This window comes from Ceratotherium simum, chromosome 11 (assembly GCF_057802395.1).
Source record: "Ceratotherium simum simum isolate JZ-2026a chromosome 11, ASM5780239v1, whole genome shotgun sequence".
In the NCBI taxonomy this organism is placed as follows: Eukaryota; Metazoa; Chordata; class Mammalia; order Perissodactyla; family Rhinocerotidae; genus Ceratotherium; species Ceratotherium simum.
The window spans coordinates 62,727,424-62,871,602 of NC_141910.1; positions in this window are offsets into that span (position 1 = coordinate 62,727,424).

The following is a 144,179-nucleotide window of genomic DNA, read 5'->3' on the forward strand; positions in this document are numbered from 1 at the left end:
CTGGTCTTTCTTCCCGGGTCTCAGTTACGGTTAAATACATTGACCAGTCAATGATCAGAAGATTTTGTTCTTTCATCAAGCATTACAAGATTATAGGCCTTGTGGAAGAATCAGACATAGTCTTTGTCTCAAGGGATTTATTATCAGATTAAATGTATTTATTGCTGGTATTTTAGTCTTATAAAGCAATATAAACCTGGAAAATATGGACAGTAATGCCTTAATTCTGCTTAGAATATTCCTTCTCCTTCCTCTATGCTTGACTAAATTCTACCCATTTCTCAGGACCCCATGCAGTTGCTGGGTATATCAGTCAAGGTCCAATCAGTAAACCAAAACCACAGAGTAATTTGAACAGGGAAAGTCTAATATAAGTAATTATTAACTATAACAGGGGGCTGTAGTAATGAGAAATTGGCTATTAAGAAGTAAAGAGAACACTAAAGAACATAGGAATGGCAGATATAGGGAACAGCCACTATGCATAGGACCAAGATATGATGGCTAAGGAAGAGGTTCCCCAGGGCTGAGGTCCAGATATGATTGGAGAGGCCGTGGCTCACAAGGTGGAAGAGAAGTCGCTGTGTGCCATATTGGTGGAATTTGCTGGAAATCTGTCCTCTAGGGAGCCAGGGAAAGCTGTTCATGGGGAAGTGTTTCACTAGAAGTTTAAATATATCTCTATAACACCACCTGAGGCTGAGCGCCCTGGGATCCTACCCACTAGGTGCTGCTGGCCTCCATGCACTACAGAAGCTGTGCATTCTGCAAAAGTCTAAGGCTATGGAAGCCACTGCACTGCAGGAGCTCAGACCTGGGGAAGCTCTGTGCACTGAAGGAGCCTGCTGAGCAAGCACACTAGAACCAGGAAGCAAAGGGTTTCCTCCTCAGTGTCTCTCCACTGTTCTCTAATGACAAAGCTTACCATCCATTTCCTTTATTAGTTGCAAAAAAAAGTATTTAAGAGACCAGCTCCATTTTCAAAGAGCAGGAAAAAAGAGGAAATTTGGAACTAAGAGGCCGTGGAATAACTAGCACAGTCCACCCCTTTGACTATTGAGATTCCATATGCAATTCTTTATATCAAGCTGATGTCTGTTTGAGTGTAACTTCCACCAACATGGTCTTAGGGGTTACCTCTTGGAAACCAACGTGTCATCTACAACATGTTAACCGTGATACTTAAGCTTCTTGATGAACACAGAGCCGAGTAGGACTACCAAGCAGTTTCTTTAGCATGGACATCTCTTTGATACTGAAACATGGTATCTTGGTATGGACTTTAGCTGCCAGACCACATGGTGAGTTTTATTAAGCATATTTCCAATTAAAACTTTGAGTAAAGTTGTTTTTTAAATCGGTGCTGCACCCTTTTGTGCCATTTGTTTAGTTGGGACATTCATTTGTTCAATCAATTAATATTCATTGAATGCCTATTCTGTGAGAGGTGAGAAGGACCACTCCCTCTCTCTCTGTAGAGCTGAGGTGCTGGCTGGTCCTTTGATCCTTGCCAATCCCTCCTGGGCCTTTTCTAAGCCTTGGAGACCTACCTCCTACACTTTGTAAGAAATTACATCTTTATCACTACAGGAAGTGAAGATTTTCCCTTCTCTACCACCTACTTAAGCCTTGAAACTCCTCTGAGTAATTATATGATACTGTTGTTTCCAATTTCATTGGGTCTAAATCCAATGAGATTTACCCTCACATGGGAAAAAGCGTAAGAGAGGTTGGCATAAATCATAAATGCCTGTGCCAATGCATACTTTTTCCATTACTACAAAGTATTGTAGAGATTTCTGGGTGCGAGCAAGAGATTTCCTCCCCTAAATTCAAAATCAACCAGAGGCCCAAGAATTGGATCTCTAGTGGTGGAGCAACTGCATTTTCACACCATTCTCATGTTAAAGTGGGATTTCAGAAGAGCCAGGAAGTGTCCAGAGTTCAGGGAAGAGAAGAGGTGGTCCCAGATAATGGGGCAGAAGGTCAGAGGGAAGACAGGTGATTGTTGAGGAAATGGCAAGAGATTCCAGCAACCTAAGAGAAAAGGCCTTAATGCTCAATGGAGGGAGACAGAAAGTCTAGCAGTCAGAGAGCATCTTAAGGTAACATTATCCCTGTTATTTCCCTAACACTGACTGAATTGTGAACTGTGAATGTGTGTAGGTGTTTGCCTGAATAGCAAAATTCCAACACTCTGTGCTTTTATTTTTTATTTTTTGAAATTCAAACTATTTATTTTGGGGAGACAGGTGTCTCTCCTTTTCTGCAAAGCAGCAACAGCACAAATAGCAGGACAAATTTCCCGGTTTCACCTAGTTGATTCCTAGAGGGTCCACATTCGCATTCTAGACTTTGAGTTCCCAGAGGATGTTGCAGGGACCCTGGCCACGCTGGCATGAGGCCACATCCCAGACTTGTCATTTCAGCCACTTCTACAAATGTTCAGTTATTCCCAGTTTCCTGCCCAGCTCTCTGAGATAGGAGTGAACGTTTGTGGTAATTAAAACAGTGTGAAATTTGCACTGTCAGGAAACACAGCTATTTTTTTTCCTCTGCCAGCCATCACGCTATATATAGCAATACACTTCACAATTTATTTGCTGGGCAATGACATCAAGAAACAGATATTAAGCAAGGAAGCCAATTTACTCCACAAAAACATCCATTATCTTTATCACCAACAGAGACTGAAAAATAATCAATTAGAATGCTTCACTTGGGAATGACTCATTGAATTGTTAAATATACGGTATTGGGGAAGTCACCCCAGGAATCTAAATATTAACACATATAACAAGCAAGACCTCTTCTAAAGAAGCTGCGATTGGTACCACTTTGTACATAAAGATCGCATTCATCAACGGACTCAAGTTACAAACCCAAATTGTTCTTTCTGAATCTACTGTATTTGAATTTGATCTTATTCCGCAGGAAGTATCACACTTCCATAGGAAATGCATTTGTCATGGAACATTCATTTCTATTTCCTAAACACCCTATCATAAGAATATCCTCCAAAAGATAATGCCCATAATCAACCCAAACTAGGACATACAGTTACACAGGTGCATATGTTCACGCACACACACATGCTCATACACACGTCTACACACACACTTATACACATACCTCCACACACAGTATTCTCAGCTTTTTAATATTATAAAACAGAGAGATACACTACTCTCCTGCAGATAACTTGAGTATAGTTTAACCAAAGAGCCGACCCAGAGCACAGAATTCTTTTCCATTGTTTATCTTATTCATTCTTTCATTCAATTTACTAAAATGTATTACCTGCCTAGGACCATTTAAGGCTCTTAGGATATGCAGATGTGGAAGAGATGATTCCTGTCCTCAAGGAGTTCACACTTTAGGCTTAGAGACTGATCATTACAGCACAAGTTGATAAATGCTATAAAAGGGCTACATATAGACTGCTTTGGGATCAGAGAGTGCACTTTGCTGACATTTTAGATGAGTCTGGCAGTGGATTTCAGTGAAAAAGTATGGAAGAAGGGCATTCCAGGCAGAAGCAGGACCTATTTCAAAGGATGGAGATTTCAAAGAACCTGGCATCTTTGGAGAATGTATTAAGTGCAAAGTATAGAACTTGAGGTAGAATGTGGAAGACTGGAGAAACTGAGGAAAGGCTTTGCTTGCTGTACTAAGAGGCTTGATGGTCTCCCAGCAAACACCGGGAAGCCTCTGAAATATGTTAAGCAGAGGAGTAATCTGATGAGATTGTTTCAAGGAGATCATTCAGGCACTAGTGTGGGCAATGGATGGGAGAGTGAGGGCAGGACAGAGAATGGGGCAGGGGAGGCAGGAAAGAGACTGGAGAAGGGAAACCAACAAGGGACTTTGTAAAAGTATAAATAAGAAATCACCCAGACCAGAACTGGGAAGAGAGAACTGACAAGCTGTGTGGCATGAGGGAGGAGGTAGGCACCCAGGTTCTGGTCTGGGTCTTTGAGTAAAGAGGCGCTTCACAAAGCCATTAACTGAGAACAAGAGGAGAAGCCATCCTAGGAGCAAAGTTCAGCTTTGGACATGTTGAATTTGTGATGTCTGTGGGGTCTTGGGTACGAGATACGTGGTGGGTAAAGCATTTTGGAGTCTGACACTAGACCAGAAAGAGGGGACTCCCGCATGACCTTCCTTGAGCCTTCTGACAGGGTAAGAGGCTCATCCCTGCCTCCAGACCCTCACTTCCCATAAAATTCCCTGCTGGGTAGTGGAGAGGGGAGAACGGGAACTCGATCCTACTCGGACTCCTCCTTAGTTAGTTAGATTGAAGATGCTTAGCCCCGGAGAAGTTACCAATCTACCCACCTCCTTCAACAAGTCTAGGGTGGAGCTGACTCTCCCCTTCACAGCCCACTTTTGGGATAAAGAGACTCTTGTGAGGAGGATTATGTAAATGGATTAAGATACGCTACCTGAAAGGTCTAGTTGCTTTTCATTAATTTTTTAAAATTTGTTTAGGAGGGTTCTAATTTTAGAATTTAGAGGATTCACAGACTAACTTTCTCTCTTTCATTTTACTCCAACTCTTCTCCTCCTCCTCTTCCTCCCTCGGTAACCATGGCCGTGACCTGTTCTGGGGTGAGGTGGAAGCTCTCCCAGGCCGCCCAGATCGAAGGTCCTTGGCAGAGCTGCACCAGCCTCAACGACCTCACTGCCAAGCACCAGTCTTTTTTTTTTTTTTCCTAGGCAAATGACCTTCAACAGAAATTACTGTTTTATAACTCAGGGTGAGGACAGTCTGTCTGTGTTTTGCATCTGCATGTATCTACCCAGTAATAGAGAAATAAAGCTCTTTTTGCTAAGAAACTGAACTATGTGTGATTGGTCTTGATTTAATTTTGTTAGGGTTTTCAATACTCCCCAAGCACTGGAAAAACACATCCATTCAAAGACGACTCTGGGTCTGGTGTCCCACCATCTCCAATTTTACTGCATGTTTTTCCAGAGGGAGATTTAAAGTTCTCACCCTCTTACATCAAGAAAGCAAACTTTATAAGTGAGAGAGAGAGATTGGCTCTGAATCCCATTTCAGTGTTTTGTGTTTTTTCTTGAAATTGAGAAGAAGACAAAGACAAACATTAACAGAGTCATGAAATAGGCTGGGATGGCGGAATTTGGGGACTACCCCTCAGATGTCTGCTAGGCAGTCACCTTTGCTCAGGGCATCCCTTTAAACACGTATTTAAAAGCAAAGCCAAGGTAGGAATTTCGAATCATAAAGTGCTTATACTCATTTGCCTCAGCAATTGCAATTCTGGCACTATATCTCCTGGAAACAGCTACAAATATAAGAAAGGCTTTTACACAAAGATGTTCATTGCACTGTTGTTTATAGTAGCAAAAAGGACAGTAAGTAAAATATTCCTGGAAAATATTGCTGGCAGGAAAACTATGGTATAATGTCAAGTAAAGAAAGCAAGATAAAAAAATGTTTATTCTCCGTGCAGTTTCTGAACTATAAATATTAGTTAGGATAAAAGATTTGAAGGACACATACCAAAATATTAACAGTTGTTGTTTCAGGCTGGTGGCATTATGAGTTCCACATTTACAATGAGCAAAAAAAGAAAAAAAAAATGGCATGAGAGCTTAAACATTGGAGAGTCAGCATCAGGTTGAAAAGTGATTTATTAAACATAAAATGAGTGTATTGCAAGGATTGTCAGTTTCTTCTGCTTTCAGTGTGGTGGATACCAGAGGAGTGGAACACTTTGTAATAGTCCCTGGACCACAGGAGCTACTCAGTGAATATACACCTTTTCCACAAACTGAGCCAGGTACTAGGATCACCAGAGGGAGATGAGGGAATTTGCCAATGACGCACTCACAGTCTAGCGCGCTGGGATAGCAGTCAGGAATACAGATGATCATAATGCAGATGCCATGAGAGAAATGCAGCCCAAGTATTTCAAGAGAACCCCATAGTCCACAAGTTTTGATGGATGGAAAAGATTTGGTTTGAAATACAGATCATAAGAGGGAGAGTGATGACAACCCGTGCCCAGCAGTTCTTACTCCTTGCCCAGTGCCTCATACAGAGCGCTACATGTTTGCCAAACTGCTCGTTGATGTTTGGCCAGACTGTGGACATCCAGGGTGAGAATCTGTATTTAATCCTGTAGGCAATGGGCACCCACCGAAAGTGTTTGAGCAGAGGAAATAAAAGGTAAGAGGTTTGTTCTAAGAAAATCCAGCTGGTTGTGACAAGCAGGAGGAATTGGAGGGAAAAAGCTGAAAGCAGATGTTGGGGACCACGGGTGGGGAGGAGAGAGAGATAGGCTAAGGCAGTAGCAGAAATAATCATTAGATGGGTTATATAGACAGAAGGGCAGAACTAGAGATGTACCTGAGAGCAGGGCAAAGGGGAGGAAGGAGTCCGAAATGGCGAGATGGGCGCCAAACAGGGCTGCATAACCTCTCATTCTGAACTTGAGTTTCCTGCGTATGCTGAAAGTTGCTTTTCAATTTCATAATCATCATGCTTTCCTGTGAGTTTGGAGCTGATGAGGACATGTGGATGCAGGAGGAAAACTTGCAGAGCAAAGTCATTGCCAAACAGGTGAGTTTCCTCAGGAAATCATCAAGGGGTCTCCTTCAGTTTCCACTCACACCCATCTTTCACCTGTGTTCCTGTCACACGCTGCAAAAGCTTTGGCAAGAGGGATCTCACAGAGCTTTGATCCTTTTACAAGGCAGCTTGTCCAGACTTGTGGCGCCCGCCTCGTCCTTTCTTGGGCTCCCACCTCCCATTCTCAGCTCCTCTGACTATGCCTTTGGAATTCATCACATACACATACATGTAACCCCTAGCCCAGGTAGTCTTTCAAGGTACAAACAAACCTGGAATCTCCCTGAATGAAATCAGTCCTCAACTCTGCAAATACGGGGGGGATATATTTGGTTGCCTACCCAGAATCCATTTCTCCCCTCATCCCTGATTTTTATTCAGATATCCACACATCTCCATCCACTCTGTGCTTCAAGGAAAGCTGACCTCACTCCCAATTCCAGGAGTGAGTCTAATCGGTTAGAGTAATTCTACTGATTGGTTCAGGAATTGTAAGACTATAACTTGGTCTGATGAGACCTAAGGGATATTTCCTGGTGCTTCCGCAAGAATAGTTTCTTCCCTATAGAGAGCCACCGGAGCATATGGTGTTTCTCTTCCTCTGGATGAGGGTTTGTACATGAGAATCCCAGAACTACTGCAGCCAGCTTGCGGCTAGAATGAAGTTAAAACTGTTGCAGAGAGAAGGACTGAAAGAATATCATAACTAACCCATTCAAATTTGTCATTTTGAGTTGATCTAAAGCTGTTTCTCAATGGGTGCCATTTTGAAAACTTGTAAGAATATTTTTATTGTCACAGTAATTGGGAGGTAAGCCTGGCCTTTAATGTATGGAAACCAAGGAAGCTAGATGGAATTTGTGGGATAAGGTTGCATGACAAAGAATCTTCCCTCACTCTGCACAATTTTTTAATGACCCATTGAGCTTCCAGGTAGGTGATAAACCTACCTATTATTATCTGAGCCTAGAGCTTAAATCCATTTTACATACATACAAAGTATTTTTACTTTGTGTATGATTTTAATATACACTGAATTTTCCGTTGTTTAAATCAAAGGAAGATGGTACTTTTGTTTGAAAGTGTTCCAAGATTTGTTCACCTTTCCAGAAAATCATGTCAATGGCAAATGGCAATGGCACTAATGGGGTTTGAGTTGTCAACACAATACTTCTTTATTAGTCTGTATTTACAGCTGTCACATTGATATTAATTCTATCTCCTGGTCCAAACTCCTGACGACTGACTTCTCCATGTGTACTAGTGTAATTGTGAGACAGCATTTACATGTCAATATGTATACATCTTTCTATTGTAAGTTACTTTCTTTTTATGTCTCCACTACACTGCTGTTAGGGCATGATATATTTTCATAATTATATGATAGGTGGGTTAAACTATCTACGAATTCAATCACAGAATGCTCAAGGGGATATTACAAACTATTTAAAATTAATGAAGGTGTTGTGTTTGCTGGGGGAGGAAGGGAGGAGAATCATTCTCCTAAAGAATCCTAACTTATATAGAATTAGGCAGCAAGAAGAGGGAGTTCTTAAAACAATAGACCCTAAAACTGGGAGTTGGCTCAACTGTTGGAGTGGGTTAAAAATAATGATAAGGTTCTCCTAGGTCAGCCTGGGAAGTTAGAGATCTGTGGTTTTGCATTTGAAAAACTTTAGTGAAACCAGCTGACTCATACTTACTTTGGGAAGATGATCACGTATCCTCAAAGCTATAGCTTTACAGGAGGTGATACAAAAATTCAGAGGAGTATTGGCTATATCCTGCAGCCTTCTGTTTGGCCTTACAGGAAATATGAAAGTCTCCAACTGATGAGTCTAGAGCCCAGTGAGAAGGACATCTAACTTTACTGAGGGAGGGAGGGAGGCTTTCTCCCGCTATGAATTGTACGTCTGGTAATGTGGAGTCAACAGAGTTGGAAGAACCGAACATTATCTCAAGCCAGAGTATGTGGGAGAAGCAGCAGACAAGTGAATGCCTTATATGGAGATAAAATTTGGGTCCAAGACAAACATGATCTCCAAAGCCTCCCGTTGGATATTCTCAGTCCAACAGGGGAGACAGCCCTGATCATGGTGAAGAGGCAGCTGGATGCAAGCTAGTGACAAACAGCTGGGATCAGAACCTTCCCACTCCTGATTGGAAACTATTGTCTCAAGTTGTTCAGGTGCTATAACTTGAGAAGGGGCACCGGAAAGAGGCAGGTGTTATTCTTCTGTCTAAGGCCTTCCTACCTGGTCCAATTTCCTATCTAAAGAACTCTCATCCTGGGAATGTTTAACTCCTCTGGGGAAGACTTACAAGGAAATGGATTTACACAAAGCCACAATAGGATGACCCTATTAGATGATGGTAGTGACCCCACTAGTCATCTGAACGAGCCCACATCTATGGTAGAATAGCTGTTTCACTTTATCAGGCCCAAAGATGTGCAAACTCTATCTATCAGCAATTTCATTGCTAGGCATGTACGTTAAAGAAATGCAAGCACCTGTGTGCCAGAACATGTGCACAAAATGTTCACAGCCGCATCACTGGGAAAAGCCAAAATGCAACGTTCTCTTTGCCCAGGGTTGAGAGGACTCTGGAAACAGTGAGAAGAAGAAATCTATAATGGGATTACCAGTCACATCATGCAGCTATTCCAAGTGCTACTTTGTAAAGCCTGCACTGCCAGGAAATGAGGAGATTTTCTTGATGGTGACCATGACCACAATTCTTAGAATTTATAAAACACATGGATGGCCAGTCTCTCATTTGAGCCTTACTACAACCCTTGGAGAGAAGATGGGTTGGGGTGGTTTTTCCCTCTATAAACTGGGGGGAAAACCACCCCAACCCACCTCATTTTATAGAGGGAAAAACCACAGCACGGATACGTCACATTCAAGAATATATGGACAGCAAGTGGAGAAGCCTGGGCTCCAACACATTTCTTCTGAATTCAAGGGGATGAGTGTTTCCACTCAGCCTGCTGCTCTGATCTGAAGCTTAGAACTTGAGGTATATTATATTCATGTCTATAACTCTCTATGTAACCGTATATTCCCATTTCTGATGGGAATATTTTTACAATGTAATAACAATTCCTGATCTTCTTCAAGAGATGTTTCTTAACATAAACTAATCTCTTGATGTCTCATGTTTACTATTTAACTATATGTTCTCATGGTGGAAGGTAGCTTAGATTTACATGGACTGTAGACTTTCTTTTGTTTTTATCTTCAAAGTCAGATCGTCTATTCTCCAGTAGTAATGGTGTCATCTCCCCCTGCTTTATTCTATATTACTGTGAATTGGACTTCTAAGTGGTCAAATTTCTTAGAATTGCATGCTGAATAAAATTTTTAATGTTATCCCTTCACATTTTTTGCATTCACATTTTGACTCTTTGGAGTATAAACGACATGTTCTTTTATCAAAAACAACTTCAATTAAGCCTTTGGTTTTGACTCTTAACTGGTAAACAGGGGGCTTAGGCCCTTTTCCTCAGTGCAAATGTTCCATGAATGTAAACAAATTCATGCTCTTTCATCTCCCCACTTTCCAGACTTGTCCCCCTCCAGACTCTACTAGCACAAGGTTAGAGTCCCAGTAAATATCTAAGTGAGCTGTAGAGGAAGGTGGTCATCCTTGGCAGTCAGCTGGATTTCTCTGCAGCCTTGGGTAAATCTCTTTCCTTTCAGTTTCGGTTTTCCCCTCTATTACATTGTGATAGTATCACATACCTTGCAACATTGTGACGATGATGTGTGATTTAGGTAAAGCATCTAGCTCAGTGCCTGGCAGAGAGTTGGTGCTCAGTAATGGTGGTTTTCATCCTCTCTCTTTCTCTCTCAAACACACACACACACACACACACTCTTACTCAGATCACACACCATTCTCCCCTTTTCTCTTGGATGCACACACTATACACACTATCTCCATTGCTTTCATATTTTGATGACATCTTCAAAAGCAGTATCACAAAAAGCCTTCTCTTGTCTCAGTAAATTGAACAAAGTCAGATGTGGCAGTCCCCCAAGGCTGGTTCAGAGTGGAGGTGCGCTGCTGCCAGGTGAAGATGCTCTCTCTGGAGCAGACCAATCTTACACAGCTGAAATGAAGGCAGCCAACCTCTGAGCATGAGAAGTTTATGTTCCAGTAGAAGAAGTGCTTTCTTTTATAAAACAAATGGAGTTAATAACGAGTATGTCACTTAGTAATTTAACTTAGATTCTTAAATAAACAAGTCAATAAGAATGATGAAAGATTTAGAATGGAAATTGAAATATTAAATGTTTCTCTCAATTTGTTTTGACCACATGGTTTAATAGGTTATTTTTAGCCCAGTAAAGGAATTAGAAATAAGACAGACAAAGAAATTCCAGAGTCTGTTGTCTTCAGTTTACTTTCTGGTTAAGAATCCTATTTGGGGGATGCTTGCAGCCATGTCTTTTTATAAATGAACTAAAGAAGCAAGGGAAATAACTTGAAATTCAGAGTGCTGGCCCTATTGAAGGACTGACTTGCTTTCACTTTATTCAATAAAAGAGTGTGGACTAACATTCCACTGCTGATTTGAGACACTGCAGTCTAAAGGAAAAATCATCAGGAGTATCAGCGGGCAGATTTGGGACATGTCCCCTGCTCTATCTAGTATGAGCTATGTGACATTGGTCAGAATCTTAACCTGAGCTTCAATGTCTTCTTCTATAAAGTATAGCTAACACCTTCTTCCTTGTGGATATATGTGAGGATAAATAGAAAATAATCCCAAATAATGTACCTAGTACAATATCCTAGCTTACAATAAGCGCTTGAAATAGTAGCTATCTTATTATCGTTATAATGATTATTTTATCCTCCTCATGATCATTTGCATGTGGAACTTTCTTCTAGGTTCCACATGCAAATGGTTCCTGGCTCCAAAGATGAGCTCCCCCAGCACCTTCCTGCTGTGATCCTCTGGATTTCCCCAGCATCTATAGGCCAGACCACATTCAAGTCACCTTGCAAGTTCTGTATCATTTTTGTGTTGTTCTCTCATTACACTGGATGTTAGTGCCATCTCCTTTACTATATTGTATGCTATTTAAGGAAAGGGACTCTCCACCTTCTCTTTCATGTGCCCAGACAAGATTTCAAGTACAGTGTTCTGGACAGAACTTTGGACTTGAAGCCAGAGACCTGGGCTTGAAGTCCAGTGCTCTGTCTTCCACGTCACACTATGTCTCTGGAGGAACATCACCAACAAGGATGATTAGAAACCTCAGGGTCTTTGGGATGTTCAACGTGGGCCTCAAGGATCCAGGGAGAAGAGCTCCTTTAGAAATGAACCTTAGCTACGGGTGATATTTCCCTTCTCCCCCCACCCCATGCCTACCCACATCCCTCATGCACACTGGGCCCTGGCACAATAAGACCATCAGATATACTAGAAAACCTAAATCAGATCAAAAGTTCTAGTGGAGAGAGGACATGATGTGGGAATGGAAGGTTCAGGAGAAGTAAGGAAATGCAAGTTAGGGGCCGAGAGGAGCTAAGAGAAGAAGAAGGTGAGTTGGCTTCATCCCCAGCCCTTTGAATGGCTCCAAGCACCAAATAGCCCATCACAGGAAAGAGGGAAAAGCCCAACCATGCTCCACTGTGCCCTGTCTCTGACAGTCACCGAAAGCTCCTCCTCCACATCTTCCTTCCCACCATTGCTTTTGTTCAATCTCACTCTCTCTCCCACACCTTGACTCTCTTATCTGATTCCTCAATAAGCCTCGGGCCCTCCTTGTTTTGACAACCCATTTAGACCTTTCCTCCAGTTGAATTATCCACAGATCCCAGCTTGCTCATCCCCAAACTCCTCCCTTCTGCAACTGTGGTAGGAGATGCTCCCACTACTTGCCTCACCCCATAGAACCATGGCATTTGCTCAGCACCCCCTGAAAATGTTGGGGAGTGGTCAGGGGGAGGTGGAGAGAAAGACCTGGGAGGAGAGAGCAGTCTACTTAATTCAGGTGTCACCTGCAGTCAGAAGCTCTCATAATCTCTTGCCAATTTAAGGATTAGTACTGGTACTGGTTCATAATTGCACGTCAAAATGTTGAAACTCATGACTTGTTTTTACTCCTTGAGATTTTATGTAGTCCTCTTAAGCAAGAGAACATAGTAGAAATTATTTCTTACTACTCTCTCTCTTTGCCCAGAGAGAACATCCCCATTTAAGTGCGGATGGCATTGTAACCACCACAAAACAGGTTTGTAAGTTCCACAACAATTCATGAAAATGCCACGTGGTTGCCAAGACATGCAAAAATAAAAAAAAAATGGTACTAAAAGTGCAATTCAAGTTGGTAATGATAGGTTCAAACAATGTAAAATGTGGTAAAATTGGGCTGTCACAAAACTGAAAATCTACAGCAACTCTTCCTGAACAACAGGAGAAGGACCACCTCGGAGATTAAATTTTTAACCTGAACAGAACTAGTTTGTTTTGAAAGTGGAGCTTTTTCCTAGAAGTTTTATTCACTGTGTTTTAATTTTTAGCACAATTTCAATCATTTTTCCCTAACACCTTATTTTCAGCAAGACCTTTATTCTTCTTGCCAACTAAGGATTTTCAGCCTCAGTGTTTTTCGGACAACAGTGCCCATAGTTGGTGAGAAATTAGAGATTATTGTATGTATTTCCTCTTTAGCACCAGGCTTGCATTTTAGCTGAGCCCTGATTAGGCCAAATGAGCCAACTGATTAGGTTTCCTACCTGAGCCAGGAGCATATACTGCATAATGATGAATAAATGACAAGCAACAGGATATATTGGAGTATATGAGGAAGCCATTTGGTTTGAAACTAATTTGGCCCAACCTTGTTTTTCAAAAAGGGTCTGACGTGGCCTGTTGAGCATGCATTGTATATCTGCTTTAAACATTTATAATGTCCCAAGACAAGAATGATGCCCTTAAGGATAGGGATGTGGCTTCCCCCCATATCAGCATTTCTTTAAGGATAAGCATCTCTTCCTGGGAACTAAGGAGTAATTACTGACCTGCTGTGCTCACCTTGTGACCACTGCTGGCAAAGCAATCTCATGACTATTGTAAAAGGGACATTCCTATCATAGGTGATGTAGGCTCTTTGTTCCAAGATAGTATGTAACCATTCCGTACACCACACTTCTTTGGTGCCCTTCTTTCCTTAGGGAAAGGAGGCCCCAGAGTATAATCCTCAGATTTGGCTCATAATAAACTCACTCCAACTTTAATTTATAGATGGATTATGGATTATTTGCCTTGACAATAAGCAAGTCAGATTTATTCCTGAAAATAACACATATTAAAATAAAACACAACAATTACTACAAACATGCTAATATTTCTTTTATTTTTCCAACCTAATTCTACAAAAAGATTTGAGATGACGGTTATTGTGTCACATGCATCATTAAGAGATGTTATGATGTAGAGCAAGATTTCAGATTTCCATGTGGTGACAAAAATGTATTCACTCATTCATTTATTCAACAAATAATTATGCAATATGTTCTTGTGCCAGGCATTGGAGATACTACGGTGAAAGTAACACAATCCCTCAAAGAGCTCAAAGAATATGAAAATGAAAGATCAGAAATTTCAAGCCTGGTTGCAATAAGCAGAATAACCTAGTCATTCTCCTGTTTATCTTGACAGCTTCTCCATCGCAATTACACTGAATAGTGACTTGACCAAATAAAAGGCAGGAGGTGGTATAAAGATTAGAGTCATGGTAATTTGGAGCAGGAGGGGCCCTCGGAAATCATCCATTTCAGTCCTCCAGGTTACAGAGTAGCGACTGAGGCAGAGAGATGGAGAACGATTTGCCCAAGGTCATAGATCAAGAACTGGAGATTGTTGGAATCTGCTGTCTGTGAGGGAGGAGGGGTGAGTAAGACCTTCCTTTGGATTCTGAGCAAGTGCAAATATAGATGACAAATCATGTGGTGAAATCGATGTCATTGCCGTACATGCCATCCCAGCTGTTCTCCCTTGAGACTTTTCTAAATGGACATGCTTTCTGTTCCGAGAATGATTTTCTATCGTTGATCTCAAAACAGAACGGAATTTGTTTTCCTTTGTTTTTGTTGTGATTTTTTGGTATTATTATTGTTGCTTTTTGCTTCTCTATTCAATAGCAATGTTTTCTATAAATAGAGAAATGTTATTAAAGGATTAGCACTCTGAATCCAGAAATAAAAATAAGTAAAGGTCCATAGAAAAGTTTTCTGAACTCACCCTCCTGCATTGCTGTGTGGCCTGACCTATGAAATGCTGCAGAGAGAGAACATCCCAGTTAAGGGTAGATAACCCCAAAACCATTGCAAAACACATCTCTAAGTTTCACAATCATTTGTGAAAAGGCCAGGTGATTACAGATGCATTTGGTAAAACTTGCAAAAATAAAGAAAGGGAGACTGTATTTCTTCCTGTATTTTCTTCCTAATTGGCCCCAAATTCTCTCAGTACACACCCAATCTATTTACCAAACTAGGGCAGCTTGCCTGACCACCTACGGCTCTCCGGACTGAGTTTTCAAGGTAAGTATGCCTTTTATAGAAAGGCAAAGTCTCCTTTTCAGAAAGCAAATATAGAGCAAGTAGGACAACCATATAATTCATTGTCCAAATCAGGACACTTTTGAAAGTAAAAGAGGCAGTATTAATAATTATTCCTAGACAATATATGTTAATTAGAACTGTCCAGGGAAACTGGGATATGTCGTCACCCTTGTTATAAGGGAAAGAGCTTCGGTTTTGAGGTCAGACTGACCTGAGATGGAGTCTACAATTGATCTCTTACAGGTGGAGCCAGTGTCTTGCTGTGTAAAATAGGCTTCCTCATGCGGTGTGCTTTGCAGCGTGGTGTTTAGGATTAGCTGGGTGTGTATGTAAAGGCCCTGGCACATGGTAGGTTTTCAACTTAAGGAAGCCAGAGCTAACTTAGCAACCCTATGAGATGGGTATTATTACTGCCCAATTAAAAAGTTTAGGACATTGAGACACAAAGGGGCTGAGTAAGTTGCCCAAGGCCACTTAGATAGTAAGAGCTAGTAAGTGAGAAGCACCCCGGGCAGTCTGGCTTCGTCATCTGTGCTCTTAACTTCCAAATTAGCTCTCCTCTCTTGTACATTAACTGCATAATGTGAATCTATATGTATAGAAGGTAGGTGCTCAGTCAATGAGGCAGTATGGTGGGCAGTAGTTTGGGGGGGGATGGTAGAGGTGGAGTGAGGGAGGGGAGAGCTGGGAGCATGTGACAGTGTGAACTCCCCAGGACCAGGCATGGTGGACACGCAGGACTTGGTATACTGCCTCCTTTCTCTTTTCAATGCAAAATTAAACGCCCTGAAGCTCTCCTGCTGAGTGACCATAAAATAGTTGCGTCCCTGTCCCATTTCTCCCCCCATTAAGATCAGTTTCCTCACCTGTAAGTCAGGATGTTGGAGGAAATGACACCTTTAGCACGCCTGTCTGTTCTCTGAAACTGGTTTTTCCCATGTCCCTTCAGTTCTTAATTCAACTTCTGGCTGTGCCTCTGAGGTCCTGGAAAACCTAGAAAGACCCTGAACAGCTTGGTCTCCTAGGAGGAGTGGGCTTCTCTTCTCCCTAGACTGCCTGGGGGCGAGACCCAGCATCCTGGGCTGTGTGGGCAAAGAGCGGATTCCCATACACCCACACCTCAGCCAACCAGAGAGACTGACCACCCAGGCTCGAGCCTGCCCTGGCCACATCAGACGACAGCCTGGGTGGCCTCGTTGTCACTGCAGGCAGAGCTGTCCACCAGGATTAGCTGGACCAGCCGCAATGGCTCTTGCCCAGCTCCTTGTTCCTGTGGGTTCTAGTTCAAGGCATTCATCTCACAATTCTTCCGGCTGCTCGTTGGAATGGAGCTCACTAAGAAAAGCAATAAAATCTCCAAAAGAGGGAAAGAAAATCTGTTCTGGCAAGATGTTCTGGGCATGCATGTGAATCAAACTTCTGAAATATCACAAGTAGAAAGCCCAGAGATATACTCTAATCTATTTCATTCATTCATTCATTCATGTCTTTAACATCTATATACTGGATGCAATACCAGATGTCAAGGATTAAAAGATGACTCAGACACAATCTTAATTTTAAAAACAAAACAAAGTGAAACTTCATTGTAAATTAAGGAGCAGCCATGAAAATAAGTTATTTATTTATAAACCAAAATGCAGTGATGTATTCACAGAGGATTATAGGACCCCAGAGGGCAAACACTTAACGAAACCTCTGTTTAGGAAGGATGGGGCTTGAGGGGATGGAAGATGGTTTCTTAGGGAAAGAGATTCATGGCATGAGTCTCAGAGTAGAAGTTAGGTGGGTGAAAGGAGGAGGAGAAATGGTAACCTAGGCAGAGAAGAGCAGCAGCTGGGCATCTCTTGTGTTGATACGTCTGTAGCATAGAGTATGGAGGAAGGAGGAACAAGAAATGTGGCTGGAGAGATAGGCTAGGGCTGGCTCACAGAGGACCTTATAAGTCAGGCTAATAAGCATGGCCCTTATCTTTATTTGGGGGACAAGCAGCCACTGAAGTGTTTTAGGGGAGTAGGCGCAATGCAGAGATCTGTGTCATGGGAAGGCCATTCCAGCAGCTGTGCACACACACTGGCTCTGAGGGGGGCCTGGAAGCAGAGACACTAGTGAAGAATCCACATAGTAACCTACTGGGAGGAAGTGAGCCACCAACTGAGTGCAAAGACCAAGAGGGAGAAATGGCTTCTCTGAGATCACACTGGGTTTGTGACAGAGCAGAGAGGAGAATTCAATCCTCTTGCTCCCTAGGCCAATGCGTTTCCAGTTTGGTAATGACACAGGCCACAGAGGAAACAGAAAGCTCTAAAGGTCAGCGCACAAGACCAGCTCTAGGTGAGCCCTGCACACCAGCTCCGGGATGCTTCCCCAGTCAGCCAAGCGTTCTGAGGCTCAACTTTCTCATCTGTAAAATGGGATCATTGCCCTTGGCCTGCTGGTCTCCCAGAACTGTTGTTAGGATTGAGTGTGAAAAGAGCTGGAAAGCATTTTGTAGAGTAGGATACAGATCTAAGGGGCTGGTTTGTTAGTTTACTAACAATATCAATGTGACACAGATGATTGGAAAAAATACCTTGGAAGGATGTGTTTTAGGTAAATCACTCCAGGGATCTGAACACCTAGATCAGGGGCATCCCCTTTCCGGTGAATTTCTTTATTCTTTGCTTCCTGTTGTCCATGACGACCTGGCTGCAATTTAAACAATGTCAGTTTCTGGCATGAGGAAAAAGAGAAGGCATTATACACAATACTATTAAGGACAGGCCTCACTTGGACATATGATAAACATGATATATATATATATATGAAATCATATCTTTTTGGACAGTTATCTGCATTACAAATTTAAAGCTCTTTTTATTACAAGTTCTTTAATACATTGAAAATGTGGTTCAATTTACAGAAGTACAACTAACACATATATTCAGCAAGAGATCTTCTGCATAAATAAATACATCCCGAAGTTTCCCCTCAATTTTAAAATGTAGGTTCACTCCTAAGCAAATCAGGAGGAAGATGCTATCAGACTTTCTTCCCCTGGCCTTCAGAGAGAACTAGCCAGCCTGAGTCCCAGAGAGCACTTGAAACTTAGCAAGAGACCCTCCACTTGCTCTCCGCGTACCCACGCACTCTATCTTTTGTTACCTGGGTGATGGTCTCTGCCTCTGGTTCCTTTGAGTGGCCTCTGGAGCTCTCTCTGGTCAAGGACTTGCCTTTCCCTGGAGGTTTGTTTACACTCCCAGTTTCAGATTATCCTTCGCCATTAAAGTGAGAAATAGGCTGCTTCTCCCTTTTGATATACTGGGGGAAAAGAATGTGACTTCCATGGATGACAGTAGGTGTTTTGGTTCCATGTCTGTGTAGCTGACGTGTAACACCAGGCTTACGTTTTAGCTGGGCCCAGATTAGGCCAAATGAGCCAATAGGGCAGGTTGCTTTGGTTCCAACAGCATTTCCCTTGACAATACTCCCCTCAGTTGGGCACTTCACTGAGAAGGCCTTGCCTGCACCTGCAACTGGGTGACAAGTGGGGTGACAGGTTTGTACAATAGCCCCCCAGCCTACGAGCATATATTGACTTCATTAGGTGAACTCTGTGTGTGCACATGTCTGCATGCTCATTTTGGTGAGTAATTCTTTTTATATATCAACCATTAATAGTGTCCCCAAATCATGCTGTTCATCACTGTCTAATTACTAAGTTTTAGGACATTCTCATCACGTGTAATTACTGCTTGGCCTATTAGATAATTACCATGATCTGTACTCTATGAGCTATCTCACAATAACTTTGAGTTGTATTTACAAACAAACAATTTTAGAAGAAAGATACATCCACAATGGCAAAGTGAAGTGTGTTGTTTTCCAAAACCCCAGCTAGTCTAGCGACTTGGATGGTAGAAATGCAGGTTCTCCCCTGCCCCAGAAATCTTTACGTTCCATACAAGATCTCCCCTGAGATAGGCTGTTCTCTTCATTTCTCCATGGACCTGTCTTTGCTTACACAGTCTTTCTCACCAAGAGTGCTCTCTGTATTTTAGGAGCACTAGCTAAATCCTGAGTTCCACTCAGATCTACTAAAGACAAGAGCTGTAATTTGGAACAAGAAGACAAAGGCGTCTGACCTGCCCTGGCATAGGGTCCCCTATATTCCTTGTCTGTCTCTATCTGGTCTTCTGAAGGCTTGTAGGGGACATAGATGAATTGGGCTTTGAATTGAAAACAAGAGTAGAAGTAGGATTTTAAATATAGGAAGCACCTCTCAAGGTCATTGAGGACAACCTGCTTTCTCCATCCAATACTCAGTCCCCTCTACAACACCCCTGCCCGTGTCGCAGCAGATTTGCTGGGCCACACATTCCTAAAAGGCAGCTTATTTGTCTCTGTGTTGTCATTGCCAAGCATAGCACAAGCACAGAATAGTCACTCAGTAAATGCTATGCAATTATTAATTCATTCCTGTTGAATAAATGCATAAGAGGATTGGCCAGCTTGGCCTCATGCACACTCAGTAGCTGGGAGAGCTCTTTCTCATAAGGTAGCCCCTTGCACATTTGAATAGCTTTTGCCATCAGAAATTGCTTCTTTAAATTGGATCTAAATCTTTCTCAGTGTAGTTTCCATCCCATTGTCCCTAGCTCTGCCCTACAGAGGCACATAGAACAAATCTCCTCTTTCTGTGGAGGTTTATAGGCGGTAATATGTCCCCATGAAACATCTCTTCTCCATGTTGACCAACTCCAGGTCCTTCAGCTACTCCTCAGAGCATGCGATTCTGAGTCTTCACTTGGGCTTGTCTATACACAAGTAAAACCTTCCCGATGGAACGTACTCCATGGAACTCCCCTCAAGTTCCCAGTGTTGCAGCATAATAGAGGCTTGCTTTAGAGATCAAAAGGTCTGGGAAGGGGATCTCTGGAGGAGAAATAGGGGTGGACTCCTGAGTGGGGCAAGTTGATTATCTCCTGGAGTTCCCTCCTCATGGCTCCGTGTTTCTGAAGAGCACAGCTTCCTGTGCCTCTACTGCCTTTAAGGTACACCCTGTGACTGTCCAGGATGACAGAATTGTGACTCCTTCTCTACCACCTCTCACTGACTTGGGCTGATGGATCATGATTCTAGTAATAAACTCTGCCTCACTCTCTAGCCAAAGGAGAATGACTGAGGTAGGGAACAGAGGGAAGAGGACGGCGGTCACTAGATGCCAATACAGAAAGCCTGGGGCTTGACGGACTCTTGTGTCAGGCACATTGCCCTCCTAAACACCAAGGAGAGACACGTCCTGTGTATCTGAGCACCCACAGGTGCAAGGTTGCTTAGGAAAGCAAACATGGGCTAACAAGAAACATTCTCTGATGAACTACATACATATTCTATAAATATTTCTGAGTTTGTAGTGGGAGGGTTTTGGTATTAGTTCAGTTTGCCATTTTGTAGCAATAAGAAGCTCTCAAATTCCCCTAGTAGTCATTTTTCCCTCTGTTCCCCTCCACATATACTATCTGCTTGAGCCAAAATGTGCTTCCCCTCCTACAACCAGTACACAGATGCTCCTTCACATTACTTCCTCTACTCAGAATGTTCGCGACCCATCTGGTCCCTTAATCCACAATACAACTCATCCATCCCACAAAGTCCAAAAAAGTGTCCCTCCCCTTATCAAACCTTGCCAATTTTTCCCACCATGAAACACTTCTTCCTCTTTTTATCCCACAAAGCTCTTTCTCTGGGGGGATACAAGGACGTGCACCATTTCCAAAAGTGCAGGCAAAATATGGCACAAAAAAAAGCTCATTGTGTTGGGGAGGATTTCTGCAGAGACCTCCTCCAGAAACTGCTTAAACATCGAAGGAATGTGAGGATTCAAAGGCAGAGAGGAGAAAGAAAATTATTCTAGACTCAGGGAAAAGCAGGAGCCAAGGTCGAGAGGAGATATGGTCCAGATGCCCCAAGTACCAGGAGAAGCAAGTTGGCGAACTCATCAGTGGTCAACAGGGACACACTGTTAGCTCCTACAGTGAACCTGACCAGGCTGAGGACGCTAGACCAGGCGTGGTACTTGGGGCGGATGCAGAGAACAATCAGGAGGCATGGAGCTCTTTTAGCCTCCATTTCTACGGCCTGTCCTTCTATGGCCTTGAGCCCCATTTGACACAAGTGCCATTGTAACTGCTGGGTGAAAAGTCAGGGACACAGCACCTGCCATGGCTGTAAGCTGATGACAAGACTCTGTTGTCCACAGGACATTTTCCTAATAATACGGTACCTCATTTACCTGGCAGGATCAGGAAATGAGCATTTCTACTTTAAAGGAGTTTCCAGATAACTGAAGCTTATCCCATTAAACACCAATAGTTTAAAACATGCTAGCAAATTTGGCTGGAGATTTCCTAAAGTGCGTGCTCCCCTACTCTTATACTGAACAGAATTTTCTCTTTTACTTGGGATCATCACACTTAATATCCATTAGTACTGGAATATAATGTGATGATGCTCTAAGTAGCTCTTAGCATCCCCTCCCTCCTTAGGCTGGGGGTGGGGGGCTAGAAAGAACAAGGGTGAGGGGGCTTAGAGTCCTTCTTTCCACCAATTTCCACCACCCCACAGATGATATTAAGGTATGTGGGCTCTTTACTCTGCACAGTAACAAGCCCCACTGTGCTTTGCATTCTTTTAACTGTTTTTAATTTTTTCCTCTTTTCTTTGCTTAGAATCATCAAGGTCTAGAATGTCAGCAAGCCCCAGGCTTCTATGTTTTTGCATTCTTTCGAATTTTTTTTTCTTTGCCTTTGCTGATAATTATCTAGTTCTAGAATATCAGCATGAGAAGAGTCTTTAGATATCATTTAGGCAATCCCCTCCCTTTATGAATGGAGAGACTGAGGCCCAGGGAGGGGGAATGACCTATCTCAAGATCATCTGCAACGTGGTGGCAGATCCATGGCTTGGACCAGCTCACCCTCTGCTGCACACATGCACGTAATTCCTTCTGCCCCTGTATCAGCTCCTGGGATCCCACATTATTTCCAAGGTTCAGCCCAAATGCTTCTTTACTTCTGAAACTTTCCTCAACTCCCACAGCCAGAAATGATGCAGTTGATGTACACTCGGAGCATAGCCCCTACCGCAGGGCATCACAACTCTTTCTTGCATGTCTGCTTCCCACACTACAATATGAACTTCCAAGGGCAGGAATCAAGTCTCATTTATTATCCATTTCACAGCTGGCCTCGTGCCTTGGATACAGTGAATCCCCAGTAAACAGAGGAAGAGTGGGGTTAGAAGGAGAGTGAGTCAGAGAAAGAAATTCAGGTTGTTACTATTCCTACTTGGACCAAGCCTCTGGACTAAAGTTATATTTCCTCCGCTGCTTTTTCTTAGACCAACATTGATGCAGAGCTGCTGAAAGTCGCCCCAGAGCACAGATCTCAGCACTGCCCATGCGAGACGTGGGCTTTCTGGATACCCTCTCCAACCATGAAAATTGTATTTTGAGATGGAACTGCCGAATTCCCTCTTAACGTCTAATAGAAAGATACTGGTGTAGAATTGATTGGCGCTTTTAACAGTGGGAAAACCCCACAAAAGGAAGTTCTTTGTCTCCGGAAGTAGGAGCTGCCCATCTCTGAGAGCTGTTGGAAGAAGCTGGGTAAACCCTACTCAGGACGTTGGTCTGCTGCCCCTTGACTTAAGTTCACCAGGGAAAGACGTTAAAGTGCATTTCTTGTGACAGCTTGTGAGAGTGGCTTTGACTACCCGCAGGTCTGTCTGACTTCCCTGTGCACAGCTGTAAAAGGCATGCATGAGCCTGGGATTTTCTAAGGTGCACTGTATGGAAGCTGCAGCTGGGCAAACGTGAGACCAGCTCAGGGCCCATGCATACCCATCCCCCTTCTACCTCTCTCCTCCAGCCTCTTGTCACTGTGATCACTGGGGCCTGAGAACTGGATCTTTAAGCTCAGAATTGACCAGAAGCTCAGGTCAGGTGATCCTTAAAGGTCCTTGATTCCACCACCAGCCCCCATTAATTCCCAAATATAAGATTGACATTATTTAAACTATATCTCTCATTGATGGTTGTCAAAACCTCTGAATATGGGGAATTCATTACTTCAGAAGCAGTACCATCTTGTCTTGCTACAGATTCTAAAGGATGTACTTGGACAGGCACAGAGGTATGAGAATAGAGACTGGAAACCACAAGGCCTAGGTTCTAGGTTTTTCTGCTTTACCATGTGACATTCGAACTCTCTCAGTTATAGATCTGAGGCTATAAAAAGACTCTAGGCTCAGTAATGTCCCATCAATAAGGATACTACAAATAATAAATATATAGGCCATCATATAGTATGAGTATTTCATTTAACATGCTGTCAACCTTGAGTGTTTTCTGTCTGCCCTTCTTTGTCTCTTTTTAGGCATTTTCTTTTCAAACTCTGCAATTATGTAATAGAATTGGGGACAGATTGGCATCGGATAAAATTCTCTACATAATGTAGAAATAAAGTAACCTTTTACATTTATATAGTGCTTTAAGTTTTATAGAAAGATTTCACATTTTTTCTTTGTTTCTTTCTTTTATTCTCACAATGACCCTTGACTACACCTCCACTTGACAGATAAGAAAACTGAAGCATAGAGAAAAGTAATTTGCTCAAATATCTGCAAGTATATGGTGGTAGAACTTGCACTCAAACCTAGGTCTGCCTGACTCAAAGTCTGAGCTGCCTTCCCAAGCGGCCAGCTGTTAGAGGTGCTGAACTAAGAATGTATGAAAAGGAAAGTCCTTTGCAGGATGGAAAAGCCCAGATAGGTGAGAGCACCCACATAATGAGTGACAGAATTTTTGAGGAAATCAACACCATCTCATGGAAATTCTGAATTCCAAAGCAGTTTTAAGAATGCTTTCAGCTTCATGAGCATTTGCAAATGACATTGCAAAGAACTCTGAGCATCTTCTACACCCGTTGGAGTCAAGGGGACGTGCATATTCTGTTCACCAAAGAAAGGATAGCGTTTTAGTCTGTGCTGCCTTGAACCGATGAGCATAGCATAGTGAGCTTACTTTTGGGTTGAGAGTGGTAGGAGAAATAAAAATGTTATTCTGACTATTAATAAGAGTATATTTTCATAGATAGCTGATTAAGATTGAGACCATGGTAAATGATAGTCAAAGACTATTTGAAGTACAGATCTGACATAGCAAATCTCAATTAATTTTTAAACTCTTTATCTGGTGATGCTATACATCAGGCACTGTGCTTGGGAAGAGGAGCCCCAAAAGAAAAGGACTTCTTAGTCTCTTTGCATTCTTGTCTATCTTCCAAACTTCCAAATCTTTATCAAGTGCCATAGACATTTTTACCATTCATCTTTAAATATAAATTCAGAGAGGTCAAAGGAATAGAATCAAGATTTACCTTAAAGCGAGGTTGGTATTTTCATCCTTTATCTTTAAAGAGAGAATTTCCTAAGGTCTGCGCAATAACTGAAATGCTTGATTCTAGAGGACTTGGGTTTGTTTGTTTGATGTCTCAGTGATGCAATGACTTCAGCAGTTAAACAGCAGTGGCCCCTTCCTGAAGACAGGGAGCTGGTCCAGACCATAGTTGGCAGGTTCTTGCTGTTCTGAGGACTGTGATGCTAGGGCATCTGGCTTGGGTACCCAGCTGACCTAACATTATCCAAGCCAGTGCTATATAAACTCTGTTACTCCTCTGAGTCCATTTCTTTCTGGAGACTTCCCAGATGCAAAACAATTGCATAAGCTGCTGCTAGTTAGCTTAATTGGCACATTCAGGTTAGTCATATAAACCAGGTTCTTTTTATATTTTGCCAATCTTTCTTAGTGTAACAGGACTGTTCCCATGTTAAGAATTTCAAATAAGTGTTTCCTGGAGTGATTAGAATCTGACTAGACTGCTTAGCAATTACCTGCGAACACGTTGACACTTGTGCATGATGGTGGATAAAGAGAGTTCTGAAGGCACCTCCAGGCCATCCTTCATCGCCTCCTTGGAGGAGGAGGGGGACCAGCTGTGCTGGGGAGGAGGCTCCACGAAGCACTTCTGGAAGGAGGTTTGGGGGCTCTGGAGCTGCCACATGCTAGGCCTGCCCTGACTCTATGCCTTTTTCTGCTACCACCTACTGTCAATCACCGAATATGCTGCTCCTTCACTTTTCTTGGATCCTTAAACTCCGTCTCATCTCCAGGGCTGAAATTCTAGTTCGCTGTCTCTCTGTCTCTGGCCTCATGACGGCAATAGACTCTTAACTCATTCCCCGCAAACCCACCTACTTGGAGTGACCTTTTGGAAACGCGAATCTGAAAGTCTCTTTCACTTCTCTTTCAACCTTTTCTTAGGTGGTTCCCCACTGGTCATAGAATGGACATTGAAGAAAAGTCCTTTTCCTGGCCTGGGCTCCTCCTACTTATCAAATCTCATTTCTCTCCACTGCCACCTTGCTGCTTAAACTCTAGAAAAGCCTGGTCCCTGTTGGAGGTCAAAGAACCATGAAGTTCAATCTCTTAGGCAGGAAGACATTTCTGCTGGCTGCTCGTGCTCAGCTACCTGTCAGGCAGAGTTGCATTGTGGGACATCGATGGGGTTTACCTCTGGAGCCCCACCAGGTTCTCACAGTGAAGACAAGAAGATCTCCTCTGGCTCTGGCAAGGAGAGGGGAAAATTACCCATTTTTAAATAGTCCAGAGTGTTCTCCATGACAAAGTCCTACTGTCTGGGGGCAAGACTTTAGCAGAGCCTTACCCCACCTGGGGGAAGGGCATTTCTCCCACTCCAGCCCCTCTGGCCTTCCTGTATCACCTAATGGGAGAAAAAAAGATAAAAAAATAAAGTCAGTTAGGAAACCCCCATGAATTCCAAAAGGCCTGGGAGTCTGAAGTCTTCAGAAGAGGACTCTGTAGAGAACTGAGCTCATCTGCAGGACAAGATCTTGACTGTCTTGTGGGGCTCAGAATCCCACTGACCTCCAAGTGACCTCAGTCCTTTATTAACTCTCAATTCAGACCTTCTTCCATTCTACTGCAAGCTTCACTGAAAAGTGGGAGGGAATCCTAGGAGAAGAAAACCCCCCCGGCAATAACCCCTCCCACAGCAATACCACTTCCCAGGTGACTACTGGGAAGTCTGCTATGGCCTTCCTGGTTCTCACACACAAAGACATGAGTGATGGACTCTTCTCTTACAGTCAGTCTATGGTAGGGGTCACTAACCAGGGATGTGACAGCCAGAATTATATGTGTACGTGTGCATTTTCTGAGGTCATAGAATCCATATGTTCTATCAGATTTCTAAGAGGCTGTTAACCAAAAAAATGAAAGTACCACTAAAAAGAAGTCCCTTCTTTGAAGGGTGCTCTGGAAGGGGCGTTCCTAAAGAAAGCTGTTGAAATTAAAATAAGTCCGTTTACTACGCCAGAGAACAGCATCTTTCACAAGATGGGATAAAAGCCAGAAACCATAAAGGAAATAACTGGTATATTGGGCTACATATAAAATTAGAAGCATCTTCATGTCACAACTATGACCTTCCCCTCCCTTTCCTCCACATTACAACCGCCATAAACTTGGTGAAAACACACATAATCAACTGGGAAAACACTTGAAATATAAATGGCAAACAAATATAACATCAGTAACATATAAAAAGCTCTTGCAAACCTGTAAGGAAAAAGCAAATCTCTCAATGGAAAAAAAATGAGTAAAAAATGTATAAACAGGTAAATCTATAAAGAAAATAATGCAAATCTCCGGTAAATATGAAAAGTCACTCAACCTCACAAATAATTGAAGTACAATAAATGAGTGTATCATTTTTTATCCAAAGAATTGACAAGGATTTAAAAGACAAACCAAACTGATATTGATGAGTGTCTAAAGCACTGGTTCTAACCCTAGCTGCACAAGGGAATAACCCAACGAATTTTATAAAATATTGATGCCGACATCTGCTTCTGACCGTGAAGGATTAACTGCTATGGGAATTGCCTTCCCACCATAAACAGCTAGAAAACCAGACAAATACACGAAAGAACTGTTCTCAGATATTGGCAACAGGCAGAACAACACTGTTATCCCCGAGGGAAGAGAAACAAATGAGAGGAGCCCCACCATTTCCTAGTTTACTGCCTGGAGGCAGCTTCCAGGACACAGAGCAGAACAGAGAACCCAAACAAAACCCACAGTCTTGCTGAGTTGAGGACAGAGATCAGAGTTCCAGGAAGCCAATTTGCAGGACTAGAATTTGCAGAGCAGAATATCAAAAAGATGGAAGCTGCAGGGAGAGCTCTAAAGATCTGCAGAGTTTCCTTTAAATCTGTGACTGACTGGTGAGGTCTACATGCACAGGAAAACTCCATGGGATGGGCAGGGGAGGAGAGTGAAGAGCGGCGGAAAGCAGGAGGCTGAACAATTCTGGGGGCTCGTGAAGGACTGGTAACAGCGGATATAGTCATCCATAAGGTGTTGACTTAGTAATGGGCCTAAATTAGTCTTAGGCTAAAAGTTGTCCTAGGTTCTCCCTAACAAAGCTTAAAAATAGTCCTGCAGGGGCTCAGGCTGATGCTAAGTAAATTAACTGCATGCCAAAAAAGAAAGAAATTCCATGCTAATTAAAGGATTACAACAAAATCCAAAATCCAACAGTGTAAAATGCACAACGTAGAGCATCCAATAAAAATTAACAGGCATACAAGGAAGTAGGAAAATATGATCCATGACCAGCAGAAAAATCAACCAATAGAAACAGACACTAAAATGACAGAAATGATGATATTAGCAGACAGGACATTAAAACAGCTTTTATAAATATGCTATAGTAACTCAAGAATGTAAAGGAAAACATGAACGGGATGAGAAGTTAAATGAAGGATATAAAAAGACCCAAATGGAACTTTCAGAAATGAAAAATGCATTATCGAACAAGAAAAATACACCAAAAGGAATTAGCAGCACATTAGACATGCAGAAGAAACCATTAGTGAAAATGAAAACATAGTAATAGAAACAAACCAAAATGAAACACAGAAAGAAAACAAATGAAATAAACAAACAAACAGCCAGGCAAATAAGTAAATAAACACAGCATCAGTGACCTGTGAAACAATATCAAGCAGACTAACACGCATGTAAGTGAAGTCCCAGAAAGAGATGAGAGAGATGTGAGGGGGAAAAATGATGGTTGGAAATTTTTCCAAATTTGTTGAAAACTATAAACACACAGATCCCAAAAGCTCAATGAATCTAAACAGAAGAAACAAAGAAAGCCACACCAAAGCACATCATAACGAAATTTCTGAAAACCAGTGATAAAGAAAACTTGTTAAAGCAGACAGAAAAAAAATCCACAGAAGACAGAGGAATTAAAAAAAAAAAATTCCAGCTGATTTATTACAGAAGCTATGCAAAACAGAAGATAATGAGCAACATTTTTAAAGTAGAGAAAGAAAAAAATGTAAATCTAGAATTTATTACCAAGTAAATTAAAAAATAAAGACTTTCCCAAGAAAAACTGAAAGAATTCACCTGCACAAGATGTGTGCTATTGAAAAATGTTGAAGCAAATTCTTTAGGCAGAAAGAAAATGATACCAGATAAAAATTTGGATCTATACAAAGGAATGAAGAGCACCAGAAATGGTAAATATATATTTCTTCAGTTATAGAGTTGTTTAAAGTAAACAGTAATAACTATATTGTGGGTTTATAACACACATAGACTGTATAGCAATAGTATAAAGATCTAGAGAGAAAAATAGAAATAATTAAAAATAAAACAAATTAGAGACAATATGAAATCTGAAAGTATACAAAATTAATCACCAAAAAACTGGTAAAGGAGGAAAAAGCCAAAAATGAATAAGTAGAAAACTGATAACAAGCTAGTAGGTTTAAACATAACCATATTGATAACTACATTAAATGAAATGATTTAACAGTCCAATTAAGATGCAGAGATTATCAGATTGGTTTAAAAAAGCAAGACTCCACCTGATTCAAGGATATGCTTTCCACAAGAAACCCACTATAAAGATGAAGATATAGATACATTAAAAGTAAAGAATAGAAAAAGATATACCATGCAAACACTAATCCACAGGAAGATGAAAATTCTACATTGATGTCAGACGAAGCTGTTTCAAAACAAAAAATACTACCAGAGATAAAGAGGGACTTTCATAAAGATGATAAGGTAAACTAATCAAAAGATACAACAATCCTACATTTGTATAAACTGAATAACAGAGCAAATCAAATATCAAAATATATTAAGCTATAACTGATAGAATTGTAAAAAGAAATAAACAAATCCGCAATTATACTTGGAGACTTTTCAAGACCTCTCTCAGTAATTGACAAAACAATTTAAAAAAATCATTAAGAACAGAGCAGAACTGATTCACACTATAAACCAGTTTGACCAAATTGACATTTATAGAACACGTAGTTCAAAAACAGCAGAATTCAGGGGCCGGCCAGGTGGCATAGCGGTTAAGTGCGCGTGCTCTGCTTTGGCGGCCCGGGGTTGGCGGGTTCGGATCCTGGGCGCGCACCGACGCACCACTTGTCAAGCCATGTTGTGTTGGCGTCCCACATAAAGTAGAGGAAGATGGGCACAGAGGTTAGCCCAAGGCCAATCTTCCTCAGAAAAAGAGGAGGATTGGCATTGCATGTTAGGTCAGGGCTCCTTGTCCTCACACACACAAAAAAATAGCAGAATGCAAATTAATTTGAAGTGTGCATAAAACATCTACCAAGGTAAATCATATTCTGGGCCATAAAACAATCTCAAAATATTTAAATAAATTGAGATCATACAACCTATGCTTTCTGATCACAGCAGAATTAGACTACAAATTAACAACAAAAATATACCTGGAAAAACCCAAATATTTGGAAATTTAAAAATAAAAAAATTCTAAGTAACCTGTGTTAAAAAAAAGAAACTACAATTGAAGTTACAAAATATGTTGAACGAAATGACAATGAAAAAACAACATATCAATATTTGTAGGATGCAGTTAAAGAAATCGTTCAACCATGGTACCTCCAAATGATACAATAATCTGAATTTTTTTAATGTTACAATATATAGATTTATACTTTTTGGTTGGAAAAATTTTCCATGAGATATTGTTGAGTGAAAAAGTAAGTTATGGAAAATATATTTAATATCCCATTTATATGACATTTTTATAGAGCATATTTTACCATGAATGTGTGAAACAATGGTCATCAGAATGTTAACAAGGTGACTTTTTAGTGGAAGGATTTCAGATGACCTTTTCTTTCTTCTTTACCTTTTAACACATGTGTGAATTTCATACAAGCAAGTATATTTATTATCAGAAAAAATAAACTATATTTTTAAAATGATATAAATTATAAAAATTGATAATTTTTGATTGATTGATAAATTATAAAATTATAAAAATATGATATAAATTATAAAATTATTTAAAAATTATTAAAAAATTATAAAAAATATAAATTTTAAAATGATATAAAAAAGAAAAAGATATATATATCTTTTAAATGATGAATATCATTTAAGAAAATGATATAAAAAAGAAAAATCATTCATTCACTAACTCAAGACATTTATCCATGTCCCCTATGTGCCAGAACTTTGCTAGGTACTGGGAATAGAGTGATAATGAATAGGAGTTCGATCATTTAAATTCAAATCTCATCTCTTCCACTTCCTAGCTATGGCACTGGGAGTACAGAGCTGACTGTTCTATGTCTCCATCTCCTAATCTGTAAATGTGGGCATAATATTAGTGTATACCTAAAGCAATCTTTATAAGTAAGTGACATAATGGGCAGAGGGGCTCTTTCTCTGTTCCCCCTTTTGCCTCTGTGAAGACAGAGAGGCCGAAGCCCAATTCTGAGGACAAATAGGCACCGTCAGGCAGAGAAGGGTCTCAGTGGTCCCGAGGCTGCCTTAGTTCCTGTGCAACACGGAAGCTGAGATGAGAGCCAGTGGGCCTGCGTGGGTGACTTTGGAGTGGAGGTTAGTGGTGGACATCCCTGACCACGGGTCTGATGGAGGACACGGCAGAAACTCAGAGAGGTCTGCATGGTCAACGAGAGGGGACTAGACGCTCAGGCAGCAAGAAGGGTCACAGAGCTCTGGACAAGCCAAAATTTACATTTGCCAATTAAGACTATTGAAAAAAACCCAACCCACCAATAACCATTATTTCATAAAATGAAGAGTTTACAAAAGTTGGACTGATAATATCTCCGAATAAAGAAGAATTCTTTTAATAAGTTGAATAAATTTTAATTACTGTAGCTTTATGAACAACCTGCCACATTGCCCTCCTTTTGTCTCGTTTAGCCATGGGCCAATGAAAACTTAGCAATGTGGACCAGCGCTGGTCCCTGGGCCCATGCTTGGAAACCACTATGTATATCGTCTCACGAAACCTAAAAGTGATGGAGGGCTTTAAAAGATTTTAAGTAGAGGAATGACAGTGTCAAATTTGCAATTTAGACAGCTCATTCTGGCCTCGAAATTCACAAGGGATTGCATGTAGGAGAATGGAGGCAGGGAGGCCAGTTAAGAGGTTCTTTTTTTTTTTTTTTTAACAGTTGTCCTGTCAGGCAATCCCTGACTGCCTGTCAACCTGTCTCTTTGCACATTTCTCTTTAAATACAACATCAAACACCAGATGAGCAGGAGGATAGTTTTCAGGAAGCTTCAGGGAATGGCAGTGATGCCTCCTAGGTTCTTACCACGGAGTGCGTAGAGTTGGGGTTTTTTTTTTTTAGTATTTAATAGCCCCTTCACTCTTCTTTTAATTGTGAAGCAAAAAGCCTTAAGGCCATGAGTTAAAGAAGAACATTCAGTATTTCTCTAATGAGACAGTTATTTTGACTTTTTTCCCTCTTCCAACTGAAATAAACCCTGCATTTTCTTTTTAAATGGACATTGGTTTCCACATTTGGGGTAATTCCTCGAGGCGCCATGCTTCACTGAGAGTAGTACTGGGCAAGTGTTTCTGTTTGCTGCTTTCTTCAGGACATTTCTTTGGGCCTCTGCAGGGTTTCCTTACTCTCAATCTTTAAGACTAGTTCTTCAACTTTCTCTTTGCTGGTTGGGAGTTTAGAACAAATTGGTATACCTTAAAGGCAGTGTTGCTCTGTATGTGTCGCTGCATATTAGACTTGATTAATGTTGTTGAAAACTTAATATATTATTATAGTTGGTATTTTATTAGAATATGGAAATGCATTTTAAGGACATGTTTTCTAAACTAATTTTATCCTCTTTTAAACAAAATGAGTTAAGATTTCTTTTTTTTTTTTTTGAGGAAGATTGGCCCTGAGCTAACATCTGTTGCCAATCTTTCTTTTTCATTTTTCTTCCAAAATCCCTAGTACATAGTTGTATATCTTAGTTGTGTGTCCTTCTAGTTCTTCTATGTGGGACACTGCCTCAGCATGGCTTGACGAGCAGTGAGTATGTCCACACCTGGGATCCGAACCGGCGAACCCCGGGCCCCTGAAGCAGAAAGCGCAAACTTAACTGCTATGCCACCGGGCTGGACCCAAGGTAAGATTAAAGAAGTGTCTTTAGGCGTGAATTTGTTCTCTTTTATGGAAACAAGGATTTTGGTACTAAAAATCAAATCATCTTGAAAAATTAGTTCAAAATACCTTTTACATATGTACCTCAGTTGCTACCTTATATATGAATATAAAAACCGCTTACACGATTACTGCATCATAAATGAAGTATAAAACCACTTGAGTTTTACCAGTTACAAAAGAAAGTATTTCTGGAAAACATTGAGAAGAAATGAATTATCACCATCTTACCATTAGCAAAGGAAAAGTGAGGAAGAGCATTGAAGCAGACATAATTGTTTTGTATTTTAAAATTATTCCCTTGATAATAACTAGTTTGATGGTGCTTAACAATGACTGAGAAATTAAAAATGGCTCCACGTGCCCCTTTGGTTTTGTAGAATGCAGATGCCTAATTTTGGAGGGATGTTTTTTACTGCACGGATTTGATTTCAACAAACATTTGTAGGGCATTTGCTATATACTAGGCAAGAAATATTTGCTGTGGAAAGGGAGAGGACTAGAGAGAAATTCAACACGGTTTCCACTAGCAAAGAACTCACTGTCTATTGATAGATCCAAGCATACAAGACAACTATCTATAATTACAAGGCAGAACTAAATGAGGACCATATTTAATAATAATTACGGATTGTGGGCATCCAAGACAACAGCTGTCTCTCTATTTACAGCACTTTCAAAAGACCGGTCACAGAGGGGAAGCCCAGTCATTGACAATGAGTATTAACAGATTCTAGGCTACAAGCTCCATGACAATAAGGGTCAACTTTTACGCATATCTGTATCCCCAGTATCTAATAGGCACTTAGAAAGTGCTCAATAAGACTGTTAAATTAATGAACTCTGCACAAGTGAATGAGTAATTAAATGTTGAGGAGCATAGGGGAACTCACAATTCAACCTAATTGAGATAATTCAGGGTAATGAGTGGAATCTTTAAGAATCAGGTGGCATTTGAGATGGGCCTTACAGATTATGCCCAGTACCAATTCAATGTTTGTTTGCATACTCAAAAGGAACCTCTGAAAAATGAAGGCCTAAGGATCGATAAATCAAACTGAATCATCTAGTATTCAGCCAGACTAGATGAAAATCCCAGCAAATTACTTCCTACGCCTAACAATCTGAAGTTGGCTTCATAATCAAACAAAGCCCCTCAGAAGTGGTCTTAACCCACCTCTTCAAACTTATCTCCTTTTAATCAACAGCCCCCACCCCCCACGGCAGCAACGCTGGTCTCCTCTCTGCCTCAGAGCTGGCCGTTCTTAATCTCATCACCAGTCATGCCTGTAATGCCCGAAATGCAATTCATTGATAAACAAGGGTGAGCTACTGAAGTTCCTAGAGCAGAGGACTGATGTGATCTAATGTGTGTTTTAGAACACAATAAAGATAAGTTCCTGTGGTAGTTAGGATATGGGTCTAGGTGCTTTAACACTGAGCAAAATAAAAATGACTGAAGCAGAATAGCTTGATTGTTTTCTCTCATGGAAAATCTGAACTGGTAAATGATCCCAGAGGCATAGGAAGCTCTGTTCCACGAAGTCATCCAAGGACCCAGGCTCCTTCTCTTTTGGTATCCCTCCATCCATTGAGATGTAGCCTTCATATAAAGGGTGAAATTGACTCACTACCATTGTTCGCATGTTCTTACCCACGGGAGAAGAGAAAGAGGAGGTGGATGGCAGGTGGCATGACGTAGAAATTGCACATTCTTGCTTCCACTCACATCTTTTTGGAAAGAATCTAGTCACGTGGCATACCTCACTGCAAGAGAAGCGGGGAAAGGTAGGCTCTAGCTGAGCGATCCTGTGCCTAGTTAGAATCTGAGTGTTCTATTACTAAAGAGAAGACGAGATATTAGGGAACATTTAGTTGACTCTAACGTAGTTTGCTTCCCTTCCCCTTCGTACTGCTATAAGTTGTATTGTCCCAACAATGACATTGACCTTCTGATATGTGAATGTAGGACCAGAGCTTGGCAAATAAAGCAGTGTGTGTTCGAGTCTGTGTGTGTGTTGGGAGTGTGTGTGTGCTGGGAGTGTATACATGTGTGTGGTGGGGAGGAGTCATTGTTTCTTGTGTACCTATACTGTGTCCATGCCATGATAAGTGCTTTCCATATGCTATTACAATCAATTCCCAAAACAACAATGGAAGCAGATATGACTATCCCTAATATAGTTGAGGAATCGAGGTTCAAAAATTTTATGGTCACCAAACTAAGCCATAGAAACTGGATTTGCACTCAGGTATATCTCACTCCAATTCCTCTTCAGACAGCCTTTCCTGCTTAAGGTCGTATTCTGGGCTGATTGATAAACCTAAGACTCTTTTCCCCTTTCTGGTACATGCTAGTCAAACTATTTTTTTCCTGATAGTTAATAATTATCCATGCCTACAGGGAAACTCAATCCATACATTGCCTAATTTTTTGTCCTTGAATAACCTGAAATTGAGCATAATACACTGTTTCATGACTAACCAATATCTGAGAAACTGTGGTAATTTTAGCAAATACTGGATTTCCCATTCCAGGGACCACACAAGGAAAGCCAAGTCTTTTTTTTTCTATTTGTTTGTTTGTTTTTCTTTTTTTTTAAATCAACTGAGAAAACATTCTGTTTGGTTCTGAATCTCAAACTATCTTTTTGAGTTATAAAACTTCACAAACGAATTCTAGATGCTACATGAGAATTCATATTTGCATTTCATACATAGCAATGAATATCCTCTTCTTCGTCGGACACTGAGGATCCTGATGTGTTACACAGGTCCCCTGATCGCTCCTTCTCTGGGGCCAGGATGCAATTTGCTAACAAATTGGAATCAGAATTGGATTTTTAAAGAGAACCTTCCCACATTTATAAACATCCTTAATTTTTACAGCAACACATTGACTTCAAACCGGACTCTTAATTATTGCAATATTTCCTTTAAAAGCCTACATTGTAGATTCAGCAAGGCCCAGACATCTGCTTCAAATCCAGAAATTTCTTTTCTTTCTCAAAAAGGTTGCCCTCCTCCAATTAGCCTCACCAGAGCAGCAGAAGCAAGTGGAGCTCTGCGGAGGGGGTTTCATGTTTACTGGGCACATTCCAGCCTCACCCGCCTTTTCCCACATGGGACCATAATCACCACTTTGCCTGTTGGACCAAGGACCAAATGGCTTTTGAAGTACAAAAGAGATACGTCTTGAGTCTTCTTTAAATACCCTCTTGCAAACCTTTGGGTTGTCATAAATAAATGCTATTTACCTAAGACAACACATTCTTTGACATTTCCATTTTAAGTATTGGACATAAATTTTAAGTCTACATATATTTTAAAAGTTAACTTTTATTATTGTTGTTGTTGAAGCCTATCTTTACACACCTGAAACATAAAATTCTGGAGGCTGCTTAGCTGGAGTTGGTGGCTGGAGGTGGTAACTGTTATTATCCAAAACCCAGAGGGGAGTGGAAAAGATGATTTCAACTCATACTTAAACCTGTCTTTCATCCCCAATAATTTCAAAGCTCCCAATAAATGGCCTTACGTTAAATGCCAATATGGTTAAATGAATTATTCTAACTTAAATCTACTTTCTCCAAGAATCTTGTACTAAAAAATCATAGGTTTGGGCTTTATAAAAATGTAGGTTTAGGAGCCGGCCCAGTGGCGTAGCAGTTAAGTGCACATGCTCTGCTGCGGTGGCCCAGGGTTCGGATCCCGGGCGTGCACCCACGCACAGCTTGTCAAGCCATGCTGTGGCGGTGTCCCATATAAAGTAGAGGAAGATGGGCATGGATGTTAGCCCAGGGCCAGTCTTCCTCAGCAAAAAAGAGAGGAGGGTTGGCAGATGTTAGCTCAGAGCTCATCTTCCTCACACACACACACACACACAAATGTAGGTTTAGACTGCAACTCTGTTACTTAATATGAATGACCTTATACGAGACTCTTACCCTCTGAGCTTAGTGTATGTCAGCTTCAGGTTCATTTTTTCCCCATCTGTAAATGCAGAACATTCAGGTTTTAAGAGTCAGTGTTAATCATGTCTCTCTCATTGGTCCGCCTCCAAGTTTAGAACCAATTGGTCACAGATGGGCAAAGAACAAGATATCAATTTATCCTGATAAAGTGGGTTTGGAGAATGAGGCTCGAGAATGGCACATTCAACTAGAGCTGCTCATTGAATGATTAGAAGTGTGGATCTGGAGCTCAGAGAAAAAATTTGGGCTGGAGATAACACCAGCTGTGGAAATCATCAGTTTATGTCTTGTAATTGAAGCCATGAGAAGAGATGAGATCACACAGAGTTTGTTCAGACTAAGAAAAGAAAAGGCAGAGAATCAAATGGGCAGAGGGACTTGGGCAGGGGCCTGGCACACAGCCAGGCCAAAAGAACACACTCCATTATGGAAAAATTTGGGTTGGGAGATGCTAGTCAAAAGCAAACCTGCTTCCCCTGCTCAGCCTGCTGAGACTTTCTTTAGACCCAGGGCAAGACCAGTAACTCTGCCCAGCTTCGTAGAGGATGGAGGTCTGGCTTGTGGAATCCCTGTATCTGCACGTTTCATGCAGTGGTGAAGCCTTGTTATCAATTAGCTCTGATGCTCCAAAAATACTGAATAATAACTATCCCTACTCCATGATCCCCAAAAATCACAATGCAGCAACAGCTCTCTTTAAATTACCCTGTCTGTTTGGATTTTGTTAAGCACACCAATAACATCAATTCTTGGGGTCTCCCAGGAAAAGTCTTTTGTCAAACATGGGTCCTGATTTTCATTTTAGAAAAGAAGGTCCCCTGAGTTGATGTGTATCCTTTCCAACCAGAAATCAAGTTCATCCAACTGAATCATGGGAGCTATGTTACAGGAGGTCCAAGATTGCTCTGGTGTATCTGAGGCTCTCCCTAGGCAGGGCTACTACTCACCATAATGTAGCTTGTACACTGCTCAACTCTAGGGGGCTCCATTTACATAAGAGTTTATGTGATTATCACCTTATAGTGTTCAGGCAAATGGCATCTCCTAAAGTTGAGCACAAGCTACACAACCATATACAGAAGTTGTAAACCCCACACAAGACACTTCCCTTGCTTTCAATAAAGCTAACCAGATACCAGGGCTCAGCCAGCATTCCTACCAGTTGCAGGCAGCTTTTTACCTTCAGAAGACAAACATCATCTCTCCATCCCATGAATAAGGCCACTGAGATCTGGTCAGAGGGAAGGAATTACCTGAGGTTCTTCCACCCACTCAATTATAGCTAGAGCCAAGGAGATCTGTCTTTCTGCAGCAGCTAGGGCTGATTTTTCAGAGAATTGGTTAATCCCTTGTCCTTGCTAGTAAAGTTTCTGAAAGCCTTACAATTGAATCAGGGCATGAGATGTAGCCAGCTAAGTGGGCCCCCCTCATGCCCTTAGCTTCTTCCTCCATCTCTCTCCATCAACTAGGGGTAATGGTAATCACTCCTCATTCACTCAGTCTCTAGAGAAGATATAAAGGCACCAGCGTGCCTCTGAGGGCCAAGTGACTGACTAAGAGGAAAGAAGAAAGAGTACACGAGATAATCTAAAGAGGAATAGAGAGAAAGGGACAGCTGGGGTGGAGAACAACCTTAATCACTTTATCCTGGTAATGACTGAAGGATGTATTTAAATCACAGACAGCCCTTCCCTAACTGCCTTCACCCAGTGTGGGTTTCACTCCAAATACCTTTGCTCTTGGACCTGCAGAATATGTTAGTCTCTGAAATATATCTCAATATTGCTGGGTTCCATCTCCTTCTTGCATATGTACCAGTTTATTCTAAGTGTTGCCATTCCCACATATATCTGGGGCTCTCTAGACCACTGAGGAAAGATTGAGATTAAGGATGGAAAACAGGTTATCTTGCAGCCTGGTTGTGAATGAGTGGTAGTGGCTCTGGAGTGCTACTTTGACCAGAATTCAGATGTTTCATCTAGGAGGACTTGTTTCCAGATTCTAAAACAATGCACATTTCTTAACCCTTAATGGAACTGTGTTGGCAGTAATCCAGTCATGTTCAGATCCAATAAGGGCCGTTACCCATCAGAGTGCCCTTAAACTTCCCAGCAAGGGGAACGCCATGGCTCATGAGTAATTGAGACAGTCAAGACCTGCATGGAGGAAGGAATTTGGCTGAGCTACTGTGGTACTTAAAACTGTCTGGAGCTGCTGGGGTAGAGACTGCAATGATAGGACATGGTCCCTGGCCCTCAAGAAGCTCTTTAATCTAGTAGGGTAGATAAATATGTAAATATGTAGTGACATCAGGTGATCAGAGCTATGGTGCGCTAGAAACACAGAAAAGGATGTGATCAGTTCTTCCTATGGTCTAGGGATTGAGTTACAAGTCTAGGAACAACGCTTTGTAGAACAGGAAAGATTATGCCTTAGAAAAGGAAAGGGAAAGCTGCATGGAACATTTTGAAGAAAAATCTAGAAACAAGTCAATGGCATAGTGTATAGCTGGAATGTAGGCAGCATGGCAGAATGCAGTGGGAACTCAGGCTTGGAGCCAGATTGTGGAGGGCATGGTTCACCAAGTCAGGAAATGAGGAACTGATGAAGGATGTTTCAACAACAGGTGTGATTGGATCACATTTGTGCTTTGGGAAGTTTACTCTGCAGAACGGAGATTGAGTAGAGGAGGTGAGTCTGGATGCAGGGAGGAAGGTTAGGAAGCTGTCAAGGTACTCTAGGCGATAACGGATGGTGGATTGAAGTAAGGTCATACCAGTAGAGGCAGAGAGGAGGCAACAGACAGAATATTTAGAAAGTAGACTCCAGAGGACATTACGATGATCTGCAGATGTGCAGAGATTGGAGATTGGTGATAGCGGAGCGAGAAAACTCCAGGATGACTCCAAGAAAAGGATGGACAATGCATCGATTCTCTGAATAAAGGAAAAAAGGAAGAAGAAACACACTGTAGGGAGAGGAACACGAGGTTTGGACCCCATTCTGTCCCTACCACTCCCTACTCAGACCCTAAGCTATGGGAAATATAGAGGCTTTTCTGGGGGACTATGGGAAGCACCCAGCATTGTCTGGCCTTCACTGTAAAGGATAATTCTATCCTTATAAATAATGTTCTAGATGCAACTCTAAGATATTCCAAAGTACTGTAAAAATAAAAGGGAGGAGACAGCTCTGAAAATTCAAATAAATTTATCTAAATAGTGCTACTAATAACAATATCTAAATAATTAAATATAATATCCAATGACACTTTTAATGTCTAAACAGTTAATTTATCTAATGCTATTATTACTGCTACTACTAGTAATGTCTAATATCAGTCTTTCCTTCTGCACCCTTTCTGACCCTTCCCCAGGGCCAGGCACAAATACAGTGCTGTAATCATTCCGATGGTTTTTGCACTACTTTCTGGTCACCTCTGTCTCCCTCATTAGATTATAGTTGTCTTGAAGCTTTTATGATAATATACATTTATCAATTTAAAAAACTTTTTGCTCATGTGTCTGTATCTTCATTTGTATATTCATATATTTTTATATATTTGTATATTCTTTTTTATAAATAACATTCATATCTATATTGTTAATTTGTTGTATGTATTGTGACCCATATATCAAATAATAATTTAAAGAGGGGAAAACATAGATGTTCTAATATTTTCTCGTATTTCTAAAGACTATTTTGTGCAATCTCTGTGTGTGCTTACTACATCAGACCAAAAATAAATCTTGTCTAGTTAATTTGTCTAATAGAATTAACATAAAAAATTGTGCTTATGTGGGTAAGTGTTCTTTTTTACCATGAAGTGGTTAAGATATGAGAAGACTGCGACAGTAACGAGGAGATGAATGAGATGACCTCTAGGGCCCTCCTGGTCCTGCTGCTCTCCGAGTGAGTGACTGATTCACTCTGGAAGGACCAAGAAAACACTGACCGGTGAGGGGGACACGGCATTCTGGTATGAAGAGCTTCCCTAGTACCCGCTTTGATTGGTTGTGCAGGGAGAGGGGCTGGAGGGCCAGCCTCAGGTCACTTTTGCCCTCAGTTTGGGAACAAAGGACATATTTCCTATGGCACATCATCCTATCTTCACACTTGAAAGGTCTCCCTGCAAGTGAAGGTGTCAGCTGGATGGGCAATCTCCCAACTTGGAGACCAAAAACAGGCATCTCTGCTTCTTAATCAGAAAACCTTTATACTTCTGCAGATTTGTTTGAATTCCATCCAAAAACATGCACGGGTTCCATTTTCTTTTCTCTGAGACCTGGTTCACATATTAAAATAGATAGAGACATTTGGGTGACAGCCTAAGTCCATTCCTTTGCATCAGACAGTCCTGGTTTAAATTCTGCTCTGCAACTATAACCTTAAGAAATCTGCTTAACTCTTTAAACCTGTTTCTAAAAATAGACAAATACTACCTTCCTGATAGAGTTTGGTGAGGATTAAATGGGAGAACAAATATAAGCATCTAGCACAGTTCTTTGGCACATAGTAGGCATTCAGTAATCAACACCAGTAGCTACTCCAAATCCTATGTGGCTTCCACAACGCCACACGAAGCTGCCCCCAGAAAGGTGAATGTCATGTCCTTTGGTAAACGTATAATTATGAGCAATGGTAAACATAATTATGTGGGGCGTGGAAGAGGGTTGGAGACTAAGTAAAAGTTAAAAAGGCCAAATTGCCAGTAGTTTGCGGCGGGGGGTGGGATACATCCATGCTTAGGGGCAGTTGGGAAACATATGCAAAGGATGCTCCCAAAGTCACCGCAAGGCGAGGGGGCTTCAGCTCTCACGCCTGGCGGTCCCTTGATAACATTGATGTTTTATCAGTGTGGGCTCAGTTTTTCCTTTGGTTAAACTTCCCCTTCACCACATTGAGCAAAGCCATTGTCCTCAGAAGGAAGAGTTATGTGGTGGGGAAACCACTTCTTCAGGGGAGTTGATTGTGGCCGATTTATTCCTGGGCCCAAAGCAAAGCCAAAGGCCCCTCTGAAGAAAGAAATAGTTCTCATGAATCATGAATCATGTGTTCAGTGTGTCAAGGGCAGTTGACTGAGGGAAGATGCCTGTTCCTTTCACTGCAGGATGCCAAAGCTCATAACTCTTTCTGAGACCACAGGGTCTGTGTGTCGTGTGGGGCCATTCAGAAGCAGGGAGATGAGTGGAGCCTCAGCCTGGTGGTTTGTGGCCTCTGTTTGGAGTGCCTACAGTTTGGATAGGATCAAAGACCTGGCTAATAAACCTCAGGAGCCAGTGGCCCCGACCCATCAATTTCATTAACCAACTCAGAGCTTTGGGCAGTAGAGAGAAAGTCCTCATTTCTCTGATGCCCTTTCATGTTCTGTGCACCGGGGAAAGGCTTAGAGTGAAATCCTTGTTTGTTTCAGTCACATTTGCCTGAGACTTGGGGACTAGAGATTGCCTCGTATGAACCCAGACACCTTCCTCCTTATGGGGTTGACCTGTGGCACAGATTGAGCTTGCTTTAAAACTCTGAGTGTACACATGTGTTCAGGGCACCTGGCACACCACTGCTCCCAATATGCAGAGTATCTTACTCCCTTCAGAGAGAAAAAGACAGTATTCAAGAATGGGACACGATATTTCTTAGTGGTTGAGAGTATAATCTCACGATTCAAACAGACCAGGGTTCAATTTCTGGCCCCATCACTTAACGGCAGTTATTTTAACAAGATACTTCACTTCTCTAACTCAAGGTTTCTTCACGTATAAAATGGAAGTAATATTAGGACACAGTCAGCTCCTAAAAGTATAATGAGCATTGCATGAGATAAATGCATAAGAAATAGCATAATCTTTGGCACATAATAAGACTCAGAACATGCTGGTTTGTATGTTACACTTGAGCCCCAGACCTGGGGAATGAAGCTCAGTCTTACATGTGCTGATAAAGTGAACAGTGTCCATAGGACAGAGTTCAGTCTTCAAGGATGCTCCATGCCAGGCCCCTTGCTGAAGAAAAATGGGCGTGTCCAGCCTATATGAGTCTCCAGGAAACCCAAGGGCAACGATTTTATTCCACTAACTGAAGAGTTGAATCTACTCAGATGTCTCTACTCTTTCATCAGGAAGTTTTCTCCAACTTCCTAGGCCAAGTATCTTTCATCTGGGATTCATAGTCCCTGAACTTCTCTCCTTCAGAGAATTTTCTCTCTGTGTTACGATCATCTTTATGTTTCTAATGTTTTTTTTTGAGTATCCACCAGCCCACCATTCCCAGGCTCTGAGCTCCATGAGTGCAGAGACCAAGTCTCTTTATATATTTATAAATATATATAAATATATACATATATATATATATATATTTTTATCCCCTAGCACAGAACTAAAATATAATAACAACTCAGTTGCTGGAGGGAATGTTGAGACACTGAAAGTTCTGATCACCAATTCCAATGTGTGGAGTGGGGTTTTCCTCTCACACCACCAAGCAATGCTGGGGACACCAGCTGGGTGTCCTACAATTCAACTCAATTCTGACACTATCTATCTGAAGACAGCATCAGATCCCACAGGTTAAGGGCTCAGTCCTAGAAAACTTACCTTCCACACCCCGCCCCCCAGCAATTCAGACACTAATTGCAAGCCCAGGTCATCACCTGTGCTTCTGACCAACTGGCTATAGCTTGGAGGTTCCATTGACCCCCTCCTTGGGTTCAATTAATTTGCTAGAGTGGCTCACAGAACTCAGAGAAACATTTTACCTACTAGGTTACTAGTTTATTAGAAAAGGATGTAACTCAGGAACAGCTGGATGGAAGAGATGCATAGGGCAAGGCATAGGGAAAAGGGGCAGAGCTTCCACGCCCTTCCAAGAGCACCACTCTTTTCAAATAGCCACAAGATCACTATTCACCAATGAGGCAGCTTTCTGAATCCCACCCTTTTGGGATTTTATGGAAGCTTTATTACATAGGCATGAGTTATGAAATCATTGGCCATTGATGACTGAACTCAATCTCCAGCCCCTCACCCTTCCCTGGAGATCAAAGGGTGGGGCTGAAAGTTCCAACCCTCCGTTTACGGTTGGTTCCCCTGGCAACCAGCCCCCGCCCTTAGGTGCATGCCAAAATTTGCCTCTTTAACATAAACCCAGTTGTGGTAGAAAGGGGCTTACTACAAATTACAAGACACCTATTTTACCTTTATGGCTCTGAAGTAATTTTAGGAACTGAGGACAAGAGACCAAATATTACACAAAAGATGCCCCCATTGCTCATATCACTCAGGAAATTCCAAGGGTCTTGGGAGCTGTGAGCCAGGAACTTTGGGTGAAGACCAAATACATGTGAGAAATATATATTTGGTCATCTGAATGGCAACCATTTTAAACCAACAAGGGCTTCAAGTTGGAACTGAGGCTGTGGCTGGCAGAGCAGAGCACCTGCCATTCAAAAGGCTTTTTTTTTTTTCTAGTCCCATCTTTCATTTCTGCCCTGCCCCTTCCTGGAATGAGTAAATCAGACAATCGTTTGAGTGTGCTACTCTCCGGGTCCCTCATTCTTTCCCACCCGATGAGCCTTTGCTCTTGCTCTTTCCACCACCTAACTGCTTTCCCGTACCCCATACACACTGTGAAATTAACATCAATCCTTCAAGTTGAGCTCAAATATCCCTTTTCCCATGAAATATTCCATGCTTATCACCAAAAGGAAATCCTTGGATCTCTCATAGCATACGCTCCCCACCTCTTTTCCTATACTTAACATTCTAGATATATTAGCATTACTTGGACCTATAGTTAAGCATGAAATATTGACTACATGTTTTGATTTACTCTCCTTCAACTAAACTGGTAATTAAGGAAAAAAATAGTATAAACCCACAATGACAAAGAGAACAGGAAAGAAAATATTAAACAGATAATAGATTTCATCAAGCTTCTCGTAGATAAAAATAGAATAAAACAGTTAGACAGAGGAGGAAGATCATCTCTGTCTGTTCCTTTCAGGGCACTAATCTCATTCATGAGGGTTCTACCCTCATGACCTATTACCACCCAAAGGTCCTGCCTGCAAATACCATCATTAGGGATCAGAACTTCAACATACGGATTTTGGGGGAACACAAACATCCAGCCCATAACGCGTAAAATTCTTGAAATTTTAGAAGTAATGTTAACAGACATTTGATCCATTGGATAGAGCCTGGCAAAAATTGAGGAGAGATGAAAAACTGAGCTAGTGAAAAACGGTGCAATTATTAACACCTGATTTATAAAATGTATGAGTAAGGCAATATTATCACAGTACATTACTTGGGCTTCTAATAAACAATATTTACTCAACCATAACAGTGTAAAAATTACTAACGATTTTGACAAAATTTTAATATTACTGTATTGGAAGGGTAGAGCAGAGTTTGGCAAACTTTTTCTGTAAAGGGCAAGATAGTAAAATTTTAGGTTTTGTGGGCCACATACAATCTCATTAGCATATTTTTTATTTTGTTTATAACTCTTTAAAAATGTAAAAACCATTCTTGTCTCAGGGACAAAAGAAAAACAGACTGCTGGCTAGACACTAAATCCTTCACTTGCCAGTAGAGAAATTTAACAGACAATATTTAAATGTGTTGATCAGGAAAAATCAGTATAAGTGTATTATTTAAGACAAGACAAGGCACTATATCCAAAGAGAAACAACTGAAAGACTTGCAATGGTTGCCTCTAAGGCTTGAGACCAGGGTGAGGGAAGGAAGGATTACTCTTTGTTTTGTCATCATAAATATGTTAGCACTATTTGACTTTTATGAAACTATGTGCATGCCAATTTCAAGTAAAATTAATTAAAGTAACAAGAAGAATTAGTTCTAGTCTGATCTGTGCTCTGGTTGCCTCCAGAGCACAGTTCTATCTTCCCACCGTGGACCAGCAATGTGATTCATGCCCATCTGAGAATTCTGGATAGTCTAAGCCAATCCCGGTACCTCTGATCCCTTCAAGGGATTAGATCAGGAGCCTGGCCTTAAATCCATCACAGGATGGCGTTTCACTGACAGTAATTACTGGGCCGGGGCTGTGCATCTAAGTTGGCCCCATAGAGGTTTTACAGTTTGAGTAGGGGCTTTGTCTCTATCCCGTGGGTGTGGACAAGACAGTGAGTAGCCCCATTTACAACTGGCAACCATTTTAACCTAACAAGGGCGTCAAGTTGGAACCGAGGCTGTGGTTGGCAGAGCAGAGACCTGGGTTCTCAGGGACATATTTAAGAAGCTCAATAAACCAAAGCTGGTACCCACCCAGCTGTTATGTGTCCTCCAGATTTCAACTTCCATAAAATCTCCCATTGATCTCTGCATTCCCAGTGCCCAGAACTGGCTGTTCTGTTGTTGTTTTTAAGTAAATGAATGAACAAAAGGAAAAATGGTAACAATAATTCAGAAGAACAAAGGGATGCAAATTTAAACCAGAGCACCACCCCTCCACCCCCAGCATAGGCCACACCAGAGGGTTGACTCTCCACTGGTTGACTTCCAGCTCCAGTCCACACCGAGTCCCAGTTCTAGATTGGAACACTTGGCCTCTCTCCTTCAGTCCCCAAATCCACCTTGCCCCATGACATAGGCTAAGCAGCCCCAAGAGATTATGAGAAGAAAAGTCATTTGTTTCTTTTGGGATCTATAAACTTTATTTTTCATCAGAACTAGTTTAGGACCAAAAGAAGCATTGAAATATCAAAAAGCTTAGATCAGTCAAGAGCTATCCTTAAAGATAGGCATTCGGGGTCCATTCCTGTTGCTGTTTGCTTCCTGGGAGCCTCTGCCTCATTTCCTATTCATGCCCAGACTGAGCAAGAATAAAGATCTTAGACTCACGTCCTGGACAGGTTTTTGCCCGGCCTCAAACATCTGCCATCTTTGTCCCTTTTCTATAGTCCATGGCTGCAGGAACACCTGGATGAAATGGCTCCTGAACGAAATTCCTCGAAACGGTATTTCTCTTCAAAAGAGTGACTTTTCATTTGAGTCTTTCAGTACTGGGCAAGCTTTCAGGTAAATAGACAAGACTGTTCTCAGCCAGTCAGTTATGTTGACCTGAATGCATAAACTGTCTATTCCAAAGGCAGAACTCCAAGTGGGAAGTTGGAGAAAGCCCCAGGAGGTTCAGGGCCCAGATCTGTGGTCTTGTCCCGGAAGCTGGGAAAGCTCAAATCTCAGACCAGGGCTGGCTCTCTCCCTGGAGAAATGATCACCATTCAGTGATGGCAGAGATCTCCAAGGGGCATTTCTCGTGAAGAAATCCAGTCTGATATTGGCTTCGGGAGCAGAGGAGTGTAGCTGGGATGCAGGTGGATAAAGGGAAGGTAAAAGGACACATTCTAATTTTACTTTGGAAATCTACCTACCAATAATTCATCCTCCTAAGATTTTGCTTTGGAAAAATTTTGTGGCCGATTCATGTTTGTCTCCATGGTGAGCATTATAATAATACTGTTTTGCATGAATACTGGGTGTTATGAATTGAGTTGCCCCCCTACCGCAAATTTCTATGTTGAAGCTCTAACACTCTGTGTGGCTGTATTTGGAGAGAGGGCTTTTAGGAGGTAATTAAGGTTAAATGAGATCAGAAGGGTGGGGCCCTAATCCAATCGAACTGGTGTCCTTATAAGAAGAGGGAGAGACACCAGGGACACACCCACAGAGGAAAGGCCACCTGAGAACACAGCAAGAAGGCAGCCATCTGCAAGCCCAGAAACAATCTTGCAGGCTCACCTGATCTTGGACTTCCAACCTCCAGAACTGTAAGAACATAAATTTCTGTTATTTAAGCCACCTAGTCTGCAGTGTGTTGTTAGGGCAGCCCTGGCTGACCAAGACACTGGAGGTTATCATTTACGAAGTCAATTCCTGTACATTATTTCAATCTGTTCTTTCTAACAGCCCTGAAAGAAGGACATTATTATTATTATCTCAATTTTACAAATAAGATAGCTGAGCTGGAAGGATTGATGCAGAGCTTCTGATAGTAAATGCAGGTCTCTTCTAGAGGATAATAACGATTGAATAGTACTCAAAGATCCTCCTTTATCACTGCTCCACCTGTAAATGGCTCCTCAACCCCCTTACCCCAGTACCTGAGCTCTTCACAGGAGAGCTGCCATTTAGATTGAGACACCGTGACTCTGGAAGGCCTCTAGGAAAGTGCAAGTGTCTTCCTAGCTGTGCAGGGGCACAGGATACTTGCCTCCTTCTAACAGATGAGCCTGTGTTAGCTGATCTGCGCTCTCTAGACAAGCTCAACTAATCTTAAAAGCAGAGGCCATAACTGCTACTTCCAGCAAAGGGGATCTAGGAAAAAGATGTTAGAGGAAGAATTCAGGAATCTCAGGGAGGACAGGCCAAGAAAGAAAATGCAGAGGGCACCGGAGTCCGAGCCAGAGGTCCTGACAGGGGGAGATGTGCTGTGGACGTCCTTCTGCACAACGGGAAATAACAGATTTTCTGAAAGCATGTAAATAAGAATAATTCTTGCAATGCACAAAAGTCTGTACCAAGCAGAGCTTCAATCATTATTTGGGAAGGAATGGATGGCCTCTAAAGCGGCCAAAAAAAAGTTCCGTGTCCTTTAGAACGAAGACCTTTCAGTGGTTACTTTACGGTTTTTTGCTGTTTCTGTTTGTTTTGTTTGTTTTTCATATGTTGCTATAAACAGCAAGATATAAATAAGGCACTTTCCTACATCTGTTATCATTTGAACCTGACAGTAATCCTCTAGTGTATATATGATTAACTCTATTTACAGGTAAGGAAAGGGAGTTCCGAGATGGAAAACTAATTCCTCGACCTCCCAGGGTCTGCTAGAGGTGGCACTAGATTTTGGACCCAGGTCCTCAGTCCCTCATCTGTGCTGTGTTCCCTCCTCTCTTCATGTGGATATCCTTTGCTGGGCAAGGGTCATTCCAGAGGATGACTGTTCCCATCCTCCTTCTGTCCTTAAGACATCACAAAATTCAGTTCCTTTCTGGTGTCCCCACAGACGTTGCGCCAGGGTCACCATGTGCTGGGGCTAGAAGCTGAGCTGAAACGCAGCCAGGGTATGCCAGCTGTTTATGGCCAGCATCTGACCTGACCCATCAGGATTCACACCACTCTACTTGTTGCTTGCACCTCTTCAGGTTGGGAAAGTGAGTGATGCCCCAGGCAGGAGACGAAAGGCCCTGCCTTCCTATGCCAGTGGGAAGGATGTGGCCTGAAAGAGGTCTTAGCATGGTCTGCCCAGCCTTTATGATCTGGCCCCAGCCGCCCCATCTCCCCACCGCCATCCCACACCCTCCCTTTTACCGCACTGAGCTGAACACATTATGAGCGTTCATAAACTGATTCATAAACTGATTTACCCCGCAGTTCTAGAGAACAGAAGTGTGAAATGTCTTCTAGGCTAATATCAGGGTGTCGGTAGGTTGTATTCCTTCTGCTAGGTCCCTTCTGCCATGTAAAGATAACATTCACAGGTTTGGGGAATTACGACATGGACATCTTTGGGGCAGGGGAGATATTATTTGGCCTACCCTAGGGGGTTAGGGGTTAGTTTGGTATAGAATCTGGAGCTCAGAAGAGAATGTATGTCAGAGAATAATTGGGAAGTTATGGTTTTTGGTGAAATAATTGAAGCCATGTGGGTAGGTAAGATAACCTAGGGGGCGAGTGTAGAGTAAGAAGATAGAAGAAGTGATAACTAGCATAAGGTCTCCAAACCTGTAAAGGCAGGTAGAGGAAAAGAGCAAGCAAGAGGGGCACAGGAGATGAGTCTACATCTCTTGAGGTTCTGCCTCTCAGAGTTCTCAGGGACTGCTTTCTATTCACGGCCCCGCCTTCCCGGTGGCTGGGGTCCTGGCTGCTCATCTGCAGAAGCCCACAGCCTCTCTGCCTGAAGAGGGCTCCACTAGGGACCCCATCACATTTTTGCCTTGCAGTCAGTCTCTTGCCTTCACTTATCTTTCTCCCCTTCCCCCAGCAGGGCCCAAGACCCGCATCTAGACTCCCAGACCATCCATCCATCCATAGAACAACAAGCCTAAACATACCTCCTGTTCCAACCCTTCAGGTTCTTCAGCCCCTGAGTGAATTCTGAGACTCTCCTGCCCAGAAAACACCTGGTCATGTCTGCTGGGTTTAGAATCCTAGTTCTTACATTAACATTGAAGTCTTTGGAGAAAGAGGCATGTAACAGGGGACACCTGGGATTACCCTGCACGCCCTGGCAATACCGGGACTTAAGGTAAGTGCGTCTTAGGGTTTTAGAGACACAAGCTTATCAGAGGAAATCCTGCTTCTTGCTGTGAAGGAGTAACGCAGGGAAACCTCTTGCCCAAGGGTGGCCCAGTCAGGAAATGTCAATAATGTCAAGAGTTGTAAATATATTCCTGGATGATAGGCTGGGTAGGGTTAATGAGGCAATATTTGAAGATTAGGGATAGTCCTGGTCTTTAAGGGTAGGCCTGGTCTGCAAACTCTTATCAATCTGCAATAAGTACAGAAATTGAGAGTAAGCATCTAGAAGATTGTATAGCAATTGATATGGTCATGATATCAAAGTGCATGATCATTTTCCTAGTAATTCATTTTCATTGTATTTTATAAAAGTATCAGTTCACAACAGAATTTTAAAGATCTGGTTGTTCATCACAGATAATTTGAGAAGCATAGGTATAGAGGACTTTCAAGGCCCATCCCTCAGAAGTTGACCCCTGTGTGGAAGAAATATAAAGGTGATTTGTCCTGTGTGTCTAGGGATGGAGGGTATGTTGGAGGAATTAGTAGAGATTCTGCCAATTTTATCATCCAAACCCTAAGAGTTTAGTTGACTGGAGTCCAGCTTAAGTTTTGGGGCAAACTGATTCATGGCAAATGGTAACCCTCATTACATGCCTTTTTTAGCAGGGAGAAGAAAGTAAATATACTCTTCTATACAGTGTCAGAAGGATGGGCCAGTCATTGTTACTACTGTTTATTGAGTAGCAGGACCAGAATTTGAATCCTGCCTGCCTCAGGGCCTTTGCACATGTTGCCCTTTCCACCTGGTAAGCACTTCCTCAACCATCTCCCATCACTGTAATGACTTTTGCACATCCTTCAGAGTGCAGCTCATGCATTTATTCCTCCAGGTGCCTCCACTGCTTCTCCCACCCACTCACTCAAGATCTTCATTGCTCCCTATGCCTCTCCTGCATAGCAAGAATAACAGAGCTAACTGCGCAATTAATTGTTTAATTTCTATCTTTCCAAAAATTGTGAGTTTCCTGGGAGGTGAAACTTAATCTCTCCTCTTCACTGTTGTGTCCTCACAGCCTAGCACTGCTTGGCATACACTTGGTGTTTAATATATACATAGAGCAAAGGAATGGCTAGGTACATAAAAGAATGAATGGATGGGGGCCAGCCCGGTGGCGCAGGCGGTTAAGTGCGCACGTTCCGCTGCGGCGGCCCGGGGTTCGCCGGTTCGGATCCCGGGTGCGCACCGACGCACCGCTTGTCAGGCCATGCTGTGGCGGCGTCCCATATAAAGTAGAGGAAGATGGGCATGGATTTTAGCCCAGGGCCAGTCTTCCTCAGCAAAAAAAAGGAGGATTGGCATTGGATGTTAGCTCAGGGCTGGTCCTCCTCACAAAAAAAAAAAAAAAAAGAATGGGTGGATGGAGATATAACAATCTCTTCTCCATAACTGGAAAAATGGTCTAATCTCCCACATTTCTGTCTCTTCCACATGTTAATCCTGGCTTTGCCAACACTGAAAGAAAATAGTCAACAGGCTAAAGATTCTAATTTCCTGCTAACAGAGGCTTGTACTGTGCTGACTCAGAGAACCCTGCACTTTCCCCTCTAGAAAGAGTCCTAGAGGGCGAGCCGCAGTCATAATCTTTTGCTATCATAAAGTAAATTTGCAAACCTTTGTAATGTACCAATCCAATTTCCTCTGAAAAACATATACCCAGATAGTCTTTAAATCCTGAACAATGTTTTGTTTCATTGTGCAGATATTTAAGAAATGTGAAGCAAGGGTTGTTAATAAGAAGGTTGTAATAAGAATGGTTGTTAATAGAAGGAAGAGAGTGGCCTCTTGTGTAAACCCGAGTACTGTGCTTGTGTGTGCGTGCATTTACGGCCATTAATGAGAATAGGAGGAAGCACGTAATGGGTGTTCCTGTAAATCTATCCAGAGGATAATATACCCCTTAATTTAAAATAGCTGATAAAGGGTGAATAAAGGCCTCTCATCTTTACCACTTTTCGCTTCTATTATGAGAGGAATCACATAACATTTTAGGGCTCTAAGCTAATTAACTGTGCATATGGATTTGGAGGGCCCATGCTTTCCGCACAATAGGTTACTCCTAAACCTACATTCATAGGATGCTGGAGCTCTGGGGCTGGGAACCCCGGATGCGATTGAACTTCAAGGTGCTGGCTCTGATGGGAAGGGGCTGTCTGCCTACCTCTTGGCAAAGGAGAGGAATCAGTAAGTCAGCGGTCAAGATGGAAGGACTGAGGACTAAGGCAAATAAGAGAGCTAGAGAAAAGAGATTAAATCCTTTGAAAGACTTTAAGTTTCTACCATGTTGCCTTAAAAACCTGCCCACGTGCTGATGACCCTGAACCATGCTCCTAGTGGTGGTTCTGCTCTAAAGATGACTTCTCAGAGATCCATGATGTGAAAATCTGACTATGTTTAGAATGCAGAAATTTGCAAGAAGAGAGCACAAAGGGATTTTGATTTAATCTAAACATAAAAGATATACATGCTTTCCACTTGCTATATTGTTTTTTATTTATTATTCACCTAGTTCTTGATGTTTACCAGACCCTTCTGGCTAATGTCGACATTAGCTGATGTTTGGTCTTTAGCTGTGACATATATAATTAACAAACAAGATAAATATACACTTTGCCATTCTGATATAAGTGGTGTAATTAGGTATTTCTCTTTACATTCCTTCCTTCGAGAGATATTCACCATCAGCAAAAGGATAATTAAAACAACAAAGGGATACATTTCCAGAATACAATAGAAGAAACAATTTCTATAAAAGCCACTAATTCAAAACCAAAGAAATTATTTGATAGGAACACTTAGTAAGCACTGAATGAAGATGTGTTCAATTAAATTGAATTGATTTGAAAATTCAAAGAAATCATTCATATTCCATTCAAAGTAGTGCTTTTCAAATGTCAGGGAATTGGAAGCTACTCTTTTATTCACAATTTCCATGTAGTTTGGAGGGAAAAAAAGTATTCGTCTTCTGTTATTTCATCTCCTTCGCTCTGTAATTAGATGGAGGTTATATAGTCTTGTTAAGACAGTCTCTTTTGACTTTTTAAATTACATGAACAATATAAAGCAGATAGACCTTTTTCAAGGGAGCAATGAAAAAACCCCACAGAACCTCTGCATTTCCAGCAGGGCTGTGAGCAAAGAGCCAGCTTCAGGGCTAACAGGCACCATCACCGCTCAATGGTGGGATTGTGTGATCTCTGCCATTTACCAATTTCATTCTGTGACTTTTCCTTCTCCCTCCCACCCCAAATCCCCAACCCAGTTTTTTTTTTTTTTTTCTTTGTTGCTGTTCCAGATGCTCCTGGATACTTCTTGATTTTTAGGGCAAATGCAGTAAATCTGGAGTATTTCCAGCTTGAAGGTGACTCCCTCTACCCCTGCTGAATAACTCAGTGCTCTATTACTCAGAGTTTAGTCTGGCAACATGTGACTCCAAGGCATGTCTGTAAAAATGCCCATGGAGCAAGAAGGAGACTTGCAATATTGCTTTTTCAAAGTGCAATAAAACGCCCAAATCTACCAAGAGCTAGTGGGCCCTTGCACATGACAATTAAACATTAACAGGCCCCAGGGCCCTGGGAGCAGGGCCCAGCCATCCTTTGAAGCCCTGTTTGCCAATTAAACACCAGCTGACATTAGCGTCAAGGTGGCAGGGATCCAAAGCAGAGATAGGAACGTCAACCACTTCAGGGGCATTCATTAGCTCCCCAGACATTCCTGGCCTGGCCTGTTTCTTTACTATTGCCAAATCCACACCCTGCTCAGGAACTCGGGGGCTCTGAGAAAGTTTACTCAGATAAGCTTATTATGGAAATAGCACTTTGTCACCATTTACTACTCACTCCTTGTTCAATTATCTTTTATCTGTTTAGAGTATTTGCCAGCTCTCTCAAGGTTCCTGGGGATGAAGCACTGGCCTGACAGCCCTCTCTGGGGCTGCGGTGGGGGAAGGCGAGGTACCACTCTGTGCTTGCCTTTCTGGTCCAAGAATGCTGGGCTCTCTCCGGAACTTTGGAAACTGCTAAGAGAAAACTTGTAAAAAATCTCGTGTTTTCTGATCACTGGGAAGCTGCCTCCCCTTGAGACAGAGACCTAGGTGCTCTGTGGCCGCACAGCCAGCAGAAATAGGAGTGGAGTCTTATTTTGATTATAATAATATTTTGGTATAATAGATTGTAATATATTATTTTGATACAATAGAGCATTTATTGTGTGTCACCAGGGTTGAGTGTTGAGCTGGGAGTTTCACCCACTCTCTACCACCCTACGTAGGGTGTATGGGAATTTCACCCACTCTCTTCTTATCCATGACTGTGGAACCAAAATAATTGAGGTTTTCTTTGATGACCCTTAGTCAAATATTGATGTCCCCCACTCCCATATTTTCTCCTGGGTCATCTGAGTCTACTATTATTGTGAATTGTCACTTATGTATTCTAATACCTTCAAACTGAGCGATTTCTCTACAGTGAACTCACCTGAGATGTCAGGACACACATTGCACTTTTTCTGCTGTGGTGGTTTTAAAATATACCCACAGGTCCCTTGATACTCCTCCCATCAAGAGGTGGAGATTAATTTCCCTCCCCTTGAGTGTGGGCTGAACTCAGTGACTGACTTCTACCAAACAGAATGTGGTGGAAGTGATGGAGTATGTCTTCCAAGTGTAGGTCATAAAAGACATCGCAGCTTCCATCTTGCTCTTTCTGTCGTATCACTTGTTCGGGTGGAAGCCAGCTGCTGTGTCGTGAAGAGACTCAAGAAGTTACATGGAGAGGTCCACATGGTGAGAAACTGAGGCCTCCTGTTAATGGCTACAAAGAAGCCTTCTGCCAGGAGCCATGTGACCGAGCCTCGACACAGATCCTGCAGCCCCAGCCAAGCCTTGGGCTTGACTTGTCCCAATCAACAGCTTGACTACAACCTCAGCTGAACCAGAACCACTCAGTTGATCTGCTCCCAAATTCCTGACTTACAGAAACTATGAGATAATATGTATTGTTTAAGCCACTATTTGGGGTAATTAGCTATGCAGCAATAGACAACTAATATACCAGCCTCAACTTGTTGCTGAGAAATTGCTAAAAGATCCAAGGGCAGAGTCACGGGACCTGAATTCTACTATTAGTTTCATCATTTACAGGCTGTGTGACCTTGAAAAATTTACCTGCCTGCTCTGGACTTCAGATTCCTTTGGGAAAACTTGCCCTTCTTTCCTCTTACAGTTGGTATGAGAGTCAGATGAAATATTTTGAGAAATTAAAAGTTCTCTGACGTCATAATTGTCATTATCATTCAGACTTTTGTTACCTCAAAGCAGTCCACTCCCCATCCCTTCTCCTTGCCACAGTCCCCAACCACACACCACACACATACAGAACAAGGACAGCACTCCTTTCCTTCGTTGGATGTCTTGTCTTATTCAGGCCTGGGAGGACCAAAGCAGTGCCATGTTCACAGCATGTTCACTTTGGCCCCAACTGGGAAGACTGCTGTAACCAGACTCTCAGAGAAGGAGATGACCACACAGTTCCCTTGAAGAGGCAGAAGATGTGGAAATGCCCATCAAGCTCCATGCAAGCTGGCAGTGCTCTTCCGAGTGATGGCAAAAGCTGTCTGGCCTCTTAACTCTGATGGTCTCTTTAGCCTACGTGATATGAGTTGTTTTCATTTTGTCAACTCTCCATCAGCTGAACACCCACACCACCTTCAGCCAGAACGTCAGTTAACCAGAGATACATCAGCACCCAATATGTGCACTCGAGGGGCGCATGAAGCATTCATGTCAAGGTTCTGAGGAATGCTTCAGGCTGAGGATGCTATCAGCCCAGTCTCCACCTTCTTCTGTGGGTCTAGCTCCCCCTCTTGCCTTCATTAATCATTTCTCCTCAGATGAGGCACCCTCGCTTTTGCCCCGGTTTGGAATGTCCTCTCCCTATTCTAACCATGTAAAACAAATCTATGTGCATAATGTACTCAGTTGCCTATAACACAATGTCGTTCTGGCCCTTCTTCTTTCTAACGAACCCAAATTATTTTTAGTAAGTCACCTCCTCCCAAACCCACTCTATCCCCAGCTCTAAGATTAAATGCTAATTAATACAAGCCAATCAGGGTAATCTCTTTTACTTGCCAATGATTGGCTTAGTACTGGACATGTGATAGAATTCTGGCCAATGAGCTGTAAGGGAAAATCTGCTGGGCGAATTCTGGGAATGGTATCTTTCCTTCTAAGAAGGAGGCAGAGAAAGAGAAGGTGCTGTTCTTCCTCTGGGTTTTTTGGCCTGCCTGGATTTGGCTTCTGGAACTGCTGTGTCATTGTGCTATAATCCAAAGCTCAGAGGAGGACACAGCTGAGAGTTACCGCAGAGAAGTGAAGCCGGAGCCCTGGCGCCAAGGAGCCGTAAGCCCGCTCTTCTGACGTCCTTATTATACAGGATCATTGCTTTGCTGTCAAAGCCAGTTTGAGTTAGGATTTTCCGCTCCAGATAAAGCAGGCTTCAGGGCCAGGGCAAACCCCAGCTCCTCCAAGATGCCTTCATTGATGCGCCCACCCTTCAAGACTCTTCTCACCTTAGACTTCTGGTGCCACTGCCCGGACTGGCAGCTCCATTGGTTGTCACTGAACTCAAACAGCTTTGTGCCATCATTCAACTTTTCATGCATTACACCCCATCCACCATCACCATCCACCGCACTGAGAGCCTTAAAGAGAGTGTGCAGTTATTAACATCTGTATTCCCCATACCAGCCCCCATCCTGCAAGTGAATAGTTTCAATTAAGCCCAAAAGTGTCGGTTGCACCTTCTCCTAAGCCAATGGGTACCTACTGGCATTACAGTTCCGAAACTTAGAAGAGCACATCAGTGATTCCTCACATAATAAGTAACATTTGTTCTAAAATATTGCCCTCTCTGCCTATCTAGAAAAGCAGCTAGCATTTTTTAAACGTCTGCCACATCACCTCATTATAAACTGGTGGATCTAGTAATCAAAGCCACTATTGGTTATTTTTTCTTAAATATGCGAATTGCAAAGTATGAAACCTACCTCAAATGTGGTGAGATTTGAACAAGATAATGCGTGTGAAACCCTAGCATAGCTCATGGCATAAGTCAGATATCAATGAATAGCAGGGATTCTATAGAGTGGATCACACCTGGAAAGTACATGTGAGGCCAAATCTAGCCAAATCAATTGAGAGGGAGAACCCATTCAAGGGGATTACTACTAGGCAATGAACTATCCAGTCCTATGCTAAGTAATAAGAGAGAATAATTGTACATAGTGACCGAGCTTTTAAAAGAAGACATGAAAGGCTCACATGTATCATTGTCCTGATTCTTTATAGCTTCAAGTGGAGGTTTTACCCTGCTATGATCAGGTAATGAAATAAAATGCCTATAACCTGGAAATCAAATTTTCTCTTCTATTTGGGCCAGAACAGAAATATGTCATTGTTTTCCCATAGTTGAGTGCTGCCTATACACCTCATTCTCCCAAATAGAAATTTCCCTGAGCAAGATAAGTAGAGAGAATGGCCTTAGATGGATGAAACTCATCACTACTATCCATAAGTGGTGCACTCTTCCAATCTTTAAAGTTTCAAGAGAATGAGTACTTTTGGAAAGGTCGCTTTTTTGCTCAAATTGAAATTAGAAATTAGTATTAGTATTGGATTCAGTGCGACCAATATTCCCAACTTCCTTCCCTCTCCCCCACCAAAAGAAAGTTCATGATTCCCCATTTTTAAACTGGAAAGAATTGTTTCTATGGGTTATGGTTGAGAACAGCATGCCAAAGACCAAGACTGTAGTTTAGGGTTGATCCTCACAAGATCATGTCATTTCTCTCAGAACAAACTCTTTAGCTTCAGATGGAGCAAGCAACCCTATGGACAAAGAGAACCATTGGTCTCATTGGTCAAGGGGACTTGGGCAAGAGTGTGGGGGCTCACATAGCCCTTGACTGTGGTTCATCACAGACCGTAAGGTCCTAGGAGACAGACACAGGCTTGCTTTATGTCTGACTCTACATGGCATGTCTCAGAGTACCTGACCACACATTCTCAGAAAAGACTTGTGAATTAAATGGTTGTAGCTCTGATCTGCACTTCCTCTTCTCAAGGCCAATGTGACGTTTAGTGTTAATCACTTAGTTTAATGAATTTAAAAATGATAGGTCTCAGAGGAAATTGAAACAAAATTAGAAACATTCTGAAATATGCATAAACTTTAGATGTTTCTCTTTAGCTATATTACTTTGAATGTTTTACGGGAGTGAATTAGTCACTGCAGGCCAAGAGAGTGGAGAGAGAAAATGTGTTAGTGTTTCTTCCCATTGAGTAAAATTTAAATACACTGAAGATCCCCAGATATGTGCATATGCCAGCATACTTCTGAATTAGTTGTTCGAGGGACCACTTAAAAAAATCTAAAGAATAAAAAACTATTAAGAACATACTGGACAAAAGTATTTGAGGACTCTGTGGAGATAAAATACATATACAATTTGTAGATTCATCACACTTTATAACCAAATCGGGTAATACCTACAGCTGAGAAGGAATATTACAAAACCCTTGTATTATGGTGTTTCTTATCTTCTATTTGCAAAAAGTGTTGGAGTAAGACTTAAACTTTATTATTGGTAACAGTTCATGAAAGAGTTCAATGAGTTTGAGTCTCTAGTGTGAAATTCAAAACTTAGAAAATTCACAAATATTTTTCTTGTTACCATGATAATTTCGATCAGCCATCATGGCTCAAAACAAGACTCCTGTGAGAGTCTTTCCTAAAACCATAATATTAAATCTAGCCTTGTTTGTTACCTACACCACCTCTGCTCTATGAGGATGTAATGATGCTTTTATTGTATGCTGCCATCTGCTTCAAGGCCATATCTCCTTTCCATTCAAATGTTAGTTGAGTCTCACACCAGGATCACATATTTAATTTTTTTAATGATTGTAGCTTTAGAAGGTTTAATATTTAGAAGGGAAATTTCTCCACATCCTTTCACTTAAAATCAACAATTTAAAACAAATAATAAAAGTTTAAATTATGTGTTTATCTCCCAGATGAATTTCCAAATTATTTTATCAAGATTTCTCAAATCTGTATGGAATATTTGACATTGGTACTGTATTTAATCTGTAAATCAGTTTTGAAAGAATTGATATCTTTATGATGTGATATCTTCCTGTTAAGTGGTATCGTATTTTTTTCCCATTCATTGGAGTCTTTTATATCAGTCAGTAAAATTTTCAGGTTTTTTTTCTTTTTTTTGGTTCTCACACATTTCCTTTTTAGGTTACTACTGGGTATTTGATATTATTTTGTTTATGAATACATTAATTTCTTATAAAATCTGTTATTCAGTAATATATTTATTGCTGAAATATAGGATTTTCATATAATATTAGATAATTTGCCTTTTATTGAACTCTTAGTAATTTAAAAGAATTTGCATTGATTATCTTTGGTTTTCTAGGTAAATAATTGTATTGCCAATGGATGAGAGCATTGTGCCCTATCTCCCCATATTCTTCCCCTTAACTCTGCCTCATGCAATATTGTGCTGGTTGGAGCTGTCTGCTTCCCTTTATCCCCATCATCACCATCCCTCTTGTCCAAGCTCACATCAGTTCTCATCCTTACTGAGACCATAGCTTCCTAACATGTCTACCCACCTTCCCACTAGCAGCCTTCTGGTCTACTCTGAGCACTGCAGCCTGGATGATCTTTTCAACATGAAACGACCATGCCGCCTCGATCTAGAGAAGCAGTCAGGGTCTTTCTGTTTCTCTCACGATAAAGACACAGCTCCCTATTGCAGCCTACAATCTGGGGCGGCTGGTCCTTACTTACCTCACCAGCTTCAATTCACACCACCCCCCACCTCTCTTAGCTCCAGCGTCGTTGGCTTTTGGCCTCTCCTATAACATGTCATTTCTACTCACTGTTTCGAGTACTCTTTTTCGCTTAGCAAATTCCAAACATCTCTCCACCTGTGCTCTATACTCACTTTCTCTGTAAAGCCTTTTCTCTACATCAAATGTCCAAACTACATACACTCAAAGCACCCATGGAGCTCTCTTTTGTAGCATTTACCACTAATACAATTTTACATATCATGTGTTATAATTTAGTGAACATCTATCTCCCTTACAGACTGAAAACTCCATGAGGCCAGATACCATATCTATTTTTACACACCATTTTGTCCCCAACGCTTGCACAATACCTGGCACATCGTAAGCCAGATTGATTAAACATAACGCACAACATCTGCAAAAAAAGTTATGTAATAATTGTGATGGAGGGCATTTTCATTCTATTTCTGATTTTAGAAGAAAGCCAATAGCATTCCACTATTTAGTATGTTTGCGTTCTGCTGCTGATTTTAGCATATTCTTTTTCATGTTAAGGAAACTTTCTTCAGTTCCTAAATCGCTGACTCTCCACGTGGGTGCCGGTTGAAGCCCCTTCTCAGGTCCCCACTCCCGGGTCTCTTTTCTGTCCCCATTTACAATGCTTTGCTTCAGACACTTAACACCTCTCAGGAGGCAATTTTCTGTTGCCAACCCCCTTCCGCCACTTGTCTTTCGTTTTCTAACAATCATAGTCTCTCCCCAGATATTAAATGGAAGCTTCTGATAAGGAGGGTGGAGAGCAGTAATACTGCAAAAACGTCACCTTTTTTAAAGCCGGTTACCTCACAAAGGATCAGAAGAACGGCTGTGTCAAATCCGTTGAGAGTTCAGAGCCTCACGGGGTAGCCCATGGGGAGAAGCATGGAAGTCCCCACTTCTCCTGGGATAGCTGCATTGATCTCTTTCAGGGGCAACATCTGCCAAATACAGATCATGATTCTCAACAGATCTGTCTAGCATTATAGTTGGTGGAATTTCTTCCCAGAGTCTCGCAAGAGTTCCACTGCCTTTTTAACGTGAGATTAGGAGAGCCTGTGTGAGGCGCTGCTAGGCGGCATTTTGAAGCAGAAGTTTTAAAGTGATTTCTGGAACCATGACTGCCTCCATTAAGTGGGGAAGAGGACACAGAGATTGACTCTCAAATAACCAATAGATGCTCTCTGAAGAGTAGGCATTGATGAGGGAAAAAGGGAAAGAACAAAATCTCTAGAAACCTAGAACTTGAGCCTGGGAATGGATGAAAAGTAGGAAACTGGTGTCACAAACAACTATTGAGCTCTGGGATTCTTCCAATCAGGGACTGGAGTAAAACTTCAAACTCTCCATTCTCCAGGACTTATCAGTAGCTCATTTGTAGAAAATAAATATACAGACTTGGTTGTGAGACAGAATGTCTATTCCATTAAAACTCTTGCTGCATCCGACCATTGGAAAACTGTGTTCCTGGGTAGTATCACGGTGGCCCTCATCTTTACCAATCCTGTGAAGAGCCCTGCAGCATTAAAACAGTGGTCAACACCAAGAGATTTTACACTCTTTCTATTATACTTACTGGAAAAAGCTTATGGTGGATTTGGTTCAGAACAACACAAGAAATGGTCTTTACTGGGCCCTCCAGGGGAAATTTCTCCTTGTCTCATTTCTAGTGCTTTCCCTGAGCAACTGATGTACTTTCATGATGTGTGATTGAAGTGTGTAACTGATCATACTTCCCCCTTCACTGGCTACTAGGAAATTCAGAGCCTAAATTGCAGCTCAACGTAAGTGACCATGCAGGACATTAGAATATGCAACTGGATATTTGCATTTCCTTCTAATTTTGCAAGGTTTGTTGTGCTTGTGTGCCTTCAATGGTATTTTATTTTTTATCTTCTCCTATTATTTGCATCTTTGTCAACTACCACAGATCTTTTTGGAAAGGAGTTGAATATAAGCAATAAATAAGTTAAGAATCATCACATGTGTAGACCTCCACATCATAGCCTCAACTATAACTGGAATTTAGTCGATGCCCAGAAACAACTTATAAGAAAGAGAAAACATCCAAAAGCACGCAGACTCATGGCTGCCCAGCTTTTCTCAACACCTCTAGGAGCATGATGCTCACCACTTCTCAGATGACCAGCTCAGAGATTGAAGACTGCAGTTGATTTGCTTCATGCGCATGTGTGTAAAGAGCATAGTCCTGTGTCTGGCATATATTAGTAAGGGCTTGATAAATTTTGAAAACAAAAGTGTGCTCTCCACATCAGATTTCAGGTCTGCACAACCAGTCCCTTCAGAAGGAAGGCAACCCCCAACATTACAGGCTGAACAGATGGGCTGTGCTAGGACTCTACGTCCAGTAGAGATTTGGCAGTTTTATCTATAAAACCCTTTTTTAAAAGATACATAATCCAAATTTTATAATTCGAATCTCCATGAAAATAAAACAGGTGGGGACAACCATTTTTAGCTACTATTCTCCTGTCTTTGTTTAGCCAAATATAAGTTAGTGTGTTCTTTTGGCATTATATAATGTTCAAGGTCTATGTGTGTGTGCAGCCATCCACAGATGTTCATCCATAAATGTTCACAAGGAAGTAACATGCCAAAGAACACCATTCTCTGCCCACTTGGTGGATAAAGCCCATCAGAGTGCAGTCATTCATTCATTGGACAAACATTTGTTGACCACCCACTACACCACCTACTTACTATATGCCAGCTCATGTACTCTAAGTTGTAAATACAGATTTAGAAAAGATTGTACTTGTGCTTGTATTTTTCCTGATTCTGTCTTTTGGGACCCTATGGATTTTATCAATTGTAGACATTAGGACATGTTTGCAAATACATCTATACAGTATGATGGGCATGCCTGGGAGATGCATTGTTCTGTTCCAGGGAGTATTAGTTATGATAACTAGACTCTTTGCTATAGAACTAAACCCAAACACGGATTAGCTCAATACGGCTATAGAATTAAGCCCTAACAGGTATTGGCTCAACATGCGGAGGGCTATTTCTAGCTCATGTTGACAGGCCTGAGAAAGTGAACAAATCCGTGGGCTTTCTGTCTTTCGCTTGGTCATCCTAGGACTCAGAACTCCTTCCAAATCGTGGCTCTGCTTCAACTTGGGCCTCCTCATCATCTGCGTTCAGCTGGCAGAGGGGAAAAGTCTGATTGCGTGGGCCATCTGCCCACATTTCCTCAGCTCTAACTCAGGTGCATGTCCATGGCTGACTGCAGAAGTGACTGGAAAATGGAGTCTAGTTGTGGTCCAGGAAGAAGAGAATAAAGATTTTGATGAACACCTATCAATCTCTGTTCATGGAAAGAAAAACTAGTTCCAATGGGTGGCAGTTAAAGGAAGACACATTTGAGTTCAGTAAAAGGCAAACCCACTTAACTTTAAATGTCTGACAGTGCAACACTCTGTGATGTGAGAACATTCACATTGTTCATCAAGCCAAGAGGAGATGTCCACATGGCTGGGCTGCTGCAAAGATAATTTCAGCCTTGGGTATAGATTTTACTCATGAAATTAGAAGTCCAGCATTGGGCTCATAATAACTTGTGATTTAAAGAGCTTATTTTTTTATAAAATATCACTTCATTCAGATCTCACTCAGATGTTCCCTTCTCACAGAAGCTTCTCCTGACAACTCTTCCTGAAAAAGAATCTCCATCGCCCTCTGACGTCTTACTTGAACTTGTTGGTACCTGAATTTATAGCACAGGCTGTGCATGCTTGTTTATGGTCTAGTTCTCATTCTGGTTCTGGAATGTAAGCTCCTTGAGGGTAGGGACTTTGATTCTGCTTTTTACCAATTCCTAGGACAGTGCCTGGGCACAAGTATTTACAAATATTTGTTGAATGAATAGATCCGAGGAAGATAAAAGCAGAAACTTAAAGATTGTAAAAGGTATTAACCTGCAGCACAGTCTTCACATAAACTTAAGATCAAAGAGCTAGAAGAACCCAGAGTTCTTTGAATTCAACATCCTTATTCTTTCGTTCTTTTGTTTGTACTGGTCAGGCAACAACATTTACTAAGCATCCATTATGTATTAGGCCCCTTGTTAAGCATAAGAAATATCAAGATGAATGAAAGTGTCCCCTAATCTGGGAAGCAACAGAAAGTGTGTGCATTTCTCCATATCAGAGCCTGTATCCCACTTTCTGTTATTGCTTGTTCTTTGTCTGTATTCCTCTTCGGCTATAAGCTACATGAGCAGAGCCACTATGTCTGTTTTGTTGTTAATTGTGATTTAACACAGTGCTTGCACAATTTGGTGTGCAACTCTACACACCTTTGTGGAAAGATGACAGAAAGAGGAGTAGCAGGTGGGGAGCGACAGAAAAAGAAACAGGAAGGGAGGGTGGGACAGAGACACAGCCCTACCCTCAGGGAGTCCAAAACTAATTATTTCAATCTACAGGTGAGAAGAGTGACAGACAGAGTGGGCATCACAACCTGTTGGTGGCAGAGCTTGGTCTATGCCCTTGTCCCTGTCTCCTTCTCCAGCGCATTCATCCTTCACCTCATAGACTAGACAGTAGCCATTTCACACGCGTGCATGGGTGTAGCTGAGAGTGCATGTGGATGATCACAAGTTAGCGACATGTTTCCTGCCAGATAATCTTACTCGACTTCTGAACAAAAGGTTGCTGTTCTTTATGAAGTGAGTGAGGTGACTGACCTGATGTGGCCCCAAATGACACTGAGGGCTTTCCCTGTCTCCTCCCCCTCGTGGCAGATGTCTTAGTCCCTTCAGGCTGCTCTAACAAAGTCCCAGACACTGGGTGGCTTTTAAACAACAGACATTTATTGCTCACAGCTCTGGAGGCTGGAAGTCTGAGATCAAGGCGCCAGCATGGTCAGGTTCCGGTGAGAGCCCTCTTCTGGGCTGCAGATGGCCGTTTTCTTGCTGTATCCTTGTATGACAGAGCAGAGAGCTCTCTGAGGTCTCTTTTATAAGAGCACTAGTCCCATTCATGACAGCTCCTCCTTCATGACCTCATTACCTCCCAAAGGCCCCACCTCCTACTACCATCACACTGGAGATTAAGACTTCAGCATATGAAGTCTGCGGGGACACAGACATTCAGTCCATGACAGCAGACATTGACTTCATAGAAACAGGCATGTGTCTATGTGAGGTTTCACAATACTGGTATGTCCTCCTTTAAAATACCATATTCCTATGGGTAAAGAAGGATGTGCGCCATATGCAGCACAGATGGACCACGGAAGAATCACAAGACTTGAAATCAGAAAAATTGAGATTGGTTCTGCCACTTGCTAATTATATACTATTGAAAAAATCACTTTACCTATCGGAGATTAAGCTTTCTCATTTGCAAACTAGATCTATAAATAGTTCCTCAGTTGTTGTAGCTCATGAAGTAGTTTATGTGAGAAGGACTGGAACATAGTAATGTCAGTACATAGCAGTGGAACTGAATAAGATCAGGAAACAACTGGGATGCACTTAGGAACCTCAGGCCCTGCTGCCGGGCCTTGCTCTACGCCTGCACCTTTGCACAACAAGGCTGGTCATCCCTCAAGGGTAATGACCTTGCTCTGGACCTTCTAACCTTCACAATGCTGAACACATGTTGGGTTTAACATGAAAGTGGCCAGTAAACAGTTTTTAGTTGTTTTGGAGTTTACGAATTAAAGAATATTTTTGCATGAGTTGTTCACTCAGTCCCTATTTTTGTGCATAATCACAGGAACTACCTTATATTGGTCTTTAAATTGAGTGTTGTTTCATTTACTCCTTAGTTCAATCTTGAAAGGGTAAACACCTTTTGTCCCGCTGTACAGAAAAGGAAATCAAGGTCCTGAGAGGTTAAATTATTTGCCCAAGGTGGAAGACTTTACAATTGATAGAGATGTAACTCACAATCCTTTCTCCTAACCCAAAATTCATGCTTTTCCCACTCTAGGCGAGCTCCCAAATCCACTCATAGGTCATGGAACACCATGAGAGCACAGGAAAATCTTTCCTGGCCAGAAAGAGCCCACATATTCCTTCTTAAGTCTTTCAAACATTGTCTGGGAATGAGGCGTCCTTGGGATAAACAGCATAACTTGCCAGCCTCCTTGAGATGGTACAACATGTTTCAGACCTTTACATCATGTCTGTAGGATTATCTTCCCCTCTGTTATGTAAAAATAGTCCTTGCACTCATCATAGCCAGCACAACTGCACATGATACCCCCTTATCTGGACATGCAGGCCTCTCGTGCAGGGAGCCCCACCCAGCCACATGCCCTGTGAACCTCTGACCGCTGGTCAGTGGCACGGAAGCCAAAACATCCTGGGTTGTTCTGGGGCTGCCTCTTCCTGACAGTTTCCCAGGTCTATCTCTTGTTGCCAGTGTTTTCTTTTTGAGAGGAGAGAACATTATTAATCATCGGGATCGATCACTACCTTATAGTTAATGATTCATTACTTGGACAAATATTTGTTGAGTGCCTGCACCGGACCAGGCTTTGTTCGTGGCACATGGGGTAAATAAGTGATCAGAAGGGACAATAATCCCTGTCCTAGCAGAGCTTCCATTCTAGTAGAGGGACACGGACAGTCAACACAGACGTAACAAAGAAGCGAAGAATGTAGCATATTAGAAAGGGACAAGTGCTATGAAAAAAATGGGCAGAGGAAAAAGAATGCTGGAGGCGACAGCTTGCAATTTTAAATAAAGTAGCTGGACTAGACCTCATTGAGTAGGTGATATTTGAGCAGACTTACATATCTAGAGGAAGAGCGTTCCAGGCAGAGGAGATAACCAGTGCAAAACTGCTGCAGTGTCCAGATATCTGGCTTGTTCAGGGCATTGGAGAAGGCTGGTGTGGCTGGAACAGAATTTGAGGGGTGCAGAGGGTAAGAGATGCAGGGCCAGGTTGTGTAGGAATAGCTCACATGGAGTACTTTAGAAACTTTTAAGGACTTTGGCTTTTACTCTGAGTGAAATGGGGAGCCATTGGAGAGGACTAAGGAAAGGAAGAACATAATCTGACCTATTTTAAAAGAAGTAACTGCTCTGTCAAGAATAGACTGAGGACATGGTGGGGCGAGGGGAGGGGCCAAAAGCAGAAGCAGAAATGAGTTAGGAAACTACTGCAGTAATCCAGGTGAGATGCGATGCCTGGAGTCCAGCCAGTAGGGGCCGGGGGTGGGGGTGGGGGGAAGCAAGATGGTAGAACTGGCATGCTTTCTCAATGGACTGGAGATTGACTGTTAAAAAAGAGTCATGGGGGCCGGCCCCGTGGCTTAGTGGTTGAGTGCTCACGCTCCACTACTGGCGGCCCGGGTTCAGGTCTCAGGCACGCACTGACACACTGCTTGTCTGGCCATGCTGAGGCCACATCCCACATACAGCAACTAGAGGGACGTGCAACTATGATGTACAACTATCCACTGAGGCTTTGGGGAGAAAAGGGGGGAAAAAGGAGGAGGAGGACTGGCAATAGATGTCTAGCTTAGGGCCGGTCTTCTTCAGCAAAAAGAGGAGGATTGGCATGGATGTTAGCTCAGGGCCGATCTTCCTCACAGAAAAAAAAAAAATGAGCCATGAATGACTCTAAGGTTTGGAGCTTCTAAGAAACCGGGAGGATGGTAGTGCCTAAACTCTTGTTGGGTGGGGTAGGTGTTATTAAGACTTCCATTTTGATTATGGTGATTTTGAGATGTCTAATTGATAGTCAAGCATATCTGTTGAGTAGACAGTGAGACACAGGTCTAGAGGACAGGAGAAAAATTGGGTGGAGACAAAAATCTGGGAGTCTTTGGCATATGGATTGCATTTAAATCCACGAGATTGATTAAGACTATCAAGGGAGTGAATGAGAGAGAATGGAAGAGAATCAAGGACTGCAGCCTGGAATCTCCAGGCAATATCCAGGTAAGACCATGGGCTCAGCAGAAGAGGCTGAGAACGAGCAGCCGGTGAAGAGGCAGATGAGACGTGAAAGCACCATGTTCTAGAAGTCAAGTGAAGAAAATGAGTAAGGAAGAAGGGGTGATCGAATGTGTCAGCTGCTGCTGGGAGGTCAAGTCAGAGGAAGACCAAGAGCCGACCAGTAGATTTGGCAAACTGGAGATCATCAGTGACATGAACAAGAGCAGTTGTAGCGTTAGAGTAAGTTTAAGAAAGAATGACAGAAGCGAAATTAAGTTGACAATGCTTTTGAAAAGTTGCACTGCAAAGGACTAGTGAGAAATGGGCAGTAACCAGTGGAGTAAGAGATGTCAGGAGAAGATTTTGTTTGGTTGTATTTTCTAAAATGGAAGGAATAACAGCATGTTTGTATTCTGATGGAATGATCTAGTAGAGAGTGCAACATTGATGAAGGAAAAATCACTGGAGTAATGTCCTTGGGTAGACGAGAGTGGATGGGATCTAGTGCACAGTGGAGGTTGTAGCGTTAGCCAGAGGCAAAATAGTTCATCTGTAATAAAATGCTGTAAGGCAGAACCTAGGACAAGGGCCAGACAGTAACTATTTCAGACTTTGCGGGCTAAATGTTTTCTCTTGGAACTACTCAACTCTGCTGATATAGCTCTAAAGTGGCCACAGACAAATGTCAATGAGCGGGCCTGGCTATGTTCCAATACAAATTTATTTCCAAATACAGGGAGTTTGGCATGGGCCACAGTTTGCTGACCCCTGGGCTAGGGTATACTCAGGGAACAGTATATTCATATCCGTTCTCTTCATCTAAATTCAAACTGGCAATGAGTTGAAAATGGAGCTCTCACTGAAATAGCAGGCCTCATAAACTTTGGAGTTAAAATAAGAACGAAGAATTCACTTCTATAGAGATTCAGTGATGTGTAGCATTAACTAGGCTATAGACCCCGACAGAAAAGAATGAAACTTACCGTTATTATGCCACCGTCTAGCCCAGCCAGTACATGGTATAGTAAGTGCTCAGTGACTGTTTATTGATAGAACAATGACCAAATGATTCTCAACCTGCCAGGCTCACTTTCCCCTGGTTTCTCAGATAAAATTAGGTCCTCCTTTCTGCCGCCCCTTGAGAAGGCCCAAACAGAAAGTCTGAAACAAAATGATGTAATGCCGATCCTTTTTTCCTCTGCATAACTACTTTTCATTGTTGAATAAAATTATTGCTTAGGAAGTGGGTGAGACTTTGTGAATGAATTTGTGCAAACTCAGTACCACCAGAGACAAAATTGAGAGGGGAGATGTTGGCTATGGCTGAGCAGTGGGATTATCTTGACGATGAGGAAGATGATGATGGTGGCAGTGATGACTGTGGTGATTATGATGCTGGAGAAGATGGAGGAGGAGTGGCAGCCACTGCCACAGCAGCTCTGACAGGCCTTGCTTCCTTCCCAGTGACAGGTAGCATTTTATAACAGTGAGAATCAGAAGATTGGATTTGAATTCCAGCCCTGTGACATATTATCTGCTCATCTGTGAGTTAGTCACTTAGGTTTTCCCGAAAGATCTCAGCTTCCTCCTTAACATAGTGCGGAAAAAATAATTCTTGCATACCTAACAGACTCTTGATAAAGTACAAATTAGCTCAAGAGTGAAAATGGAAAACACTACATGTGCCAGAATCACACTTATCATTAGTTTCTTCTCTACCACACTTTCACGAGACTTTCACGATTGTTTCCTGTGTAGGATCTCATTCTTCCTACAAGGTAAGAAAAAAAGGTAAAGATTTTTACCTTTGAAAAAGAGAAACAGACCAAAAATTATTCTATTAAAATAAAGTAGCAGGAATTACTATCAATTCAAGTGTCACTGTGTAGGAATGAATTATACATTTTACCAGTCCCAGCCTGCCCCAGCCTGCCCCAGCCCTTTTAGCGACAATGAAAAATATCGGCCCCTTGCAGGCTCGGCACACCTCGGCCATGATGGCTTTTTGGGATTCCTCCAAACTCCCCTGAAGTGGAGTCTAGAGATATTTTGCTGCTCCTCTAGCTGGTATCCACTGAGGTGAACTTTATTACCCTGGCACTTGGGTTGGCCTAAGGCCACAGCCCCCTATCTTACCCCTGTGTGCATCTCTAACCTACCTGCCTGCCTGGCCTTCTAACAAGGCGGCCACATCTCACCAGTTTCCACTTGCAGCTGAATCCCAGCTCTGAGCCCCAGGCTGGTCAGCAGGAGGCCTCACTCCAATCAAAATCGTGACAGCCCCTTCTCAAGAGTCCTTTTCATGAGCACTGATGGACCTTCTTAATCTATGTTTAACACGGAAATCTTCACTTGATGCTGAAAATCCCATGCATCGCCCAGCCCCAAATACCAGCTCATTGGTACTGCCCCAGGCTGAGGTTCCACGTTCTCTGGAGACTATACACTGTTTCTAAGGGGGCCAACCTCATGCCCTTGGCCACTCTGTTCTGAAACCTGTATCCTGTCAGCCTCATCTCATTCCCCTTCCCTCCTGGGAACACCCACTCTGCCATGGGTACGTGCCAAAGTACCATCTCCAATGTTCCCTAGAGCAGAGACAATTTCTGTGTAGCAAATATTTCAGGTGCTTCCCTAAATTCCCCAGATTCCCTTGCAATTAGCATGAGGCCATAGTGACAGCTCAGGTCCAAGTGAGCAGAGGCAGTAATTTGTACCACTTCTGGGCTGAAGCTGTTTCGAATTCACATGCCTTCTCCGTCCCTCGCTTCCCAGTTTGTACAAACCTTGAATGCAACAGTCTCCACAGCGTGGCCACAGACGCAAGCAGGATGCCCACCCTCACCTGATGTCACCTGAGTAAGAAATAACCCTTATTATGTTAAGCCATTACAACTTCAGAGTTTAACTCTTGGTAAGGCTAATAATAATTATCCTGACTAATCCATCCTCCATCTTAGACTCAGTGAGGAGCGTGGCTTCAAATACTGTCTCCTACCACGTATGTAAATGTTTTAATGAAACGCTCCTTTGTGAAAAAATTTAGGACATGTTTATGTCTGCTTCTGTGAAGAAGAACTACCAAGAGAATACCTTCACATCTTTTATAAATCCAGGTTTCAAACTCCTGGGCTGCAGTTATACCAACATGTGACAAATAAAGTTAAATTCTTGATCAGAAAACACAACGTAAACACACTTAAGTTGCCTTTGCAATGCTAAACACCAAGGACCGAAATACCAATATCATTTTCTGTAGTCAGATACTCTTTGTGGAAACAATGATATTGTTGAATCATTTCATCAATGCCTTATTTCCTTTGTCCTGGAAAGTATTCTGTGATGTCTCTTCTTTTGATGTATTTCCCCAGCATCTTTGCTATAAGAAGGTTCTAGGCCTTCCTCAGATCTGCTGGCCTAACAAGGATTGTAAAAGGATTCTGTGCAAATAAATAACAAGATAGAGGGAGGAGGTGGCCTTTGTAGCCCCTTCCAGCAATGACTTTTGTTGAGACCACATCCCAAAAGCAGCATCAGGAGTCACAGCAAACATTTATTGAGCACCTACCTTGTATCAGGCAGTTTGTGAGGAGCTTTTATTCCTAACCTCCACAGCAACTCTACAAATCAGGCATGCTGTCACCATTGTAAAAGAAAGGACACTGAGTCTCAGAGAGGCTTAAAAACTGAGACCTGTCACACTCCAAAGCCATGCTTTTTCCATGACATCATGGGCCTTCCATTCAGACTCTGTTGCCACTAGCCAGATGCCTTCGAGACGTTTGGCTGTTGGCCAGTCTAAGAAGGGAGCCAGGCAGAGACAGGAGCTAGCCTCTTGAGCACCTACTACGTGCCAGACCCTGTGCTGAGGCTTTTCCCAGCGCCTCCTGCTGCCTGACCTGGGACCCAGGGATCTGATCCCTCCGGCCCCCTTCCAGGTCACACGTGCCTCCTTTATTAATGTGAGAGCTGCCGCTGAACTTCTTTTTAATGACATATTTTGGACCACTCAATCAGTTGTTTGGGTTCAACGAGAAATTGATGCCTCTTTATTCAAAGCTCTGTCAGAAGCTTGGAAAACATCACGGTACTTTGAAAAATGAGGGTTTTTTAAGATTTTAAAAAAAAAAAGCCCCAATGATTTGAGAACTTCTCTGGTTGCCAGTTGGCGCCACTCCTTCCTGGGGAACCTGGCGCCACAGGCCAATCGGGAGCCACCGTCGCAATAAAAGCGCCCCTCTCCCCCTCCATGGCTGCTTTCAAGAGTGATTAGCTGAGAAGGATTCATAAGCCTTCGTTTTGTGTTGTTTTGTTTTGGGGGGTTTCTTTTTTTTCTTGCACTTGGAGAATAAGTTAATTATGATTGGTTAAAATTTGTGTGTTTTTGCTTTTATCCCTGAACCACAATTAGAGCTCCTGACAGCCTCCTGGCCCTCAGAAATTCCAGCTGGTATAATAATTGATAACCGTGGTTATGAATAGATTGGACACAAGGCTGTGGAAGAATGCCTAGCCACTTCAGAGGGTCATTTATAGCGTGCTGAAGGGAAAAGAGAATTTCAGGCCTGGAAAGCTTAGAAACAGAACGAGTTTTTATCAGTTTCCTTGACACTGGCAGATCAAAGCCTGGGTTGCACTCTCTGAGGCTTACAGATAATGGGGTGGCCGCTAATTCATTCCGCGGCTGGAGCTGAGGCCTATTCAGAAGGGTAAACCAGGGAGTTTTCATGTTGCTGCTTTGTAGTCTTTATCATGGTACCAATGCAAGAATCACCTTTTTATTTTAATGAGACATTTGAAGAGTATTTGATTCCCTCTGGCTAGGGGCTCCTTCCCCCGACTGAGACAGTAAGAAAGTGTTGCCCAATGGAGCCTCATTTTCTGAAAGCAATAGTATCTGCATTCCACCCCCCACCCCCCATCAGTTTAATAATTTCAGTGCAAGAAAAGGCTGGGCAAGTGGGAAAGGAAGAGAATATGCTTGCTGTTAAATCCACACCATTCTCACTTGTTTTTTTTCTGAGAATGAGGTTGGCAGCAAAGATGCAAGTTCGAGTCCCTACTCCACCATTCTCTAGGTGTGCAACTTTGAGAAGAGCTTTCTGTCCTTTCCTGAGCCTCCTCTTCCTCCTCTCTGAGATGGGAATAATAATAACTTCCACGTCATGTGGAAGTTAACGATGCTCAATGCTGTATTGTATCTAAAGTACTCAAGAAATCTAGGTAGAAGGATTCGGTAAGTAAACACTCTGTGACCGAATAAGTGAATGAGTTGTCTCCACTGAGCTTCACAAAACTCCCTTAACCGTGTTGAGCAGACATTTTTAATACCATAAACACTTGTTAAGTATTGTTATGGGCTGAATTGGGTTCCCCCCACCCCCACCAGATTCATATGTTGAAGCCCTAACCCCCATCTAAATACAGATGTGACTGTATTTAGAGACAGCGTCCTTAAAGAGGTAACTAAGTTAAAAAGAGGCATTAGGGAGGGCCCTATAAAATGTGACTGGTGTCCTAATAAGAAAAGAAGATTAGGACACAGACACAGAGAGGGAAGACCACATAAAGACACTGCGAGAAGACAGCCAGCTACAAGCAAAGGAGAGAAGTATCAGAAAATACCAACCCTGCTGACAGCTTAATCTCAGATTTCCAGCCTCCAGAACTGTGAGAAAATAAATTTCTGTTGTTTCAGCCACCCAGTCTGTGGTGCTCTATTATGGCAATCGTAGGTAACTAATATACGCTTTTATTATGTTATTGTCTTTTGTTTACAAATCTTAACACAGATTTTTTTCAGGCTTAAGGGACTTTTCTATTTTGGCAGAAAGGATATGAGAATTGCGGATAGAATCCTTGGGTTGTGGTCCCAGCTTTGCACCATCCAGCAGTCTTTGGAGCACGTACAGTGACCTCTGTGTCTCAGTTCTCTCATCTATAACATTGTGAGGTTTAATGAGAAGTGCCTTATAACAGAGAAATGCTGCCCAAACATTTGTCATATCTCCAGGATTTCCCCAGGTGAGACGTGGTGGAGCCACCAGTTCACCCAGGCCTCGAATCCCCTGGCCTATGGTTTCCCTTCTCAGTACATCTCATAGGCACGTAGGATGCAAAGCTTGTCACTACCTGAGAGCAGCTTCAAACCATAAGGTGCCAAGTAAGCCACCTAGAACTGCTGTCTGCTCAGGTTTTGGGAAAGGGAAAAAGCCCAGGATGATTGCAAAGACCCTAGGACCCTAGTCATCAATTGTTGCTCCTGAACAAATCAATGACAGGTCCCACCCTACTCTGGCTGTCCCTGGGCAGACGGGTGCCCCACGGGTGACTCCTTGTACCTCCAGGAGAGGAATATAATCTGGTATTGGTGACAGCAACATCTCTGTGTGGCTGTGATCCAATCAGTGCTAAATAGACATGTGTCTGTGCCCCAACAGTTCTAGAATGTTCCACTGAGATGTGGCTTCCAGCAGAATGTCAGAACCCAGACGCTGGTTCCACTAAAGGTCTCGCTCAGGAATGGATCCGAGGGCTGCCAAAGAATCTCATCCTTAAGGTGTCTGCTCCCAGAAGCCCCTTTTCTCTACTTTTCTCCACCTCAGACTGACTGCAGGCTGCTTGGTTCTTTGTAGACCAAGGACCCTGTCAATCAATCCAGAGCCCAGCAGAGAGGCAGGTCCCCTGTGATGTGGATCAGCCCTGGCTTTCTCCCACCCATACAATGAGATGGAAACTACAGAGGGACTCACCCATATCCTATGCCCTTTCTTTATCATCCACAAGAGTCTGGCAGTATGCTGTGTGGGGAATCAGTGCTCAGTACATATTTGTGAGCTGAGTTTAATTTCTCATAATTTTGCATATAGATGTGAAACAGCTTCCTGGCATTTCCAATTTGATTGGCAGAACTGGTTAAATAAATCAAAACATACAAAGTAGTTTATGAGTATGGACATACTCAAAATCACTCAGAAGAAAAACTGACCTCATCTATAAGAAGCATCACAGAATCCTTGGAAATTTTAATTTTGCCTCAAAGATTAGAAACTGATTATCCTGGACCGTTGCACCAGTCAGCTAACTGTGCTCTCTGTTTCCATGCTCCAGTCCATCCTTCAGGCTGCTTCGGGGGTGATCGTGCAAAAACATACATCTTATCATATCATTCTCCCTGCTTAACACCTCTATTTCCCTAGGAAAAAAGCCAAATTCCTTAGCAAGGCCTTGTAAACTTCCACAATATCGAGCCAATCAACATTCCCATTCTCATTTGCTACCTCTCTGAGCGTGCACCGCCTCCCCATGCACATTTCTCTGAACACGCCTTGCCCTTGACCTCCATGTGGTTGTTCACGTGCTTCCCTCAGCCTGGAGTGCAGTTACCTACATTCCCTGCCTGTCAAAATCATACTCACATTCAAGGCTCAGCTCGAATTCCACTTCCCATCTACAATCCATTTCAACCTCGTCAAGAGTTTGTGCCTCCTTCTCCACTTGTCTGAGTTATTCTATTCACCCTGGCATCAGCCATGTTTTGATGGGGTGAGGGGAGAAAGTACGTCGGGAAGGAGATGAAAACGAATCTGTAATGCAGATGGAAATGCTTTCTAGATGGGCTCCCTGGTTCCATGCAGGACTCTTTAAGGACGGTGCCTCAATTGAATGTTTTTGTTCCAGAGTTTTGACCCTGATCTGTTGGGTACTTCGTCTTAGAGGAATCTCAGTGATGGAGTCAAATTAACTAAAAGTACAAAAGATTGATGAATAAATCAGAATGTTAACCCATTCATTGATAATTGAATATATCCACGTGCAGGTGCTAAAGAATTGAAAACCCTCTGCCTCGTCCTGGAATCCCCCTACCTTAGAATTAAATTGTTTCCACACATGTTGTTTGCTTAGCCTATACTCAGAGGAGTAGAATGACTTGGGAAGGATATTGTACCTGAAGGACTGTGTTAGATGGATTCTGACATTCATCTCTCTTAACTCTGTTTTTCCATGTCCATGACCCTTCTAGTGGCACCTTTTTCTTTAATGTATTAATGCCATATGAAATTATAATCAAATAACAGGTCTTGTTGGCCTGGAAACACTCTAATACCTACTATGCATTGAGTATTTATTTGATCACTCTCACAATTCAGCGTGGCCTCGGCAGAGCTGCCTTTCATATTAGAGTTATTTGTTAGTAGATGATGTCGCCCAACCTTGACTGAGAGCACTGTGAAAAAAGAGTTTCTGTTCTATTATCTCTATTCCATTCAATAGTTAGCTCACTGACTGGCATAAAACATGTGGTCAACAAACTCTTAAATGAATAGGTGTCATAATGGATGGATGTATCCATGGATATTTAGGTGGATGAATGCATAGATGAATAGATGGATGAGGGAATAAATGTTACTAAAATTCTAATTCTATCCTTGCTTTAGAAGGAGATTCAGTAAGAAAACAAGCAAACAAACAAAAAGCTTTGAGATGCAGCCATGATGGTTGTTGTAGAATTTCCCATGGTGATAAAGTAGATGGTTTAGAAGAATTCAATTAATGTTCTTTGCCACATACCACCTATACTTACCATGCAATTACAACATGTTGGCTATCTAGCTTGGCCAGGCACCCGTGTTGCTTATTGACTCAACACATTTCTTAATCCAGAGCTAGTACTAAAGCTATACTGGAGTTACCAGGGTTCAAGGCATCCACGCACAAGAAAACACACGGCCCTAAAATTATACAAAGCATGACTGAATCTGTCTCTGGAAATTCAGAAGGCCTTTCGATCTCTTTCATGATTTGAAATTTGAATCCAGAAAATCAACATTTGAATTCTGACTCAGCTACTTAGCCATGTGACCTCTGGCCCAGCTTTACCTCTTTGACATTGGTTTCTTCATCTGTCAAGTGAGGATAATCATTTCTGTCCGACAAAGCTGATAGGGTTGGTTCGAGTAGGGTAACATGCATAAAAGCCCATTGTATGTGAAATAGTATTAAAGGAATGACCACTTATGGTGGACATGTATTGTTTGCCCAGCACGGTCCCCCTCCTGGGAAATGTTGCTCTCCCACCCTGAGTGGTCCAGGAGAGCTTCATCTTCTCAGGCTCACTCTCCACCTTCAGCATATACAGGGATGGACACGTGACCCAACAGGGCCAATTACTGCCTTTTCCCAGGTTTTTAAAACTGAGACGAGAGAGACAGACAGACAGACAGACAGACTCACTCCCTCTCTGACAATGACATTGAGCAATGTGAAGCCTAGGATGAGCAGTAGGCACGATTTTGGCAAAACGGAGACGGCCAGCCTATGCAGATGGAGCCCATTCATCAAGAGAGGCCAGGATGAGAGGGGAAGAAAGTGCAGTCTGGCTCTGCAGTGCCTGAGTCACTGGTTCCAGATGTCCCTGAGGACAAGCCACTCTGCTTTTCTTTGCCTGAATAGGTGAGGCAACATGCGTCCCTGTGCAGGTGAAGACCAGGTGAGTTCTCTCCACCTACAAACAAAACATCCTCAGGGAAACAGGGTCACTGATAATTCATCACTTATCACTTCACTGCAAGCTACAGGGAGACAGGAACATTTGTAAATTACTTCACGGCTGTGTTTCCTGTAACTGCTCATAGCAGGCACACAATAAATATTAGTTGAATATGTCATTATATTATTATAATTATAATAAGCACTGGTGTATAAAGAGCTCTAATTATTAGCAAGCAGAATTAGGTGGATTTGAGAGAACAGCAGTATCCTTCTCAAAGTCTTCCTATTTCCACATAAAGTGCATACATTTTCATAATTTAATATGATGTCAATTAAAAGCAAATAATTCAGAACAGCCTTAGCAGGAATGTGGCAGTGGTCCATCATTTTAAACTCAATCTCTCCAGAACTGAAGTCACGTATTTACCGATAACAATGGTAGAAACAGTGGGCACTGGAATCAGAAGGCCCAGGATTGAAACCCAGCTTTGCATTTGCCAAGCTAAACTCTCAAATCCTCAGTTCCCACATCTGTAAAATGGGTTGGATGTTTACATCATGGTTTTTGTGAAGATTCAATTAGATAATATATATTAAAGTACCTAGCACATAGTAGGAGCTCAAAATACAAATTCTGTTATTTATATCTTACATGTTAGATATGTACACATCATATATATGCATATATAATGTGTAGTGTATTATCTTAAATGCCGATGGGCAGAAATTTCTTCCAAGTGAGTTCTCAGGTATATATTACATTCTAACCCCGACCCTACCCCCATCCTTCCAAACCAAAAGTGAACTTTGGAGAACTTCCTAAGACCACCTGAAACAGGCTTTCTTCAGTGCGATTTGCTTCCCAGGAAAGCAGCCCCGTAGATCTGTGTCCTCGCAATCTCAGCCTAGGCTACTGCTTCCTGTGGCTCCCTGAGGAGTCTTCAGCAGATGTGTCACTCTGAAGTGCCTTTTCATCCCGCAAAGCAGTGCCCTCTTTAACTCTCACCCGCGTCCATTCCTTGCACTAGCCTCTCAGCTGGATAAGCACAGCAGCGTCCCCAAGCCCTCTTCCCTGTAAGTGCTGGGAAAATCCTCTGCGGAATTATCAGGGATCTGACCAGCTTTGAAGAGATGGCCTTTATCTTTACGGCTTCTGCTGGGCTGAACCTAAGTATAAAAAAGGTCGTGACCTGCTCTTTCAGTCTCCTGGAGGAGAGAAGAAAAGGAAATGGCCAGGAATTACAGAAAGAGATCTTAAGTCGATAAATGGAGCGACTTCCCAGCCACACTGAGTGGATCGCCAGTTTCTTGTACCAAGTCGTCCAGCAGGGTCAAGTGATTCTCACCCTCAGGGTTACAGGACCTAATCATGTTGTGAGAAACCATAGCCCCACTTGGGATCAAATACTCGGGATACAATTTAGGCCTCTGGCCCTTTGGAATTTTCAGTTGAGTTTCTATCAGGGGCTCTATGCCACTGCCCTACATGTGCTCAGCCTCCAGCACCTGGAAATCAGGGCAAGTATTGCAGTTGATGTTTCTCATAGTGGGCTCTCCTAAGACACGAGTATCTGAAAATAATTTGACACCTTGAAGATATAAACATTAATATTTTTAGAATCGCATATATCTGTATATTGGTATATATTTGTTAATGTTTCTATATAAGATTTTATATTATATTAAATCCCATGACATCAGATGGTGAGCTGGTATACAAAGTAAAGGGGCACGACCATTAGCTAAATCCGTTCCAGTATCTATCGTCGCTAGTCTGATTATGAGGTCATAAATATTTGTGTTATATACATTTATAGATACATGTTGATTATATACAGTCCATATAAACACCCACATCTCTGTACATAAACACGGACCAATAACTTTATGTCTACTTAGAATCTGAAAAGTTAGATTTGGTTTAAATTTGAAATGGATCTGATCAGTGTATTTATAGAAAATTGATATAATAGACTATTATGTAAATTTTAAATACTTTTGAGAAACAATAAAAGGCTGTGGTGACTTTAATGGAGATAAAATAGCTCCTGCTTTCTTAAAATGATATTTTCAATTTTTACAAGTCCTGGGAACCAAATGTTGTATGAATTTCTAAGTCTTAATTGTTCACCCAAATAAAATAAAATAAATAATAGTAATAGAAGCTACTATTCAACATCAAACTATGCCAAGTACAATGCCAATTACATTACAGACACTGCATCTTTAAACCTCGCCACAAGCATGCCCATTTAGATACTAGATTTTCCATTTTACAGATTATAAAATAGGTTCAGGGAAGTCCAGAGAAAAAACACAGCTATTCAGACATGCAGTCAGGATTTGCACTGGGCTCTATCTAACACCAGAGCCCGTGCTTCTTCCCACACCTCACTGCCCACCGGCCACCCAGTCATACACTGATTGGGCAAAATACTGGCCACTGCTCCCATGTGGCCTGTCACTACCTAGTCTGTGTCCCTGAGGTTGTCTGTCAGCCCACAGGAGAACAGCAGTGACCGGGGCAGCGGCTCTAGTACCTCCACTGGCTGAGTTAGACTCAATTTGTTAAGAACGCAAGGCAAATGGGTGCACTGAGCTCGAGAAACTGCTGACTTAATTCGTTGCATGAGTAACCCCCATACTTCCAGGAAAGCATAAGAATGAGGTGGGAAGAAAATAAAACGTAATAATTAAATCTTCCTATGGTAGTAATATATTTTGTTTAGAAAAATGCTCTTTAACTTAAAAATCTGTTAGAACACATTTTCCCAGTGGTCAGATTTTCTTGTGAGACCGAACCGAACTCTATTTTCAAATGTCTGCTTTCAACTCTCATGAGAATAAGAAAAGCAAACTCTCTTTGTTGTTAACGGTGTGCACATCTGGATATGAAAGGCTGTTTTCCAAAACTCTACTTCCTCAACCAATTTCAACCCTGAGGTCTCATCCCCAACCACAGAAAGAGTTGAGGGCAGGAACAGGGGGTCTGAAAACAGTCACCATCCACCTAGGGAGCTTTGAGCCACCAGCATCCAGCTAGCCCACCATGTCTTGTTCCCTCATTCAACACTTAGCAAGGCCTCCCTGGAGACCTATTGTCTCTGTGCACCAGGCGTGAAGAGACACAAAGATGACTGGATCACCGACCACAAGGAGCTCCCAGTCTAGAGGGAGAAACAGGCACATAAGTGAATGAGTGTCATTACTACTGTGTGATGAGGGCGGTCACCGTGTTGTGTGCAGAGCACAGTGTGGGCTTCCAAGAGGCAGCTGCTCGCTCTGCTTAGGGATAAAATGGCCATTAGAAGAAGCATCCGGTCCACTTTGAGCTGGCCTATTTGCCAAGGGAAAATGGAGTGAACCCAAGCAAATTCACAAGGCCAGTCTCCGGGACTCTACACACGGCAATGATTAGCTCTGAAGGTCCACAGACAGAGAAGTTATGACTTCTCTGCTTGGAAAATAGAAAGCAAGATATCCCATCCATACTCCATGGTCCATCCCAAGTGCAACTTCTTTCAGAAGACTGTTTTACAGATGTGACCTCTCTTCCTTGGAACTCTGTAACCTTTTCTTTCCATGTCTTTCCCGTGACACACAGCTTTAACTCTAACTTTCTCTGGTACTTTCTTTGCCCACAGAATTTCCAGCCAGGGACTGGACCAGAAAATGAAATTCAGTTCACCAATTCCGCAAACCTTTGCTGCACGCATACACTGAACAATACACTGTGTCAAGAGTTGGTTCCGTGATAGAGCAGACGCCTAACCAGCCACCAGCACCCACTAGCATCCCCCAGGCACTCAGGGCCTGGCCCTTCCAGGCTGGCCGGACATCACCACCAAACCTCCCACCCTGCCACATTCCCCTTTTTCCTCCCACCTTCATCTCACCCTCTTACTCAGGAACACCAAAGGATCTGGAAAATGAAAACAGATTATCCTCAAAACACTATTGAAAAAAGTCAGGGCCTTGTGGAAAAAAGAAGAGGCCAGAGCTCTGGGCTCAGAGCTTAGGATCCCCAGCTACTCATCCCAGCTGCGCTGAGAAGTAGCCACAAAACAGCAAAGACAGCAATAACCTCGAGGCTTGGATGTTATCAGCACCATTATGTCTGTTTCTTTCATTTGCTTTTCACTTTAGCTCCATTTTACAGATGGGGACTCTGAGTCTCAGAACAGGCAGATGCTTGCTCAAGGCCACAGAGAAAGTCAGCCACAGGGCCTGAGCCCAGAGCCACACTACACACTGCCTGGCCTTCCTCCCTCTCTGGTCTCAGTGTCCCCACCCTTCACAGGAGGGAAACCTCCTTCTGATCTAGGGCCCGCTGCTCAGGTGCCCTATGATCTCCAGGATCTGGAGAGACCCTACTCTAACGCTGTCGGCCTCTCCTGTTGAGCCTGGCAGGTACAGACCTGCTCCTTCTCTCCTCCAGGTCTGGGCCATTCCAGAAATGCTTCTGACACAAGCTGGCTTGGGGGCTCTATGGGAGTTTACATATCTGAGTGTGTGCAAGTATGCACACATGATGTGTCTGCTCATGGGGGCCCCGGGAGAGCACACAAATGGTTGTGAGTGTCTGTGTGTCCATGTTTCTGTGCACAATCGGGTGCAGGGATGTTTCCTCTCTTTGTAACAAATAGCGCAGATGTGTGTGTGTGTGTGCATGCGCGTACACATCCCTATGTTGTGTTTGGTGTATGTAGACGTCTCTGACATACGTGTGCAGTTATCTTTGTTGTACATGCGTGGAGTGTATATGTGTAGAAGTCCCTCTGATATATGAGTGTGTGTTATCCTCTGTGGTGTGTGAGTGTGTAGGTGTCCCTGCTGTGTGTGTAGATGTCCCTGTGGGATGTGTCTATGTGTGTGTATATATATAGATAGACAGATGTATAAATGTCTCTCAGGTATATGTGTATGTAAATGTTTCTGTGGTGTGTGTGTGTGTGTGTGTGTGTTGTGTGTATCTCTATGCTGTGTAGGTATATGATGTGGTGTGCGTGTGTTTATCTCTACGGTTGTATATGTGTGTGTATGTGGTGTGTGTGTGCGTGCGCTCCTGTGCAGATTATTGCTGACCTGGCTTTTCCGTGAGCACCGAGCACTCAGCTGACTCAGCAAAGGGCTGAGAGAGAAGCCCCCAGAGGAAGTCATGGCGAGCGTTCCTCACATGCCCGGGAGGAGAAAATGGAGTAGCTACTCGTGCATTTTCCAGTCAGCAGAGGTTTCCCAGCCTTTGCTCCCCAGGGGCCCAGAGAGAGCCCTTTGGGGCAGCAGGGCCAGAGATAGCCAAGGGCACCCACAGAAAGTCGTCCTGTTGTCATTCTGAGAGGTCCATCTCTGACAGGCAGGGCTGGTCTAAGACGTCTGAAAAAGTGAGGTGTGCACTGGAAGATGGCGGAGTGCACAGCTTTAAGGAGGGGCCGAGGGAAGGAGACGGGTGTTCTACGCAGAGCTGGAGCTGAAAGGGACTGGAGGTAGAGGACCCCCAGGAGGCCTCTGCAGTTCGGGCAGAAAGTGGGGTGCTAGTGTGTGTGTGAGTGTGGTGCACGCATGGGTGGTGTATGAATACGTGTGTGTGTGTTCATGCACTGTGTGAGTGTGTGTGTGCGTATGAGTGTGTGCATGCACAGGTGTGGTGTGTGTGTGCGTGCATGTGTGTGTATGTGCCCGCACACTTACCCACAGCGTTCACATACTTGCAATTCTTTCTCATCTCACTTCCGGCTCACCAAGCGGAGCGAACATTCACCTTCCAGCAAGGTGGCGCAGAGTCAGTCCCTCACCTGCTCCTCCCCAGGGCCTCTCCACCCGGAAGATGACACCCAGCATTTCACAGGTTACCGGGACTCCGCTGCACCACGTGAGAACGCCAAGGCTCAGCGACTGTCAGAAACCACAGCGTTTCTCCAGGCCGGCAGACAGGCCTTTGTTCCAGGCCACTTAAAATGCTTTTATCTGTAGGTTTGCCTTGAACAAAATCCTGTTCGAATGGTCTAAACCTGACAATAAACCCAACCTTTCAGATTACAGTTTAAACTCGACTGCCACACCGGGGAGGAGAAAAAGCAGAATTCCTGTGCGTTTCAGAAAACCTCTCTGAATAATCCCTTGAGCCTCCCCACAGGGCTCCAGCCCCCTAATGGATGCTTTGATGACAGCAGATAAAGGCCAAAGGTACTTTTATTCTCTCAGAAATTGCTCCAAATAAACAACCTTGATGATTAAAGCAATAGAAATCCCTGGAAGATTGATGGCTTGGAAAATGCTGCTGAGTGAATGAATAACTTCCCCCTTTATTTCCAAGAGCTAATATTTGTCCACATTTGCTGCCTTTTAGAAAAAAGTGTAATCTTTTTTTGTGCTGAGTGTTGGCCAGAGACAAACAGTCACCATCTAGTTATTACTTGAACTTTAAACCAAGCTCCATTTGTGAGTGACTGAGGCTGCTGTCAGCATTCACCCATTTATCAGGCTCAGACACGGGGCCTGCACAGGGGAACGCCGTTCCTCTGTATGGACTTTTAAGGTGGGGCCAGGTGTTGAAACTCCTTTTGAAGGTCTTAAAATGCTCGGTCTCATTTTCTGCTGCCCCAGTGTCTCCAGGAACAAGTCCTGAAACTTTTTCCTATAGTCATGCTCATTCTGTGTCTAAACAAAACCTGCCGTTGAATGCTAAGAAGTAGCCTTCAGCAAGCCATGGGCGCCACTCTGCCCTGGCTGACGTGAGGATTGTGGTCACCCACGGCGTGGCCAGGACTCTGCTGAGGGCTCCATTGGTGGATGAACTGCAGACTTCAGGGCTGTAGCTGGACAGCAGGTGATATGATCAGCCCAGCACCAGCGCAATCAGGGCTCTCGAAAGAATCGGGTTTACACAGCATTGCAAGAAACGTTCTGAGGAGTGGCACGTGGCTAAGGCACCAAAGGGCTGAGGCAGAGTCCCCCGCAAATGCACAGGGGCTCACATTCCCCTTCTTCTCGTACTTGGGTGATAAATATCAACTCTCCTGAACCAGCTGTTAGCTTCCTGAACAATCTACTCCCCATGAAGATTTTGACTCCCGGATCTCGGGGTTGCTCTTCACCCCAAATGTAGCCTTCTTCCTGAATGACCTCAGCTACACATGATTTTCCGGTGTGTACATCAGCTCAGTTTCTGCCACCTGTCCTTCTATCCCAATTCAACCATCCATTCTCATGACTTCACCTTGAAACTCACCATTGCCTGGAACGGGGCCAGCTCTGAAACCATGAATGCAGACCAGTCTGCTTCTGACCACAATCTCCTAAATCCTTCCAGCTTTTTCTCGGTTCTTCCCATTGCTTCATCATTCCGCTTATCTGACTTCACGGAGACCTCTTATTTCCTAGCCCCTTAACCTCCCCCTATCCATCAGGTTGTCCTGACTTTAGCTGTTCTTTCTTCAAACTCATCTGGAAACTTTAAAACGCTGGATCCAGCCAGCCAGCCACGATCTCTGCACCCACACTAGAATGCACTGTATTAGTGCTGAAGATACCAGGTGTGCAGATTGCCATCACTGCACATTGTGGTCTCTCTCTCTATCCAGGTCTGTGACACTGCCTGAAATCCTTCTGAACTTCCTGTGCCTGATTCATGCCCATCTCCAGAGCCCATATTAAATGCCCCTCACTCTCCTAGACCCCCCGCTTCACAAGCTTGCCCTGGTCATTAGCAAAGGTCACTTTTTTTTTGGTGTCACACACAAATTAGAAACCACTAGAAAGAAAATCCTACGACGTCTTGCCAAATTACCTACCAGCTTACCTCCATCTCTAGTCCTTCCTGTCTTCTTCAGGTCCTATTAGAAGATGAGAGAGCTTTCTTGTCCAAGGCCAGGACTTCTAGCCTCATTACTTCTTTCAATCGGCTCCTGCCAAGTCACCGAGAACTCCTTTGTCGTGGAGCCGTCGGATGTGTTTCATCATCTTCTTCCTTGAATGATTCAAAACTCCTGATCCCCTCACTTCTTATGGTTTCTACATTCCCATGCTCTCCAGTTCTCCCTGCAATCTGTGTGATGACCCTCTCATGACTTGTCTTCCCCTTGCCCTTGTTCAGATGGTGGTGTGTTTTGGGATTCACATTATCTTTTTGAATACACTCTTTCTGAGCATTGTAATCCATTCCGGGGCTTCACTAAACATGTTTGTGCCAAAGACTCCATATACGTGTTTCTAACTCCAGAGTTTCTCCTGGCTTCCAGGTGCATAGCCCTGCTTGCCTCTCCGGCATCTCTACGTGGATACCCACAGGCACCTCCCACCCCAAATGGTCAGAACTGAGCTTATACACTCCCCACCCTAAGCCTGGTTTGCTCCTTGAATGATCACACCATGTTCCCGGTTTCCAAAGCCAGAGCCTGGGCGTAATCCTTGACCTCTTCCTTTCCCCACACTCATCAGAGCCAACCTGGCACCTCTTTTCTGCCTGTGCCATTATCTTCTTCTGTTCTCCGAGGTCCTTGAGGGCAAGGACATGTCTGAGTCATCTGGGAACTTTAGTACCTAGCATGGTGCCAGGGACTTCTTATGTATGCAATAAATGTTGAATTAATGAGTGACAATTTCTTTGAGGCAAACGTTGTCACTGGGTTACGGATGACTGAGGCTCAGAAAAGTTAAATAATTTAACCAAAGTCATACAGTTAGCAAGAAGAGCCAAAATTGGAACCTAGATCTGTCTAAATCCAGAATCCAAACACTTCCACGTTTGCCCTATGTCAGATTTAGGGATATGGCATTTTCGTGTGCCAACATTCTGCCCACATTTATGGGAAGTTGAAAGCTAAGCAGATAAGAAATTTGCATTGTGAATTGAACTTGGAAATAAACTTTAACTTTAGTCTCTCGAGCTTTTAAATTCCATTTTGTCTCTAACGATTTCTGACGGGATCCAAGCCCCTCCGTATCATTGGGAAAGTTTTCTTAATCACCTCTACCTGGTGCTGGCTCAGGCTCCTCCTCAGCTCCCTCTCCATCCTTTCCTTTCTCTCCTGGTGGTTATGTGCCATCTGGCAGTTCTGTCCAAAGTCCTGCTTTACCAGATGTGCTCCAACTCCAACAGGAGGCAGCAGAGCCTGGAGCTTCCCCTTACACACACACACACACACACACACACACACACACACACACACACGCTGTCCTGTTGGAGTCAAGGCTGCTGTGCCCAGGCTTCACTACAGAGTAAGGGAGCTGGCGGAGGCTTTAGCGAGGCAGCCAGGTTTTGAGCATCTCTGATGCACCAGTCCTGCAGTATAGGAAGACTGGATATGTGGCTCAGGGCAGGTCTGAGTTGGAAAAAAAATATGGGATTTATTGGCATGTAGATGGCAATTGAAAAGATGAGAATGTAGGCGTTCACCAGGGAAAGCATGACGAGTGAGATGAGAAAACAGCCAAAGATAGACTCCCAGGGAACATCAATCTCTGGGGGAGAGAGAAGACAGAGAGGCCTGGGGGAGGGTGAGGGGGAAAGAACAGTCACTAAGACAATATGATGTCATGAAATTCAAGTGTGTCCCAAAAGATGGGAAGGTTGATGGTGTCAAATACAGCTGGAAGGCCCTGAAATAATGAAAACAATAACAACAATAATAATAACGAGGAAGAGGAAGAGAAAGGGAAAGGGAACCATTTATTAAATTCTTATTCTGTGCCAGGCCCTGTACCAAGCAGTTCCCTTATCCTTATACATGAATTCTTAAAACACCCTTATGAGATAAATCTTAATATCTCTATTTTACAACTGAAGAAGGACTGGAAAATAGCCATTGGATTTGGCCAAAAGTGCATTGCTGGTAACCCTAGCAAAATGAATTTTACTGAAGGAAAGTGACTAGAAGCCAGATTGAAATGGGGTGAGTAGTGAGTGGGAGGTAGGAAAGGGAGAGAGAACAGAACACTCTTTCAAGAAGTTTAAAAGGGAGTATAATATCAAAAGAGGTTATGTTTTAGTGTAGACTTGGCTTAAACATGTTTATAATCTGAGAAGAGAGCAACAGAGAGATGATTGAAGACACAAGTGGATGTGATGGGAAATTAACAAACCCAATATAGTGGGAAAACTCAAGTCAAAGACTTAGGGGGAGAAGATGTCCTTAAGCAGGAGAAGAGGGGCCCCATTTTCAGAGATTAGAGAAAAGGACGTGGAGAGGGGATGAGCGTAGATAAATCTGTGGCTGATGGATGGGAAGTTGAGGGAGGTTGTGGCTTATGGTGGCAATTTTCTTAATGAAGAATAAAAATAGAGCACAAATTTTTTTGAGAGTAAAGGGCTGGAATAAGATAAGGAGCTTGAAGAGAGAGGTGGATGTTCAACTACTCCCTGAGGGATGGGAGAGGGAGCAATCACCAAATTAAAAGATTGGCAAGTGGCTCTTAGGGCCCCACTGATAATCAAACACATGAATGTGCAGTGGCTCCAGACTTCATGTTTTTACTTTTTTATTACTTCAGCTCCCAGGTGTTAGAGCAGAGAGATAGGTTAATGCACTGATCCCAAGTTGGAATACATCTAAATGCCTTTGGTGGAAGGATTCAGACGCACCATGAGGATTTACTGAGATAGCCTGGGTTGAATGCCAGCACAGCATTGACACAGCCTACATGCTCATTGAACACCAATCTGCTCCCCTTTAGAGTTTTCTCAGCAGTAAAGTAAGGAAGTTGTATTAGAGATCACTAGCTCTGACATTTGGGATCACGTGGCCGTTTCAGAGAAGTCTAAATTTAGTGTTTCTACAAGTGTGGCCATGCGGCCCACTTCTAACAGAACATTCTGGAGAGTTTCTTAGAAATGTCCAGGGCTATTGCCTACCTATGGGAATCTTTGTGGGGATGGCCAGAGTCCTTGCATTTTAGTAAGCTCCACAGGGAGCCTTATACAGAGTCAACTTTGAGAATACTACTTCCATGGGTATACACCCTGTCCCTGTCCGGCTAATGCAGAAATATTATTCCAGTGCTGACTGTGGCATTTGTTGTGAACTTACAAGAAGAAACACCAAGACCCTGCATGGCCAGATTGATGGGCAATGATTGAATCCTGGACAAATGAGGCTTCCAGGTGGGATTTAATGTTAGCTCTTTCCCCAGAACTTTCCTGGTGAAATTTGGGGGTAGGCTGCTTGCTTTCAGCCCACTGAGTCCTGGCTTTACCCCCTCTGCCTTGGATGTAGGCATTTGACAATTTGCCCTTTGGTTCAACTGCTATTTGGGGTTTTGTGTGCATGTTTCTCCCCTTCACAGTGCCTGGCTATTAGGAAAAGATCCTTAGGAAAGGATTAACAAATGTTCCATTATGATTATCATTCATTATATCTGCATAGCTCTTTAAAATTTACAGAGTACTTCTACACATATTATCTCCTTATCTCACAAATCTGTGATTTGTATAAAGATTGTCACTTCCATTCAGAATTATATTAACTAAGGCCCAAAGTGATTAGGCAGCGTGCACATTGTCAAAAGATAGGATGGTGGCAGTGCTAGAGGCCACGCCGTGTGTCTTAGTCTATTCGGCTGCTACAACCAAATACTACAGACTGGGTGGCTTACAAACAGGAATTTAATTCTTACAGTTCTGGAGGCCGGAAGTCGGAGATCAGGGTGCCAGCACAGTTGGCTGAGAGCCCTCTTCTGGATCGCAGACTTCTGGTTGCATCCGCACAGGGAGGGAGGGGCTCAGGAGCTGTGGGGTCTCTTATAAAAGCACTAATCCCATTCACACGGGCTCCACCCTCATGACCTAATCACATCCCAAAGGCCCCACCTGCTAAAACCCTCACCTTTGGGGATTAGGATTTCAACACATGAATTTCAGGGGAACACAAACATTCAGAACATGGCACCATGGTTTTCTATCTAAAACTAAGTCTAGAGTTCTTGTAAGTGGTTGAAACCAGAACAAAACTTTCTGCCTCTCCTTTTTCTGCCACCTGACTGTTATAGCCCCTGCCTTCTCTCAAGCCTCCCCGGCTCCCACCTCCTCAGCTCCAACCTCTTTTTCATGTCCTCACCACAATGGTTGTCAGCCTCCAGCCTGGAGATCATTCCAACGAAGCTGAGCTCTGGTCTGAATTGGGGTTCTGAGGAGCATCTTGATGCATCACATCAAGCCTAATGTCTTCCCAGCATTAGCAACCAGGGTCTTTGCTGAGCCCTCACAGCCTCCTCTTCAGTCTCCTGGGACGTGGCGCCTGTTGCTGCCATTCCGGGCTGCTGTAGAGACCAAGAACCCTACCAGGGAGAAAGCGATGAGGCAGGAGCCCCTGACAGAGGCTGAGGGAACCCCCCCACAGAGGCGTGTGTCCTGGTGCTGGGGACTCCTTCACTCCAGCCGTTGATTAAAAGGTGTCGGGCTATTTAAATGGTTGCTAACTTCATGACTAAAGTGTCAAACCTAATTTTTTGAAACTTTAAAAAATATATTTGAAAAGCTCTTTAAATGGAAACTTTTTTTTCTGCCAAGTTCCACCGTAGCACACATTTTTACAGCTCTTATAATTCCTTGAAAAAACTCAATGTATAATAGAAGTGCTGACAGATGCTGGGCCACAGCAGCCAGTCTAACAGCTCAGCTGTATTTATTTTTCATTACACTTGACTCTAATTGTACTGGTTTCACTGTGGCTCATACCAGCGAGAACCTTTTAACTCAAACATCAACCCAGGGAAATTGGCTTTTTTCCCCATATCTTGGCTCTTAACATTAGCGACTGCCCATATTTCTCCCCCTTCGAACTATCTTTATGTTTATTGAGATACAGCTAGATTCACTGTTTAAAAGCACAGGATTTGAAATAAAATAGAACTAAATTTTAATCAAGTCTGGAGGTCACTTTTAATCAAGTCTTAAAGATCACTTTAATCAAGTGACCTTTGGAAAGTCATTTAACCTCTGCAAACCTCAGTTTCCTCATCTGTAAATGGAGACCATAATTTCTACCTAGCATGGTGGTGGTGTATATCTTGTAGAAGGTTAGATATGAGATAGGTAATGCATCTAGCAGAGTGCCTGGAGCATAATAGGAGTTTGTTACTTGATATTATTTTCAACATATTATATACTTATCAGTATTATAACTGATGATGATAATGTTTTATGCAGAAAAAGAACTCCCTGTCTGATTAGTCCGTGTGGAATTTTCTACTACTGTGATGAGTTACAAAACCACTAACTCATAAGTGGAGAACCCTTTTGACAACCCCACACAGACCAGGCCCTTTTTCATTAAAAAGCTAGCAGTTTGCGGGGGCCGGACCCGTGGCATAGTGGTTAAGTGCGCGCGCTCTGCTGCTGGCGGCCCATGTTCGGATCCCGGGTGTGCACCAATGCACCGCTTGTCAGTCCGTGCTGTGATGGCATCCCACATAAAGTGGAGGAAGATGGGCATGGATGTTAGCCCAGGGCCAGTCTTCCTCAGCAAAAAGAGGAGGATTGGTGTGGATGTCAGCTCAGGGCTGATCTTTCTCACACACGCACAAAAAAAGCTAGCAGTTTGGGGCAAGACATGGACCTGAGGTTCAAGGTTACCTGGGTCCTCCCAGCTGCTCTGAGATGCTCTTAGGTGTGGGAATTCTTCAAATGACTCTTAAGTGGCCTCCTTAGAGATGCTGACAGGTCCAATCAAACTCTCTTCTACTGTGCACTGAGATGAAAGGCAGTGTCAGAGGTGTCTGAGAAATAAAAAAGGTGTCCTGCATAGTCCCAAGGAAATTCCCTTAGAACAGAGCCACACACAGCCCAAGCTCTTGAGTTCTCTGGGATGTGCATCCTCAATAGAGTCAACATTAACAAGAAGAGTGTCTGCTCATCTAGATAGAGCCACTCTGGAATTCAGGCTGGAAGCCCTTCAGCTATAGCAAAGATCCCCCTTAGGGAACCCAAAGTGGACTTACTCCATAAACCCACCTAGATTCATATTAAGGGATGGGAGGAAAGAGCTTTCTCATTTATTAACTGCTATGCACAAAAAATTTTACATAGGTCACCTTGACCAAACCTCATAGTAACCCTTCAAAATGAGTATGGCTATTGCTATTTTGCAGCTAAAGATGTGAGACTTGGAGAGGTAAAGCATCTTGCTAGGGCCACACTGGGGCTGAAGGGCCAGCATTTGCACCTAGGTCTCTCGGAACGAGGACTCTTGACCACAGCCTCAACTGAGGAGGAATCAACAGAATCAAACCACTCATGCTAAATCTTATTTTATTGCACAAATCATTATAATAGCAAAAATAGAAATTTTAAAATAGAAAATAGAATCACACAGAATCCTACCACCCTATAAAACCACTTCTTTTTTTTTTTTTTTTCCCATGCTCCCTTCATCCTGGGCAGAAGTAGAATTGTAACTGTGCAGGCGAGGATGATTTCAGCAAAGATGTGCTAAGGACTTGCTGTTTGCAGTAGCTCCTAGATCCATATGGCATATGCTAGTATTGGACCCCATGTATTTTGTCATGCAGTGGTTGAGATGACATAAATAGCCATCGGGGTTCCTTAACAAGGTGGAAATGATCTGCTGATCGTGTAGCACATACATGCACAAAGACTGTTAAAAAGGAGGGAGACCAAGGTAGGCTGTAATCACGATCTTGGAGGTCCTAGGAGCCTGAGTGCCATCCCATCCAACCAGCAGCATCATTTGAGCCTGAGAGTCCCCAGATTTGGGTACGGAAAGGAGAGACACACAGAAGTGATCAAGTGTCTCCTCAAGGTAAGCCCAACGCAACGAATGGACTTTCGTTTTTATTATACTAGTCATGCTTTTCTGCTGATCAATGCAATGTATGCTCATTATTAAAAAACTTACAGTTTATAAAAGCATTTACTTAACAATATAACCACCCATAGCAACACCATCCAGAGAACATTAGGTATTATTTTAGACTGTTTCTTCCAGTTTTTGTATATGCCTATTTTTATTTAGTTGAGATTATAGTACACATACAGTTTAAATACCTTATTTTTCCAGTTAACATTATAATATTAGGATTTTCAAATGTCATTACAATTATTTCAAAAACATAACTTTGAAAGGCTGCATAAATTCCATACTATGAAAGTAATGTAATTTAGTTAACCATGTTAACTATGTTTGATATTTAGTTTGTTTCGAAATTTTTACTATTAAAATTAATGCTGGCTTCCAGTCAAGATGAGGCTTTGATTTACCAAATAAACCACCTCATCCCATCCTTGCACTCCAGACACATATAATAGTAGATAAATTATTTAAAATATATCAAAAAAGTCATGCTTAAAAACAATACTATCACCTCCATGAGCCGTAAATAGTGGAAATATATCACTAGAAAGCTGAAATGTAACCTTACTGAGCTCTAGAACCAGAAACAGGTAGCAGTAGCCAATAATTACATATGCTTAGGGTCAATGTGGAAGACAAGATCAAGCATGACTTTTATGTGTGGTTGGGCAAGTAGCACACTGTCCAACTCCTAGAGACGCCGTTCTCAGGGTAGTGTAAGTAAATAGTTTCCACCTTCATTACCCCACCCAAAAAGTTGTGCCAAGAAAATTTCCTTAAGTGAAAAAAACAGAGATGGAATCCACTGCCTGTGAATAGGGAGTACAAAGAGCTACAAACCCTACCCAAAACCACAGCAATAGTAACTTGTTGCCAGGGCATTGGCGGGGAGCAGAGATATCCTCTTGACCTAACTGCTCACTGTTTCTGAAACTGATTTACAGTGTCTTTGTGGAATGAAAATCCAAGTCATTGTTATATAAACTAGCTCTAAATGAGGAAAACTAAGTGCACCAGGGACAGGATACCATAAAATTTCCAGGAACCACAGAGAAAAGAAGAAATGAAATTTACACACAAGATGAGTTTGCAATCAAAATTACCAAAATACTTGAGGAAAATTAACATCATTAAAGATGATGACAATCATAAAGGAATAACATTAATAACTATCATTTATTGAATGTTCACAATATGCCAAAGACTGCTGCACTTTATATGTATTTTGTTTCTTTTAATACTAGAGCGATCAGACATTAACTTTGAAATCAAAGAAACTTCATGGAACCAAAAGCTGGTTCTTGAGAAGATCAATAAAATTGATAAAGTTTCAGTCAGATTGAAGGAAGAAAAGAGAGGACACAAATTACAAATATCAGAAAGGAGAAAGATGACATCATGACAGATGTAGCAACTAACTTAGAAGATGTGCTTGGCTGCCATGTGGGGCTTCTCTGGAAGGTGAACATGTATTGTAAGCCTTTGGTCTTTAACATGACTATTCAGCTTACATATTTTATCAGCCCTGTTTGTGCATAGTTTCTAGTTATTTGAATTTTATTTATATATAATGCCTTCTCTATCCACCAAATGGAATATTCTAGAACTTGGCATCTAGGAATAAGTTGCAAAATATATAAAATCTTTCTAAGAGACAAGGAGTTGCTTTTGCTCAGTAAGTGTGTCATGCTTTCACATTTCTCCCTACTTATGTTGTATGTGGTCATATCTCTCCACTTGACTATAGGTTCCTGATTTCAGGCTATTTTTTGCTCATCATTGTATTTCCTTAGTGCCTGGCAATGCCTTGCATGTCACAGGCTCCATAAAACATTGACGAATAAATGACAAATGTGAGGTAATGAAAAAATGACAAGATTTGGAGTTCAAGGGCTTGAGTTCTATCTCAGCTGTCACCTTGGATGAGCCACTATGCCCAATTCCTCTAGAAAGCAGAGTCTAAGGCAACGATGAAAGTGAGGACACTCTGTTTGGAATTGCAAGGCCAGAGCAGTGAGAATGAGAAAAAAGGTGGAAGTAAAGTAAAGAAGATATAGAATGATGTGATGTGATTCTTAGCCACCTGCTAGCCAGGCTTCACCGCGAGTTGTTAGTGAACACAGCAGCTCCCTCTGAAGAGATACCTGGCCACCATGCACAGCCTCTCTGGAAGGTTTGTGGTATGGGCTGAATTGTGTTCCCTCAAAATTTATATGTTGAATCCTAGCCCCCAGTACCTCAGAATGTGACTATATTTGGAGATAGGACCTTTAAAGATGTAATTAAGTTAAAATGAGGCTGTTATGGTTGGCCCTAATCCCGTCTCACTGGATTGAGATTATAAGAAGAGGAAGTTTGGACACAAAGAGAGACACCAGGGATGTGTAAACACAGAGAAAAGACCATATGAGGACATAGGGAGAAGGCAGCCATCTACAAGCCAAGGAGAGAGGCCTCAGAAACAAGCCTTGCTGACACCCAGATCTTGGACTTCTAGCCTCCTCCTATGAAAAAACACATTTTTGCTGTTTAAGCCTCCCAGTCCGTGGTATTTTGTTATGGCAACCTTAGCAAACTAATACAGTTTGCTAGAAAATCTGCACCCCAAAGCTGTTGACAGAGGGGAGAATGGATGGAAAAGTTATCTGCCTGTTTCCTCTCATCTCCTATCTCATTGGTTAAGGTTCATTCCTCAAGGAGCTAATGTCCCTACACTTTGGGCTTGCATCATCTGACTTCTGGGTGACTGCTCAAAGCCACATCACAGTCCATTGTGTGGTATTTCATCCAAGTCTGGAAGTGAAAGGGCAACTAAGTAGGAGCATTGGCATTGACCAATACTACGAAGGAGGCAGTTGAGGAAATCTGTAAATATGCACAAGGTTTGGGTCATATAACCACTTTATCTCTCTGAATTTCAGTTTCCTTATGTACTCAGTAACAATAATAAGTACTTCGTAATGTTATTGAAAGCATTAATAAAATAATGGTGTAATTTTATAAACTATAAGCTATTAGCTATTAGTAGTACCAATGTTATCTAATACCAGGCAAGCTATTTCTCATGCTCATCTCTTGGTTTTAAGCGTCTGAAGCACCTTGGAGAGCCCATACTCAATTATAATATGTTAAATTATAGCTGACTGGTCCAAAGCAAACTTTTAATTGGATCTTCCACTTCCATCTTAAATTATACAGTGGTGCTGGATACGGATGCAGCTCTCACCTGACACAGTCCTCTGAGTTCAATCTGGTTGGCTTTGGGGAGATGGAAAAATTGTTCCTCCTCCTGGGTGGAATGTAGGCATCTCAGGACTTACATGAGCTGTAGAACACCTTCTCTGTGGCTTGGCTTTCCATCCATCAAGAACAAGTGAGATGAAATGAGAGTCCTAGAGTAGGATTTGAAAGGAGAAAATAATTATAATAATGCCCACCATTTTTTGAATACCTACTGTGTGCTAGATGTTGTGCCAGGTAATTTACAGCTTATTTATAAGTCTCACAAAAGCTGTTCAATGTAGGTGTTATTAGCCACATTTTAAGATAAAGACAATGCAACTCATAGAGTTTAGATAACCCCTGAGTTCATTCAGCTAAAGAGGAGAAGAATCAAGCTTTGAATCCAAGTTTGTAAAGAAGGAGAGATTTAGTAAATAAAAGAAGGAGAAAAAGAAAGAGAAAGGGAAAAGAGAAGGAGGGGGGAGGGAGGAAAATGAGGGGGGATGGAGAGAGGGAGGGAAGGAGAACGGAAGGAAAGAAAGAAGGAAGGAAGAGAGAGAGAGGAAGGAAGGAAGGAGGCAAGGAAAGAAAGAAAGAGAAAGAGAGAAAGAAAGAAAAGAAAAGAAAGAAAGGTTGGACGGAAGGAAGAAGAAAATGGGGAAAAGGAAAGAAACAGACTGGCATGGATCTGAATGATGAAGAAAGACCTTCGACTTAGTAATGTGACATCGCCCTCTTGGAAGGCTGCCCAAACGGGAGAAGTGTTCTTTACTGGGGCATTGACTTCCATTCTTATGGAAGAAAGATGCCTCACTAAAATTTCACTGTTACCAAGATCATCTGATGTTCAAAATTTGTTACTGCCCCTTCCCAGGAAAAAAAGTCTCCAAGATCACAATTCTTAAAAGTCTGTTGTTTATAAGCCACCCAGTTTGTGGTACTGTGTTACAGCAGACTGAACTGACTAAGACATATACACAACTGAGAACTTCTGCTGTTTGTTTGGGATGACCTGAGACATGTTTGCTTATTTCTTATTTTTTGTCTGTACACTGATCAGGGAAGTTTCTGAGGAGTTATGTTCCGAATATAAGCCCTCTAAATGTAATCAGATGATTCAGTTTCTCATCGCAGCATGGCTGTGGACTCTTAATAGGTACTTCTTTATTAATTGAATTGATACTTACATTTTTCTCTTTGTTAAGAATTCTTGTTCAAATATAACTTGTACAGTCTATATTTATGCTTATATTTAAATGCAAGGGGAACTCACTAACCAAGATTAATGGGTTTGTGAAAAGATAAATGTAAAGTGATTTAAACTTACAGGGACAACATTTCATGGTGTACATCAAGGCAAAGTAAGTTTTGATTGCAAATTGCATTAAAAATGAAAAAAATTAGAATAAGTTTTTAATCTTATGTTTAACAATAGGTTATAGTTGCAAAAATAAGATAAATCTTAGAATTTGAGGGGGCATTGTTTTTTCCAGGCAAAATTGTATCATAGCATACCATAACATTTTTCAATTCACATTTGGATTTCAGTGCAAAATGATAAAGAATATCATATATTTTTAGCCAAAAAAAAAAAAAGTCAAGGACTTTGTTAATTTCTCCAAGGGGCTTTGATATTAAAATCAGTCTCCTTTAAACACCTGTCCTGTCATTAACCTTTTCTTATTTCTCTTCTATGTTTCAACTGGGCACTTTCCAATAAATACTTATATCTAAAAAATAGTGGGAGACTGATAGGTATTGAAGCAGTAGGTAAGGATAGATGTCAGTGTTAAGTAGGGAAGAGTGTTTAGAGACTAATTTAATAAATGATCATCACTGTTTTAAAGGCTGTTGCTTCCCTTTGAAATCTCATAACAGCGAGGCTCAGATAATGTACTCTGATCTGACCATAAGGAACTCTTATTTATACAATAACAGTTATAGCGTATATGTGAATTCTACTTAGTAATATGCATTTATATTTATTAATGAAATTATCTTAGACTGCATATTTCTGATATTTAATTTCTGTAGATGGATGTTTCCTACAGCTTGTATCCTTGACACTTCAGACACATTTTCAATACTGTTTACATCATCAAATTTACCAAAAAGGGCTCCCCAAACTTCTTTGAGTAACAGTCCATTGTGGTATTTGAGCTATTTGCTTGGGAATTCCCACCCAGAGAAATAAGTCTAGTGAGAAAAATATAAAGTAATCAAAGTGATACCATATGTCTTGAATCTCACTCTGACAGTTTCCTGGCTATCCTAAAACCTAACTTTTCTTTTTTGGGGCAGTAAATTTCTTGGGCCCCCTTTTGGTATTATAGTGTCTGTTCTTTTGCATCAGAACAAATGAAGCACTGTATCCGAATGGTTAAAAATGTAAACTTGGGAACAAAGTGACTTTGGGTAAGTTGTAGAATATCTCAATGCCTCAGTCTCCTCGTCTCCAAAACAGGAATGATAATAGTATCTACTTCGTAGCATTGTTGTCAGGATTCAATGAGATAGGACTTATATAGTGCTTAAATAGTGCCTGATACCTAATACATGCTTTGCATATATTGGCTATTATTTACAGCATGTAGTTGCTGCTGTAAGCCTGTTGAAACTTTTAGTAACCACTTTAGTTGAAGCTAAAAGATAAGGTAGTATCCAGATAGCAAACGAGTAGGAGGAGCTGATTCTTAACAAGAAGTGACTGTTAAATTTTTAGTACGAATATTGAGAGTTGGCTTGTGGCAGCAGAGCAGCTGGGTAGGTAAGAAGAGGCCCATTGCAGGTTACTGTGTGGCCCTGGGTGACTACCTTGCTCTCCTTGGGTCTTCTCCCTCAGCATAATAAGTGGGCTGAGTTAGTGGACCCCAGGGGTCCTTCTTCCCTCTGATATCTTACAGCTTAATCTTCCTCTGAAATAGGGGAGATTGAAGGTAAATATGATACAGCCAAGGACCATGCTAAGAAGCCACAGTGTTCTCCTTGCCCTGCAAGGGATGGCTTCTCATTTGAGGACACCCTGGGAAGATCATAAATGTCTGACCTTTTTTATGGTCAGAGTAGTAAGGCCTGTGCTTAGTGGTCTAGGTCCCCAGGAAAGCTGAAGTTCTCACTGGCAAAACAAATATCCCTACAGGGAAGAGTATTTTTCAAAAATTAGTGGAAGTGAGAAGGAGCTTAGGGCAGGCAAGGGGAAGAAAAGAGCTGTTACCTACGAATTGCCTGATGTGTGCTAACCGCAGTGCTAGACATTTAATAGATATTTCCAGTTCCGATAACAGCTATACAAGGTAGGGGGTATTTTCTCTATGTTACAGATGTGGAACTCAAGGCTCAAAGAGTGGATATAATTTTGCAAGTATATACAAGTGAATGGCAGCACTAGAAATGAATTACAACCTTTCTAGATTTTGTTCTTTTCACTCTAGCATGCTGTAGGCTCCACCTTACCCACTCCCTCAGCCAATGAGAACAAGACCTGGTGGTATGTGACTACCCAACCCCACCAGCTGGTAGGTGGCAGAATGAGTCTGTGGCCCAAAGCCCATTATCTGAATGCCAAGGACAAGCCTCCAGATGCTTGCATATTTCGTCTTCACTCTCTGTTCCAAAGTCTGTCTTCCAACTAGAAGAAAAGCCTAAATTAAATTATAGAATTATTCTTACATTGATCTTACTCTCGCTCCAATTCTTAAAGTCGTGAATTAATTTAATTTGGATGATTTAGGAAAACAATATAGTATAATAGAAAGAACACAGAATTTGGATTCATATCCTGGCTTCCACCACTTCCAAGCTGATTGAGATTAAGCAAATCACACCATCTCCCTGAGCTTTAGTTTCCTCACATGTGATGTATGGATAATGATGTATAAATTAGAGAACACTGCCAAGATTAAAGGACAAAATGCATGTAAGTAGCCCAATACAATGCTTGATCTATTCTTAATAACTGTAAATTCCCCTTTTGCACCAGCTACTAGCATTTCATCATCTTGACTCTAAGGCTTATATAGAAAATAAGATCCATAAAGGAGAAAAATTGAGGGTACAGAAACAAATCCACTTACATATGAAATGTTCACATATGACAAAGGAGGCATGGAAGATCAGAGGAGAAAGGAGAAAAAATGGGTCCAAAAAAATTATTTTTTACATGGAAAAATTAAATGGGATTGATACGTCACAACTTACACAAATATAAACTCCCTTTGGACCCAAATGTCAACAAAATTTGTAACATTTTTGGAAGAAAATGTAAGAGAAAACATATTTGACCTTAGCATGGATAAAAATTTCTTAAATAAGACAAAACAATGTTAACTATAAAATAAGATGGATCAATTTGACTACACTAAAATGTAAAATCTGTTCATAGAAAGCTTCCTTTAAAACATTTTTTAGGAGTGACATCATCAACATAGCAGAATAAGAGTTTTCTACCATCTTCCCCCCAAAGAACATGATTTAGACGATCACCCATGGATCAGAGGGCCATTGTGGAAGCCCACGAGTCCAGCAGAGAAGTTCTAGCACACCATCAGAGCAAAAAAAAATCCAAGATTGGACACATTGAAGAGGGTAAAAGGAACAGTTTCACTTTAATTGCATCACCCCTCCCCTAAGGTGACACAGCTCAGTGCCAAGGGAACTTCTCAGCCTGTGATTTCTCCCACAGGGGAAGATGAGAACCCAAGATTGAGCATCAGGCTTCTCTAGCTGTGTGGGACACTGCCAAAGAGACCAATTCTGTCTCAGTACATTCAGAATACTGAGTTTTGCTACACAACTGAGGGGCAGGGAGCAGCAGAGACAACAGCAGCCAGGGCTCTGGGAGGGGATCAGAGGGACACAGACTCCACTAACTGCTTCACAGACTCCACCAGGAAGCCCTCCTATGAGCCACTGGGACTGCCTCACCTGAGGATCCCCCAATGCTGTTGGTGGGTCTCACCCAAACACACCACTGACCCCACGGCCAGCTTCCTGTGTGTTCACTGGACTACAGCAAGGGTGAGCCTTAGCAGACAGCTAGTGGGATGCACAGAAAGCCAGCCCAACTTTTCAGGATTGGGAGAAAATGCACAAACTTGAGCATTCAGCACCCTCCTAAGGAAAGCAAACAAAAGCCTGTCAGCACCTGTCCTGCCTGGCTTTGCAGGATCAAGAGAAGGCATACAATTCTTAAAAATTCCCACCCAACACTGGAGTACTTAAACATGTAAAGCAAATATTAGCAGATCTGAAGGGAGAAATAGACAGCAGTACAATAACAGTAGGAGACTTCAATACCTCCCTTTCAACATTGGATAGACCATCCAGAAAGAAAATCAATAAGAAAATATTGGACTTAAACTACACATTAGACCAGATGGACCTTACAGACATATACAGAACATTCCATCCAGCAGCAGCAGAATACACATTCCTCTCAAGCACACATGGAACATTCTCCAGGACAGATCATATGTTCAGCCATAAAACAAGTCATAACAAATATAAGAAGATTAAAATTATATCAAGTATCTTTCCTGACCACAATGGTATAAAATTAGAAATCAATTACAAGAGGAAAACTGGAAAATTCACAAATATGTGGAGATTAAACAACACGTGCCTGAATAACCAATGGGTCAAAGGAGAAATCAAAAGAGAAATAAAAAAATAGCTTGAGAGAAATGAAAGGGAAACACAACATACCAAAATTTACAGGATGCAACAAAAGCAGTTCTCAGAGGGAAGCTTATAGCAATAAATGCCTAAGAAATTAAGAAGAAAGAAAGATCTCAAATAAACAACCTATATTTACACCTCAAGGAACTAGAAAAAGAAGAAGAAACTAAAGCCAAAGTTAGTAGAAGGAAGAAAATAACAACGATAAGAACAGAAACAAATGAAATAGAGATTAGAAAGACAATGGAAAAGATCAATGAAACTAAGAGTTGGGTTTTTGAAAAGATAAACAAAATTGACAAACTTCTAGCTAGACTAAACAAGAAAAAAAAAAGAGAGGGCCCAAATAAATAAAATTACAAATGTGGGGCCAGCCCGGTGCCACAAGCGGTTAAGTGCTCCTGCTCCACTGCAGCAGCCTGGGGTTCGCCGGTTCAGACCCCAGGTGTGCACCGACGCACCGCTTGTCAAGCCATGCTGTGGCGGCATCCCATATAAAGTAGAAGAAGATGGACATGGATGTTAGCCCAGGGCCAGTCTTCCTCAGCAAAATGAGGAGGATTGGCAGATGTTAGCTCAGGGCCGATCTTCCTCACAAAAAAATAAATAAACAAAATAAAATAAATTACAAATGAAAGAGGAGATGTTACAGCTGACACCACAGACATACAAAGGATCATAAGAGACTATTATAAACAATATATGCCAATAAATTAGACAACTTATAAGGAATAGATAAATTCCTAGATATATACAACCTACCAAGACTGAACCATGAAAAAATAGAAAATCTGAACAGACCTAGAACAAGTAAGAAGGTTGAATCAGTAATCAAAAGCCTCCCAATAAAGAAAATCCCAGGGCTGGCCCCATGGCTTAGCGGTTAATTGAGTGCACTCCACTACTGGCGGCCCAGGTTCAGGTCCCTGGTGCGCATTGACACACTGCTTGTCTGGCCATGCCGAGGTGGCGTGCCACATACAGCAACTAGAAGGATGTGCAACTATGACATACAACTATCTACTGGGGCTTTGGGGAGAAAAAGGGAAAACAAAAAAAAAGGAGGAGGATTGGCAATAGATGTTAGCTCAGGGCCTGTCTTTCTCAGCAAAAAGAGGAGGATTGGCATGGATGTTAGCTCAGGGCTGATCTCCCTCACAAAAAAAAAGAAAGAAAGGAAAGCCCAAAACCAGATGTTCACTGGTGATTTCTATCAAACATTTAAACAAGAAATAACATCAATCCTTCTCAGGTTCTTCCAAAAAATTGAAAAGGATGGAACACTCCTAAACTAATTTTACAAGGCCGGCATTACTCTGATAGTGAAATCAGATAAGGGCAATAAAAAAAACTACAGGCTAACATCTCTGATAAATATAGATGTGAGAATTCTCAAAAAAAATACTAGCAGACTGAATTCAACAACACATTAAAAGAATCATACACCATGATCAAGTGGGATTTATCCCCAAGATGCAAGGATGGTTCAACGTACATAAATCAATAAAGGTGATACACTACAATAACAGAATGAAAGATAAAAAGCATATGATCATCTGAATAAATGCAGAAAAATCACTTGACAAAATTCAACGTTTTCACGATTAAAAAAACTCTTAATAAATTGACTATAAAAGGAATGTACCTCAACAGAATAAAGACCATATATGAAAAACCCACTACTAATATCAAACTCAATGAGGAAAGGTTGAAAACTCCTTCTAAGATCAGCAACAAGACAAGGGTGCCCACTCTCACCACTCCTATTCAACATAGTACTGGAAGTCCTAGCCAGAGAAATTAGGCAAGAAAAAGAAATAAAAGGCATCTGAATTGGAAAGAAAGAAGTAAAATTATCTCCGTTTACAGATGACACGATTTTATATATAGAAAACCCTAAAGATGCCACCAAAAAATCTATTAGAACCAATAAATGAATTCAGTAAACTTTCAGGATACAAAATCAACATACAAAAATCAGTTGCAATTCTATACACTAACAACAAACTATCTTAAAAAGAAATAAAACAAACAATCTCATTTACAATAACAGGAAAAACAAAATATTTAGGAATAAATTTAACCAAGGAGATGGAAGATCAGACACTGAAAACTGTAAGACTTTGATTAAAAAAATTGAAGAATACAAATAAATGGAAATATATCTGTGTTCCTGTATCAGAAGGATTAATATTGTTAAAATTTCCATACTACCCAAAGCCATTACAGATTCAATGCAATTTTTGCCAAAATTCTTATGGTATTTTTCACAGAAATAGAAAAAAATCCTAAAATTTGTATGGAGTCACAAAAGACCCAAAATAGCCAAAGCAATCATAAGGAAGAAGAACGAAGTTGGAGGCATCACACCTCCTGGTTTCAAATTATATTACAAAGTTATCGTAATCAAAACAGCACACTACTGGCATACAAATAGACATATAGACCAATGGAACAGAATTGAGAGCCAAAAATAAACCCATACATATATAGTCAATTAATATTTGACAAAGGAGCCAAGAATACTCAATAAGGAAAAGATAGTCTCTTTAATAAATAGTGTTAGGAAAACAGGATATCCCCATGCAAAAAAATGAAATTGGACATCTACTTTACACCACTCAAAAAAACTAACTCACAATGGGTTAAAGACTTAAATGTAAGACCTGAAACCATAAAACTCTTAGGAGAAAACATAAGGAAAAAGCTCCTTGACAATGGTCTCGGCAATGATTTTTTTGGATATGACACCAAATGCACAAGCAACAAAAGCAAAACTAGACAAGTGGGACTACATCAAACTAAAGAGCTTTTGCACAGCAAAAGAAACAATCAACAAAATGAAAAGGGAACCTATGGAATGGGAGAAAATATGTGGAAACTACCTATCTGATAAGAGGGTAATACTCAAAAAATATAAGGACCTCATACAACTCAATATCAAAAAAAAAACCAAACAAACAACAAAAAACAAATAATCCAGTTAAAAAATGGGCAGAGGATCTGAATAGATATTTGTTCAAAGAAGACATTCAAATGGCCAACAGGTACATGAAAAGATGTTCAATATCACTAATTATCAGGGAAATGCAAAGCAAAACCACAATAAGATATCACCTCACACATGTTAGAATGGCTATTATCAAAAACACATGAGATAACAAGTGTTGACTAGGCTATGGAGAAAAGAGAACCTTGTGGCATGTTGGTGGGAATGTAAATTGGTACAGCTACTATGGAAAACAGTATGGAAGTTCCTCAAAAAATTAAAAATAGAACTACCATATGATCCAGCAATTGCACTTCTGGGTATACATCCAAAGGAAATGAAATCACTGTCTCGAAGAAATATCTGCACTCTCTGGTTCACTGCAGCATTATTCACAATAGTCAAGACAGAAACAACATAAGTGTCCATTAACAGATAAATGGACAAAGAAAATGTGATATATGTATATATATATACACACACACATACACACACACTTGGAAGTTGCTCAGAGAGTAGATCTTAAATGGCCTCAACACTAAAAAAAAAAGTAATTATGTGAGGTGAGGGATATGCTAACTAACCTTACTGTGGCAATCATTTTGCGATATTATGTGTATCAATTCATCATATCGTACACTTTAAGCTTTCGTGATGTTACATGTCAATTATATCTCAATAAAGCTAGAAAAAATCTTTTTTAAAAAATCAACAAATTGGATAAAGACACTTGCCATGCCATATCAGACAAAGGGGGAAAAATGTACATAAAGAACTTCTAAAAATCAAAGTGAACAAGACAAACAACTCAATGGAAAAATAAGCAAAGACATGAGCAGGCAATCAAAAAAGAAGAAAAACATGGCCAATAAAAATTTGAAGACACGTTTAAACTCATTCTTAATTACAAAACTGCAAATCAAGACCACAATGATATATAATTTTCCACCCTTCCGACTGACAACAACTAAGAAGTTAGACAATAAAAATTGGTGCAGAGAATATGAAACGATGGGCTTCCTCAAACACTGCTAGTAATGGTTACAATTTGGGGCTGTCTTATAAAGTTATAAAGTTTAAATGTTGCACACATTATGGTTGTGTGATTGTCACTGACTAGGCGCCTGGAGAAACTCAAAGGTGGGTTTAGAAGCAATTAACTGTTTTTCCAAGTTGTTTCTTTTCCTTTTGCATGTTAAGGAGATGTAACCACCAGCCATCCTGAAACTGACCAAGCCTCACCACAAGAGCTATGCCCATGACCTTTGCCTTGTTTTTAGTGAAAGATCTCTCCAGGAGGAGCTTAGGCCCCATTATGTGCAAACATGTTCTCCAACTGAGCCTGTGCAAGCGAATACCCACCTCTCCCTTTTGAATATTCATTCCCTAACTGAAATAAAAGTTCCTGCTTCCCTTTGTTCGGGGACACCATGACTTTGGAAATGATTGCTCATGGCCTCCAATTTGCTGCAAATGGACTTGACTTTGTGAGACAACTTCCACTGGTGTAGAGTCTTATTTAACTCACCAGGAGGCTTGGTATCAACCAAGCCCACTTGGTTTGGTAACATGATGACATTCTTATACCAAAGGAAAATGTTTAAACATGTGTGCAGGAGACATATACAGGAATGTTCATAGAAGCATTGCATATAATAGCAAAAAAAAGTAGAAATAAGCTAGCTTGGTCACTGTCCAATCAAGAGGCAAAAATCACACAGTAATTTGAATAGGGAATGTTAAACATTAATATTAACTACAACAGGGGATTGGAGTAACAGGGAATTGGCTATTAAGGGGTACACAAAACTAAAGAATACAGGAATAGCAAGTACAAGGTACAGTCACTACCACTAGAGCTGAGTTAGAGCACTAGAGGAAGGAACAAATCTGGAAGGGGATCCTCACCCAAAGTTGAGACACAGACTTCACTGGAGAGGGCTTAGTATGGCTCACTGGATGGTAGAGAAGTCCACTAGGGTGCCATGCCAGTGGACTCAATGGAAATTCACTCTCTGGGATGCCAGTGGAAACTGTCCACAGGGACATGATGTGCCTCAGAAGTTTCTCAAAAGCCACCTAAGAGGTACCATGGGAAGCTTCCCACATACTGCTGTTTCACATGCTGCTGGCCCCCAGGAGCCTGGCGCTGAGAAGCCATACATGATGCAGAAGCCCTCCAAGAGGAACACACAGGAACCAGAAGAGAAGCCCTGTGTTCCCCCACTGCCCATTACTGATGAAGGTGAAATGTTTACAGGGTCTGTCTCTACTGTCACAGAGCAAGCAATGGAGGGTGGTTCTGGAGCTGAGAAGCCACAAATTGGTGGCTGGCACACAACCCAAATGCCCATCAAGGAGAAAATGAAGATACTCATATCATGAAATATTATTACCATGAAAATGAAGAAATTACAACTCCATGCAAAAACATCCATAGCTACAACGTGGATGACTCTTCGTGACATAATGTTGAGGGAGGAGAGAGAGAGGCAGATAGGATTATGGAAGAGTGCTTAGGTAGTTGTAGGTTAATGGAATTGGTCTGATTCCTGGGTTGAGTGATGATGCATGGGTGTTCAATATATTATTATATCATATCAATATCAGTAAATAAAATAAAAGAGGGTCATACGTGATGCTGAGACTGCATTGTGAACAATAGATTATGAATACAACTTGTCTATGTGCAAGATGTACCAAAATTGTTTACAAAGAAAAATAAAATGAAATAATTAAAAATAGAGACTGAGAAGTTTCACATTATTACGTTACTTAGTACCCTGTCTTTCAGCTCATCTAGTTCTGCAAAGAAACAAAATATTTTTTAAAAAACCAGATGTCCCCATTTCCGAATGCAGTGTTTCTCCAGCTGTCTGGGTCAAAGGTCCAGTGTGTGTGTGTTTGTTTTTCCCAGTCCATGATATGCTGACACTTTTGAATCTATATTCTCTTCAAGGTGATGAGTACATTGACCGTGGACTTGGTTGTAGGGGCAATGTCAAATTGCTATAAAGTTTCTAAATGCTTTCTCTCTGGTTCTCAACTCATCTAGTGTGGACCAGTAACAACCGGTTCCCAGCCTGGCACCAGCTCTGTCCCTAGTGGTTAAAAGCATATGCTTCAGTATCAGACAGGCTTAGGTTTGATTCCTGGCTCCATCACTTTCTGCCTGCTTGGATGTGCAAGTTATTTTAACTCTGAGCTTAATTTCTTCACCTATAACCTGAAAATAAAAATACTTAAGATAATTATTGTGGGGCAGGTCTGGGACTAGGGTGAGCCAAGCACTCATTCTCAGGGTCCTACAAGTGCCAGGTCTGCAGCAGGGAGTGAAGCCCCTTTAAATTCTGCATCCTAGGTGCCTGACTTGCCTTACCCTAGTCCCAGACCTGCTGTGAGGATTAAATGAAATAAAGCACTTAACGAGTGCCTAGCACGTAGTAAGATCTTAGGTAATGGTATTTATTATTTACAATTCTGGCTTACTCAATGTTACTTATTGTTGTTGTTGTTTTATTATTATCAACGTGACAATCTCTTAGCTATTTCTGATCATTAAGCTGAAAAAATAATGAAAATCCCTTTGGAAAGAAAACGTTCATGCGGAAGTGCAATAGATTCAACTTAGCTATTCTCTCATCCATTTATTCATTTGGCAACATTTTATCGAGTGCCTGTGAAAGCCAGAATTCTGTTGTTTACTGGAGATAGAGAATAAATAAGGCACAGTCTGTGTTCTCAAAGAGCTCACAGCCTGAGGTCTAGGGGGAGGATAAATTCAGGTAATGGCAGCAATATGGCAACTGCTATATTGGAGGGATAAGTTGGGTCTAGGGTAGCCCAGAGGAGGAATCAACTATGTTTGGCAAGATCAAAGAAATCTTCCAGATGGCAGTGATAGTGGATCCAAGTCATGAAAAATGAATGGTACTTTAGAAGCCTTCCAAAATGTAATGGGTTCTTTGCCCCCAGTGCATTCTTCCATACGGTAAAAATGCATAACACATAGAGAAAAATCACACTTCTCAGAGATGAAATAGACTGTAGAGATTATCAGGTGCCAATGGTAATCAACCAGAGGAAGTACCGCCCTATAGGGGGCATTTGAAAAGATACTGAGTTATTTTTAGTTGTCATACGGCTGCGTCGGGTTGCTAGCATTTTGTGGGCAAGGACCTGGAGATAGTAAACATCCTGCAATACACAGACCAGTCCAGCACCTGGAAGAATTGCATTGCAACATGGCAACAGTGTTTCCTTTGAGAAGCACTGAAGACGGCTTATTATTTATAGACATATAAGATCAAAAAAGGGGCGACAAAAATGCCAAAGACTTTGAGGCAGTTATGTGCATGCTATCATGGCCCAGGCCTTCCTGGAGCTAGTCTAAGCCGTCAAGTCTCCTCTCCTTTGTGAATCACGAGCATTCCTTGAGGCAACATCAAGCGTGGACTATGCATGCTGGGCCTTGCCTTGGCCCTTTTTCCTACATCTCCTTGTCACTATACAACCAAGCTGGACGTCCCAAACCATGTTGACTGGAAGTTTTAAATTGTAACTTACAAAAATGTCCTGTGTCTCTGATACTTTTCCTTCTTCCACAGCTGTCTTTCCATCCAATGATTGAAGAAACACCTGTCTTTTCTTTCTATCAATATGCCATCAGGTAATGGCAGCAATATCCATTCCTCTCCCAAAGAGTCACACTTGTAATCTCTGTATCTAAATTGAAAGTCTTTTTAAATTTTATTTTCTTTTACTGAAACGCACAAATTAAATTATTGATTAAACCAGGAGCACTTTTTTTTTGCAGTTGTTTTTGACAGGTTATAGTGCATGAAGAGTCAGTTTTTAACTCACCAGGAAATTTCATACAGGACTGAGAAATTTTTCTTACACTCAAGTATGATCAGAGAAAGAATTTTGACCTAGAAAATATGAAAACTTTACTTGGCAGTATTGAACAGTTTTTCTCATAGATATCTACAAATTAATAACAATCTTCATAACCCTAAAAATTTTTTCTATAAAAGGTTTGTATTATAAAAACTAACTCCTGATGGAAAATTCAATGTGCTCAACATTTGTTTTATTTCATGAATAAAATAAATTAATATGTAAAATATTTTCTTAATTTGTCTACCATAGGATAGACCTGTAAAATAATAACAACATAAACTAAAATGTTTAGATATTTTACCAATTTGTTATAGATATCATGGGATGGCAAATATTGGTATGATGTGGAGAAACTGTCATGGTTAGCATAAATCAGCAGTAATTAGATGTGTTATTGTGTGTTTTAGATCTAATTCTAAAGACTCAGTTGTATAGTCACTGCAGCAAGATCTTTTTTGACACCATGAAAAATGAGAAGCCAAAGTAATTCAGGACCAGAACATAAAACCGGGGGGCAGATGGTAATTGCTCTGGCTGTAACTTTCTTCATAGCTTATCATAAATATTTTGCAAACCATAGTATTACAGAACTATAAGAGACTCAACTTCCTTCCAACATGGGAAAATTTGTTTTTCAGAGCTGGAAGAGACTAGACATTTTTGAAATGATCCTCCTGTGTGGATGGGGAAGCAGAGACCCAGTGAAGATAATTCCCTTGCAGAAACTCACCTGATGAGATTAATGGGGAATCCAGAATTGAAAGTCAAATTGGTCTCACTGAGTTAGAGAATCAGCATTAGAAAGGCCCTAGGCATCATTTAGTAACCACCCTGCTCCCCACCCCCAGATATTCTCTGCTTTCTGATTCCCAGTCTAAGGCTATATCAATATTCCATGATTTCCCAACGATCCACACTGATGATGATTGCTGTATGTAAACTGAAGGGGGTTTTAAAATTCATTTTTCTTTACTTAAATGCACAAATTAAATTCTTTATTTATTATATCAGGAAGAAGCAAGAGAGTCTGTGAGCAAGCAAAAAATTTCATTAAATCCATGCTCATTATTCACTGGAAATACTCCAGTCACTCATATGGAGCCTGTCGATACCTTCTTTATACACTCAGGATCAACCAAGGAGAAGCAAAACGCTGGAAGCAAGAGCTGACCATGAGGGCTGAGACAGGAAAATCTGACTGTGAGGGCTGAGACAGGGAGACTAACAGGGCAGCAATGAACTTAAGAAGTTTAAGTATGGCCATTTAGTGGCAGAGGTACTCTCAGCTGATACGTTTTCAAGGCAGGGAAAGAAAAGGTCTCAATTATCTGTACTTTAAGCTTATTAGCACAGCTACCACTCAGGTTATTACGAGTGAGTTCATCTCCATTTTCCTGATCCCACCTAGAAAAGTGTGTTTTGCCCAATGGAGACTAAAACCATCAAAAAAGTTTTTAAATAAGTAATGGAAATGGTAATGGTAAATTTCTCAGAATTAGAAAGTAATGGTAAATTTCTCAGAATTAGAAAAAGGTGACAGATTGCAAGAGGAGAGATGAGTGGTGGGATTATATCTGGATATATTATAGTGAGATTCAAGGAGAAAATTCCAGAACTTCCAAAGGAAAAGTACAGACCATATATGAAGGAACGAGATCAGACAACATTTGATTTTCCAGCAGCAACACTGATGCAAGAAGATAATGAAGTAGTATTTTCAGAGTATTGAAGAAAAAGAACTTAGAATCCAAAATTTAATTTCTAGCCAAACAGTCATTCATATATAAAGGCATGATAAAAATATTCTCTAGCATTACAGTGCTTCAGAAATTTTTCCTCACAAAGGCACACATTGAAAAGGGATCAGATACTTTGGTAAAATTTGTAGTTGTCTAAAAAAAAATTAAGACTAAAGAAAAAGAGAAATATAACCATAATAATCCAGAGTTTATCCAGAGTTTTAAAATTTAAACAATATCAGTACGGTGAGTTGGATGGGGAGCTCAAGGAATGTGAGAGACTGCTAAATTCTTATTTTATGTAGGTTGATACTAATATCAATTTCCAAAAATATAATAAAGGATTTTTTGTCATAAAAGGTGGAACACACTGAAATAATCTACTAAAATGGCAGAGACTAGCTCATGTATATGAATAATTCGAGTGGATTTAATTCATCAATGGAGAGACAAAATTAAATAGATTAGATTCTATAAATCCATGTAGTTGCTGTTTATAAAAGACACACCTAAAACTAAGGTTGAAGGTAAAATGATGGAGAAAATATAAGATAAATGTTATGAAAGAAAGCTAGCTACATTAATAAGGTAAAATAGCTTTGAGATAGAAAACATTATTAAGAATGGAGAGGGTCACTATATAATGAAAAAAATTTCAATTAATTTAGAAGCCATAGCAACTTTAAAATGTTTTGAACTTAATTAAGTAGCCACAATATATGTGGAGCAAAATATATTGAGATAAGTAGAAAAATTCCTCATCATATTTGGAGATTTCAACACATGCCTCTTGATTATTGATAATACAAGCAGAAAAAAAATTAAGAAGAATATAAAAGATCTGAAAAATTTAGTTAAGAATCTTGACTAGTGGGCAAATATAGAGTTCTTCCAATAATTAGAAAATAGATACTTTTTTCAACTATACATAGGTCATTTAGAAAAACTGATCAGTTATTAAGGAAAAAATGAAGCCTTGATAAATTAAATTTCCAAAAGAGTTATTTAGGCCATGACCTTTGAACACAAAGTAATTAAATTATGAGTTTGAAAATGTTTTCAAGTTTCATTTGGAAATTTTAATATGAATGCTAAAAAACTTGTGTTAAAGAAAAAATCATAATTGATATTTTTAAATATTTAGAACTCAATAATAAGGAAAACAAAACATATCAAAACTTGTGTGAGATGTAGTAACTATATTTTCTAATACAAGCCATAAATAATAGAGAGGAAGAAAGTCTCAAAAATTAGGGAACTAAGTGTCTATCTTAAGAAATAAGAAAAACAATAAAATTGTGGAAAGCGGAAGGAGGAGATAATAAAATGAGCAGAAATAAACAATATAAAATAAAAAGATACAATAGAAAAAATCAATAAAGCCAAAAGTTGAGGGAAAAAACAAAATAAGCAAACCTCTGACAAGATCGATCAAGAGAAGGCACAAATTAAATAATAAATTAAAAGCAGAACATAATTTGTGCCATAAACACATATAAAGAAGAGACTAGAACGGATGGGAAAATACTATAACAACTATTTTCCTGTAACTTTGAAAACTTAGATGAAATGAACAAATACTTAGAAAAATATGAATTATCCAAACTAAATCAAGAAAAAATAAGTTGAATAGTCTTATAACTATTAGATAAATTACCACAGCAATTGAAATCTTCCCACAAAAAAACCACCAGACCCAGATGATTTTACAAGCAAATTCTACCAAACTTTCAAGGAATATATTACCTCATTTAGATAGCAGAAAAGGAGAGAATATGCCCCAAATGACTCAATTTATTCTATGAAGCCAGTATAACCCTAATACCAAAATCAGCATTTTACAAGGTAGGAGCATTACAGGGCCATTTCATTCATGAGGATACAATCAAAACTACCAAACCAAATATTAGCAAATATAATCAGTAGACACAACTAAGTTGAGTTTTTCCTAGGCATGTAAGGATGGTTTAATATTAGAAAATACATAAATATAATTCATCGTAATATGATGATTAAAAGTGATTAATAGAGGAAAGCCCTATGTGATCATTTTGATAGGTACAGAAAACATTTGGTAAAATTCAACACCCATTCATGATAAGACTCTTAATAAGTTAGCAATAGAAGGAAATTTTCTTAACGCATTAAACATCTATTAAAAATTTAAATAGACACGACTCTAAATGGGGAACACTTAGAAGCATTCTCTTTAAAATTAAGAATGACAGAAAAATTTGTTCTATCACCACATCTAGGCACCTCTGAATTGAAGAGATTAGCCAGCTCAATAAGACCAGAAAAAATGAGTAGATTTAGAAAAACTTAGAAAGTTGGAAATAAAACTATCAACACTTGCAGATAGTAATATTTTTTACTTAGACAATCAAAAGAATCTACCTACAAATGATTAGAAACAATGAGAGAGCTTAGCAAGTTGACTGGATACAAGCTCAATATAAAAATTTCAACTGCTATTCCAAACACAAGCTGAAACATATTGAAAACAATTAAAGAGAAGACATTTAAGCTACAACTGTCAAAAGAAGTTCAGGACCACTATAAGGAAAAGTATAAAAATTTACAATGAGATATTAAACAAAACGTATATAAATGGAGAAATATATTCTTGAGTAGACAGTTTTAACACTGTCAGTTCTCCCCAATCAATCCATAGATTCAGTCAAAATCCCAACTGGGGAGCCAGCTCCATGGCCTAGAGGTTGAGTCTGGCACACTCCACTTCGGTGGCCCAGGTTTGGTTCCTGGGCACGGACATACACCACTTGTCAGTGACAGTGCTGTGGCAGCAGTCCACATACAAAATAGAGGAAAATCGGTGCAGATGTTAGCTCAGGGTGAATCTTCCTTGAGCAAGAAGAGGAAGATTGGGAACAGATGTTAGCTCAGGGCGAATCTTCCTCAGCAAAAAAAAAAAAAAAAAAAAAAAAACATCCCAACTGGGATGTTTTTAAATGAATTTTGATAAGCTGATACATATGAAAGAGTTAAGGGCTAAAAGTAGCCAGGATGCTTCTGAAAAAGAACAAAGATATAGAACTTGCTTTACCAAATGTCAGTACTTATTATGAAGCTGCAATAACTTTGTTGGTCTGGTATTGATGTAAGACAGACACATTGACCAACGGAATACAATGGAGAGCTCAGAAATAAAACCACATAAGTAAATTTATTATATGACAGAGACAACAGGTCATATCGGAAAGGAAGAGAGATTATTGGAAGATGAAATGGATTCCTATCTTATACCAAATATAAAATTCAACTCCAGATAGATTAACACTAAAATATTAAAATCAAAACTTTAAAATTTTTAGTAGAAAATATCAGTGAATATATTTTAGACCTTGGAGTAGAGAAGGATCTCTCAAACAAGATGTGCAAGACAAACTGGGAGAATAAATGTGCAATATACAAACTGACAGAATGTTACTATAAAGACTACGTAAAGAGCTGTTACAAACCAATGAGAAGAACACAAGCAACCCTATGGACCTCTTTAATGAGCAAGAGACATCAACACAGACATTGCACAGAAAAGGAAACATTTATGGCTAATAAAAAAATAAGAAGATATGTTTGGCACATTTGGTGACAACAGATATGAAAAATCAAAATCATGATTTATAATCTTTTTATTAGTACAGATTGCAAAGTCTGGTAATACCATGCATTGAAGATTATATAAATCCTGAGGGCCTTTTCTACATTGCTGGTGGGAGTGTAAATTTATGCAATCACTTTGGAAAACAGTAACTCCTAACTCCTAAATAACTCCTAAAGTTGAATATTCACATATCCTATGATCCAGTATTCCACTCCTAAGTATATATCGTAAGAAAACTTTATACATGGTCAATGTGATACATGTATAAAAATATCCCTGCAGCAACGTTCTCAATAGCAAAAACAACTGGAAACAACCCAAACACCCGTAAAAGGGGGAGTAAATGTAGTATGATATATTCTCAACATTTGTATATTATACAGCATTATACAAGAAGTATTGTGACATATAACAACATGAACCAACCTTAACAATGCAATATTAAGTGAAAGAAGTAAATCTCAAAAGATTATATACAGTATAATACCCTTTTTGTAAAAACACGAACAACTAAAAAGTATGTGTTTATATGCAGGCACTATTGTATAGTGTATATACTATTGTATATTGTATATACATACATATAGATAGATATATATAATGTTATGTAAAAGAAAATAAAACTTTTCTTATAGAAAGGGAAGCAAATAAATTAACATTCATTGGTTCCCTTGTAGGGAGGGATCAAGGAGGCAGAAGGATGAGTTGGCTTCTGATGGGTGGAAGGGAAAACCTCATGGTTATGTATAGGTTATGGTCAAGGTCTTAGCTTTCTTTTAGATGGTGTTTTAATAAGTATTTGTTGCATTATTAAAAATAATTAAGGATGTCTAAAGAAAAGTGAGCCCTTCATGGACCAATGACGAATGTGTATAATGAACCAAGGATTATGATCAATCTAATTCTGTGCAACCTGAGGTCTGGTAAAATAAAATAAAACAAAAGGTTTTCCCCACTGACCTCATTGTACTATGCCTATTGTAACCTTTCCTCAGGGACTACCTTGGCCCCAGGATCAGAGTTACCCTCTGGTGGGTGGGACATCATGGTTTACTTCCTTGTGTTCCCACCCAGTTCTTGCAGAAGCACATCCAACTGGACAGCAAGGTGCTCCATCAGCTGAGGGAGCAGCAGCATCAGCTCCCCAGGCCTCACAGGATGCCAGAGCCCCACTCATCCCCGGCTCTAAGCTTCAAGCTGATCCTGCTGTTTTTCCATTCCCTGGGGTCACTCTCCTGACCCTTCTTCTGACCCAGGAACTTCCTGCTCTCTCCCTTGATCAAAGCAGTGAAGCATCTCTGCACATCAGCTGCACCTCTGTTGGCCACTGGCTTTGTTTTGAGTGGTTCATCCCATAGATAGAGGATTCATTCTCCCCAGGAGTCATTAACTTGGTGGAAGAGGCAAATGAGGAAAACTGGCTAGACAGCCCTCAAAAACAAAACTGAAGGCCATGATCTGCCTTACCTTTCCACCTTTCAACAGCAAGGTCCACATTCTCACCCAGGTGTGAGAGATGCTCCGGAATGATGCTGATGCTCACCTCATGCAACGAATGTGCAGATTATAAAGGGGTCCAGATGAGGGGAAACCCTCCACTTTACTGATCACTTTATTTTTTCAGTTTTATCCTAGATTACTCCTCCTTCCATACTTGCAGAAGCAAGATTTTGAAAACTAAGACCAAAGAAAGCTACCCAAGGGCTAAGGATGGCTCCCACAGATGGCTGCTTCTCACAGGGTTTACAAAACCTGGCTGATTATCAGAGTCACTTAGGGGGCTTATAAAGCAGAATAGTGGTTCTCCAAGTGGGGTTCCTGGACCAGCAGTATCAGCATCTTCTGAGAGCTTGTTAGAAATGCAGATTCTGAGATGGCACCTCAGACTTACAGAATCAGAAACTCTGGAGTGGGGCCTAGTCATCGGTATTTTAACAAGTCCTCTGGTTGATTCTAATGGAAGCTAAAATTTGAGGACCACTGATGTACCCACTCCTGGAAAGTTGGGAGGTCTAGGTTAGGTGTCAGAATGTTAACAAGATCCCCCAGATGATTCCAAAGACTTCCAAATGGCCTAAGGGCCTGAAGCCATTTGTCTTTATTTCCAGGAATATAACTAACAAATACAAGACCAACTGGTGATGATCTCTCCTCCCGTTTTGTCAATCCCAATCTGGGCCTGAGACAGTCGTCTTGGTCCCCTGTGATGCTCTGGTGTCAGCAGGATGCTGCATATACTTATGATGAAAACCTGAACTCAACTTTTGCTCTTTTAGCTGGAACTACATATTCTTTTCAGATAACATTTTCCAATTATTAAAAATAATCTTTGTACAATGGTTTAACATTTCTCACTTTGTTAGCAAGGGTTTTATGAAGATATTTATAAAAGCTTTGATTAAAGATTAAGGCCATAGCAACCTGGGCCAGGAAATATGATTTGGGAGTGATCACAGGCCCACAGCGCAGGGGCAGAGGCAAGGTCCCTCCAGGCAGGACAGGCTACCTTCTTGCCCCAAACCCACATCCCATGCCCCTGTCCTGTCTGTCTCAGGCCTCAAAGCCACACAAATAGTACTGAATCTTCAGACTAAGATTTGGTCTTTTGGGAGCTTTTTCGTAGGATATATAAATCACAGAGAATGATTGCTGAGAAAAGAGGAGGACAAATGTCAAAAAAGATTCTGAAGATGGTGGAGACCACTTTGGTTTGCCCCAATTTTTAGTTATCAGTGTTACAACTGGAGACTCATCCAATCCTGAAGAGATGAAGAAATAATTGTGACGCTTCCCTTAAAGATGGTGGATTGAACATGCACACTACCCTCACTACCCTCAGCTCCTTTCAGAAACTCCAGTAATATGCTAACAAAATGATTTTTACAAGGACAAGGAGAATAGGTACAAAGATGATTGAAACAAAATTTTAAAAACTGGAAATCAGAAGGACCAGTGGTTTACTGACTTAGCCAGCTCAAGAAAGGTGTTTCCTAAGCCAGTGATGGAGAAAGCTCTGTTAGAAGAAATCGTAAAAGGCTCCGGAATTGTGATACCAAGTACCTTTATAAGTAGAGATATGGGGAGAGTTAAAAGTGGGAATATCCATTGAAATTCTATGTGAGGCTGTAAAACTCTTGATTTCCTCCCCCCTACCAGCAGAAAAATTAAGATTTATTCTCTGATGATTGCAAAACAGAGGCTCCCTCGGCCCATGAAGAGAGGTATGGTTGAGAGTAAGTGAAAACTGAACCCCTACTCCCAGCACCCCCAACCACCCAGCTCTCATCTCTCACTCAGCCTCAAAAGGCTTGCTGCCAGGCTTAGCAGGAGTTTGGAAGAGTCTCCTCTGGGGAAGCTGACCAGCCCAAGAATAAACTCAGAGGCACTGACATCAAGGCTTCCTGCCACACAAAACTCAACAGCGTCACCCTAAGAGCAGCCCCAAGTTGACAACCTCGCATTTCCCATACACATACACACAGAGCTGCCAATCCATCTTTCAGTGACCCATTCTTAAATACAAATGGAGAGTTGAGTATCACTACTGTCTTGTACATTTCAGATTTGATGAACTTTCAGCATTTTGATCAGCTTATGACTCCTTCTGACCTAATCAGACTTACATAGCAAAGAAACATTTAAACCACCAACTAGTCAGTACATACAGGTAAAGCAGCGACACAACAAAATCAGCAGACAGGAGCCATTTTTGCATTTGAGGTCATAGTTTAGACCCTCTGCATCTTAATGATGAATAAGAACGGTGGTCTGAGACATGGTGCAGAGCTGTAGTTCTGCATAGAAGTAGTGCCTTCGTGCAATCTCTAAAACACAGGATTGAGAAGGACCTAGTAATTTGTACTAGTACTTTGTACTAGAAGGAAGCTAGTAATTTGTAAAACACCTGGTAACTACTGGAAGGAGGGCTAATGGGGAGAACTGTCTCCTAGACTCATCACAGTCAGTCCCTAACACAGGCTGCACTAATTCCTTTGAGTCTGTTGACAACAGGCTCTCTAGTGACTGTGTCTATATCTGATGTCGATGGTGAGCAATCCTGATTGATGATGAATTCCTCTCACTACTCAAGTCTCTTTATAGCTCCATGGCAAGGTGAGACCAGAGTTCCCCAGAAGAGAGAGGCAAAGCAGACATGAGGACAGGTTAAGCCATCACTCTTCTCCTGTCCCACCTCACCTACCCCAGTTTGCCCTTGAATATACAGACAGGCTCTCCCCTCTCCCTCCTATTGTGCTTTCCCCAAATAATCAACCTGACTTGTTTCAATAATACCCAAAATAGATCAAATCATGCTCTACAAATGTCCCCTCTAGCTGGAGCTCTTTCTCAGATGAAGCTTAATGTGGTCTCCAAAAGTAGTGAGTCCGCGACAGGCGACAGACATACTTTATGACCTCAACAAGGCCCAAGCTTTTGGATAATGTGTTGTGACTCCAGAGAAGGCTTAGGGGTGTAATGGGATGCTCTTTGCTTGGCTTCTGGAGAATCCTAAGCATAAGTATTGCAAGCCAGCACAGCTCTGCAGGAGGAATACGGGTTAGAAGACAGAAAGCCTGCTCCCCTCATGGTACCAGGGAGCTGTGTGGGCTTGGGCAAGTTCCATTCCCTTTAGATTTCAGTCTCCTTATCTGTGGCATGGGAGCATTTTGAAGTCTCCTGTCTTTCTAGCATCCTGTGATTCTAAGGAGAGTCCTCGAGAAAACAGAGATTTAGTGTAGAATGGCCACCAGGAAGGCAGGCCAGAAGGTGTCTGCCTGATGACCCTTTGGAAATTGGCAACAATGTATTTCTCCTTTTATACTTTCCAAGAATTCTAATGGACCATCAAGTATCAAATCAGGACCATTGGAACGTCCCTAAATGAGTTATCTTTAATCTTCCTCCATTCTTAAGTCTTGCTCATTTCAGTTCAGCTGAAATTGCATCCTACCCTGTGGTTTGCAGAAAAAGTCCACGGTCTCCTGGTTTCAATTTAGGGTCCACTCTCCTCTAATCACCAGATGCCAGCATGTTTTCTAATAATTCCTGTTTTGCCAGTTTTTGAGTTAACATGCTTCCTCCGCCCCTGGGTCTGAATCTGTGCCACAGCAGCGGTAGCTGAGACACTTCAGCCTTCATTACGAGCTGTGTTTTAAGCCATGAATAAAGCCAAAATAACAATTAGCTTCATGTAAATATTGAGCCACAGCATTTCCTTCTCATGTTCTAGAGAAGGCCTGAGCTTGTCCTGGTAAAATGTCTGGGTGTGATGGATTTAATTTCTTGTAGACAGTTGAATCTTATATCCTAACCAGGGCTCCTCGAAGAGGGTTCCCTGGGACTCTTGAGGGCTTATGCAGGGTCAGTTTGGGGCTGCTATCCCCATAACACTGTATTGAGCATTTTGTAGTTGTGGTAGTTCTCTCTAGGTCAGCACCACCCCACTCACCTACATGCCTGGTGATATTTGTGCAATATGGCGTCACAGTCTATGGCTATTAAAACAGTTTGCTATGAGGGTCATCAGGCTCAATTCCGTCTTGGGGATCTGGCGCCCCCTGAGGAAACAGACTTTATTTATTTGTTTGTTTTTGAAAACATTAAAATCCAGGCTAATTTTCAGCCCTGAATTGCCCTCTGGGCTTAATTCAATACACTCAGAAACGATTGCCTGGGCTATCTAAATTAATCTGATTGCATCCCCAGAGGCTTCTGCTCAGAGCACCTGGCTTAAGTCCTGAGTGAGGGCTCCCTCTGGCAGCCCAACCCTTTCTCCTGCTGTATCAGTGTGGTTTGCAAACAGTGCAGTCACACAAAGCCATGGTCCTTATTGCTGAAGGGATCCTAAGGGTCATCCCCTAGTGTTCCTAACCCAAGTCCTCAAGTCCGTAGGGGTCCAAATAGAACAAAATATTCTCATCTTTCACCAATATCCCTGAAAGTCAATATAGGGACTCTTCTGTTTTACAGGATCTTATTGCTAATCCCTGTAGAAAACAGACAAGGGCAAAACAAGAAGGAAATACAGTGTCCCAGGCTGGGTATTCCAGAAGCAGATTCTGAGAGGGAGTTTGGTGAGCAAGACTTTTATTAGGGATTGATGCCTCTGAAGGGAAGAGAGGCTGCAGGATTGGGCAGAGGGAGAAGTTGAACTGTGATGCAGGCCAGGCAAAGCCTCCACCATCTGGTGGGAGATATCTGGAGAGAATATGGCCCTCAGAGCATACCATATTGGAGTGATGCATTGCAATGAGCATCCCATATGGGCCTCCATGCTCCTCCTGCCTTGCTCAGTCACTTGATATAGGCTGCCCCCAGAAGGTGTGGCCTTGCACAAGGCAGTGCCCTGCAGCTGCAGCAGACCCTAGAGAAGTTGGAGGTTGTCTGTTGACCTCACTCCCAATGGCTGGGACAAGTCCTTCCTTGAAGGAGGACCTGGAAGGCACAACTCCATGTCTACATTTGGTAGGGATGTGCACTTACATGCTATAGCACTTATTGCTCCTGAGCTATAACTCTCGGTTTCACTAAAGCTTTTACTGAGTGTCTAGAGATGCGGTGCAGCAAATCTTCCCTCTCTCTCAGACTAGGCAGTCCAACTGATGGAGGAGGCGGGCCAGAACAACGCTCCCTCCCTGGATGATGTCTCCAGTGGGCAAAGTGCATCTGTAAGCATGGTAAGCGGACACACTGCTCAATCCCCTAGGCCTCTGGCCAGTTCTAGAACAAGGAACTGGAGCATTTCCTCCCAACACAATGCTGGGTACATCTCTTAGTTCAGCTCAAGTCACTTTGTGTCTAACAGCCAATATTGCAGTGATAGTATAAAGAGGCGAACTTCTCTGCTTTAATTAGATGTGACTCTCATTGTAAAATGCAGTTGGAAATGAGCACGTTTTCAATATCTACCAGTAGGCATTGTGTGATATGAAGCGGATGACATTTGCTTTCCTTAGACTTCAGCAAAAGTGTTTATTTTTACAAAGAGAGTCCGTCAAACTGCAAATTAGCATGCACACATCCCTTCCTGTTCTCTCCTCCCATCTGGCTTACTCGCAGAAATTACACTTCTTCTCAGCTTGCCCAAACTGTTAGCACACAATTCGGCTCCCATTTGCTTGGTGTCAATTTAATATTGCATTAATTAGACAATTAGGGAAGGACCAAAGAAGATTCCCAGCTAAAGTGCTTTAAGTGGGAGTCAAGTTGATTGGAAATGGCTCTTTTTCATTTTAAAATAGTTTGTTTGGTTTTGCCTTAGCACAAAAATTTTACTTGATTAAAGTCTTAAAAGCTATTAATGAATTGACTCAATGAGATTAAAGTATTTCCATGGAATCAGAACTCCAAGAAAAGGATCTGACCCTCCCCGCAATTACTATGTGCCACCTTAGCAAGAAAAGAAAGTAACTCATAGCTTTCCTTATAATGCAAACGGCCAGATAAAAAGTGGAAAATTCAGTCCGATGAGTGAAGAGGCAGCTCTCTTTTCTTCCCACACTAAAGCACTCATTGGGCTGTAGTCAAGATGCGGGGGCATCGATCTGGCAGCATGGTACAGTGGTCAGGACTCTGGGCTCCAGCCCTAGCGGTGTCTGCCTGTGAGACTGGGGGCTGAGCATTTTTCTCCCAGCGTGATTTCTTCACCAGGGAAAAGTAGTGACTAGACCAACTTCACCAGAACATCACTAGAATCTAACATTCAGGTTAGGTTATACTGACATGGAAGATTCAGATGAACCTGAGTAATCTGAAAATGACATGGAACTCGACAAAAACAGGCTTAGGCAACAGGGCCTTTTCTTTCTGTTTTTATTCAAATACTTGGCAACCTGGGAACTATTATATTTAGTAATGATAATTAAAGTATTCCATGTGTTCTGGTATTCTCATAATATCATGAAACATTCACTCTGGAACAGATCTTAAAGCTAATCTTGTCTAATAGCTTCATTTTCTAAATCCTCAAAGGGCTTAAGGAACTTAAAAAATGCATGTATGGTATGTTAGGACACTTGCCTGGGCCCCACAGTCCCCAGCCAGGGCCCTGGCTACTGTGCTAGGCCTTCTCCACAAATGCCATCTGTGCCCAGGCAAGCTTCACTCACAGGAGCCTTGGTCCGGGAATTTCTTCATGGAGATGCCATGGTTTACCAAAGATGAGTAGAGATCAGGTTGGAAGATCTCCTGGACTGGTTTGGGCCTGTTCCTTGGTCAGGCCAATGCTGCCTGCCTGGGTCTCTCTTCCAGTGGACACTGGGCCTTCTCTGGCTCCCTCTCAAACCTTTAGTCTGTCAAGATTTCAAAAACAAACATTGCAGACTTCAGGTCTGCTCTCAAGCCATGGGTTTTCCAGTGAAGTGAGTTGATTTGAGGGCCTTCCTGGGGTGAGCTGCCCTTGAAACTCAGTCTTCTGTTTGAGCGTCGGTCCACGCTGCCCAAGCCTAGGACGGGGTCAGAGGCATGACTTACCACACCCACTCGCTGGCAGCGAGGGAAGCTCTGGGGAAGCAGGGCAGAGATGGCGTCTGAAACGGAGCGACACTCAGTCGGGGGAGGCAGGCAGGCATGGCCAGTGCCTATCAGAAGTTACCTGGAGAAGAGGACAACACTGCTTTTCCACTTCTAATTCCCACTCTTAAAACAGAGACCATCAGCTCTTCCTGTTACCAAACCAAATGGGCTCACCTCCTGGTGAATGAAATAAGACTCTACACCAGTGGAAGTTGTCTCACAAAGTCAAGTCCATTTGCAGCAAATAGGAGGCCATGAGCAATCATTTCCAAAGTCATGGTGTCCCCGAACAAAGGGAAGCAGGAACTTTTATTTCAGTTGGGGAATGAATATTCAAAAGGGAGAGGTGGGTATTCGATTGCACGGGCTCAGTTGGAGAACACGTTTGCACATAATGGGGCTTCAGCTCCTCCTGGAGAGATCTTTGCATTAAAAACAAGGGAAAGGTCATGGGCATAGCTCTTGTGGTGAGGCTTAGTCAGTTTCAGGATGGCTGGTGGTTACATCTCCTTAACGTACAAAATGAAAAGAAACAACTTGGAAAAACAGTTAATTGCTTCCAAACCCACCTGTGAGTTACTCGAGGCACCTAGTCTGTGACATTCCCTTTCTCTATTAGCGAGACATTAATTATATAACTACACACTGAAGAGAAATGGTACATGAGACACGCCATTCTGGCCTATAATAGAGTGCAATGAGTATGTTTTGAATAAATAAATGAATTCCCTGAAAGCACAGTAATCAAGCCATATTTACATTCATAAATTGAAAGGTCACCCTACTTGGATCACCCACCCTGACCTTAGTGGGATCAGGAATAAATTGGATCAAGTTGAATTTTTTCAAATTTTTAGGCTTTATATTTTAATTTAGACCTCTGACTAGGGTCTTACGAGAGCCCAGCGACTACCATGTAACAGCAGAGAATCAAAAAAAGGGATTGGAGGGGCCAGCCCGGTGGCACAGTTGTTAAGTTCACGCGCTCCTCTTTGGCGGCCTGGGGTTCACAGGTTCAGATCCCGGGCACTCACCAACGCACCACTTGTCAAGCCATGCTGTTGTGGCATCCCATATAAAGTAGAGGAAGGGGGACACGGATGTTAGCCCAGGGCCAATCTTCCTCAGCAAAAAGAGGAGGATTGGCATCAGATGTTAACTCAGGGCTGATCTTCCTCACCAAAAAAAAAAGGGGGGGGATTAGGAAATGACATCTATTTGGTATTTATTAGATGTTCAATGCTTTCTACTCTATCACAATGGCCCTTGTAGCGGCTCCCGAGAGCCCCAAGAGGCAGGAATTTTGCCGCCGCTCCATCAACAACAAGGGATCAGTAGAAATTTCCTGTATTCCTAGAACCAATTCACAGGAGCACCCCACATTCAGTCCACATTTGGACCGGCAAAGTCCTGAGTGGTCAATGCCTCACATTGGTAAGTAAGCTGGTGAAAACTCCCCTTACTACTCCCACTCTCACTTTAGGCGTCCTGGAGAAATGGACCCACTTGCAGTTTCCAGAGCCAGGCATGCCCTGCTCTTCTGCTCTCGCTTTCTCTGCCAGCGCCTTTGCCTCCTGCCCACCCCCGGTGGCCCACTGCTGACCATGTGCTTCTCCATCTGAGGACATCTCCCACCCCAAGCACTCTTTCTCCTCCCTCCATCTCTCCCCTTTTCTTCCTTCTTTCTTTCTCTCTCTGGGGTAGCCGTGTGAGCTGGAGTCTCTCTGAGTGTGTCCCGTCTCCCAGTTAGGGACAAGAACCTCTTCCATTCCTTTCACCCTCAAGCGCCCAGTGTCTGCCCACTGGCATGGCCTCATCAAGGCTGTGTCCACAACTCTCAGCCTGGTTAATCCCTTGACATATAAATTCAGTTTCTCAAATTCTGCTGTGCTAGTCATTGCCCTCCTCCTAAAGAGAAGCACTGAGGTCTATGCAGAATCTGACTGTCCTGCAGAGAGAAGCCCAGGGTTATGGACCCAGCTCTGTCACAAGCTCCCTGAGTGACATTGGACTGGTCACTTTCCCTTTCTGGACTTGGTTGCCGCAGCTATAACACGAAGAGGTGAGACTAAAGGGTTACTCCAAGTCTCTTCTGGCTGGAACACTCTGGGATTCAGAGGTGGGGGCTGAGGGAGCAGCATTCCTGGGGAGTGACACAATTCCAAACACGGAGATCAAAGGGGCTCAGCGGAGGGAGGCCCCAACCAGGAGCTCGCAGGCCTGCGTCTGGGGTCAGTAATTAGCTCCTGCAGCCACCTTTCTCTCCCGTGGGCCCAGGGTGGGCCCAGCAGCAGAGTCCTCCCCAGACCAGAGGCAGGAGGGTGGTTGAGGGAGAGAGGGAGAGTGAGAGCCCACCGGGAACTGTGACATCTGTATGGAACTTTCTGTTAGACAGATGCAAAGTTTAAACATTTTAACAAAAAGCAGTCCACTCCGGGCTTTCTCGGCACCAGTGTGAGAACTGCAGTGTGCCGATACCTCTTAAAGTATTTGATGAGAGACTAAAAGGCTGACAGGCTAACACTTCACTTCCTTCCAATTAGGGGCCTTTAACATCAAAGGCCCAGGCCCCACTCAGCCGGGCTTACTTGAATGAATTAGGGAAGAGAATGAGTCCAGGAGTTGCTTCCTTCTCTCCCTCGCAGAGACGCGAGGCTCTAGGGGCTTTAATAAGATGTTTGAGGTCACAAGGGTCAGGCTCTGACTGGGGGCACCGGGAAACCGCCAGAGTGTTTCAATATGTGTGGTGTTTGTCATGCAATCAGGCCCGCCAAAGCCTCCCCTTGTGGGGCCCTTCTTTTGGGGACCCTTCCGGAGATGGAGCGCTCAGGCAGGCAAGGGCTCCCAGGTCCCACTTCGGTGGGTGTTCGAGGCCTGGGTGCAGGAGGCGCCAGGACCATTGGTCTAGTGGCAGCTTTCTCTGGAGAGCCCGGGCCTGAGATCCTGGAAGCAAGGTGCTGGGAAAAGAACCATACTAGGTGCACATCCATTAGCTTCAGAGGCTTATTGTGGAGACACAGTGGCTGCGTGAGGGAGAGAGCAATTCTCAGCCACTGAGCTAGCTGGCTCCGGGCGTCAATCAGAGAGAGAATGCAATTCTGTAAGCAGTCATGTTTAGAAGAGAAAAGAGAGCATTTCTTTTGATTTCGTTTAACTTCATAATTGCAAGAGACCCAAATCTCCTCTACAGTAGCTCCTGCCAATGGTTTTCAACTTCTGCTTGTGCATTCCAGTGTTGGGTAACTCACCATCCTAAAAGGCTATGTCCATTCCATGGTGAACAGCTCTCGTGGGCAGGAAGAGCGCCCTTCTGCTGAGTTAGAAGATGACTTCTTGAATGCCCACCCAACAAATTTTGTCCTGCTTCACGCAGCTGAACAAACAGCAAGATCTCTGCAGGTAGGCAGACCTGGATTCAAAACCTACCTCCATGCTTCCATGGCCTGAAAACTGGCAAGTGACTTTGACTTTAAAATTCTGCTTCCTCTTTGGCAAATTGAGGTTTAAGCATTGACTTTTGAGGAAGATAAACAATGTTTATAAAGCATCTATCAGAGAATCTGGCACATAGTTGGTTCTTAATGAGAGGTTTTTATTATCTATCACCTGTTACGTCCCATGAAGTCTCCCTTCTCCAAGCTTAACATCCCCCACTCTTCACCTGGCTTCATTGCAGGATGAGAAAGAGTGCCTGGTGGGGGTCCATGAAGAGAGAGGTCTCTAGTGACAGAGTGATAAAGGTAATCTTCTACACCAAGGGTAGATTGAGCTGGTTCCAAGTTCAAGTGAAGTCTAGTAAAATGGGGAAACACATAGTAGGGAGAGGAACAACAATATAGCATAAGAGTCTGAAAGGTACAAGAGAACTTTAGAGGACAGTAGCGTAGTGTGATTTGTCTGGAACATTGGATAAGGGAAGGAGAGAAGGCACAAAACTAGGAGGACAGGACTCTTGTGGGAAGAGCTCTGAATGTCATGCTGAGGCACATCAGGATTAAATACTGTACCCGTAAGTTTAGCTTTTGCAATTAGCCTATGATCAATTTTGATCCTTACAACAAAGCAAAGAAGTAGGTATTGTTATCCCCAGTTTACAGATGTGGATACTGAGGCTCAGAGAGTTTCAGTGACTTGTCCAAGATCACAGTCAGTAGAACAACTCGCTAGAACCTAGTGCTTCCAACATCAAATCTAGAGTCGTGAAATGATTTGCGGTCTTGCTGAAAATGCAAAAGCAATACAGATAAGAAAATGGACAGAGGGAGAGCTCAGGGTGAGCTGGGCTAGTAAGAGAAAGCTTCCTGGAAGAGGTGGGTCTTACTTTGAGTCTTCTCCACATCAGACTCCATTGGCTCTTTAAAATCCTGTGACTAAGCCATCAACCATCCAGTTCTAAGGAGATACATCCAGAAATGTGTTTAGAATTCAGAGTTTGTCTTTACAAATATTGGAAGGATCCTCAAAATCTTACAAATTATGTCATGTGAGTGTCCATGACGATGGTGGCTTTAGATTGCAGACTAACATTCCTTAAGCACCTGTTATTTGCTAGGAGTATTTTAAAAAGCTCTTTGCATTCATCTTCACCCAACCCTGCATGGTAAGCATTTTTATCTCCTTTTTCCAGATGAGGAAACTGAGCTAACAAAAGATTAAGTAACCTGTCCAAAGTCAAACCCTTAGTCTAAGACATATGTCTCTGTGGCTCCAAATAGTGGATTCTTTCCACCACATTTATTTTACTTCTGAACTAAAAAGTGGTGCTCTGTCTGTAGTCACTCATCTGGATCCTGTGCCCAATGACCTCAAAGCCTCAAAGTCACAGGTAGGAGACAGAAGGATTATCACCTGTGTTTCTACCTCCTGGAGCAGAAGCTGAGAGCCTGGCACTAGGCTAATCAACCAGTCCCATTTCTTATTTATGCTTTAAATGAAAAGGTCCTCAGGACTTCTCCAGGAACCCTGTTATAATTCACCATTAATTAGCTGGGTCATTATTTTTAAGGCCCCATCAATATCTCCCTGTGGCAAAGTCAGCTTTAACCCACAGATTTACATACAAATTGCAATGCATCCCTACACCTTAGTCACTTCCACTTGAAAGGGCCACTGTGATCATTTTTCTCAGTCCCCTTTTGCAGCAGCAATGAAAGAGAACTCCAACCAGAGTGTATGGGCCATGTACTACTTCAGGACTCCTGGGTCCATGAGGAGACAGACCCTCCACAGGCTGACATTCCAGCCCCCAAAGAGCTGTAGGTCTAATTGAAGCAGCAATGATCAGAACAGAAGCAGAAAACAGAAGAGTAGACACATGGAATGGTTTTCTGTGTTAGAGATACAGATACTAGCAGTTTTTCAGTATTACGTGAAGCTATGACTGCTCGAATAAGCTAGAGCTTCCACCTCTGGGACCCCGTTAGGTTGCAACAATTGGATGCCAAGGGGAAGACTGATTCCATAACTTTCCCCAGTCAACAGAAGACTTCACAATGATATTATCACATCCCCAGGCACTGAGATGTAGTCAATTTTCCTTTTCTTTTTCCTAGTCTTCACAGCAACATCCACTGATCTAGACCTCGTATTCTACGCAACGTGACTATACCAGAGATTGTGCATTTAATAGATACGGACAGTGTGAAGTCATAGGGAAGAAAGAAGTTTCTGTATAAATTATGTATGTTATATTTAAATTGTTTTATATTATTATTATGAGCCTCAGTACCTACTGGAAAAAAGAGGAGAGGATGTTTTGTTTGGTAACTGATTGTGTGGGGGGACTCAGAGATTGGCAATCTGAATGGGCTTCCTGGAGGTATTGGGGCTTGGAGTAGGCCCTGAATGTGAGGCAAGATTCACCGGGCCATGGGAAGTGGGAGGGTGAGAGGAAGAGGGTGTCTTCAGACACAGCAGAAGGAATGGGGTGACATGTGTGGGGCAATGAGACCTGGCCAAGGGGCTCAGCAAGGGGAGTGTCTGGAGAGAGAAGCTGTGGCCCATCCCTCGGTGTCAGGTCGTGGAGGAGGCACCTGTCTTTTAGAGGTACATCTGGGAGTGCCCCACGAAGGTGATTTTATGAGACCCTGAAATTCTGTGTGTAGTACCACAGGCCCGGGAGCCTTGCTCCTGTAGAGAGACCATGGAAAACTGTGCTCCAGCAAAGACCTGTTCCTCCGGACCCAGCACACTTCAAGTGCCTGCTGCCTGGACCTGTGCTCACCACTCTGCCTGCTTGTGACCTCCTCTGCCCCTCCCCTCTAAGCTTACTCAACGCCAAGTCGTCTTTCCAGGGCTGGTTCAAGTCATTCTCTCTCCACAAAGCTTTCCGTGATTGCCTTCACCACTTCTTCATCTGTACAATGGGGGGAGTGAGCTCCTCTTCCCTGTGTGAGAGGGCTGGTCTGAGCATGAGGGAAATGGCCCACACACTGGCAGGTACTACCAGAAGGGAGTAGCAGAGCTGAGGAAAGAGCCAGAAAGACCTGGCCTGGAATCCCACCTCCACGTCTTCTCTGGAGGGCCCTGGGAAAGCCAAGTGAGCTTTTTGAGCCTCACATTCCTCATCTGGCAAAGGGGCCCATGGCGCCTGCTCTAAGGGCTATCGACAGGTGCGGTGAGATAACCAAGGTGCACTGAGGAGCTCCACCCAGGTGTGCAGAGGTTCCACTCTGTCCTGGTTGCCTCCCTGCTCCTATCTATCATTCTCTCTTTTTCTCTTCCTTTTCTTTACTTTCCAGGAAGTGAGCCAGCCCTGGCTCCATGTCCCCTGGCCCAGAAGGTGATCACATTGTTTTACAGATTACAGAGCGGCTCCTGTGGAGAGCTGCAGCTCCCAGTATTTCCCAGACTGTGGGTGCTGACAAGTGATTCACGGGGACATTGAGCTAATTACAAGATGTTGCAGAGTTTCTGTTCCCCTCCCCATGCCCCCCACCCAGCGTGGATATGCTGTCCTCTATGGCAACCTTCAAACAGCGAGCTCATAAAGTGGACTCATCTTCCAGGGAGCAGGCAGCTCCGGGGACCATACTGCAAATGTTTGACCCCCAGGTACCTCCAGGTCATGGGGATTTATTGGTTGGAATCTGCAGTTCAGCAGATGACATTTTAAAAGGCGTTTTATTGCTTCGTGACCTGTGCGCATTGCAGGGTAATTCTGTCTACAGCAACTGTCCACGCTGCAAGGGCTCCCACCGAGTTGCAGCCCTGCCTGCCCAGCACAGGAATCCAGGTATGAGCACTCTCACCCCCGTCCTCAGCCCCAGGGTCCAAAATCTTAGGTTCTCCTCCCATCCCAAGCTAGGGCTTGATTCCCAGTCCAACGACAGGGCTTTCTTGCTGAGAACTGGCTGGAAGAAGATTCTACTCAAATCTCCCAGAGGCCATAGAAGTCAGACTAGGTATGCTGTGCATATGGAGAAACTGAGGCTCAGAGAGGTGAGGGAGACAAAGTCAGACAGCCCATATATGATAAAGTGAACACTGGAACCCCAGGGAAGCCCCCCATCATCATTCCACTGCACAAGCTATATCTGCAAAATGCTGCCATTTGCTTTAAAAGCAACGATCCATAGGGCATGCCTTGATTCTTGGATTAGCATCACCAATGACTCTGCTGCAAAGAGTGGCCTGGAGGCCAGGCTCTTAGGGAAACTCAGAGGCCACTGGAAGATGCAGTGTGAACCTCTGTGTGTGTGTGGGCAGGGGGGGTGGGGGGGGCAGCCTGGTCTGTCTGCAGCCTCTGAAAGCAGCGTAGTACATAGCACGCAACTTATTTCTTGCCGCCTTTGAAAATGAGCTATGGAGCTCCCTCCTCTAGACCACATAGTCTGACTTGGAGGCTTACTGCAGCCTCTCGGATTTCCCTTGATTGTAGCACCAACACCATGTATTGTAATTATCTATCCATCTTCTGATTTTCTGCACCTCAGCTCTGAACTCCTGTGTGCAGAGACCAAGATGATTCACTCCTGTCTCCCCAGGACCTTCCCCATGCCTGGCTCAAAGTAGATGCTCATTATTTGTTGGTTTTATTGAGTTGAGGTCCAAATCTGCCACGCCAGAGAATGCTCTCTCTTCCTTTCAGTATTCCTCTGGTAAGTAATGGAACTGTTGAAGAATATGCTTCTGACCCTAAGACAGGCTTTAAGGTATGTGATTCAAATCCTGTAAGACTCAGCCCATTCTTGGTTGGATGAGATTTGGATTATAAAAGTCACATACACACACTGCTATTTTGTCAAATACCAGCCTTCTTGGGAGCAGAGATGTGTGAACTCCTTTATTGATTTGTTATTCAAGATCAATGAAACACATAGCTGAGCCTGAGTTAATAAGGATTTTCTCCCCAGACTGCCAGCTATTCCTTTTTCCCTAAGCCAACTCAGTCTTGGCTCAGTTCAATAGACTTTTATTGAGTGTCTACTCTGAGCCAGTAACTGAGTGAGACACTAGAATGACAAAAATGAATAAAGTACAGTGCCTACCCTCAGAGGTGCATCAGACTGCTAGAGGAAAAAAAAAGAAATCAGCTCTTTAGAGTATTAAACAATGTGTGCTGTGTAGGAGGCCCACAAGTGTATAGAAGCATGGAAGGCGGGCCATGAACTTGGGTGGCCATGGGGTCATCATTCATTGGAGGTGACACCTGAACTGTATATTAGAGAGTAAATAGAAGCAGTGGTGTGAAGAAGAACTTGGAAGGGCATCGTAGGCAATGTACAGAGCACGAGCAGGTATGGAGATGAGAGGGGGCTTGGTGGGCACAGGGAACTTCATTCTATTCAGTGTTGCTGGAACGAAGAAGTTAAGCAGAGAGTGGTAGATTTGGGAAAATAGACAGACACCTCATCATAGAGATTTTATACGCCAGCCTAGGGACACTGAACTCTATGCTGTAGGCAAAAGTTATAAAAAGACTTTAAATATGGTTGTATGTCATTGAAGGACTTAAAATATGGTTGTAAAGAACTACGTGCCTTAGGAAGACCCCTTTGGTGACCATGTGTAGGGTGGATTGAAGTTAGACTTAGCGGAGGAAAGGAGGTCATTTACAAGACTATTGTAACATCCCTGAGGGAAGATGATGAGTCTAAATTGAGGGCAGTGAAGATGGGATGGAAAGACAGGAAAGATTCATGAGATATTCAGGGGATGAAGGACAGTCTGGCTTAGGTGAACAATTTGATGTGCAGAAACTAGTCTTCCTCATTAAAGCTGCCACTTTAGAGCCACGAGCTTGTCCCACCCAGCAAGGTATTAGGGGTCTGTAGGTGGTCTCACATGGTTAGCAGAGACCACTTGGAAATATGCCAGGTGGAGCCACGGCTCTGCCCCTTAGACTGACTGGGCAGAATACAGAGCATCAAGAATTGAGGGAAAGCAGCCGATATCTTGGGAGAAGAACTGCAGGATCGTAAATACCACATGTGCTGGCCTGACACTTACTGACTCTACAACTCCCCAGCTCTCCAAAGGTGCACTGTGGTTACAGGCACGGCAGGGTTCATTTAATTGGTAGCCTTTGAAATGTTTTTGCTCCCAATCTTCATAAAAAGGAAATGAGGGCTGTGGTGGGTGGATGAGGTGTTGAGCTGTTCTGGCTACAAGGAAAGAGATCGGGCCTTTGATGAGCCCTGTAAATAATCAGTAGCACATGTCCACACTGCACTGCCCGACTCACATAGCGCTGGGGGAATGCTAGAGGAGGCAGTGAGGAGAGGCAAAGGGGAAGACATTGGCAGGTGGCTAATTGGAGAGCTTGCCAATATCAGCAATGATCAACAGGGCTGGAGTAGAGCAATGAGGTAGGCGAGCATGTGCCCTTGAATTCCGGGGGAGGGCAACATTGAAGTCCTGTCCCTACTATTGACTGGCTGTTAGGACCTGTGCAGAAACTTGCCTTTCTCTAGATCTGTTCACTCATCCACTTAAATGGGAACACTAGCGCCTACTTCACAGGTTTTCAATGACAATCCAGTGAGTGGCAGCAGAGAATAGCGGTTAAGAAAAAGCATAAGCTTGAGGTGACTGCCTCAGCTCAAATCCCAATTCCATTACCTATGAGCAGGGTACCTTGGGCAAATCACCTCAGCTCCCACATCTTTCTCTATCCTTCTGAAAACTGGAGTAACAATGGTACTCACCACGTAGGACGGATGTAAGGATTAAAGAAAACAACATGTATGTATGTTAGCACCTAAAAAGTGCTCATTAAATGGGAACACGCTGGTGATATGAAAGAGCGAAGCACTGTATTCAAAGAGCAAGGAAGCTTATTGTGCTGCAGGCACTGATGGAGCAGGAGGATGGTAATTAACCTCCTAACCGGTGTCAGTATCTTCTAGGTATGTACTATTTTTGTCGTTCATATAGCCCCAGCCTCATCACTTTTTATTCCCATTTTACAGATAAGACTAGAGATATAAAGAAATTAAGTGATTTGCACACGGTCACACTCACTCAGATTTGAACCCTAAGTAATTCCTCCAGAGCCCATAGTCTTAACCACTACATGGCATACCTGTGCATACCATGGCGCCCACTGGCTCCCGCACCGGGGAGCACTGAACTGTCCTTCCAATGGCCTGGCACTTGTTGAAGGCTTACCGTAGGCCAGGCCTGAGCCAGGCACTTTACATAATCTCATTGCCTCGTCATAACCACGTGAGCTGGCTACTGTTGTCCCCGTCTTACAGACTAGGTGACAAATCCACAGAGGTCACTCACCCACCACCCCAGGCCATGATTTGGACCCGAGTCTGCTAGACTTAAGGCTCGTGCTCTCTCCCTAACCTCCGTGTGTTCCTGCCATTGGAAAGAGATAAAACAGACAGGCGGAAATGGCGATCTGTCCCTTGTGTTTTTGTTCACGGCACTTGCACAGATCTTTTCTTTTCTCTGCAAGGCAGGTATCCAGGTTACACATGAGGAACCTGAGAATGAAACAGATTAAGCGACTTCCCCAAGGTCACAAAGCAAGCCCGCAGCACCCAGCACATCTTCGTCCCATCAGAAAACACGGAGGGAGTGGCATTTAACTCGCAGCTCGTTTCAAAACACGAAGACATTTTTCTGGGTCATATCCCAGACAACCAGCCCTGGTTTCAGAATTTGGGGAAGGGCCTCGGGAGGGGCAGGCCACGGTGCCCCCGGCCACTAGGAGCTGCACACACAGCGCCTACCTATGGGCTGGCAGCATCGGATGCTGCTTTAATTAGATCGCCATGGTAACGAGCTACGGGAGAACAATAGGCAGTTGTGTACTTTCGAAAATCATCAGCCTCAGACAAGGCCCCGCTAAACTGTAATTATGCTGGAGTAGAAGCGGATCTTCCTTTCGGGGAGAGAAATAAGCTGCCACGCTCGCCTTGTTAGCTTCGGATGTTATTTGAACACCAGGGTTTGGGATTCCAAGCGGGTTTATTGTTTGAATTTATATTTTGAAAGTGTTAAAACTCCATATAAAGATGATCACCTTTACGCCGTGGATTTTGAGTTATGTGTTCCCAGAGGGGAGCTGAGAACAAGGTAAAGAAGGTAATAATAATCACGTGGGTAGCATTTATTGAGTATAGACGTGCCAGATGGTTTATATGTTCTCCCCCAATCATGACCATAAGCGTGTGCTGTGGGTGTCTCGAGCCCCACTTTACAAGGCAGGAAGCCAGCTGAGGGTCCCGCTTCGTGCTGCACCCTCACCGAGGATCTGAGGAGGGTCTTGACCCCTGTGTGTTTGGCTCCAAGGCCCGAATGCTTTGCCCTGAGCCATATCGCTGTTCAAGGACAAAAGGAGATGTCCCAGTCCGGCTGCCCTTCCAAGAAGCCCTCTGGATCCTCCTTTTGATGAAATGTGAGGGTTTCCCTTTAATCCGGTTAGTTTTGCTAGTCTGATAAGATGCAGTTCACCCCGGCAATCAGAGTCACTGAGACCCATAAATAACAGAAAGATCATTTAAAAATAAATTACCGACTGAAAGCAGAGAAAACGCATCCTTGGACGGTTGCTCTCCAGGCCCACCATAAATCTGTTGTCTTTTCGGCTCTGCAGTGGCCAGGGTCACAGACCGTAAAGAGCTTCCACAGAGAAATTTGAAAAATCCCAGCAAGACGGAGCATGCGGGAGTCATAGGAAAGGCATTTGTATTCTGCACCATCGGCCCAGGGTGAAGGAGGCAGCCCGCAGGGAGGACGGGCAGCATGAGGTGGGTGCACAAGCGGAGGAGTGGCAGCTGCCCTGCCTGCCGTGGGAGCACCACCAAAAGACCCCGGCCCCCAAAACGTTCTGCTGCCTGACCTACTTTCACTGAAAGGAATGAGATTTCTAGTCTCCCTGCAACATGAAGCTACATTTCCCTTTGGAGATGGGACCCAGTGACCTCAATTCGTAAGATTGAGGATGAGTCTGATTTTAGATTTTGTTCTTCCAGGGAAAACACAGTGGTGTTGGAAGAGAGGAGAGGTAGAACAGGTCATTAGAGGAAGCACAGCCAGGGGTGAGGAGCAGTCAGGGGTAGGGGGGGTCAGTGGAAGACAAAGGTGAGGAGCCCCTCGGGACAACAGGGTGGTGTGGTGGTCTCGTGTAGCCTTTGGACAGTTGAAAAGCAGTGTCAACAGCTGTCCCCTCATCTGTCGCCTCTGGTTGTTACGATGTTTGAGCTAAATGGTGCCCTCCAGCCTCCTACTCAGAAAACTCACAGTCATGGGCACTTTCTCGGCACCTGCGCTCGGAGTGCGCTCGGAGCAGCTCCAGGGTGACAGCGATCTGGCTCCAGGATTGTGTCAGGACACCCTCCTCTTCCTCACATACTTTTCACAGCCGGCGGGAAAACTTTAAGAGTTTATTACCCCCTGGAAAGGCACAGGATTTCAAATTATCAGCAGTTTGAGCTGCAAGTGCATTTTGAGATTGTCTAGATAATGATTTTAAACTCTGAGGTTATTAACCTCTCAGAGAACACCGTGAGAACCGGGGACCCTTTCCTCTGTGGAACAAAAGTCTATGTGGACATACTTCCAACCGTTTGTGGACAATCTTAGAGGCTCTGCAAACCCCTGACTCCCATCCATGGACACCCCTACAGGGCTCATCCCCAGCTGTAGAATCCTTGCTCAGGTCTAACCTCCTCATTTTGTAGATGGTTGATCAGAAAGAGGAGATGACTCACTCCAGGTCACTAAGTGAGTGACCTCACCCTGAAGCCCCTTTCCTCCCTCTTCCTGGAGAAACTGCTACAACCACCTCCTAACTGGCTTCCTTTCTCCGCTGATCCTCTCTCCAATGTATTCTCTACACCAAAATAAAATGGCCTTTTTCAAATACAAATTACATCATGTACTTTTCTTACTTAAAACCCTTTAATGATTCTCCGTTACCCTTGAGATAAGATCCAACATCTTGACCTACAAGGCAAGAGTCCCCATTACACACCTCGAGGAGAGGCCACTCACGTCGTGGTGGCCCCTGGCGGAGGCCAGCGCACACCCTCCACAGCCCAGCCAGCGCCCTGCCTACAAAACCCTCCACAACATGACCTCAGCACAGCCCTCGAGCCCCATTATGCTCCACTCTCACCCCAGCTGTGTCGGTCTTCTCTCAACTTCTCTCACACTCCAGGGCCTTGGCACATGCTTTTCCTTCTTCCTGCTACACTCTTCCTTTCTTCACCAGGCTACCTCCCATTCATTCTCTACTTCTCAGCTTTGTCACTTTTTCAAGAAGAGCTTCTCCAAGTTTAGCTTATCTGAATTAGTCAGGGTCCAGCCAGGACCTGGAAACCATGATAGGTTATTCCAAACAGAGCGGATTTAATACAGGAGATTTGTTACATAGGTGTTGAAAGGCTGAAAAAGCTTTTTAAGAATCAATGCTGAGTTCACCCAGAGGTTCCCGACTTCAGGGAGCCATTACTAGCCCTAGGGTTGGGAGACTAAAAGGGAAGAAGTGGTGTTACCAGGATCTAGAAGTTCAGAGAAGGAGCCTGTGGGGCTGCTGCTCTGATCTCCAAGCAGCTGCCACATGTCTGGGAGTTGGACCTCAAGAGGGCCCCACACAGTTGGTGCTTGGACCTCTGTGTCAGGGAGGGACACATTCACAGGTGACACAGAGACCTCAATGCCTGGATGGCTGGTGCTTAGAGTGTAGCACCAGGGCACAGCTGGTGTTTGCAGTGCCCCAAACCATGAGGGGCTGGAGCTGTTAGAAGAGCTGGAAAAAACAGGAAGAGAGTTGCCTTGATCCCTCCTGTTGCAAGAACCTAATAGGAAGCCAGCTGGCAAAGGAGTCTGGGAAATGTGGTTCACAGACTCCCAGCCCCAGCATCACAGAGCAGAGCAGGGAATGGGTTTGGCCAAGAAACCAGAGTAAATAACTGGAACAAACCCACGCCATGTTGTTTATCCATTGACCTTTGCATTTTGACTAGAGGCTTTATGAAGGTTGGTCAAACCATCGCAGATCCCAGTGCCTGGCACAAAGCCTCAACAGTCAGCACTCAATAAGTATTGACTGGCCAGTTGAATAGGAGGAGTAAGACCTTTCTGAGCCTCAACTTCCACAGCTGTGAAGTGGAGCTAAATCCTCTCCTAAATCCTCTGATGATCACTAGGATGATGGATGTGAGCGGGCCATGAGCTGTTTGGACTTGGGTCATGACAGAACATGAGAGCCTTCCATGGATAATGTCTGGCTTCACCAGGAGCTGTGGTCTGAGCGTGTTTTTAACAGTGTGTGAGGATGCTGAGGAAAGAGTGTGAAGCCCACTTACTGCCTATCTTCCCCTAAAGAATTTCAAAAGCTCCTTCTGCCTATTTTTGTCCTGTGGTGCTTGAGTGACTGTGTGGGTTATCACCTGTGACAAACATTTTTATATGAGTGTTGACGTTTCTGGTGTTTCCTGATAGGACAACATCACCTATGGAGCCCTGTGGAAAGAAGTCAGCAAATGTTCTGACCTCGGGGTGTTAGAGGTGGGGACAGTAGACAGAGAGAGGAAGATCAGGGTCTGGAATGCTTAGCTGATGTCCAGAAAACTATGAACACAGTGAATTCCTTCAAACCTATCTTCGAAGCCCACCGGGCAATTTGTGTCACAGAACATCTCAGAGATGAGAGCATTTTGCATGCATGGAGACACCTGATCAAAGATGTGTCTAAACCTGCCCCGGGGGCGTGGAATTCCTCAGTAGCCAGTTCAAGAGGCTGTCTGTCACCTTGTCATCCTCCTAGCGAGGAATGGCCCCTGGACCTGGGAGTTAGAAGACTTGAGTTCTGGTCTCTTCTTATTGGCTACCTGCGTGAGATTGGATGAATCCCTTCTGCATTTGTCTTTTTTTGTGTGTGTGTGAGGGAGATCAGCCCTGAGCTAACATCTGTGCTAATCGTCCTCTTTTTGCTGAGGAAGACCGGCCCTGAGCTAACATCTATTGCCAATCCTCCTCCTTTTTTTCCCCAAAGCCCCAGTAGATAGTTGTATGTCATAGTTGCACGTCCTTCTAGTTGCTGTATGTGGGATGCGGCCTCAGCATGGCCAGAGAAGCAGTGCATCGGTGCGCGCCCAGGATCCGAACCCGGGCCGCCAGTGGCAGAGTGCGCGCACTTAACCGCTAAGCCACGGGGCCGGCCCTGCATTTATCTTGATCAGTTCTCAACTTGAGCTGTGTATTTGAATCATCTGGGTCACTCACTCTTAGAGATCTGATGTAATTGTTTTGGGCTAGTGAGTGGATATTATATAATTTTTCAAAACTTTTGTGCCTCCAGGGATGGGAACCACTGTTCCAACACATTTCACTGTTCATCAGAATCACCTGGAGGATTTGTTAAAACGCTGGCTGCTTGGCCCCATCCCTGGAATTTCTGATTCAGTGGGTGTGCGGTGAAGTCTGAGAATCTGCATTCCTAACAAGTTTCCTTGTCAGTCTAGGACCACATTTTGAGAAGCGCTGCTCTAGTCCAGTGGTCTCAATGGCAGAGTGGTTTTGCCTCCCAGGGGACATTTGGAGGATGTCTAGAGACATTTTGGTTTTCAAAACTGGGGAGGTGGTGCTACTGGCATCTAGTGGGCAGAGGCCAGAGATGCCACTAAACATCCTACAATGCACTGGGCATTTCCCCAAAACAAAGAATTATCCAGTCCTGGGGCCGGCCCCATGGCTTAGCGGTTAAATGCGTGCGCTCCGCTACTGGTGGCCTGGGTTCGGATCCCACGCATGCACCGCTTGTCCAGTCATGTTGAGGCGGAGTCCCACATACAGCAACTAAGAAGGATGTGCAACTATGACATACAACTATCTACTGGGGCTTTTGAGAGAAAAATGGAAAAAAAGGAGGAGGATTGGCAATAGATGTTAGCTCAGGGCCGGTCTTCCTCAGCAAAAAGAGGAGGATTGGCATGGATGGTAGCTCAGGGCTGATCTTCCTCACAAAAAAAAAAAAAGAATTATCCAGTCCAGGATGTCAATAGTGTCAATGGCTCTGCAATTTTAATGTGAGTATGAGTCACCTGGAGAGTGTGTTAGAATGCAGATTCTGATAGAATTGGTCTAGGGAAGGCCCCAAGATTTTGCATTTCTATAAACTCCCAGGTGATGCCCAAACTGCCAATCTTCCATAGCTCAGGTTCCTTCAGCTCTATAAAGACTCCTCCCACAGCCTGGGATGTGCAGACAACTCTGCAATTCACTGCCACATCCTCTGAGCCTCTGTGACCACTGACAGAGGAAGCCCTCAATAAATATCAGAAGGATGGAAGACACTCACATGTGTATGCTGAGCTGGCTGCCCCCACCCGCCACCTGCCTTGGTCAAGGAGCCCTTGAGAGTCAGGATATTGTCTGATCTTTCATTCCTCCAAAGCTGGACTCAGAGCTAGGCACAGTGTAGGAACTCCATATATGTCTGTTGTACAAAATTAGACGGACGCAGCAAGAGCGAGCATTCCCATAATGGGAGGTTATCATTTTCCAAGCTACTGCTGTTGACCCCTCCTTCAAAACTACCCCTTCTCCTGGTCACAATGCTTTGCATTTGCAAGGTGTTTCACGTGTATAATCTCGTTTGATCCTCATCACAAAGCAGGGTCCAGACCCAGTTATAGATGGGAAAACTGAAGTGCAGGAAGGTGTAGAACCTAGACTAGAGCAAGAGTCCAGTGGCCTGGCTATGCCACGCCACACCACGCCCATGTCACCCAGGCAGCTCTCTCTCTTTGGTCCTCCTGAGCCCTGCCCTTCTCTTCAGCATGGTCACACACCTTCTCCCCTTTCTTTTTCCATCTTTTCTGCCTTTCATTTCCTCCCACCCAGCATACCAGAGAGGCATCTTCTCTGCCTAACTGGATTTCCTTTTTGTCTTTCTGTCTGGGACTGCCTGGGATGGCTGAGGGCTTCCTGAAATGCAAACTTGAGGCATTAGATCAGTTCAGCTGGCGGAGAAAGTCAATGTCCTGCTTTATTTTCTGCCATCTTTACACCCCATTCACCAGTCACATTGGGTGTCACCATTGGAGAGGCTCCAGCCTACATGGTACCATGTCTGGGATCCTTCTCATCATAAACCAGGTACGTGACTGACATCTGCTCTGTGCTGGCCCTGTGATAGCCAATGGAGAGACAGAGATACATAATCCACAGTTCTTCCCCTCAATATGGTGTTGGAAAAGGAATTTGGATTCAGACAGATTTCTGTCCAAATCCTGACTCCTGATTTTCCAACTATGAGCTGCTCCTTCTCTGCTTCTTTTGTTGGTTTCTCTTTCTTTCTCCTGACTATTCAGTGCTGGAGATCTCCATGACTCCATCCTCTGACCTTCTCTTTCCCATCTACACTCACTTCATAGGTGATCTCATCCTGTCCTCCCTGAAAACTCACCAATTTATATCTAAAGCACTAACCTGTCTTGTGAACTCCAGACTGATATATCCAACACTTACTTAACATCACCACTTTGGCGCCTAATACGGAAAAAATATCTATATAATAAAATATATTAATAAATTATATTATATATTACAAATATATTAACAAATTAATATATATTAACAAATAAAAAATATATATATTCGGATATATATATCTGAAACCAAATTCTTGATTGCTCCCCACTCTCCCAAACATGCTCTTCCCACAGTTATCGTCATCTCTGTTAATGTCAATTTCCTTCCATCTTTGAAGAAATCCTTGTCACCTCTCTTTCTTTCACAAGTCTCATTCAAACCTGGCTCTATGTTTGAAATATGAGCACCTACTTCTATCACCTCCACTTCACCATCCTGGCCCAAGCCACAGCATCCCTCACCTGGATAACTGCATGAGCCTCTTATCTGGTCTCCCTGCTTCCGTCCTTGCCCTCCCACAGACTGTTCTCCACAAAACAAGGAGTGTGATTCTTTTACCATGTGTAGTGGGCTGAATGGTCACCCACAAAAAGATATGTCCATGTTCTAATATTCAGACCTTGTGAAAGTTACTTTATTTAGAAAAAAGGTCTTTGCAGATGAAATGAAGTTAAATATCTTGAAATGAGATCATCCTGTATTATCCAAGTGGACCCTAAATCCAATGACAAGTGTCCTTAAAAGACACATAAGAGAAGACACAGACACATAGAGGAGAGGTGATGTAAGGACAGAGGCAGAGATAAGAGTGATGTGGCCACAAACCAAGGAACTCCCGGAGCCCTCAGAAGCTAGAAGAGGTAAGAAAAGATTCTCCCCTAGATCCTCTGGAGAGAGAATGGCACTGCTGACACCTTAAGTTTGGACTTCTGGCCTCCAGAACTGTGAGAGAATAAATTTCTGCCACCACGTTATTTAAGCCACCATGTTCGGCAGCCCTAGGAAGCTAATATACTACATAAGTCAGAACACATCCATACTCTGATCTGAATCCTCCAGTGTTATTCCATTTCATTTTGAGTAAAATCAAGTTCCTTGTCACAGAGCCTTACGTGAGTGGACTCCCGCTGGCCCTCTGAGAGCATCTCCTGCCACACTCCCTCTCAGTGATCTGCTCCAGCAACACTGGTCTCCTTGCTGTATCTCAACAACTCCACATAGGTCCCCACCTCAGAGACTTTGCAGTTCTTGTTTCCTGTACCCAGAAGAGTTTTTCTCAGACCCATGGCTCACTCCCTCACTCCCCTCTGGTCTCTGTTAGAGAGGCTGAGAGGCCCTCCCCCATCTCCTGATGCCGCACAGTACAGCCCTCCTCACTTGCTTTATCCACCTGACGCTGCTGTCCTTCATGGTATGTATCGCCATTTAGCATAATATGTACTTAACATCTGGTTGGTTATCTGTCTCTTCCCACTAGAAGGAAAGAGCCACAAGAGTAAAGAATTTGTTTTCTTCACTATTGCATCCCCAGTACAAGTGCCCGGCATATACTAGGCACTGGGAGAATGTTTGCTGCATGGATGCCTCTTGCTGTCTACGACATCATGTGCACTTCACTCATCCTTGCTCAACATCCATGGCAGAACAGGGACCAAGCAGAAGGAAGAGAATCTACAAAAGCATAGAACTCTGAAAGAGTGCAAACGTGAGCACAGGGGTGGAGCGAAGCAGAAGGAAGTGACAGGAAGGAGGCCAGAGAGGAAGCTTGGGCCACCTTCTGAGCTTAAGTTTCATATCAAGGACTTTGAATTCCTTCATCATCTTTGAAAAATATGTTTCTGAAAAAAAAATCACTTCATTAAAATAAACAAGGAAGCTAATTTGGTTTTTTTAATATCAAGGTTATAGAGAATCTTTCTGACCATCTTTGGCTCCAGGTCCACTCCCTCATTTTGCAGATTTGAATTTTGAGGCCCCAAGAGGGAAGGATCATTATGCAAAGTCATGCAAAACACTCCTGAAAGAGCCACTATCTGCTGACTCTTGGTCCAAGATTCTTTCCTGTTCTAGGTGATAATCTCTGAAAAGCAGGAAATAACTGACACAGAAAAGCAAGAATTTTCTGCTGTTGATCACTTTCAGAACAAGAGAGGATGGCTCCTCTTAAAAGCCTCCTAAGTCCCTGGACCCCAGGCTGGGTAGACCCACACCTGGTGGTGGGTTTGACTCCTCCCTCTTCTGAGCTCTCAGGCCTCCCATTGGTCCAGGGTAGGCACATCCTTGTCTGCACCTGCCTGTCTCTCCATTTCGTTTTAATCTATCGTACTGAAGTATAATTATGTGCAATGAACTGCTAATGTGTAATGAGCACAGTTCAATTACTTTGAATGTTTGATGACTTTGACTTTGCACCTGCCACAATCAAGATACACAACGTCTTCATCATCCCTCAAAATTCCCTCTTGGCCCTTGGCAATCCATCCTTCCCTTCGCTTCTGGCCCCAGAAAACCACTGATTGGCTTTTTGTCACTATAGATTAATTTACATTTTCTAGAATTTTGTATAAATGGCATCCTACAGGATGTGCTTTTTTTGCTTGACATGTTTTACTCAGCCTAATTATTTTGAGGTTCATCCAAGTTGTTGTGTATATCAATCGTTTATTCCTTTCTATTATGGAGAAGGAGTCCATTGTATGGATGTACCACAGTTTGTTTCTCATTCACTTATTGATACACATTTGTGTTGTTTCCAATTTTCAGCTATTACAACCAAAGCTGCTGTGAACATTTGAATGCAAGTCTTTTTGTAGATGTTTTTATTTCTCTTGGGGCAATACCTAGGTGTAGATATTATGAGATATGTTTAACTTTTTAAAAAACTGCTAACCTATTTTTCACAATGTGGGTACAATTTTACATTCCCACCAGTAGTGTCTGAGCATTTCAGTTACTCCACATCCCCATCAACATTTGTTATTATCAGTCCTATTCATTTGAGCCAATGTAGAGGGTGTGTTGTGGTATCTCGTTATTTTAAACTTGCAATTTCTTGATGGCTAATGATGTTGAACATCTTGGCATGTGTTTTTTTGTGAAGTGTTCTCTTCTTTTGTGAAGTGTCTTTTCAAGCCTTTTGTCCATTTTCTATTGAGTTGTTTGTCCTCTGATTTTTGAGTTATAAGAGTTTGTTATATATTCTAGATTCAAGTCTATCATCAAATACAAATTTAAAAACATTGTTTTCCTGCTCTGCGGTTTGCATGTTGTTTTCACTTGTCTTTTCAGATCTGGGACAGTTCCCAGCTCGTAGAAGGTGCTCAGTAAAATGTCCTGAATGGAGTTGTGAATCCAGACAGTGTTGTCTGAAATCAGTGTGAACTCCTTTTCATCAGAAGTGGTAACAGCACCTCTGTCTCCCACTCCTGATGACACCAGATCTGAAA